The 144,179-nt window shown below is 40.8% G+C and overlaps 5 protein-coding genes across 6 annotated transcripts; 2 read left to right on the top strand and 3 right to left on the bottom strand.

Moving 5' to 3' along the window:
- Positions 1-63,583: 63,583 nt before the first annotated feature.
- On the bottom strand, positions 63,584-66,657 carry kcnf1b (potassium voltage-gated channel, subfamily F, member 1b). Its single transcript, XM_038285102.1, has one exon. It carries the CDS (start codon positions 66,541-66,543, stop codon positions 65,224-65,226), a length of 1,320 nt encoding a protein of 439 aa, XP_038141030.1. The 5' UTR covers positions 66,544-66,657; the 3' UTR covers positions 63,584-65,223.
- A 2,599-nt stretch (positions 66,658-69,256) lies between these two features.
- On the bottom strand, positions 69,257-86,418 carry atp6v1c2 (ATPase H+ transporting V1 subunit C2). The gene is made up of 14 exons (XM_038285166.1): positions 86,339-86,418; positions 86,005-86,212; positions 84,695-84,762; positions 81,910-81,995; positions 80,543-80,608; positions 80,341-80,435; positions 78,315-78,406; positions 78,147-78,242; positions 77,993-78,061; positions 77,160-77,252; positions 76,979-77,066; positions 76,801-76,898; positions 76,604-76,727; positions 69,257-70,100 (listed from the first exon to the last, which is right to left on the bottom strand). The coding sequence occupies exons 2-14, from the start codon at positions 86,131-86,133 to the stop codon at positions 69,996-69,998; spliced, it is 1,209 nt and encodes a 402-aa protein (XP_038141094.1). The 5' UTR covers positions 86,134-86,212; positions 86,339-86,418; the 3' UTR covers positions 69,257-69,995.
- A 3,324-nt stretch (positions 86,419-89,742) lies between these two features.
- On the top strand, positions 89,743-110,784 carry nol10 (nucleolar protein 10). 2 transcript variants are annotated; one of them, XM_038285163.1, is made up of 21 exons: positions 89,743-89,903; positions 90,074-90,119; positions 90,257-90,355; positions 91,306-91,383; positions 91,467-91,504; positions 95,371-95,507; positions 95,586-95,651; positions 95,733-95,793; positions 96,278-96,363; positions 96,635-96,713; positions 98,859-99,008; positions 99,150-99,216; positions 100,244-100,296; positions 105,058-105,184; positions 106,506-106,585; positions 106,692-106,790; positions 107,047-107,139; positions 107,316-107,492; positions 108,318-108,607; positions 108,683-108,788; positions 110,153-110,784. In XM_038285163.1, the coding sequence occupies exons 1-21, from the start codon at positions 89,838-89,840 to the stop codon at positions 110,294-110,296; spliced, it is 2,142 nt and encodes a 713-aa protein (XP_038141091.1). In that variant the 5' UTR covers positions 89,743-89,837; the 3' UTR covers positions 110,297-110,784. The 2 variants fall into 2 exon arrangements, with proteins under 2 accessions (XP_038141091.1, XP_038141092.1); XM_038285164.1 differs by lacking the exon at positions 110,153-110,784 and adding an exon at positions 109,795-109,904 and having other exon boundaries at positions 108,683-108,882.
- Positions 110,785-121,935: 11,151 nt separating this feature from the next.
- Positions 121,936-126,197, top strand: odc1 (ornithine decarboxylase 1). The gene is made up of 11 exons (XM_038285108.1): positions 121,936-122,094; positions 122,688-122,836; positions 122,981-123,112; positions 123,303-123,476; positions 123,582-123,754; positions 123,826-124,042; positions 124,129-124,212; positions 124,297-124,459; positions 124,545-124,660; positions 124,743-124,957; positions 125,039-126,197. The coding sequence occupies exons 3-11, from the start codon at positions 123,011-123,013 to the stop codon at positions 125,175-125,177; spliced, it is 1,383 nt and encodes a 460-aa protein (XP_038141036.1). The 5' UTR covers positions 121,936-122,094; positions 122,688-122,836; positions 122,981-123,010; the 3' UTR covers positions 125,178-126,197.
- A 2,368-nt stretch (positions 126,198-128,565) lies between these two features.
- On the bottom strand, positions 128,566-136,616 carry LOC119783532 (G-protein coupled receptor family C group 6 member A-like). The gene is made up of 6 exons (XM_038285107.1): positions 136,420-136,616; positions 136,030-136,342; positions 133,218-133,979; positions 132,890-133,102; positions 132,699-132,819; positions 128,566-130,368 (listed from the first exon to the last, which is right to left on the bottom strand). Exons 1-6 carry the CDS (start codon positions 136,584-136,586, stop codon positions 129,434-129,436), a joined length of 2,511 nt encoding a protein of 836 aa, XP_038141035.1. The 5' UTR covers positions 136,587-136,616; the 3' UTR covers positions 128,566-129,433.
- Between the last annotated feature and the right edge of the window lie 7,563 nt (positions 136,617-144,179).

Here is a 144,179-nt window from a genome sequence, read left to right as displayed (position 1 = left end):
TTCCTGAAAGATTTGAATCAAAGTGGCATATTTTCCTGAGAGAGTGAAATATTAATAATATTTTTTTTGGCTCATTTAAAACAAGTATGTTTAAAAATAAATAAAACCTAAAACCTGCTTAATGGATTTAAATCTAGGATGATAAAAACAAAATAAAAAACATCCTAACTTTCAGAATTAGGACTGAAATAGCACCTGACATAAAGTTATAAATGGTTTGCTTACAGCAGAATAGTAACTGATTCGCTGTTTAGAGTTAAAGTACCTGCGTATAAATAGACAGAAAAGCGTCCATTTTACCGTTGACCCAGTTACAGGAGGTTCGGTAAAGATGGGGCCCCCCGTGAGAGAAAAGGTCCTGACACACATTAAGGTTTGCATGCAGCAACAATTACGTTTAATCATTTATGTTATGGCCATTTGTTTGTGTTTTGTTTGTCTTATCTGTTTGTCTTATATGTTGTCTGTAGTGTCTGTGGATCCACTCTACTTATTGTATGTTGTCCATTTGTGAAATGATAGTTTTGTTATTTTTTGTCTTGGTAAAATAGAAATGAGGGAATAATTAAGGTTAAACTGTAAAATAAGGACAGTTTCTAGTTTCTGTGGCTCATTCTTCCCCCTCACCTGTTTTCAAAACAAAGCAGGAGTTAAATGTGTTAAAGATAATGCACAGCTGTTAAAATTGGTAATAAAGGGGATTGACATAATGGTTCAAATATCACAACAAATAAAGTTTAATGAGACAGATTTAAAAAAAATTAAATCAAATGAACAGATTATGCTTGTTTAACAATAATTGGGCATTTCTTCAAATAATCAAGGACCTGTGTCATTATTTAAATGCTAAATGCTAAAGTTTAATTTGTTAACCTTAATTCTTTAAGATTTAGATTAACTTTAAGGGTAAATAAATCTATATGTGTGTAGCACAAATAGCTTGTATAAAAATAAATTAGGCTGATTGAATTTGCTTTTACATTATTTACAATTCTTTAAGAAGTAAATCTATCTTAAGCTGATCTGGAATAAATATGCAAATTTATTTAACATAATTATTGATTAATAATTATACGGTGTTCAAATGACTGAATTGGAAATAATGATGATAATAGCATTATTTAATAATAATAATAATGATAACATTAATAATAATGATTACAATTATAGAGGATATAAATAACAGGATTTTATTCATTAAGATGAATGGTGGAGACCTTAAAATGATCTATTCTCAATGAATCCATAGCTCAGATATATCTGGAGGTTAAATTGACTTGACTTAAATTGTTGTTTTTCTTCAACAGAACATATTTTATTTGTTCTGATGAAGAAAAGGGTGGAAAGAAGATAAAACAAGAGAAAAACAGCAAAGCTAAACTAATAAGGATCCATATAGATGCTGTTTATTTTTCCATCTGGAACAGTCCATGTGGAATTTGGGTTGATAATTGAGAGCAGAATAAATAAACAACCTAAAGAAACGACTGCTAGACCTCTGGATGAAGTTTGAACACCTCAGCCTAAGTGTCTGATGTGCGTTTGGGAAAAACCAGCTTTGTTGATGTTTGTTGATGGTTCAGCTTCTTGCAACCCTGGTTTGGTGTTTCTTCACCTCATGAAACTCTTGTTTCTGGTTCTTTGATTTGGCTTCGCCTTGGAAACATCGTTCTTGAAATCGGATGGAAAGCCTATATTCTTCTTCCACACACATCATGTCTGGTGGAAGCAACAGAGAAGGCTGTGCTTGTTTACATTGCTGCAGCCCACTGACACAGACACTGTCCCCCTCCCTCCTCTGCTGAGGAGAAGTTTGTTTGGATTTCTGCAGGTGCAGAAGTGATAAGTGGTACTGAACACTAAGGAAGTACATTTACTGGGTAAGTTTGAAATTATGGAATAATTCAATGATTTGTGACAAAGTTTAAAGTTCAAATTTAATCTAAAGTTCTTTAAGCTACATTAACTTATTTTGATCTACTAGTGTTTGTGAAAGGGTAAGATAACATTTGATCTTTCCTTCCCTCAGCTCCTTTAATTCAGCATGTTGGTAACTTTGACTCCCAGTTTTCCTCCCCATGAGCTCATGACGGGTCGACCCTTTCCTGAACCACAGAACGGACCAGACCACTGACCTCTGGCCAGACTGGGACTGACAGGTGACACATTAAAATGACCTACAAGACCTTTTTTCCCCTTAGTCAGAGAAGGCTTTACAGAGGGACCAAGGTGCCTGGAGACCCTAATGCAGGACCATCACAGCCATCCTTCCATCCTTCAGCAGGAGGAGGTGTGGCTGAGAGTCAATAAAAAAAGTGATCAGAGCTCATCGGAGCTCATCTGGAAGGAACCAGGAAACAATCAGAATAAAGGGGCAGAATAATCCCCTCTGATTGGTTAATTAACACATCAGTAGTCCACCTGATGTGTTGAGGACCAGCTGTTCTGTAGACAACGTTCAAAATGTCGCCTGTATAAGGGACCAACATCAACAGAAAGATGAAGACGCCCACCTGAAGATGTCTGACATCAGTTTTGGCTTTTTGATTTTTAATCTTACATGAATGAGAAGGGAAATGTGTTGTGATGTGTTGCATTTTAATCAAAGATTAAAATTTTTAGTATCTAAGTGTTTGATATTACTTTTCTTGATAATAAAAGAAAGTCCAAGTGTTAGATGACCACCTGATGGCTGATGGTCAGTATTGGCAGAGATTTCTGGATTAGAGAATGAACCCTGATGATCGGGTCATCTCAGCCACCATTGGGGAAGAGGAGCGCTGAGATTAAATCCTCCAACTTTTCAATGTGTGCTTTGACTGAGCCTGATTCTGAAGAGCTGAACTCGTCATATGTGTGAAACAACTTTGTGTTATGATTTTAACATTTTGCATAGAGATTGATCTTCTTTTACTTTTAATGAAGCTCATATTAATTTGACTTACAGTTTATACACATGAAGGGGTCTATTGTTTTGACTGATTTGAACTTTTCTCTTTCCAGGGAAACAAAAAGGGTAACTGATAATGATAAGAACTAAATTTTAAATTTTCAGCAAATAGATATTTTACCATAAAAGTATCATAATGGGGAAAAACAGTAAATATTTTTGCCAACTAAGGTGTGATTCCAGGGCTCTATTTATTGGCAACATATTTTAGCTATCATTATCTTTTCCATAATTTTTCCATCTATTATAATCATTTAACATTGTCCACCGACTTAATGGAGTTGTGGATTTTTGATTCATTATTTTTTAATTATCATGATTTTTCTTATTATTATTGTTTTAATATTTTTAATGTCTTAGATTTTAGCTTTCTTTACATATACTCATAATTTTCAGTTTTAGCTTTCTTTACATATACTCACAAGTTTAGTTTCTTAGTTTTTTATATTCATAAATTTTCCTTTTTTTATGATATCGATTACACAAGGATAATATCCTTTTATAATCGAAAGGGTGGACTGTTGTGGGAAAATTTATATCTTTCTCTCATTATATATTAATATTCATATTTACTCACTATAAAAGTTTTCACTCAGTCTGTTTCTCTCTCAAGGCCACACCATTCCCTGCAGAATGTTGTTTGTAGACCAGACATAGCTTCTTCCCATAACAATCCAGATTCTTTCTCAAGGTTTATTCATAACATGTTACTGTTAAGCAAAGTGTGTGTAATTTGTTATGACTCTGACTGCTTTCGATTGTTGTAACTAGGGGGGAACGAACCCTGCCCAGATCAGAACAGAGCAGAATGCTGTGCCATGATGACTGTTCTCTCTTTGCAAAGATTTTAATAAATGTGCCGACTGAGTGAAATCCATCGATCTCCGTTTATTTAACTAGGATGAATAGTTGAATACCTTTTTCGCACCACAGTCTCCTGCTAGGATAAGAGGTGCTGTCGCTTCAGACTTCACCTGTTTCTTTTGATAGTGTCGTGGGGGTTTGCGGTTGGCGTTCACTGTGCAAGCAGTGATCTCGGGGGCAGTCCGTAAGATTAATTTCTTTCTGGTTTTGTGCTTAATCAACCCGCCGCCGATCCACGTGAAGAGCCAGGAATCAGTTGATCAGCTGAGTCGTGGCAGGCAGGCAAAATATAATGGGGACATGGTTACTTTGGACCCATTGTGCACTTGTTTCAATTTGCTTTCACTTCACACTGTATTTGGCGCTTAGCTGGCGTTTTTTTTTTTTTCACTTTGTGGAGTGTGATCAGTTTTCTTTTTTTCCTCCTTTCTCCTCTTGACAATGGAGTTCGTTTTGGAAAATTTTATAGCTGATCCGTCGTTGGAGATGTTTAATAGTGCTACTAAAAACGATCTCATAGCCATTGCTGCTCATTTTGAAGTGCCTGTGGTTAAACAAGAGAAAAAGGGAATTATTAAAGGGCGATTGTGTGACGCGTTGGTTGAACAGAAAGTTTTGCCACCTCCTGCACCAAATATCCAGGTTGAAATTGGGGCGTTTAATCCTGAGATACGCAAGTTGGAGTTGGAGATGCGTTGTTTAGAGTTGCAGCATCAAGTTGAGATGCACAAATTGAAATTGGAGGCAGCTGTGAAACGCGACTCGGCGCGCGGTTCTGCTGATCAGGACAGCGGTTCTGTAGCGGCGGAGTTTGACATTAATAAATGCATTCGCTTTAACCCACCCTTTTCAGAGTTGGATGTGGACAAGTATTTTGTCTTATTTGAACGTGTGGCTAAGACTCTCAAGTGGCCTAAGGAGGTTTGGCCGTTGCTGTTGCAGTGTGTATTTACTGGTAAAGCACAGGAAGCCTATGCCTCGCTGGTGACAGTTTGAGTTATGATAAAGTGAAGAGTGCGGTGGAGAAAGCTTATGAACTTGTGCCCGAGGCGTATAGACAGAAGTTTCGCCGCTATAAAAGATCCGACAATCAGAGTTACACTGAATTTGGGCGGGTAAAAACGGCCTTGTTCGATCGGTGGTGTGCTGCACAGGATGTAAAAACCTTTGATCAGCTCCGCGATCTACTGTTGTTGGAGGAATTTAAAAATGGCTTGCCGGAAAATATCGCAACTTACATTAATGAGCAGAAAGCTAAGACTGCGTCTGAAGCTGCGGTGTTGGCAGACGAATACGTGCTGACTCATAAGGATTTTTCTGATCATGTTGGTTTCAGACATTCTTTTGGGCGATGCGGGAACCGTGTTGATTGGGTTGATGCTGTCGCTGAGTCGGATGGGGCCAGGCAGTTTAAAGGTCCAGTGGTTCGAGATGATCGTGTCTGTCATTATTGTCACAAACGCGGACACATTATTGATTGTTATCAGCTCAAGGCTGAAATGAAAAAGTTTCAGACTGCTCCTAAAGGTGTTGGTTTGGCTGCACCGGTGCGGAGTCCTTTGAGGGACGCAACGAACGTTCGGTCTTCTGAAGTAGGCGGTTCGTATCAGCCTTTCATTCGTGATGGGTATGTGTCACTGCCAAATAATCCGAAAAAGGTTCCAGTTAAGATTCTTAGAGATACTGGCGCGTTTGACTCTTTCATTGCAGCTGATGTTTTGCCGTTCTCGGTTGAATCTGAGACGGGTGCCTGTGTTCCGATCCGGGAAATGGGATTGAACGTGTTGTTCGCTCCATTGCATAAAGTGTCTCTCGAGTGCGAACTGTTTACTGGTGACGCGCAGTTGGCTGTGTGCCCTGCTTTGCCGATTGACGGAGTCTCTGTGATTCTGGGTAACGGTTTAGCTGGGACACGTTTGTGGGCGAACACTGTGCGGTTGGATGGGCTAGTTGGGTCGGAGCAGATTACACGAGTCATTTCTCAGACTGACGAGAATGACAGGGAGTTCCCGGATGTGTTTACTGCATGCGCAATTACTCGAGCCATGATGCGTGCTCGGAGCGGGAAAGAGGAGGAATGTGTGAAAAACATAACTTTTCCATTGTCCACTTTCCCTATGTCTCTGTCTCGCAGCGAGTTCGCGGCGGAGCAGCAAGCTGATGTTTCTCTAAAGACTCTCTTTTATCAGGTGCACCCGCTGACGGAAATCACGGATTGTGCGTGTGGATATTTCCTGCAGGATTCGTTGTTGGTGAGGAAATGGTTGCCTCATGCTGACATTGTGGGTGAGCCAGTATTTCAAATTGTGGTTCTCCTTAATCTCCGCTCCACAGTGTTAAAAGTTGCTCATGATGAGTCTGGCCATTCTGGTGTGCATAAAACGTATGACAGGGTTCTCAGACATTTTTTCTGGCCGCTTCTTCAAAAGGACGTGTCGTCTTACATTAAGAGGTGTCATGTCTGTCAGCTCATTGCTAAACCAAATCAGGTTTTGAAACCGTTTCCATTGAGCCCAATTGTTGCCGTATCTGAGCCATTTGAGCATTTAATAATTGACTGTGTTGGTCCGTTACCTCGCTTGTATTGTATCTGCTCACTGTAATGTGTCAGACTACACGTTATCCAGCAGCCTATCCACTACGTTCAATAACTTCTAGGTCAGTTGTACGTGCTCTCACCCAGTTCTTTTCGGTGTTTGGCATCCCTAAAGTCATTCAGTCTGACCAAGGAACACATTTTTCATCACATTTGTTCAGTCAGGTTTTAAAGCAGTTACGGGTGCGACACAATAAAACGACAGCGTATCATCCAGAGAGTCAGGGGGCGTTGGAGCGTTTCCACCAGTCTCTGAAAACTCTCCTGCGAGCTTATTGTACAGAACTGGCGGGCGACTGGGAGGAAGGTTTGCCGTGGTTGATGTTGGCTGCCAGAGAGGTAACCCAGGAAAGCACTGGGTTTAGCCCAAACGAACTGTTTTTTTTACACAACGTGAGGGGTCCGTTGGCTGTGGTGGCGGACGGGCTTAAAGAACCTGTCCCACCAACTAACTTATTGGATTATGTAAATGGTTTCAGAAGACGCTTGTATCTGGCGCGTGAACTCGCAAAAGAGAATCTGACTAAATCGCAGAGGAATATGAAAAACTTATTTGATCGCCGTGCTGAGACTCGTTCATTTCTGCCTGGTGATCGAGTGTTGGCTTTGTGCCCCGTTTTGACTTCTCCTTTTCAGGCGAGGTTCGCTGCTCCATATACAGTTCTGGAGAAGGTGTCCGACCAGAACTACTTAATATCAATGCCAGAGCGGAGAAAGAAAAGCCAGTTGTGTCATGTCAACATGTTGAAGCCATATTATGCTCAGGAGGATTTATTTCACCCACAGTGTAATGGCGTTGCCCCAGCGTGTGCCGCAAACAGCCTTGCTGGGGGGAGCGAGACTTTCAGCACCACGGACAGCGCACTGTCACCTGTGGGGAATGACAGCGGCACGGATTAGTTGAACAGCGCTCTGGTTCGTGGGCGTCTTAAAAACTCTGAAACTTTGGATAAATTGGACACGTTGTTGGCTCACTTACCTGCAGATCGTGCTAAACAGTTAGCAGAACTGTTTGGCTAATTTCCTTGTTTGTTTTCGGACACGCCAGGTCACACGCATCTGATTAAACAATGTCGTAGCTGATGCGTTATCTCGCGCTCCAGTTTAGTAGCCTGTTTTGTGCTTGTTTTCCCTTTTTGTTTCCTATCCTTAAAAGAGCTTCTGAGTGCACCAGTTGCTGGTTTTGGAGTGAGGAGGGGAGAACCTGTGCATTACATGTCAACCTGGCTAAGTATAACTGGTACTGAAAGCAACATCTTAATGGTGGCTGGGTTTGTTTTCACATGGCGAGTTAGACAGCAGCAGGGTTCCCTTTTGGAACCTGCTTTTTTTATGGGTGGGGGTGTTACGGCCCTGGGCCTTGTGGGTTGTTGTGCAGGTGTCTTGGTGTCCGTTTTCATGCTCCTCCCCTTTGCAGGTGACTCGGATCTGGTGATTGGGCGTGCAGAGTATTTTAACCTGGCTGTCCCTGTCTTCAGTGTCGCTGGCTTCCCGCAGCGTCCACTCTGCAGCTGGAGATGTTTGGTGGCCAGGCCTCAGCTTGCCTTCTATTGCACCTTTGATACTGATTTTCACAATCCATGGATGGTTTTTGTGAATAAAGACTTGTTTATGCGCGCTTTAACCACGGCATGGTTTCATGCTTTTGTTACGACCATGAGCCAGTCGTAACAGTCAACTATCTGAATATGAATAGATGAAACTGTGGAGGATATTTTTGAAGTCTTTGATGCAGTCTTAGATCAAATGGACGCACTGTCAGTCACATCAACTAGTGTCTGCGGATCTATGTTTTGTTGTTTTAACCATTCATCAACATTAGCAAGAAATTCATTATATCTAGCCATTCCAGGTTCACACCAATCAAGATTTTCACTCTCTTTCACATCATCAGACAACAAAGCTTGAGTAGACTCATGACAGAACTTAAAATCATTCAATTCAATTGTGTGGAACGCAGCCACTTCTTTTTCACATCCTCAACATCAACATTCTGACACATTATAGCTTTGATCTCATACATTTTGCGAGTGCATTGCCCAAGTTTACCACGCTGAGTCGCGAGTGTAGGGCTGCAACAACAAATCGATAAAATCGATAAAAATCGGCTTTTAAAAGCGTTGGCAACGAATTTCATCATCGATTAGATGTGTCGCGCGATTAATGCGTCATCCGCCGCCGTCGTCATCATTGCCGTTGGGCGCCTCCCCCATCCCAACCCCGTTCTCCTGCTCCCGCAGGAGTCCCTCTCAACGCTGCAGTCAGAGCCGCAGGATGTCTACCCTCAGCGTCCAGACTGCAAATGAAGCGCGCATGCGCCGGGATTGAAGGCGCAAATTGATCACAATAATTAAAATAGCCTGCGCTTTGTAAAGCGGAAAAAGTTGTAACATGCAACTTTTGTAAGAACTAATGAACATGGAACGGAAGTAACACTGTTATGATGCAGCACCTGAAAAGAAAACACGTTGGAGCCTTCAATGGCAGTGAAGAGAGCTGATCAGCAGGATGAGTAACCATGTTTGTTTCATTTTAAAGTGGGGAAATGTAACGTTAGTTTCTCAGGTAAAAGCCTTCAGTTGATGCAAAATGCTGCAGCCAGAGTTCTGATGAAAATTAAAAAGAGAGATCATATCTCTCCTATCCTGGCTTCTCTTCATTGGCTTCCTGTTAAATCCAGAATACCGTATTTTCACGACCATAAGGCGCACCGGACTAAAAGGCGCACTCTCAGTTATGTGTCCCATTTCTGTATTTAACACACACATAAGGCGCACCGGACTATAGGGCGCGTTTTTTATATACAGGTACATGTCCTATACTACCTTTAAATACCTCTACTGCGTATTTAAAAATACAGCGGGGGCAAAACTGAGTATGACTGTGCTTTATTCATGTATTTATTACAAAGTATTAATCAAACCTGGCAGCTGGCCGTGAGACAGACACATCGCAGATGACACAGCGCTGTGATCACTCCTAAATTAACTTAAAATCCTGAAACCTGCCGACGGAATATGTTCGCTTTTATTACCGGTATCCTGGTGCCTGCAGCTAAAATTATTTAGATGAAAAACACCTGCCAGCAGCCGCGGTGAACGAAAGGATTTCTCCTGTCGGTGCACCGCTGGTATGTGGGGGTCTGAGCGCCTCCGACAGAAATAGATAATCTGGATGAACTGACTGCAATTATTAAGTTTTCAGGTGGCCTTTCTCACTTAAAAACATATTAAAACTACTTTATTCCAACTGATCACAGCAAATATAGCTGCAAGATTTAGATTATTTAGATGAAAAAACACCTGCCAGCCACCGCGCTGAAGAGGAGGAGACGCGCTCAGAGGCTGCTGTTGAATTAAGTTTTCAGGTAGAAAAATAGAGCGGGAGCAAAACTGAGTATGATTGTGCTTTATTCATGTATTTATTACAAAGTATTAATCAAACCCATCAAAGTCATCATCCTCTGTTATCCTCAGCATTCCTCTGAATAAAACAGCTGCGCTAAATCAGACATGCCAGTTTCCCCTTCTTCGCTGTCAGAGTCATTTTCCGTGCAGCGCAGCTCCTCAGAAATAATGCCGGCTTTTGCAAAAGCTTGAACAACAGAGCCAGCAGACACAGTCCATCTACAATCCATCCGCAAACGGTGGCGTAACTTGCACGGCGCTGCCTTCCACTTATCCTGAAACTGTGGTCTCAGTCTGTCATCCATCGCTCCCACGCCGCTCGCAGCCTTACTGTGAACGGCCGCTCCACACCGATGTCAAGCGGTTGAAGTTCCTTTGTCAGACCCCCGAGATAACGGCGAGCACAGCGTTCATTTGATTCATCTTTTTTTCACATCGATTGTGAGATGGGCACGCAGCGATGGTGATGCGTGGAAAAAAGCACCTGGTCTCCTCACATACACCTGCCTTTCATCATCTCCTCATTCATCCAGCCTTTTTCATTTGCGTTAATATCATATGTCATCAGAGCGCTGTCTGTCTCGCTGTCAGATCCCAGATCAGCTTCTCTGATTGGTTGATGCGGCGCGTCCAGCAGCAAAACTTCAATTTTTCCATCTGAGCAGCAGCAGCACGTTGGCGGTGCGTCAGATGCTTAAACGCTCCCGACGTGCTGCACCAAAACGCGCTGCAGGACCTTTTGCTGCACCTATATGCGCGTCAACCATTGACTTTGCATGTAAACTCGCTGCTTCTGCTGCACCTGCTGGGTCCGGTTCACACCGATGTCGAGCGGTTGAACAGCGAGCACAGCGTTCATTTGTTTCCCCATGTTTTTCACATCAGCTGTGAGATGGGCACGCATGGAGTTACATATTAACAGCGATGGTGAGGGGTGGAAAAAAAACACCTGGTCTCCTTACATTCAGCCACTCTTTCATCATCTCCTAAATGAGGTGGTCTCAAAAGTCGCAGTTACAACACACATAGGGCGCACCGCACCATAGGGCGCACCGCACATTTTGATGGAAAAAAAAGACGTTTAAGTGCGCCTTATAGTCGTGAAAATACGGTAGAATTTAAAATCCTCCTTCTCACATATAAAGCCTTAAATGGCCAAGCTCCATCTTATATCAGAGATCCGATTTTTCCTTATGTTCCTTACAGGGCGCTTCGCTCTCAGTCTGCAGGTTTACTAGTGGTTCCTAGAATTTCTAAAAGTAGAATGGGAGGCAGATCTTTTAGTTCTCAGGCTCCTCTCCTGTGGAACCAACTACCAGTTTAGGTCTGTGAGGCAGACACCCTGTCTACTTTTAAGGCTAGACTTAAAACTTTCCTTTTTGATAAAGCTTATAGTTAGAGTGGCTCAGGTTATCCTGAGCTATCTCTATAGTTATGCTTCTATAGGCTTAGACTGCTGGAGGACATAGGGACCCCATTTCATCATTCTGCTTCATTCTCTCTCTATTCTCCTATTCTGCAGAATCTGTTAGTTCAATCTCTAACGTTATGCTCTCTCTGCTTTTCCTCAGAGTAGCTTTGCCTCGTCTGTTCCTGTTTGGCTGTGACGCCATCCTGGAGAGAAACATCAGCTGTGCTGCTTCCATCAACACCCTTGTTTATAGATGCTGGGGATCAGCCTGTTTTCCAGTGTGGTCCTGTTTCACTGACCGTGACTGGGTGGATGTGCTGCTCTCTTCGTCCTCTGACATGGGAGCTGGCTCGGAGCTCGTCTGCCTGGCTGTGTGTTTACTGGACGGGGCCACCTTTTACAGCTGCTTTTTGTGTCTCTGCTTCTGTCTCCTTGAACCCCAGTCGGCCTCGGCAGATGGCCGCTCACACTGAGCCTGGTTCTGCTGGAGGTTTCTTCCTGTTAAAAGGGAATTTTTCCTCTCCACTGTCGCTGCAAGCTTGCTTAGTGTGAGGGATTGCATTTGAGTCAATGAGTCAATGCAATAAACTGGTTTACCTTAGATAGAAAACTTTGTATCAATTTGACTGTATGATCCGGTTGAACTGTAAAGTGCCTTGAGATGACATGTGTTGTGAATTTGGCGCTATATAAATAAACTGAATTTAATTTAATTGAATCTTGTGGTCCATCCAGACCACAACAGGATGTCCAGTGCCCTCTAGCCAGTGTCTCCACTGTTCAAGGGCTAGTTTTATTGCTAGAAGCTCTCAATCCCAAAGGTCATAGTTTCTCTCTGCCGGAGACAGTCTGCAAGAGAAAAAGGCACAGGGGTGAATCTTTTGATCCGATTCTGAGGTCTGAGAGAGTACAGCTCCTACTCCTGAGTCTGAGGCATCCAGCTCCAGAATGAACTGCCTAGAGGGGTTTGGTTGGATGAGAACAGGTGCATGAGCAAACAGGGACTTTAACTCTATGAAAACAACATCTGCCTGTCTTGGTGCAGGTTAAGGCAGTTAAGGGTAGAGCAGTCTGACTGTAGTATCGAATGAATCGACGGTAGAAATGAGCAAATCCAAGGAATCTTTGTAACTGTTTTCTTGTTTTGGGAGTGGGCCAATCCAAAACAGCCTTAATCTTCTCCTCCGTTGGTCTTGCCTGTCTGCCCTCTAGAATAAAGCCCAGAAATGAGACTGAATGTTTGCGGAACTCACATTTCTCAACCTTCACAAAAAACTTGTTTTCCAGGAGGCGCTGAAGAACCTGGCGGACATGGTTCCTGTGCTCTGACATGTTCTTGGAGAAAATCAAAATATCATCAATATATACAAAAACGAACACGTTTAAGAAGTCTCTCAGAATGTCATTGACAAGGGCCTGAAAACATGCTGGGGCATTTGTCAGACCAAATGGGATGACAAGATACTCAAAATGTCCAAGGGGAGTCTTGGAGAGAGTTTTCCACTCATCCCCCTCCCTAATGCGAAGCAAGTGATAAGCGTTTCTCTGATCCAATTTGGTAAAAACCGTTGCCCCCTTAACAGGCTTAAATTCAGAATATATGAGGGGCAAAGGATTCTTGTTCTTAACGGTTATCTGGTTCAAGCCCCTATAATCTATGCAGGGTCGTAAGGTGTCGTCCTTCTTACCGACGAAGAAGAATCAAGCTCCAAGGGGCTATGATGAGGGTCTGATTATGCCAGCAGCAAGGGACTCCTGAATGTACCTTTCCATGGTTTTCTCTTGATTGGAGATATTGCATAAATAGCTGCTGAGTAAAGGAGCTCCAGGCAGGTCAGTGGCACAATCATAAGGTCTGTGGGGAGGCAGAGACAAGGCCTTAGACTTCTGAAAACCAGAACTAAATCATGATACTCCGCTGGTACTGAAGAGAGATCAGGGAGCTCAGCCTCAAAATCATCTGCCGGTTGGGCGCCTGGAGGAACTGCTGAGTGGAGACTAAATGTGTGGCAGTTAACAGACCAAGAATCTATGTGTTTGTTGGACCAATTGATTACCGGGTTGTGTAACTGCAGCCACTCAAAACCTAGGATAATGGGGGCATTGGCCGTAGGAAAAACAAAAAAGGAAATTGACTCAGAATGATTACCTGAAGCTGTTAGTTGCAGAGGCTGGGTTTGATGGGTTATTTGTCGCAGACTTCTGTTATCAAGCGCTAAAACACCAAAGGGGGCCTGAAGAGGGATCGTCCCAATTCCCATCTGCTGCACAAAAGATGAATCCATAAGGTTACGTTCACAACCAGAGTCCAATAAGGCTGAAAGGGAAATGGACTGATTGTTAATAGATAGGGTTGCAGGCAAAAGTAGACGAGGTGAGTCAGGAGAAACATTTTGGTCCGCCAGCACCCTTGCCTTTACTGGTGCACCCTGGCTTTCAACAGCTCAGGGCAGGAAGAAACAAAATTATCAGCCTCACTGCAGTAGAGGCAGAGTTTAGCACATATGCGGTACTGCTTCAGTTCAGGAGTCAGACTCGTGTTTCCTATCTGCATGGGTTCTGGAACGGATGTGCTTGATGAGGCCTCTGCAGGAGCTGAATGGCTGGAAACTGGAAAAGATTAGGGATGCATGTTTTTTATTACCTCTCTGCTTAGCTGGGGCTGGAATCTTGTTGTCCAAATGGATTGAGAGCCTTATGTGATCCTCCAGAGTTTCTGGTTCATCCAGTGTTGCAAGTTCATCCTTGATTTGATCATTTAAAGCATTAGAATAAACACACTTGAGAGATGCGCTGTTCCAGCCTGAAGTCTTCCAGCCTGAAGCCAGGCCGGGATCCTGGAGAGGGTAAACACGTAATGCTTCAGTTAAATCAGTCATTCGTCTATTCATTTCTGACTACTGGTTGACCAATTCCATGAGTGTATTGTCATGTTTCTGTATCGCTGATTGTTGATGATGGAGGGCTCTCTGAATGGTTTCTGCAGGGGATTCGGTTTGGCCAGAGTGTTCTGTCAGGATGAGTCTCAAAAATCTAACCCACATGCAGAAAACCACTCAGAGGCACGGAAAAAGTTAACAGTTTATTGGTGAGGTTTACAAAACTCAGAGAGAGATAGAGGAAACAGGTTATTCTCAGATGGGGGGAATCCTGTGGTCAGGTGAACCGGAAACTCTAAGGGGGAGATCACAGAGATGAGTTCAAGGTCCATAGGGAAATTGATCGAAGGAGATGAATGGAACAGTTTTGACTCACATAGAATGGTTCTAGATTGATCCTTGGAGAGCGGACGGGCAGACTAATGTGGGTCCAGAGAAGCAGCAGAGCACATAGTCACAGACCTTCTTGAGGAGGACTTGAACGGATCTGGTGAAGGTTTCCCGTTGCTCAGTGTGAGACGAATAATTCCTTCCAAGGAGAGAAGGACCAGGATTATCCAGCGGATCGGGGGGTTATCCTGCCAGGGTACACAAAGAGACAAAAAGGTAAAAAACCTTAGACTCAGAGAGGCAAAGACTAAAAGGTTAGACTCAGCTAGAGCCAGTATTGGCTAGAGTACCCAATACTAGCAAACACTGTGGTGTCGAGGTGGTGACAGTCTGCTGCTCAAATACTCCTCTGGTGATGACCCAACGAGCTGCAGGTGTGTGTGTGTGTGTGGGGGGGGGGCTTGGGGGGTGGGGGGGGTTTTGGGTGCAAGAGGCTCTCCAGGCCAAACAGGGGAAAGGGCACCATCTAGTGGGTAGGAGGATAAACTAAAAAGAAAACACAAAAACATTCCCCACAAACAGAACCCTAACACCCGTCACTGTGTAAATGGGTTGGCTGACATTAATGACAGATTCAAATATATCTGCTGGGTTGGGAGTGTAAATATGATACAGTACTGCTGTTGAAGTGCCCTAATAAAGTACAATTAATAATTCATAAAAATAAACAGCAGTGAGAAGTTCAGTAATCATTCTTTAACTTCTTTGTGTGTGACCTCACACAGTTTCATGACGAAAGAGTGTACGGCGCAGTAAGCCGCGGAAGGCTGGATCTCTTTGAATTCACAGCAAAAACTCTTCCAGTTTCCTTATTTTCACAGACTTTGAAGGATCCAGTCCAGATAGGCTGGGTGCTTGGAGGATGCAGCCTTTGAAATTGAACAAACCTCCTGTTTTGGTTCCTGAGTTCCCTGCCTGTTGTTGACTGGATTTATTCTCCTGTTGCTATGATCCACAGATCCTAATCCAAACTCAACTCAAACTAGTACAAGAAAAAACTACATATTTTACAAAGAAATCCTGATAATATATGTGAAATCTCTTTCTTCCTTTGAGTTGATATTCCTCATTTCATTTCAAATTTAACTGACAAATAGAACACAATAATTAGGACAGCTGGTTCCAACGTTGTTGTGATTCTATAGGGCCACCAATTAGTGACACCATATAAATGTTGTGATTTTATGTTCTTTTCTATTCCCAGCCAGCTGGGAATTTATGTTTCTGATACTTTAAGATGTTTATTGCCCTCCCCTGTAGGGGTGGTAAAATATCTTATTTAATCAGATATTATTTCAGCTGTTATATAGTGTTTATGACACAGAGTCCTACTAACTGTGTGTTAAAACAAAAAATGAAAGAGTGATTCGAGCACTAATCATGGTCAAACAGTTATTTCTGCACATACATGGAATATATTCACCACAACTTCTGTTAAAAATATAAGAGTTTATTAACAAAAATCTTTCAGCTCCAAGTCAACATATTTCAGTTTAACACTCTCAACTAAAACTAGTAAAACTCAACTAAACTAAACTAACTACTATGTACAAAGAGGAAGGGGAAAACGGTTGAAAAACATATTACAGTTTAAGATGGATTCTGTGTTTAAAACCAAAGTTCATCTGGAAGAATTTGGGATATGATCAAATTAGCTTTTCACTAATTTTAAAGAAATTGGAATGTTTTCAGACCAATTCACAATGCAAATCCATGAGGTGAATAAAACATTATTTGGCCAAATAATGTTTTTGTCATGATGGGTACTCTAAGAGTGACCCAATTATGCAGAACACCACTGACGGACACAGGAATAAAAGTTCAACAAGTTTATTTTGACACAAGCACACAGAATGTACTGGTTCTGGTTCGGGCCTGGATACTGGTTCACCGGAGTCTGCGTGAGAGACAGTTCAGTTAGCGTTGCACGTTGGAGCTTGCTTTCTTGATTATTACTGATTGTACCTTGAGGGTTCTTGTGGTTAGCTTTGGGAGGGTCACTGTTGGATCTGGAGAGGAGTTGATCAGCAGAGTCCGCTTGCTGCTTCAGCGTCTTACATCTAGTACTGAGCAGACCTTGGCTTTTGGTTTCCCAGCTCTTAGTCCTGAGCTGCATGGAAGTTCACTGTGGTTCTTCGGGTTTGGCTCTGAGGGTCGGCTCGGCAGGTTAGCTCTTCCAGAGCTTCACAGAGGAGAAACTGGTTTCCTGGAAGATAGAGACAACAGTTAGAATCCAGGCTGGATTCAAAGTCACAAAGATTCACTGAGAGTCTAGGCTTAGGCGCTGACCAACTGGATCAACACTGCGGCGTTGAGGCAAGGTCTGAAGACAGCTTATATGGTGGATCCTCTGATGATCTGATGGGCTGCAGCTGTGCAGGAGGCTCACTCAGAAGGATCCACGGCAGACTCTGCTGGAGAAAGGTGGAACTTCTCCAGCTCCCAACAGTACCCCCCCCTCAACGACCGCCCCTTGGCGGTCCAGAAGAGGTCGAAGGGCAGGAACGCTCGTACTCCTCGATTAGGGCAGGGTCGAGGATGTACGAGCCCGGAACCCACTGGCGATCCTCCGGTCCGTAGCCCTCCCAGTCGACGAGGTACTGCCAGCCGCGACCTCGTCGACGGGAGTCCACAATGCGTCGAACGGTGAAGGCGGGATGACCATCGACCTCCAGGGCGGGTGGTGGGGAGTCGGAAGGCGGGCACAGAGGACTCGAGATGACAGGTTTAATTTGGGATACATGGAAGGTTGGGTGAATCCGGAGGGACTGAGGCAGTTGGAGACGGACGGCAGATGGATTGATGACTCGGGAGATCTTGTAGGGATCTGTAAATTTGGGCGAGAGTTTTCGAGACATCCCCTTGAGGGGAATGTCTCGAGTGGACAGCCATACCTCTTGGCCTTCAGAGTACTCGGGGGCGGGACGTCTCCTGGAGTCAGCGAAGCGTTTGTTGGTTTCAGAAGATCGGTTTAGGGTTGCGATGGTTTCTCTCCAGATCTTCTGACAACGTCTGATGTGGTGATTCACTGACTGGACCGAAATCTCTCTCTCTCGTCTGCGGGGAAAAGTGGAGGTTGATAACCGAGACTAACCTGAAAGGGTGATTGTCCAGTGGAAGCAGATTTGAGGGAGTTGTGTGCATATTCGATCCATGTAAGATATTGGCTCCAGTCGACGGGATTGTTGGATGTGAGGCAACGAAGGGTTGATTCAAGCTGCTGGTTCATCCTCTCTGTTTGTCCGTTAGATTGAGGATGGTAACCTGATGTCTGAGAGGGTTTACAGCCGAGTGCAGAACAGAATGCCTTCCAAAACCTGGGATATGAACTGAGGACCCCGGTCCGAGAGGATCTCCTGGGGGATGCCGTGTAAGCGGAAGACGTGCTTAACTAGGAGCTGGGCTGTCTGGAAGGCTGTGGGAAGTTTCCTAAGGGGGATGAGATGGCAGGCCTTCGAAAAACGGTCAACAATGGTGAGAATAGTGGACATACCTCGAGAAACAGGGAGGCCAGTGACAAAGTCAATCGCAATATGGGACCAAGGACGCGAGGGAACCAGAAGTGGCTGTAGCAGGCCTGAAGGAGGTTGATGTGAGGCTTTATTTCGGGCACATGTGGAGCAAGCCAACACATACTCCTTGACATCTCTATGGAGGGTTGGCCACCAGAAGCGTCTTGAGATCAAGGCGACGGTTCTACTGACCCCCGGATGGGCGGAAAACTTGGCTGCATGCATCCATTGGATGAGACGGGACCTGACAGAAGATGGCACATAGGTTCGGTTAGTGGGACCGTTACCTGGATCGGGTTCTGTAGCCAGGGCGGAGTTGATAAGGTCAGTGATCTCCCAGTTAACCACTCCAACAGTGTAGGAAGCCGGAAGGACAGGTTCAGGTGTCTCAGGATGATCGACGGAGTAAAGACGGGTTTGACATTCTTGGATCCGGGTCTGTAGGAAATGATGAGATTAAACCGTGAGAAAAAGATGGACCACCTGGATTGACGGGAATCGGCTTGCTTGGTTGACTGGATGTAAGCCAGGTTCTTGTGATCAGTCCATACAAGAACCGGGTGCTCAGCTCCCTCCAGCCAATGTCTCCATTCCTCCAGCGCCAATTTGATGGCCAACAGCTCACGGTCTCCTACATCGTAGTTCTGCTCAGCGGATGAAAGTCTACGGGAGAAGAAGGCGCATGGATGGATCTTTTGATCCGTGTCAAGTCTCTGGGATAGGACAGCTCCAACACCAGAATCAGAAGCGTCCACCTCGAGGATAAACTGTTTAGCAGGGTCAGGCTGCATTAACACTGGTGCTCTGGAAAATAAAGATTTCAATTTATGAAATGCAGATTGTGCCTCAGGAGTCCACTGAAAAGTGCGTTTGACAGAGGTCAGAGAAGTTAATGGAAGGGCGGTCTGGCTATAGTTCCTGATAAACCGACGATAAAAGTTTGCAAAGCCCAGGAATCTCTGTAGCTGTTTGCGGTTCTCTGGAACTGGCCATTCTAACACGGCCTTTATCTTGTCCTCAGATGGTTTTACCTGGCCGCCCTCGAGCACAAACCCCAAAAAGGTGACTGAAGACTGATGAAATTCGCACTTCTCTGCTTTAACGAACAGCTTGTTCTCCAGTAGTCTCTATAAAACAAGGCGGACATGTTTTCTATGTTCAGAAAGTTTCCTAGAGTAAATGAGTATGTCGTCAATATAGACAAAAACAAACACATTTAAAAAGTCTCTGAGAACATCATTCAAGAGGGCTTGGAAGCAGGCTGGAGCGTTAGTTAGACCAAAAGGCATCACCAAATATTCAAATTGACCCAAGGGAGTTTTGAAGGCTGTTTTCCATTCATCTCCATCTTGGATCCTAAGAAGATGATATGCATTCCTTAAGTCCAGTTTAGTGAAAACTGTAGCCCCTTGTACAGGTTCGAATGCTGAGGCGAGTAGAGGAAGTGGATATTTATTCTTTATTGTGATTTGGTTCAAACCTCGGTAATCAATACATGGTCTCAGGGAGCCGTCTTTCTTACCAACAAAGAAGAACCCGGCGCCCAAAGGAGAGGAAGATGGGCGGATTATTCCAGCAGCTAAGGATTCATTTATGTACTTCTCCATGGTCTCTCTTTCAGGCTTGGAAATGTTGTACAACCTGCTGCTTGGTAGTGGTGCTCCAGGTAATAGCTCAATGGCGCAGTCATATGGCCTGTGTGGAGGTAGGGACGTTGCACTGACCTTACTGAAGACAGGAGCCAGGTCATGGTACTCGGAAGGAACAGAAGAAAGGTCAGGAGAGTCCATCTCCCCCCCACCTCTAGGAGGCCCCACCAAAGGGGCAACCGACCGGAGGCATGTCTCATGGCATGAAGTGGACCATGATTCCAGGTGATGATCAGTCCAATTAATGTGAGGATTTTGCTTCTCCAACCATTCGAATCCAAGCACCAGGGGAGAGCATGCAGAAGGAAAAACAAAAAATGTTATTGTCTTTCGGTGGTTACCTGAAAGAAGTAGCTCGAGGGGTTGAGTTTGATGGGTAACTTGGTGGAGTCTTTTCCCGTCAATGGCAGAAACACTAAGAGATAGAGTCAGGGGAATGGTTTCTATTTGAAGTTGTTGGACGAGGTTCGAATCGATTAGGTTCCGTTCACAGCCAGAATCGATGAATGCAGAAAAGGAGAGGCTTTGGTTAGCACAAAACAACGTGGCAGGAAGCAACAGTCGGGGAGATTTCTTAGTGTTAATTTGGCCCGCCAGACTCCTCAGATTCTCTGGCGGGCCCTGGCTTTTGATTTAGCCGGGCAGGAAGTGATGAAGTGTCCACTCTCACCACAGAAAAGCATAGTTTACTCAGAAAACGTCTTTGTCTTTCCTCAGGGATGAGCCTGGTGTGTCCCACCTGCATGGGTTCGACATCTCTTTCACCAGAATGAGAGGCCTGAATAGGCAGAGGGAGAGACTGGGCCTTATGTCTCTGTATGGGCAGCTGCTCTGGGGGATGAACAAACAGTCACGTTATGTGAGGCAGAGGAAAGTGTCCCCTGATTTCTCAATTTAGAACTGTTTCTGGCACGGATTCTATTATCCAGTCTGATCGTTAAACGAATTAATTCTTCGAGGGTAGCAGGTTCGTCGAGTGTTGCGAGCTCATCCTTAATGTGCTCATTTAATGCCATATAATAGGCTCCCTTCAGAGCGCTTTGATTCCATCCGGAAGCTGCCGCTTTAACCCGGAAGTTGATGGAAAATTCTGCCACAGAAGAATTTCCCTGCCTTAAATTGAAAAGAGCTCGAGAGTCAATAGTTTGATCAGTCTCTTGATTGAATACTTGGGTAAATTCGGAAATGAAGTCAGAGTAATAGCAATTAAGGCTATCGTCTGAGGCAAATCTTGCTTGAGGCCATTCCAAGGCTCTTCCTGTTAGCTGAGAAAGGAAGAAAGTAATCTTTTTATAATCCGTGGAAAAACTGTCTGGAGAGTTCTGAAAAAGCAAGCGACATTGAAATAAAAATCCTTTGCAATCCTTCATGTTACCAGAAAATCTTTCTGGTAGACTTGGGTGGAACTCGGATGACGTCACTGCTGTGACCTCGGAGGGGGAACAGGACCCGGAAATGGTTTAGGTACTGGTGTAGCATTAGCATTGTTCAAACGACTGGTGAAGTTTCGGACAATATGATCTTGAAATTCTATGCGGGTGTTTAACTCACTGAGAGCTTGAACTTGCCTGTGGATTTGGGCATCCCGCTCCTCCAATAGTTGACGGAGATGTTCTGCTGGGCCTTGAGTTTGTCCGCAGTGTTCTGTCATGATGGGTACTCTAAAAGTGACCCAATTATGCAGAACACCACTGACGGACACAGGAATAAAAGTTCAACAAGTTTATTTGAACACAAGCACACTGATAATACTGGTTCTGGTTCGGGCCTGGATACTGATTCACCGGAGTCTGCGTGAGAGACAGTTCAGTTAGTGTTGCACGTTGGAGCTTGCTTTCTTGATTATTACTGATTGTACCTTGAGGGTTCTTGTGGTTAGCTTTGGGAGGGTCACTGTTGGATCTGGAGAGGAGTTGATCAGCAGAGTCCGCTTGCTGCTTCAGCGTCTTACATCTAGTACTGAGCAGACCTTGGCTTTTGGTTTCCCAGCTCTTAGTCCTGAGCTGCATGGAAGTTCACTGTGGTTCTTCGGGTTTGGCTCTGAGGGTCGGCTCGGCAGGTTAGCTCTTCCAGAGCTTCACAGAGGAGAAACTGGTTTCCTGGAAGATAGAGACAACGGTTAGAATCCGGGCTGGATTCAAAGTCACAAAGATTCACTGAGAGTCTAGGCTTAGGTGCTGACCAACTGGATCAACACTGCGGCGTTGAGGCAAGGTCTGAAGACAGCTTATATGGTGGATCCTCTGATGATCTGATGGGCTGCAGCTGTGCAGGAAGCTCACTCAGAAGGATCCACGGCGGACTCTGCTGGAGAAAGGTGGAACTTCTTCAGCTCCCAACAGTTTTATTGAATGATTTGCTTAATCAAGAACCAATAACCTTTAGTTAAATGATTCTTTACCCTCTTTGAAATAGCTAGCAGTGAATAGACATCAGGATTCCACTAAATGACTCTTGGTCATACTTGGTAATGGAAATGTAATGAGCATCTGAGGAATGCATGAACACTAATGTTATATCACTGTTTAAGCCCTTAGTGAATAAAGCTTTTCTAAGCTTTAGCAACAGCTCAACAAAGTTAAAGTATTTTCTCAAATATACCTTTTTTTTTAGTATTTCTTAGTTGTTATATTTGTTCCTTTTTATCACTTTTCCATAGAGCAAGAAGAGTTAAATAGGCAAACACCTCAGAAATGTGGCAAATCACTTGGTACATTTTGTTGGAGGCTTTGGCACTGAAAGCATGAAAAGAATATCTCATTGGATAGTAGAATTGCAGTTTTAGTCTCCAGTGGCACTATATAGGGGAGTTCAGCTATCAGTGATGAAATACAGTGAATGAGTCCATTTTTCCTCTAAATATGAAGTATTGATTGAGCACTGACAGGCTCGATGTGCAAAAAGCATGAAGCAGTGAATGCATCCTGAAGTTATTTAATGTGTCATATTTCCTCTCTTCTAATTCCTATGGGAAATATCCTGACGTTTGCTCTTAAGTCTTGTTTATGTCTGTTTTGCTAATTACACAATAAAAAACAATAAACCCACAGTTCCCCACAGCTCCTAACAACTATTAAATCTAGTATAAAAAAATCCAGTCTTGGTAAATGAAAAGCTGAATATCTTTACAGCTCGTTTGCTAATAAGAAGTCCCCTTTATAGCCTGAAATAACCTTAATGATAAATTTAAAAAAAGATACAGGGAGCCTTGTTGGTGTTAATATAAATAAAAATCAAACCTTTATATATTTCTTTGAATTTCTTTCTTTAAAATCACTAATCAGAAGGTAAAATATAATTTCTTGTTGTAAACTAATCAGCCTTACAGCCAAACAAAACCTTGTCCGTCTCAATATGAATACAAAAAGCCAGCCTGAATTTAGAATAATCATTTCTTTTTCTCTCTACTGACAAATTTCTGCATGAACCTTTTTTCTCTGCATTACAATCTATTTCATTTATTTATAGAAACGAACAAATTATTTGTTCAGGAATTATCGATGAAATACTATTTATTAAACATTAAACTATTTATAAATTATTTAATTAGATAACAAATATGCAAAATAATTATACCCTCAAGCAGGGCTCTTCAATGTTTTCCAGGTCAAGGACCCCCAAACTGATGGTGAGATGGAGCGGGGACCCCTTAATTATATATATTGAATGAAATAGTGTTATACCAAACTGGTCATAGTCACTCTATTACAGATGGAGTAATGAAACTAAAGTAATCCCTCCCTGGGATTATTAAAGTATTTCTGATTCCTGGTTGATGGGACAGGTGTTGTGAATGAAATGGTGCCCAGCTTGAAAGAGCTCCTGTATGTCACTGAATGTGAGCATTAATGACTGAAAGACATTCTGCCTCCATTTATCTGTTTACTACAGTCTGTTAAATTCATGTTAATGTGGATTTAAAGACATTTCAATTAGTGCAACAAATTGCAGGGGGGAATATAAAAACAGAAGTCTAATCAACCAAAACTTTCGGGACGACCATGCAGTACCTCCGTGAAACCCCTAGAGGTCGCGGACCCCCTGTTGAAGACCTCCACTCTGCAGCTATTGAGGCTCAAAGGTGATGACTTTGACAAGGGATGCCATGTTCAAAATATCAACTGATGAAGGCTTAAGATTTATAGAGTGTTTATCTATTGGGGGTCCAAGGTAAAGGTTATTGTGGTACTGTATGTTTATGAGTTACATCTACATTATTGAGGAGGGAAAAAATGACATCAAATTTGCCAGCTTTGCATAAGCAGAAGAGCCATGGTTGCAGCAGCAGAGGATGCCTTACTTTATTCACACTAAACTTTTACTTCATAAAACCACTCAGTTTATCCTGATCTAGCTCTGCCACTCTTACATCTACTTTGGTTAGACGGATAAGCTTGATTCATGCATGTGCATGGCATATCAGCAAGGTCTGAACAATCAAATTACTCCATTATCATCTTCTGCGTGCGCCGTCTGTACAGCACACCTGGGAAAATGAGAAACTGCAGAGAAATCCACACAGAGAATAGAATGGGGGGAAAAAAGGACTTCTTTTAGTTCTTTACGTTTCATGGATTATTTTAGAATGGATTTGATTTCCTCACACCTTGTTTAGATTAGATTAGATTAGATTAGATTAGATGAGCTTTATTGATCTCACAGCAGAGAAATTCACTCGTCACATATTGGCATAGTGATTAAAGAAGGTGCAAACAAGAAGGAAAAGGGTGCATTAAGAATAAACAATATATATACAGTATATCTAGGTTTATACAGTATATCAAGATAAATAAGGATTTAGGTGCACGTGTACATGTATCGCACACAATGAAAAACAAAATAAAAATAAGAAATAAAAAACAACAAATAAGAAAATACAAGGTAGTAGCACAGAGGTTTGAGGTGACATATGTACAATCCTAATGGCTTATATACAAGTGGATTTACTTTTACGTTAAAGTGTAGTAGGTAAGGAACAACGGTGAGGTAGTGGTGTGACTATTCTATTCACATATATTGCAGCATATTGCACAGAATATTGCACAGTCAATAAATAAAAAAACTATAATATAGCTGCACAGTGGTTGTTACAGGAGTTATTGTGGTTATAGTGCAGTATTATAGAGTCTGGTGGCAGCAGGAATGATTGACCTACGGTAGCGCTCCTTCTTACAGACAGGGTGTCTAAGTCTTTGACTAAAGGAGATGCTCAGCTCCTCTACAGTCTGGTGCAGGGGGTGAGAGGTGTTGTCCATGATGGATGTGAGTTTGGACAGCATCCTCCTCTCAGCCACTTCCTCCACAGAGTCCAGTGGTGGATAGCTCTGGCCCTTTTTATACAGAGCGTCAGTCTTATGAGTCCAGTCCAGTTTATTGTTGACGTGAACACCCAGGTATTTGAAACTCTCCACAGTTTCTATGTCCTGTCCCTGAATGTTCATGGGGGATTGGGGTGGTGGTCTTCTCCTGAAGTCGATCACCATCTCCTTGGTCTTACTGGTGTTCAGAGACAGATGTTTTCTCTCACACCAGTCCACAAAGTCCATGATGACCGACCGGTATTCCAGCTCGTTCTCCTCAGACACACGGCCAACAATGGCCGAGTCATCGGAGAACTTCTGGAGGTGGCAGCTGTCCGTGTTGTAGGTGAAGTCCGAGGTGTAGAGGGTGAAAAGAAATGGAGACTGGACGGTGCCCTAGGGGGCCCCGGTGCTGCAGAGTGCCACCTCTGACTGGCAGCCATGCAGCCGCACGTACTGAGGAAGGTCAGTGAGGTAGCTGATGGTCCAGTCAGCTAGATGCTTTTCCACCCCAGCATCCTCCAGCTTCCCCCTCAGCAGCACCTGTCTCATGGTGTTGAAAGCGCTGGAGAAGTCAAAGAACATGACTCTCACAGCGCTCCCAGCAGTCTCAAGGTGGGTGAGCGCCCGCTGCAGCAGGTAGATAATGGCGTCATCTACTCCGATGTTGGGCCGGTAGGCAAACTGCAGCGGGTCCAGGGTGGGGCTCACCACGTAGCAAAGGTGGGCGAGGCACTCCATTGGCTTCATCAGGTGAGAGGTCAGGGTGACTGGTCGGAAGTCGGCCGGTTCCCTGGTGTGTGGCGTTTTGGGAACCAGAATTAACGGGAGGTCTTCCACAGGGTGAGGACCACCCCCAGGCTGAGGCTCAGGTTGTACATGTAACTGAGGACCTGACAGAGCTCATCTGCACAGGTCCTCAGCAGCCTGGGGGGGAGGCCGTCTGGTCCTGAGGCTTTCAGCTTCATCAGCTGCCCTCTCACCTGCATTGGTGTTACAGTGGGGGGGGAAGAAGGCACGACTGAAGGTGTGGATGGGTAGGGGGTTGGTGTTGGGAGTGGCGGGGTTGGGGGGTGGGGGTCTCTGGGGGGCTGGTGGTTGGAGGTGTGTGGAGAGTTGAGGGCAGGGAGGGGACCAGTATGAGGGGAGTCAAACCGCGTGAAGAAGCTGTTTAATTCATCTGCAAACTTGGTGTTAGCGTCTGCAGCCCTACTGGTCCTCTGCTCAAAGCCAGAGATGTTCTTCAGACCTCTCCACACATCTCTAGCATTGTTCTGCGCCAGCTGCTCCTCCATCTTTTCCCATAGTCCTTCTTTGCCACCCTGATCCTCCACTGGAGCTCTCGCTGAGCTCTACGCTGCTCCTCTCTATCCCCTGAGTAGAAAGTCTGTTTCTTCCGATTCAGGAGGACTTTCAGCTCAGGGGTCAGCCAGGGAGGGTTGTTTGGATAACATCGTAGCCGTCGTGTAGGCACAATGCTCTCCACACAGAAGGTCATGTAGTCAGTGATGCATTCAGTCAGGATGTTGATGTCCTCACCATGAGAGCTTTGGAACATGTTCCTGTCTGTGGTTCTGAAACAATCCCTCAGCTCCTCAGTGGCATCGTCCGACCAAAGTTTCACTGACTTCTTCTGTGCTATTGTCCTTCTCACCAGTGGAATGTAATGGGGGGGCAGGTAGACAAGGTTGTGATCTGAACGACCCAGTGGGGGGAAGGGGACAAACGTGTATGCATCCTTAACGTTTGCATAAAAAAGGTCCAGCGTTTTATTGTTCCTGGTTGCGCATGTGACGTATTGTGTGAGCGTGGGGAGAGTGGAGCGGAGGGAGGCATGGTTGAAATCTCCTGTGATGAGCAGTCCAGGGAAACCACTGAGTGCGGGACAGACCCATCTAGCCACGTCTCTTTGAAGCACATTAAACTAGCGTCTCTGTACCTCCTCTGGAAATGCGTTAGCGCTGCGAGCTCCTCGGTCTTGTTGCGGAGAGATGTTTCCCATGACAACCGATGGTAGATAACTCTTCCTCTGCTTCATCCTTCCACCTCTGCAGCCTCTCTGTCTCCTCCATATTTCTTCAGGGATTTCTGGTTTCTCCGTGTGGTGGGGAGAAGGGAAGCGGTGTGTAGTCCGAGGAGCAGGTCCTGCGTGTAAACAATAGGCCATTCGGAGTAGCGGACAAAGGGGTCTCCCCTTGCAGCATCAAAAAGTGCCGAAAGTAGCAGAAAGCAAAGCACAAGAGTCCCGAAAGTTGGTTTCCTTAACGTGCATAGCTTCGGAGTAGAGACTGACATTTTTTCGGGAAACCCACAGGTCACGGGATTCCCGTGGGATGGGAGAGTCAGTATTAGTAACGATCACGTGATTGGGACAGTACAGGAATAAACATTAACGGGAGTAGACGGGAGCGGGAGAAAACCAATAGTAACTAAAAAAACCTAGGATCGATGCCAAACAATAAATTAAAATACGAAGAAAAAAAATCCAGTACTGGCGCCGCCATTTTGTATTTTTTTTCCTTGAAGCCTACACTATAATGCGAATCAAAAAAACTAATCTGAGTTTTTCACCCGCTCTCAAAAACAACAATGGAGGGACCAACAGTTACTACAGTTAGAAACAGGTGCTTAACTGACCCTTTATAGAAATTCAGATTCAATGTATTGGCAGAAATCTTATTGAAGACAACAAGAATGGGAGTGGTGCAGGAGGGGGAGTCTTTCTGAATGGGAGCGGGATGTGAGTGTTAGTAATTTCACCAGGAGTGGGACGGGACAGGATTTAGATTTCTACTCTGGCCCAGGATCGGGCCGGGACACAATTTTTTTCTGTGGGAGTGGGACGGGACAGGAGTGAAAATCCACTCCCGTGTCAGTCTCTACTTCAGGGTACTAGCTACGGTGTTCAATATTATAAAAACACACCAAATAACACTATAAAAAATAGAAAGAAGGGAAAGAAAAGTAGGAGCCGATGTGACTGGCTGCTGCCTGCGCAGCGCCATCTTGGAAAGATTTGTGAAAAGGACGGCTAAGCAGTATGGACCCTGACATAATTAAAAATTTATACAATATTGCAGGTATAGCTTAAATAAATGTTCAATAAATACAAACATATGTAATTGAATTGACAAAAATGCATAAAATGAATGAATGAATTGTGTTTAAATTAATAAATTAATAAAAATACTTTTTGGCAGCTATTGAATTCTAGAATGAGAAATAAATGTATACATATATCTAAATCCATGCAGAGGCTTAAGAATGTATTTGTCAAATTTTCAGCTTTATTATTTAATTATGTGTTTTTATATCTATTTATTCATGCACAGCCTTTTATTTTTTCACTGTTCATTGTCTTTTTCTTTCTTCATTTACTCAATTCGTTTTATTTGTCATAGTCTTGGTTCTATTATGTTTTCTTTTGAGTATTCTTTTTTACTTTGTTCCATGTTTTCTAGTTTGAGTGGTTTAATTCTTATTTTGTTGTGTTCTCTGTTTTTTTTTTCACTTTTTAGGTTTTATTTGTTGCCCTCTGCTGCCCTCTTGTGTTCTCCTTTTTCCCTAGCTCCTTTCCTGTTCTGCTCTGTTCATACCTGCTCCCAATCTGCTCGTTACTCCTGTCTTTGTTTCAGTCTCTCATAAATACACTGCTTATGCAGCTATAGAAAAAATCTATCAGGTCAAAAACCCTTTATTCAGAAACAACTTAAATTGAACAGTCACTGTGATTTAACAACACATCATACTTAATATTAACACAACTTCCTCTTTTAAAATAAAAGAATATTGATTATTAATACAAAAGTAAACCACAGTATCACACCATAATGGTTCAATCAATATTTAAATATGTTGTTTAAATGTTCCTATATTTTTATTTCCTCAATGCAGCTGTTTCATAACTGAACATCTCTAGAAAAATGCAATGGATTTCATCATTAGTACTTATTGGTTGTTTATTGAATATATAATATAGGCTGAAGGAAGAAAAGAAGGCTTGGTGCTTTGCAGAGGTTGCTGCTTTCTTTTCTGAACAGGATGGCATCAGCAGGCTTAGCAGCTGGCTGGTAAATGACAATAATGAGAGCAGGTGAGCATGAGTGGGCCACTTACTGGCAGGGATATTTGACCTTTAAACATCTTGAGACTTTGAAGCTGCAATCTGAGGTTTCTGATTCTCTCTTGAAGTGGTTGAAGCTAAAATTAACACATTATTTTCCATAACAGGCTCCAGGACCATTTAAAGGAGAGAGGGGGGCTGTTGAAAATAAAAAAAAGCTCACACCTAAGGAGAGTTTAGAGAAGCCAATTAACCTAACAGTCATGTTTTTGGACTGTGGGAGGAAGCCAGAGTACCTGGAGAGAACCCACGAATGCTCAGGGAGAACATGCAAACTCCATGCAGAAAGACCCTGGGCCGGGAATCAAGCCCAGAATCTTCTTGCTGCAAGGCAGCATTGCTACCCACTGCACCACTGAACAGCCCTTGATAACAATCCTTTCACTAAAATGCCATCATAATGTTTATAATATTAGGTGCATCTCAGCCCCCCCCCCCCCCCCCCCCCCACTTCAGTGTCCACCATATTGGATCAGTCCATTTCATGCACATGTTCAGAAAGGTCCAAACAGACAGCAGCAAACCATTTGAAAACATACTACCCTTTAGTCGTTATATTTAGCCACTTTTCAGACCCCTCTAGCACTTTGATTTCTAAAAAGCTCCTAGCGCCAAATCTAGAGACTTTTTTCTGCTTCTGGAGACTTTGGAGAAAACATCTAAAAGTAGCGAACTCTGCTCTCTAGAGCAAGTAGATTGGTAACCCCACCTCCTGCTCTCCTCTGTCTTGTCTGCTGTCATGATTCATGCAGCTATTATTTCATCCAAATGAAAAATGGAGAGCAAATAAGCAGATCATGGCTTGTCTACAGTGAAAAGAAGGACTGGGTTATTTACTTTGGCCTTTTTGGAAACACAGGAAGGAGCAGTCAGCTAAGTGAGCTTAGTGCTTGGAAAAAATCTTTCATTCCTTTAGAGACAGCATGAAAAGTCAGCTGAGTACAAAACATAGAGAGGAAAACAAGATGAAAAGGGACAAGAAGAGAGGGACACAACCTAGAACAGATAATGGATGTCTATTCTATTAACATTTCTATAGCTGTATAATGGGTCTGCTTTATGTGTTGTCTTCTCAGTTCAGAGGGGCCCATGCCTGTCTTTGCCTGGGGCCCCAAATTTCCTAAATCCGACCCTGTAGAACACCCTCTCTGCTGGCTTTTTATGTCTCCATCCTCTATGGAACACCAATGGCAGACAGGACATTCGCCTCAGTCGCCTCCCACTTATATAATGAGATTCCAGAAGATTCCACAGACTTTTTAAAAAGTCTTTCACAGACTTGTTTACTTATTTAAAGAATTGAAAAGTTTCTTGTTTTCAAAGTTTTATATATTATTTTAATGCTAGTTATTTTGTTTATCTGATCACTGTTTTATTAAATTAATATTTTATTGTCACCTTGTAGCACTTTGAGATTTGCATGTAAAGTGCTTTATAAATTTAATGTATTATTTAAAAAAGAGAGAGAGCCGGGGTTAAGAATGAGACCCATGTTTAGAGGCTTTAGTCCTCATCAACACGATCATAGGTTTCAGTCCCTGTGTTCTGTCAGATGAGAATACCCCATCACACCAGCATACCCAAAGTCTATATGGGTCTATGTTCCAAGACGTCAGATTTGCCTTTATCCGTTTAGTTTTGTACAAAAAATAGACTTTAAACTACCTGGACGGGCGAGTATCCCTTAAGTCATGTACAAAAAAACCATAAAACAACTAATTAAGGTCAGATCGCCATACGTTTAAAAAAAATAAAAATAAAAAAAAAATAAATAATTGAATTGTGTTTTTTTCTTGTACATGACTAAAGGGATTCATACCCGTTGAGGTAGTTTAATTTTGTTTGTTTTTTTCATACAAAACTAAAGAGATAAACTAAAGGACTAAACTAAAGGGATAAATGGGTATTGACTATGGGGTATGCTGGTCTGACCGCGTATGCTCATCTGACAAAACACCAACCTGGTGACCTTTGCTGCGTGTCTTCCCCTCTCTCTAATACCATGTCCCATCTATCTACTTTTGAAAAATATAGAGGTTCAAGACCAAAAAAACAAAAAGACCTGCCCCAAACAGATGTCAAGCTGCAAAAAAAATCCAAAACCTGTAGTAACAAAATGTCTCTATTATTTAGGGTTTAAGACCAAGCTCATACTCAATGGAAAGCAGTATTTCTTTTTTTTTTATTTCTTTTTTTTTTTTTTACAGTGTCCTGTCTGGCATTGTGGCAATAAGAATAATTGTCTTGATGCCAAAAGGAGCCCAACAGATTTTACTTTCACAAGTGTAGCGGTATGGCAATTGACATACTGCTCCACTTGTTTCATGCATATAAATTGCTTTATTATAATTATGCAGGGAGTTTTACAGTTTATAAGGACACTGCAATGTAAGTAGAGCAGAAAAACAGAAGAAGAAAAAGGAAAAAAAGAAAAAACAGGAGAAAAGATGAAAGAAAGAGGAGATAGAAAGGAGACAATGACAAAACATTTTCAGTCTGCTTCATCACCTGTAACGAGATGAAAAAAGAACAGCACAACCAAAAGACATGGTACAAGATATACAATAAAGCAACACCTTGAAACTATCGCTAAAGTAATATTATTAAGTCTGACATGCACTCTGTGTTACCTGAAGATATGAATGTGGGGTTTCTGTTTGGAAGTGAATCTCTAAGTACCTGAAGCCTAGCACCTGTAGTTGTTTGTGAGGGTGAACTTGTGCATGTGAAGTTTTAACCATAGAAAAAATGCTCAATAGTGGTTGTGGAGAGCCGGAGAGGCACACCCCCCAGAGCACTGAGTCCAGCGCCGGGAGGCCCAAAGCCCCAGGCGCCCAAAGGGACCCCAAGAGCGAAGGCACCAAGGAGGGGCCAGCCCCGGAAATCAGACCCCCACCAAGGGAGGAGGAGAGACAGCCCCGAAGAAGCCCACCAGCCACCGCCATGCCGGCGCCTCGGGGAGCCACGGGGACGAGTCCGCGGGCTCCGCCGGCAGCCGGCCACCCTGAAGTAAGGCCGGGCACTGAACACCGGCCCCCCCACGGCACCGACCGAAACGCCCCAGCCCCACAGAGCACGGAAACACGCCCCGCACCCCGGCACCAAGACCCGGCGACCGGCCGCAACACCCACCGCGACCGCACCACCCAGGAAAAACACACAGGCAGCCCCGCCTGCGGCCGGGGCCCATGCGCATCCGCCGTGAACCAGCCGCGAGCGCCCCGGGACCCCCCCAAAACGCCCCCCTGGGCAAAAGCGCAGCCCCACCCCACCAAGACCAATGCCAACAGCATGCAATGCAACACACCGCGCACAGAATCAACCCAAGAGCAGCAAAGCCGCCCGGCGCAAAACCGCAAGAAGAGCAGACCGCAGCCGCTGCCCCGGCCCCCTGTAGCGCGCCGGCCAGAGCCAACCCAACCCCCACCCGCCCCGCAGCCACACCCGCCGCTATCAGCGGGAACAAAGCAGCTCCACCATGCCTCCAAGAGGGAAAACCCACCCGAATACCCAATCAGCCCGCCTGCTCCCCGAGAAAACAGACATGCCAATCCCCCCCACCCCCCCACCCCCCCCACCCCCAAAAAAAGCAGTATTAATTAGGGAGGAGTGGTCACAAATGGCTGACCAACCTTAAGTGGACTTGGGCCAAATGATAGATATGTCATGTTGGCCAATTTCAAAATTACATTCTTTAACCAGAGAGAGTTTGCTAAGTTCTGAAATATTAACCTATTATTGTGGGAATGTTAACGTAACTTTTTGTTCCGTTAATTATGCAGTCATTCTGAGAGTCTTAAAGATTTAACACCAGCATAATTGTAAAAAAAAAATTATAACATATAGTATAGAAATAGATTATTTCTAATTGTTTTAACTTCTGAATTAGCAGTATAAGAACAATCATGTTAAAACTTTAAGATGAAATGTATTTTTGGCAAAATTTTCCAGTTTTGTCAGAAGAATCGCAGCCAAAATGTTGAAAATGAAAAAATCAAACCCAAGATGTGCAACTCTGCTGTGTTCTTGTTTCATAACTGTTTCTGTTGCTGATGAAGCTTTTCTTTTTTTAATGAGCAGAAACCCACAGATGATGTTCTTTGTCTGCAGCTCAGTTGGAACTCTAGTGATTAGCCTTAGGGAGCCTGTTAAATCATTTCTGCCCTCCAGCAAAGCTCTCAAGGAGGCAACAGTATGCCTGGCTCGGTAAGCAGGTGGTGCAGGTCTATGAGGCTGATCAGCCATTAGTCATAAGCATTTGTTGTGCCATTTGGGACGTAAGGAGCCTCCATTTTTTCTGCCACTTTATACAAGGTAAATGCATGCAACAACTTGATTAAGTTACTTAACTTGTGCAAAAGGAAAATCCTGTTGGACATTGATAAAGAGAACATGTTTGCTCTTTCAGGCCTTATATAAAGAAGCATAATGACTCTAAAAGCAGCTTTGTTTCTTCTCTTTTGAGGGTAATAATAAACTCTTTCACAGAGTCCGGTCCAACCAGCTCCATTCAGTTGGCTTTAAAGAGCAGCACAGCTATTACATTTGCTTTTAGACTCTCATTGGAAAGGTTATATTATACATTCATATTTCTTTCTGTGCAGTTAAAATTCACATCAGAGAAAAAGAGCTATTCATATCAGTCTTTCTTTACAATTTTTCTTGGTAAACTTTGTGCAAAGGTTACAGAAAGAACACACTCTTGCTATTTGAAAAAATCTCCAACTATTTAATGTGGAAAATGATTTTATCAAAGATTATTGATGCCAATTGTTGGAGCGTCAAAGTTTAAGCCTTTTTGACTGTCATCCACAGAGAAAAGGGGACAAAAACATGACAACCAAGATGTCAAGATGGATGATGAATAAGACAATCTGATGTTGTTGACATTGCATCTGTCTGGCTGACTAATGGTGCCTTGTCACTGTCAAATCAGCACCATTTATATGCCCACAGTCTCCTAAATTATTGAAAAAGTTGTTTTGAACTCTTAGGAAAAACAAGGAAAAAGTTAAGCTAAGTCTAGACATGCATAATCTAAAGGCGCTGAAACTTCGCAGTGTTTGCGTCTGTATAAGGTTGGAAAAAAAGACATGTTAGGAGTAGTTTTGAATTTTTTATATAGAGTCAAGTGGAATTCAAAATACTAAAACTAAGATGCATAGAATGCAAAATGCAAATTTCAAATAAAACTAATAGATAATGGCAAAAAGATCTGGCAAAAATGTTTGATATTTTGAAAGAATAGATTTTTTGTAATGAAAACAGATATTTAACTGCAATGTTTTGAGGTTGGTTTTATGGGGAAATTATGTAGAGTAATAATTACGACAAACTTGAGTTTTTATTTTTTTTTTTACTAAAACATAACTATCCCCTGACTTGAAAAGAACCTTTTTTCATTCTCATGTGATAAATTAATGTGATAAATTAATTAATGTCCTTTGTTCAGCTCCAGCCAATCAATTCAGGGCCAAACCTTCTTTCACCTTCTTAAAGATAGGCTCTGTGTGTCTGCACCTTAAGCTTTTCTCTCCGGTTCTTTTTCCTGAAAAGAGAAGCTGCTCACCCTGGGCTTACCTCTCAGGAACTGGTCTTGATAAACAGTTAAAGAGGAATTTAATACATCTCCAGTCTGCCACATCGTTACATCACACACATTAGCAGATGAGTAGACATCCATGGCTCCAGCCTTATCAACAGTGGTGTCAAGTTCACACATTTGTTACTTAAGTAGAAGTATTGATATTACAGTATAAAAACACTTTGGTAAAAGCTGAAGTATCAACTTGACCTCTTTACTCAAGTCAAGTTAAAAGGTTTGTGCTCGAAAAACTACTTAAAGTATGAAATTATAAAGTAACCTTACAAACAAACAGCCAGATACCACTATATGAACCTAAAGCTCAATTTTTCGACTATTTCTAAAAATTCTTTGAGATAGGGCCAAGGATGAGGGAGGTCTGGTTGGTCTCCGTCTCCCGATACCCTCTCACCTGTGTCCGACCTTTCAGACATTTCAAAATCCTTTTCTGAATCCCACATTGCAGCATGGCATAGACAATTCACGTTAGCAGTTTGAAGAACACCTGCTGGCTTCTGATGATTTCCTTTAGCTAACCAATGAGTGTTTGCGTTCTATGACTCATCCAATCACACTAGTTTTCACTAGATGTGGGCGGAGCCAATGATCTGCATTGGATGGACCACATGACGGGAAATAAATATTTAGAAATATTAAACCGAAGCCAAGAGGAACGAGTAATGTTTGTTTTAAAAATGTAAGGAATAGAAAGTACAGATGCTTGTGTGAAAATGTAATGAGTAGATGTCAGAAGTAGGAAGAAAAATAAGTAATGGAGTAAAGTATAGATACCTAAAAAGTGTACTTAAGTACAGTAACAAAGTATTTGTACTTCATTACTTGACAACTCTGCTTATCAAAATATTACACTTTGTTCTTAGCTGAAGGACCCCGCTCTCCTTCCATTTCCAAATCGTTGCCATGTACAGAATGAAGATCATAACTGTATATCCACACAGAGGAACTGTCTTAATTAGATAAATTATTGTGGAAAACATCAGTTCTGACGCGCAACAGCCAGCTAATATTAAGGTATAATGAACTCACACATCATCAGTGATAATTATCCTAACAACTTCCACCCCATCTCCTCCCCACTCTCAGACTATTCTCAGTCCCACTCTACCTCTGGCATAGTCCAGCACCAGTGTCCGTTCCCCGGTGGAAGATTACTCTTACCCTTTTCTTGGTTACCCATCTAAGCGAATGTTGATTCACAACAGTAAAGAGTTCTGCCGGGGCCCGACCGCCAAATAAATAAATTCATGCCATTATCTGATTCTATCTCCTTGAACCCCAGTCAGCCTCAACAGATGGGAGTTTTCCTTTCCACTGTTGCTTTATCAGGGCGACAGTGGCGTCGGATGTAGGAGTTTGCCCTGAAATTGAATGGTTGACGGTTCAAGCCCCAACTCCGACTTTCATTGTCGTTGTGTCCTTGGGCAAAACACTTCACCTGCATTGTCTACTGATGGTGGTCAGAGGGCCTGGTGGCGCCAGTGTACGGCAGCCCTGCTTCTGTCAGTGAGCCCCAGGGCAGCTGTGGCTACAATGTACAGTAGCTTGCCACCATCAGTGTGTGAGTGTGTGCATGAATGGGTGAATGAATGTAGTGTAAAGCGCTTTGGTCAAGTCTCCTCACTTGAACAAAGGTGCTATATAAGTACATGCCATTTACCATTTATGCATGCTCAGTGTGAGGGATTGCAGAGAGTCAATGAGTCCTCGCAATCAGCTGGTTTTCCTTAGATATAAATTTAAGAATAAGATTGTGTTACCTGTATAAATAAATTCTAACAAACTTCTCTAACTGCAGATTATCTCTGTGTGAGTCTCTTCAGGTTGAAATGGGATATGCCTTGTTGTGGTACTAATCAAAACTAAGCCAACAGTCCTCATGTCATTTCAATGTATAGCTTTTAATAACTATTTTTCAAACATTTTCCAAGATGGATCAATTATGCATCAACCAACTTAATGACTTTTGGTATTATTTGAAAGTCCACGCTAAAAGCCTAATCTCCGTAGAATTAACTTAGTCCAAAACTAGTTTTGATTTATGTTTGGGATCTGATTTTTTTCAGAATTTTAGCCATATGAAAACTGACATCCTTAAATGTATTTAGGGAAACAAATATAATGCTTAAACCTAAACAACATATTGTTAAAGGAAAAGTCCAGTCAGCAAGGAATAACCAACGGGTCATTATTTATACCTAAAACTAATCCTAAAACTACTGCAGGGAGCTGGTGAAGTTGCTTTGTTAAATTGTGCGGAAACGATGTGTGTATATATATATATATATGTGTGTGTGGCCATGTCTTTAATACCTGGTGGGGACAATTTCCTAGGAATATGCTACATTTTGGGGACTCATACGTACTTGTGGGGACCAACAACTGGTCCCCACAAGGAAAGTTTCTCTTCTTGGGGTGGGGGTTAGGTTTAGGACTAAGGTGTGAATTGAGTTTAGGTTAGGTTTAGGGATAGGTATGTGTTGGTAATGGTTAGGGTTAGGGCAAGGGTCATGATTAGGCCATATAAATTAGTGGGAAATGAATGGAAGTCAATGGAAGGTCCCCACAAGGATATTGTGACACAACATGTGTGTGTGTGTGTGTGTGTGTTTGTTTGTATATATACATATATATGTGTGTGTGTATATATATATACTTAATATAGCCATAAAAGGTAAATAATTGTTGTTTTAAGAAGAAACAGGAACAAATCGAAAGCTATTAAAATCAAGGCAAAAGAAGCGTAGGTGGTGGAGGAGTATAAATAGGATAGGGTTCTCCTGGATGACAAAGTGGACTGGAGACACAACTGTGAAGCCGTCTACAAGAAGGGACAGAGCAGACTGTAATTTTCAGGAAAGCCTATGTCCTTCAGTGTTTACAGCAAGATGCTACATATCTTCCATCAGTCTCTTTCTCCATCATCTGCTGGAGTCACAGCATCAGAGCAAAACACTTAAAATGTTCAACAAGCTGAAAAAGGTCAGCTCTTTTCTATGAACTCCTCTAGAACCTCTGGAGATTATTTCACAAAGAATAATTTGTGATAGTGAGTGAAGAACCTCATGGTCAACAGTCAGAAGATTGTTAAAAACCAACAATGTCTTCTCCAGATTTGGTGCAAAATAATTTCAAAAGAGCCTTCCTTCTATACAACAACTCATAATAAAATTTAAAAAACTACAACGATTAATTTCCCTTTGGGATCAATAAATTATTTTTGATGGAACTGAAATTAATTAAATGAATTATTTGAATTAAAAACATGAACTTGTTAGTGCAGGTTTCTAATATCTATGGGCAGAGCGCTGATTTTAAAAAAGCTTGTTACCAATCAATTTTGGTAAATCTTTGGAACCCAGTAACAATAGCTACCATTGAAAAGAGGCACTAGGACAGATTGGTAATTCATAGCAGGTTTGGACGATATTGTGTAAATTCATTCATACTATTGTTTGTTGTGAGTGGGCAGGAAACAGACAAGTTTTCCAACTTTATTGGGGTTTTTTCTGGTTTTATTTGAGTTCTTGGGTTTGTCTTTGCTTGCCCTCTCCCTAGCTCCTTCTTGAAGCCTCTGTTCACACCTGCTCCCAATCAGCTCGTTAGTCCAGTCTTTGTTCAGTCAGCCATAAATACTCTCCCTCTGCAGTTCCTCAGTGCTGTTTGCTATTCTTTCTCCATCTTTCCCTCGGCTCCTCGTGCTTGTTTTCCCCGATGTCTCCAAGGTTCTGATTTGTTTTGCATTTTATGTTGGATTTTTGGATTCCTGCTTCTGTTACCTGTGATAACTCCATTAAAGCTACAAAACCTCACCTCTGCTTCCTCTCCTCTGCATTGAGGTCATCAAAACCTCAACCAAACCCTGACATGATCAGATTAAAAGGGAGGTTTTAAATAAATAATTAAAAATCCCTTTTGCTAATAAACATTGAAATAAACAGAGTATAAACCAAAGGACAAAGGGTGTATACCTAACCATAGGCTAAGGTTTAAAAATTAAATAGAAATGTAGGAAAGACTTGAATCTCCTATAAATAGCTAAAAACAATTTATTCCTCATAGATATTTTTTATCATCTATGTTGTCAGAACCGGTGCATCTTCCCCACACCCAGCAGCTATTTCTGGTTTGTGAAACATTAAGTCATGGTCTGAATTTTAAGATTACAGTGTCCTTTGGGCCTCCGCAGTTGGAACTTTCTCCCATCTTTTAGCTTTTTTTTAACTGGAGCTATTATTAACTTCTGCAGAGGTGAAGCACTTTCTGGTTCTACAGGATTAATGAAAAGGTGGTCAGCATGTGAATAATTTAGATTTGTCCTCCATATTCATCTCTGAACTCCTCTAGGACAAAAACCCACTTATTGTCCTAGTTTCCTCCGTCTATGAAATAATCAAAAGATGATTTTGTTTTACTGCAAACACGTTGTTTACTGATTTTTACGTATAGGTTGAAATATTGAATTGCCTAGGAGGAACAAATAAATCACCAAACCAGGAGGATGGATGGATGGATGGTGTGTCTTTTTCAGAAAAATTATAATAATCCAAGTTAACAATCAGCTGTTTATTAGCTTTTTCTCTGCTACGTTACGCTGTAGTGAGGCTGCAGGCTTTTTTATTACCTGAAACCCAACAGTTTGTTTTAAAATAGAAGTGTGAAAATCACACAAGGCTTAACCATCTGAGTAAATACCTGCCGAAAATATTTCCACCACTAGCTGCTACATAACACCCTATAATCGTAGAAATCTTTACACAATTAGCAAAAACTTCAAGACAGTCGTTTGTATCATGAAAATAATGAAGGTATTATTTCAGGTTTTCAGCACAGACATGCTGAGCAGATCAGCCTATTTCATAAGTATATTTTTAAAAATCATTCTGTTGAAGCATGGTTGTTCCCTTTCATAGAAATTTTATATATCATTACTTTTTTCAAGCTATTTGAGGATTTTTCCAACAATATGTGCAAAGGAATTTTTCAAATTTTAAACTCCACTGTGGTTGTAGTTTATGCTTCTTTTTACCACACCTGTAAGTCAGGTGCAAACTCATGCACAAAATGTTCTTCGTTCATTGTGGGAACACACAAGACATTGCTCAAATGACAAAGGAGAGTGAATGGATGTGTAAGCATATTTGGACTCGGAAATAAAAAAGAGGAGAAAAATCCACAGTATCCGGGCTTAATGTCTTTATATAGACTTAACCAAACTCAAATATTGCGGCATATTTATGATCAAAATGTTACTACCCTAGCTCAGGGGGTAGGAACAATGATGGGGAGACCACACAAAAGAAAAGTTTAACCATTTAGTAAAGTAAATAAACGTATTAGTGAAGGTCAGTGGTGTATGTAATGTTGGGGTGCATGAGGTGTGTGAAAGTGTACATGGAACAATTAAACTAAAACTGGAGCAGGAGGCCAGAGGAGTCCATGGAGCACAGAGAGAGCAAGCCATGTGCTCTGGTCCAATTTATAGGAGGCCGCTGCAGGTGTGATACTCTCAGGTCCGCCTGCCCACTTCCTGGAAGCACAAACCAGAGAGGCAGTCTCTCCATAATAAAGGCGGCCTTGGCCGTCACAAAAACAAGAAATCCAAAGCAGAGTTTGTAGAGATACATACCTGTTCCTAACCCCAACCTGAACTGAAGTCATTCCTTAGTCCAAAACATGACCCCAGACCCAAAACCAGCAATTCCCCTAATTGGTTCCAGGCATCGGGCCCCACAAGGAGCAGTCAATCCCCACTACATGCCATTTTCCCTGAAAATGGGCCCCAGAATGCATTAAAAACAAGAGCCCACACTGACACACCTAAAGACAACAGAGAGATGCCAATTAATCCATCAGGTCATGTTTCTGGATTGTGAAATTGGAGAGAACTCACACATGCATGGGGAGACATGCAAACTCTTTGCAGAAGGTCCCTAAGCCAGGAATCAAACTCTGGACCTTCTTCCTACAAGTCAACATTGCTACAAACTTCATTTGTTATCATTTAGGTTAATTACTGCTTACATTTATTTATTTGATTTAATGTTTGCCAATTCAAATGTGTGCCTATGTTTTTATTAAACAATTTATCTATTCTATTTTCTAATTATCAAAGAGTTGGTCCTTCATACATATCCTGTAACAGTGCTGATGTACAAACTGGCCACATGAGGGGTCACAGCGACATGGCAACTTTTCCTCATGCGGAGCAAGAAGCAAACATTTTACTAGTTAACCATGGCGAACAATGGTACGTAAGGCCACCCTACGTGCTCGTCCCCGTTTTCACTAACCGGTGGTGAGTCTGACATAGTGGAAAAATTGCAAATCTTCTTTTGAAGCTTGTATGAGCCATTCAAATAGCAACTTTTAAACACAGCGTGCATGAGGAGAAATGGGCTTGTGCACGCTCTCGCACCTGTTTATTAGACATTGACTCTCAGGAACGGGTACAGGATTGTGCATGTGCATGTTTTTTTTTTAAGTGGAGAGGCTGGTCTTTTCAAAAATTTGCAAAACTCCTTCACAATACCTTTAAGAACTGTTAATGTTGCTAGGTACAAACCTAACGGTAGAACATTTAACTGATTTGGCATGCAAGTATTCTGATTGTGGGGGATTTGTCTGGGTAGGTCAGAAAGCCACCGGGAATTCAGTTCACAAAGCAATATTTAATAACTGAATTGAGACTTTCTTCAAACATAGTCCTCCTAATAGCACTATTGGTTATAGCACAGTCCCTGTCTGTGATATTCTCCTAATACCAAATAAATAATTGGTACAGATATAATGCTAATGTTAGTCTATATTTAGTCATGAAGGCTTCAAAAATCTCTGCAAAATATTCATTTTAAAAACATACATGGTTGAACTTGATCTACATCATTAGTAAACATTTAGAGTCTACGATCAAATATATCTGATCTTTGCAACTGCAAGGATGATGATAACTCTTATGTTATCTTCACACTTTGGTGTGTTTTGCATCACTAATAATCCACTGTCTCTCAAGGTCTAAATTAAAGCAGTTTTATTAAATACCAAATCTGTTTTTATTATTTCCCTTTTTGTAATAAAAGGTTCTAATTGTTTACCTGCTCCTCGCTTTTAGTCAATGCATCTCTAGCAGGCATTAGGTAAGAGGCAGGGTACAACCAGGGCAGGTCTCTGGTCTGTCACAGGGCAACAAAGAGACATGAGGGGGAAGGCTTTAAAGGCAGGACCTTAATGCTAGCATCAGCGCAATCAATTGCTCCACAATACAGCCCTTTGCTAGAATAATTATAATCGTTAGTTAAGAAATTTCTTAAAACGTCAATGTTTCTCCTCAGGAGTCATTTCTATCAGCCCTACGCAAGCGTGCTGACTTACCATTTCCTGACCTTATATATATATATATATATATATATATATATATATATATATATATATAGAGAGAGAGAGAGAGATATGTGTATATATATATATATATATATATATATATATATATATATATATATATATATATATAGCTATCGATATATCTATATATATCATATATATATAGATATATATATATATATATAGATATAGTTATATTTATATATAAAGTGATGGTACCACTGCATGAAAGGGTTAAAGATATTTCTGATATCAATTGACCATGTGCGTTTTTTGCAGACTGTAATTGGTTACCACTGCTGTATAAACAGGAATAAAGGTTATATTTATTCTTCCCAAAAATAAATGACTATTTCATTCAAAAGTTTTTGCACTGACATTCTCTCTATACTGCTAAATTATATGCAGCTGGACTTGAAAGTTTTGTTTTTTGCCCATAAGCAGTGCTTTGCTCTTTACACACTGGCACACATCACAACAAAGCTTTACAGCAATGATTAATTGTTTTTTAATGCCTGCAGCAAAACAAACCCTCTTCCTATGGGGTGCATTGCATTTCTAAATAAGTGCATACGTTAAAATAGTTTTGTTTTATTCCATAATACTATAAACAGTGTCATATCATATGCAGAAACATGTGGATGTTCTTCTACCTTGGTTTAAGCTGCACATTTGTATTTAAAATGCTAACTTTTTGTTTATATTTGTACCTATTTCTTATTTAAAAGGACCCCCAACAAGATTTGCAAACATTGAGTTCATTGAAATGTTTCTGCTTAAATTAGGAAAATTCTAGTTCAGCCAATAGGACTCCAGGAGCAAATAATAATAAATCTAAACTCAACACACAGTACATATCAAAAGGGTATTTTCTGGGCTTGTTCTGCTACATATAATTCTCAGTAATGCACTTTGGGATGAGGAAATATAGAATGTGCATACAGTACTGCTGTTTGTTATACAAAAAATAGAAACTCCATCTACCTCCCCTAAAGACCAACCTTCTTCTGAACTACTTTTACTTTCATGTGTCCCCTAGGCGTATAAGAGCGCTGGAAAAATGCAGCTTTGTACATTTACCCGAAAGCTCGATGTGGATGAAAATATTCACATTTCTCCCAGGAGGAGAGAGTTTTGCATTCTCACAGCGGCTCTGCAGCTGGGACATTATGTCAGAAATGGATGGAAATAAGATGCCAGCCCAAACATGTGAATGAGCTTTTCCTCTTTTGATTCCCTCTTTGTTGATATTTTTATAAAGTTCTCAGCCTGGAACTATTGACCTATAAAGCCCATTATTTCCTGTTGGGTGTACTAAGGAATTCTTTTTGCTGCAACTGATGGAACATTAAGTTTATATTACCAGTCTATATTACCACTTTCTTTGCCTGAAGATTATTAGGGAAAGAAACATTCATGAGGAGAAAGAAAGCAGGAAAACATTATTATAGCTGCTGTAAGGTGGAATAAAAACAGACATATTTTCCCACGTGTTTAAGTACAGATAAATCAGAATGTCGCAACAAAAAGTCTCTGGAGGCAGACGAGGAAGAGTCTCTGGAGACCGGCCGAAGGGCCGGAGGCGAGGCAGATGCCCTGGAGGGCGGCCGTGGGGCCGGAGGCAAGGCAGACGCTCTGGAGGCCGGCCGCGGGGCCGCAGGCAGGCAGAGTCTCTGGAGGCCGGCCGTGGGACCGGAGGCGAAGCGGAGTCTCTGGAGGCCGGCCACGAAGGAGGGCCTCTGGAGGAGGCCGGTGACGAAGGAGGGCCTCTGGAGAGGCCGGCGACGAAGGAGGGCCACTGGAGGATGACGTCTCCGTTGCTGCAGAAACCTCAGAGGAGGACGCCGCCTCCGTTTCAGCAGGTAGCTCCAAGGGGAACGCCGCCTCTGTTTCAGCAGGTAGCTCCAAGGAAGACGCCTCCTCCATTTCAGCGGCTCAGCAACAGTCTCAGAGGGGGCCGCCGACTGAGGCTCAGGAACTGGCTCAGAAGGGTCCGCCGACTGCGGCTCAGCAACAGCCTCAGAGGGGCCGCCGACTGCGGCTCAGGAACTGGCTCAGAAGGGGCCGCCGACTGCGGCTCAGGCACAGGCTCAGAGGGGGCCGCCCACTGCAGCTCAGGAACAGACTCGGAAGGGGCCGCCCACTGCGGCTCAGGAACTGGAACTAGGGAAACTGGAACGCTAACGGGCTCTGGAGCTAGGGAAACTGGAATGCTAATGGGCTCTGAAGCTAGAGAAACTGGAACGCTAATGGGCTCTGAAGCTAGAGAAACTGGAACGCTAACGGGCTCTGGAGATAGGGAAACTGGAACGCTAACAGGCTCTGAAGCTAAGGAAACTGAAAAGCTAACGGGCTCTGGAGCTAGGGAAACTGGAACGCTAACGGGCTCTGGACCGGGATCTGGCTGGCGGGGAGCTGATGGAGGTGGCAGGAAAGGGAAAAGATCTTCCCTCTCCCCATAAAAGAAGCTCCAGAGGTCTGACTCAGGTATATGGGGAGCTCTGACTGCGTGGGGTGTGACAAGTGGACCTGGTTTGAGTTTTTTGATGGATGGTGCTAGCTGTTGGTCAAGAAGTTGCTTACAGAGACTGACATGGTGAGGATGGGGACTGAGGCTAGCAGCTGGTTGAACCACCGGAAGAGTGGAGGAGGCTTCAGGCTGACCCGCCGGAGAGGGACTGGAGGCGTCAGGCTGACCCGCCGGAGAGGGAGTGGAGGCGTCAGGCTGACCCGCCGGAGAGGGAGTGGCCTTCTTGCCCCGGCGGCGGTTCCTACGCCTGGAGGAGGCAGAAGGCAGGGGGGAACCAACCGCTGGTGAAGGTGGAGGTACGGGTTCTGAGGTTGGTGGAAGCTGAGTGATGTCTTGGAGTGGTGGTTTGGGTGGTGAAGGTTTATTGAAAAATTTTGCAAAGGTGTCCTAAATGTTCCATTTAACCTGGTTGATATATCCTGCTTGGTGACAAAAGGTCCGGAGTTCTAGATATTTTTGAAGTTGACTGAGTAGTGATTCTGCTGTTTCCACCCGCTCCCAGGGTGGAAAGATGGTGGAGAGATTTTCTATGGAAAGTCTGAGGAGTTTGAGGAATTCACTTGCCTGAATTTGTGGTTCTGCTGAGTCCATTTTGTGGCTGGATCCTTCTGTCAGGATTTGATGTGGGATTGAGGACCCAAATGCAGAGGCAAGTAGGCAGAGGTGAATTTAGGTGGGTTTAATGAGGTTCACAGGAACTGAGACAGGAATCAAAAATAAAAAACGGACCAGAACCAAGGAGACATCAGGGGAAAACCAAACTCTAGGAACCAGGGAGAGACGAGGTAAGCAGACAGACGTTAGATGAGGATCCAGCAAACAGGAACTGAAGAGGGAGGGCTTTTAAAAGGGACAGAGACAAAGAGGGGGCTAACGAGGGGATTAGAAACAGGTGAGGACAGAGCAGAAAACAGAGCTAGGGATAGAGGACACAAGAGGGCAACAGAGGACAACAAATGGAAAACCTGGAAGACAGGAACTAATAAGAAAACAACAAAATAATAATTAAACACTAAAACAAGGAGCAAAGTAAAACTAAATACTCTAACTAAACATAACAAAACCAAGACTGTGACACAGAATATATTAGAAAATTCTGTATGGGTTCTGTATCTGTTTGCTTTTATTTGATTTTATATTCATTTGTCATATAGACATTAAGGATACTTTTTTATCACCTAAATCTCTGCTCAGCTGCTTAAAAGGACTTTCTAAACCAGATACGGCTCTCTGCTTGTCTGCAGCCATGTTGTTTCCTTTTCAAATTTAACTCTAAAGCACCAGTTTTCCTTCTATATCCCCTAAAGTAATCTTAATCAATAGATTTGATCTTTTAAAAAAGTTCCTTTTCTCCTCAGTTTTAGTTTATGCACCTTACCATTTTTTTCTAATTACATAACAGTAGGTTACATATGATTAAAACTGTCCGAAAAAAAATATACCCAAAATCGAATAATTTTTATACACCATGGATCAAAAAATGATAGTAAAAGAATATCTGTTAAAATTAGAACATGTAATACAGAAAATTTTTAAAGTATAGAATGGCAGGGGTATTACAGCATTTCTGAGTTGCTAAAACACATTTTTTGAAAATTTCTCTCGCTTTCCCAAAATCTTAAACACAAATCACCAAACTTAAGCTACACTGTCAAAACCTTTGACTTGTCTTGTTATATCAAACAATTGCTTCAGAACTATGTTATCTTTACCCAAAACCAAACACTGTTTTCAGATATCACACACATCCAGCTAATGCATAAACACTACACAGCAGTCATTACACACTACAGAGATAAATGCAAAACACTGCACTCAAAGCAGAGCAGGGGAAAATTTTGATTTATTATGAAGTACTCGCACAATCCTGCATACAAATATAGTCACAAACAAAATATGCAGCAGATTGATAGCAATGTCTTGGAATCATTCTGCCTCAGCATCATGCCTCTGCGCATGGTCAGACCACAGGACCTCATCAACGTCACAGGCAATCCTGTCCCTTGCTAAACAACGGGGAAAGAATCCTTTAGGATGACGAATCCAACCTTGAATTGAGTCCACTCCAATGTTGTCACATGCTGCATCCATTGACTGAAGGAGATTTTCCTGTGCATAAGGAGTTCTGTCATAGACCCCCCACCTCCATGCAGAAAAAATTCTTCAATGGGATTAAGGAAGGGCGAGTATGGTGGGAGGCACACATTTATAAAACGTGGGTTATTTTCAAACCACTCACTTATTCTAGGACCATGGTGAAAGTTCACATTGTCCCAGATTACCACGTACATGGGATGCTCTGCCTGCTCATCACCTCTCTCTTCACGTCTCAGTAATGCTTCCTGTAGAGCATACAGAAACGTTATAAGATGGGCAGTGTTGTAAGGTCCTAAAGTCACATGGTGGTGAATAACCCCATAGCTTCTGATGGCAGCAAGAGTTTAAAGTTCTGCCAACTGTGTGCTTCAATCAATAAAGTGGTTTGTACACTTTCTAAATCTAATCTAAAGATTTTGCTGCTCCTGTGAAGGAGGATAGTACAGCTGAAAGGGAATCCATCCATCCATCCACAATCATGCCAGCTCAACAGTTACAGTAGGATGTGTCGAAATCATAATTTGTAAAGTTTTTTATTAAAGTTTGTGCCTTTCAGTTTTTCAAAATGTTGCTAATATGAATTTATATATGTCTGGTCTTGAGTGTTTTGTAAAATATCCTACATTGTTGGGACTTAAAGGTACATATGGGGACATTCAACTGCTCCCCATAAAGTATTTTTATAAATTTGTGTACATACTAAGGATGCAGAATATCCTTGCAATGTTCTGCTTCTGTCTCCTTGAACCCCAGTTGGCCTCGGCAGATGGCTGCTCACACTGAGCCTGGTTCTGCTGGAGGTTTCTTCCTGTTAAAAGGGAGTTTTTCCTATCCACTGTCGCTACAAGCATGCTTAGTGTGAGGGATTGTATTTGAGTTAATGAGTCAATGCAATCAACTGGTTTTCCTTAGATAGAAAACTTTGTATCAATTTGACTGTATGATCTGGTTGAACTGTAAAGTGCCTTGGGATGACATGTGTTGTGAATTTGGCGCTATATAAATAAACTGAATTGAAATTGAATTGAATTGAATTGTACCCTGATGGTGGTCAGAGGGCCTGTGAAAGGTAGCCTGACTTCACTCAGTGAGCCCCAGGGCAGCTGTGGCTACAATTCAGTTTGTCATTTGTGTCTGTGTAAATAGGTGAATGACTGAATGTAGTGTAAATCCCTTTGGTAAAGTCTCCTGACTTGAAAAAGTGCAGGCAGTTTACAGTTTACCATGTCATCACAGGCAATGGTATCGGTCATTGGTGTGGTTGTTTTTTTAAGGTTTTGAAAGGGTAGGAGAATCTTAATATAATATTGAGAAATATTGGTTATCAGTCATTGAAGCAATCTTAACATCGAGCTCAATGTCAGATCAAATTTTAATATTGGTGCATCCCTTATACATAATAATTGTAACAATAAATATGAAGCAACTACATATTAGCCTTATTTAAGAAGAAATCTCATAATTTGTCTGGTATATTTCAGCAGAGCACAGCAATACTTATGTCAGGGAATCCAGGGACTGATCAAAGGTGAGGCATATAGACAGAATATACCACCTAGTATTTTGTGAGAATACAGTGGAAATTAAAGTTGTATATTCTCAAGGAAACCAATTCAAGAGCATGGCATAATCTGGAGATGAAGGCCAAGACGAAGGGAGAACCTGCAGCTTTAAAGAAAAGGCTGCAGCTGATGTTTTAGATACATTCACCAAACCAAATCAGCCAACTCCTACAGTCATCGAGAGTAAAAAACTCTTGAACAGAACTTTGCATTTTCAGGAAAGGTGGTATAAGCAGTATACATGGCTCCACTACAATGAAGAAGTGAAAGGCATTCTTTGTTTTTATTGTTTTAAAACATACACAATTGAAAATAGTACACTGTCTAAAAGAGCAGAACCAGTATTTTCACTAAAGGGGCTTTCAAACTGGAAGAATGCTACTGCATGGTATAAGCACCATGAGCTTAGTCAAAGCCACCAACTTGCAGTAACTATTTATGCACAAAAAGGGAAAGAGGTCAATGTTCTGCTTTCCAGTGCAGTTGCAAAACAGAAAGAAGAGGCACGGTAATGCTTGCAAAATGTAGTGGGCTCAGTGATTTACCTAGCCAGGAAAGGACTAGCAATTAGGGGACATGATTTGAAAGATGGAGACTTGATTCAGTTACTAAAATTTTAATCTAAGGGCGATAACCGTCTTTTTCGCTGGTTTTCACAGAGTCAGGATTACACGTCTCCACAGGTGCAAAATTAAATTTTGCAGTTACTTGGTAATAACATTTTGAGTGAAATTGCTAGTTGTGCTCAGTCTTTACCAGTGTTGCAGTATTATCTAATCATTGATGGAACAGAAGACATTTCAGGTACAGAACAGGAATCAATCTGTGTTTGGTTTGTAGACCATGATTTTGGTACCTCAGGAAGTTTTTATTGGTTTGTATCAGGTATCTGGAACCACTGGTGCAGAAATCGCCAAAGCAGCACTTGATGTAGTTCTTAATATACCCATATCATCCATAAGTGGTCAGACTTATGATGGTGCAGCAAATATGTCACGCAATTATTCAGGAGTTCAAGCAGAGCTAAAGAAAATGGAACCATTGGCACTGTTTGTTCACTGTGGAGCCCACGGACTCAACCTCATAACGGAAGCTGCTTGACAAGCCAGTCCGGTTGTACGTGATGCCATGCAATGGGTTAATGAGTTAGGCTCTCTAAGCAAGCAGTCAGGGAAGTTTAAGCCTTTATTCCCTGCTACTGCATTAAGTGAAACAGGCTCCAGCATTTCCCTTAGACCACTGTGTCCTACCAGGTGGACAGTCCGTGTTAAAGCAATTTTTGCTGTTTTAACTCAGTATGATTCTGTCCTCTCAAGCTTAGAACAAATGGCATCAAACAATGCTAAGGCCAATGGACTTCTAGAAATCTTTCAAAAAGGCAAAACAGTTCTGGGTCTTTATTTGTTGAATTGAATTGAATTTAGCACTTTTAGTTGTGGATGACATGGAATGTTTTAGCAAGTTCCTTCAAAAACGCACTGAGATAATTGCTGGGATGAAAGGAGCAATAGGGCGTGTAAGATCCAGTCTTGCTGAAAAGAGAAATGATGGGAAGTTTCAGGAGACCTTTGCTAAAGCTACACAAACAGTAGATGCTCTTGGCTTAGAAGAGATCAAGATTCCTCACCAAAGAAGGCCACCAAAGCATTTCTGCAGGGGTGCAAGCCAACACACTCCCAAGACAGCTGAGGAGTATTACAGAGCTGAGTTTTATCATATGCCTGTCACTGTGAATGTGCAGTTCCAGGAGAGGTTCACTCAGCCTGATTTGGAGGTGTTGGAGAAACTGGAGACAATTTTACTCACTGGAGGTGTTGATTGCACTGGGTACCAATATCACACATTAAGTAGGCACAGTTTAAAGTTTCAGTTGGATATGTTTTGCTCCAAGTATACATACAACTCCAGTGATGAAGTGGTTAAATTAATCAGAGGAATGACAACAGAGGTGAGAGGGTTGTTTGATCAAGTTGAAACACTTGTTCACTTGCTTTTGGTAAACCCTGTGTCTGCTGCTGAGGTAGAGAGGACTTTTAGTGCTCTCAGGAGGCTAAAAACATGGCTCAGATCAACAATGACTCAAGCACAGCTTAATAATGTTGCAGTGTGCCATGTCCACCAGACAATCCTTGACAGTGTAGACACCAGTCAGATGTGTGAGCAGTTTGGGTCAATAAATGACAGGAGAAGGCAGGTGTTTGGCACATTTAATCATTGTGTGCTTTCAGATGTTTTTCTGATTTACGTGGGTTTCAGTGTATAAATCCAATTAAATTATCTGATATAGAGAGGATTTTGTTACCTGCCAAATATCAGCAGTAAAATAGTTTGGTTATTATGATTTCTGGTGTTACAATATAAGTGGTTGTTACACAAATACATTCAAATTATAAAGTTCTAAAAAATAAATTTGCACTTACAACTATTCGTATTACTTGCACCAAAGTTTTTTTTCCTGTTATTTGTTATTGATGTTGCTGAAGTATCTGAGCCATTACAAAAAGAGCCACTTAAATGAACCAGTATATCTGTACATTATAAAATTATTTTGTTATTTTTGCATTTTCAGCAATATGAAAGCACTGAATAAATGTATGGTGTTCAAATTTGTGTTTGGGCTTATTTTTAGCTAAATACAAAAACCTAACAAAAGCCTTTAAATCCTGTAAATGCAGGTTCATCATCCCCAACCCTTATAGTCGGGTTAACCAATTAAAAATCAGCGGGGTCCGAATAAAGAAAATCATCAATCAGTAAAGGTCTGGGGACATTTTTAATGATCTGTTACTTTAAACAGATTTTAACACTGAAATAAAATGAGATGTTTATGTATCCAGTTTATACATTGTTTTTTTTATATAAAAATAAATAAATTCTATTTTAAAAGTGTGTGTTTTTTGAAGTAGAGAACAGCAATATTTTGGTATAGAGACAATTTCATGATTCATATATTTTAGAAAGGACCTGAACTGACCTTTTTTTTTTCTTTCTTTTTTCTGTCTTAATGTTGGCAGTGGCCTTTAGGCTGCCCTGCAAGGCTTTAAACCTGGGTTTGAATGGAGACTAAGCCATTCTCAAGCACATATCAAGGAGCTCATTTTGAGCCTGGATCCAGATTTATTTTTGATTCTGTTCATGGTGGAGAATCCTGCTTCACAGCAGCAGGTTGAGCCAAACATCCTCTGAATGTTTAGGCTCTGCTCCGGTCTGGCCAGGTCCAGATCCGCTATTGCAATCGCACCAAATGGCGAGAAGATCTGGTTTGTCAGATTAAAATATAGTAACAACAGATAGGTAACTACAAATTAGAGCATAATTCTTCTATATTTCAAAAAACTAACACTGTTTATTTAAAAGATTGGATCCAAACTATTGGAGCTTCAACAGACCAGGAAGCAGATTTCTCATCTCCATCAGAAACCGCACATATGCTGGATGCTGATGGCGAGTTTTTAAATATGTCATATTAAATTAAGCATTCATTTCTGCATGTTTAGAAGCATAATTAAGGGCAATGCAACTGTTCAAATCCTTCTTCACATTTTATCCCAATGACACTAATTTAAACCATTAACCAGAGCATTGTTTTTTAAAGAAAGGTACCACCTGTTGCTCATAGATAGAATCACAGACTTGGGTCATGTCACTCTAACACATCGAACACTGAACCTTTCCACCACCTACCAATGTTGGCCTTTCACAGAGAGCTGGCAGTATTGACTGAGAAACACTTTGCAAAAACTGAAATGAGAGGCATAAAAGGGTCTCCAGGGCCCTGACTTGAAGATGGATTTTGTGAAAGAGTGGAGCTGCACTAAAAAGTGGATAACCAGCTGTGAGAATGGAGGGTGACCGACCAGAAGGACAAAGCATTTATTGAGTGGGCTAGGCATGAAAGCTCATGCACCTGAATAAAAAATGGAAAAAGGTCGCCATCCTGCTGCTGAAAGAGATTCATTTCATTGATGTAGCTGAAGCATAAATCTGATAGTATTTCAGTCTTCCTTTAAGTAGCTCTCAATTAAGCTCAAGTGTTTTATAACAGCTGAAGGTCACCCTGATAGAGTGTCTTTTCTCCCAACAAAGGCTGAGAAAGCTGAGAGGAGTGGCGACGGACAGAGCCACAAGAGCTAGTATGAGTCAGTACAATCGATAGAGGAATCACAAAGAAGAGGAGGAACAACTATACTAAGTCTTTTAATAATATATGAACAGGTTTTTTTAATTATTAGTCTTAAACGAGCAAAGTAAAAAGGAAAAAAAGACCTCCAGACAACTCACAGTTGCTGTCTGCTTGAGAGGAAAATATAAAGACATAACAAGCTATACAAAAAGTAATGGGAAAGATGAAAGAGTCCATAACAATCTAAAAACCAGTCAAAAAAACAAAACAGAAAAAAAAAACTGCTGAGACCACATGTGGTTTCTTACAATTGAAACTAACAAAACCTTCCTTCCCAGTTCAGATAGTTCTGTTGTTAAACGCCAAAATTATAACATTTTTATTTTTTTCATTTGAATTTAGAGTTTTTGCTAAGTGCTCTCTTTGCTATTAAGAGATTTGGCAACGTCCTGACCAACAACATCAAAAATAGGTTAATGCTTAAATATATAACTTTGGATACATTTCCTTTGGTTTATCATAAAACTACATTTTAAACTTTATGACTTAAACCTTACATGTTGTCTATCCATAGATGGAACTGAACCAGGTTTGGCAGGTGCCTATACTTAGCATACTTTTCAATCTGCATCAAAAAACATTTTGAATGACGTGGAGATCAGATCTTTGTACTTGCCATTGTTTTCCTTAAGTCATTTTGAAAATAAATCCATAGGTCCATTGTCCATTTGGAAGATCGATTTATGGCCAAGCTTCAACTTCTGATGTTTTGAGATGTTCCATTCACTATTTTCACAAAAAATGTTCTTGTCATGATTTAGAGTTCACAACCTGAAACAAATTGGGAATGTGGGAGCAGCCTGATACATTGAAAGTATTATTTATAACAATTACAATTTTTGAGAAATGTAACACAAATTTAAAATCCAATAAAACCAGCATAAAGAGATAAAAAACAGTGTCCTGAAAGTACAAGGCAGGGGTGTAGAGATGACAGATCACAGGAGATATGGAGCAGGTGTGTCAGAATGAAGCCGTGAATCTTCACAAAGAAATATCAGCTAAAGATACTGATCTAAGAGAAATTTGGTGAGGAAGTCTAGCAGCCAATAGCAGAGGGGTGTATTGAAGCCCAGCTGTTCCAGTTTGCCCATCAGATGCTGTGGGATGATGGTGTTGAAAGCTGAACTGAAGTCCAGGAACAGCATCCGCACGTGGGTGTTCTTCTCCTCCAGGTATGCCAGGCTCATGTGGAGAGCAGCAGAGATGGCGTCCTCAGTGGAGCGTTTCCGTCGGTAGGCAAACTGGAACGGTTCGAATGTTGGCGGCACACTGGAGACTATGTGTTCTTTAACCAGCCTTTGGAAGCACTTCATCATGATGGGAGTCAGTGCGACAGGCCGGTAATCATTGAGTGAGGTGTCCTGAGGCTTCTTTGGGACTGGAATAATGGAGGCAGACTGGAAGCATGCTGACACTATGGATTGGTCCAGCCAGGTGTTAAAGATGTCTGTGAGGACACCAGCCAGCTGATCTGCACACTCCTTATACAACTGCCCAGGTATGTTATCAGGCCCCGGGCCTTCCTTGGACTCTCCTGAGAGTTTTCCTCACTTCAGCTACGTCCAGGTTTAGTGCCTCCTCGGGGCGGAACAGCTATTACAGCAGGAGGCCGTTTAGTGCCTTAAACCTTCCAAAGAAGTTTTTGAGTTCATTTAGGAAGTCAGTGTTTGCTGCATCTACCGGGGCAGGTAGGGTGTGTTGTAGTCTGTGATCATCCAAATGCCTTTCCACATCCTCCTGGTGCTGCTGTCATTGTGGAAAAGATCCCGGATCCTCTGGTTGTGGTTCTGCTGATCTGATGGAATGGTTTAAGCTGGCACGCGCTGTTCTCAGAGCCTCTTTATCACCAGACTTGAAAGCTGAGTTCCGTGCTTTTAGCAATTTCTGAACCTCTCCATTTATCCAGGGTGGTTGGTTGGCCCGGGTGGTGGTGTTCTTTTTGATGCCAACATCCTCAATGCATTTGTTGATGTAGGCTGACACAGTCAAGGCATACTCATCAATATTTAACAAGTTGGGATATTTTGTTGCAGCCTTGAAGATGTTCCAGTCAGAGCATTAAAAACAGTATTGGAGTGTCTCCACAGCACCCTCAGACCAGACTCGAAACTTTAACTATTAGTTTTGTCATGATGGGCTTTAAGGATCTGACCCACATGCAGAAACACAATCAGAAGTCAAGGAAAAAAGTTAACAGGTTTATTGTGGTTTACAAAAACACAGACTGAGAGATATACAGCTGGGTAACACTGTTGGACCTCAGTGGACTAGTGAACCGGAACTGGAAACTCTGAAGGAGAGATCACAATGATCTTTTCAGGGACCGTAGTGAAAATGACTGAGGCTTGTAATTTGCAGGAGAGGCACTCATGTTTGGGGAACTTGTGGTTAATTTTTGGATCCAGTTTGTGGGGTCTTATCCAGAGATGAAAGAACTCGTTGGAGGGCGGGCAGGCAGACTAACGTTGGGTCCAGAGGAGCAATGGAGCGGACTGTCTCCGGGTTTTCCTGGAGACTACTTGACTACTTCAACGGGGGTAGAAGGTCCAGGCTTATCCAGTGGATCAGGAAGGCTTCCTGCCGTAGAACAAAGACAAAGCAAGCTTAGACTCAGAAAGACAAGACTAAAGGTTAGACTCAGCTAATCTCAGTTTGGCTGGAGTTCCCAATACTGGCAAACACTCTGGCATTGAGATAGTGACAGTCCGCTGCTCAAATACTCCTCTGGTGTGACCCAACGAGCTGCAGGTGTGCGAGGAGACCCAAACAAGGACAGGGGTGGAAAAAGAAAACACAAAAACAACCCACACAAACTGGATTCCTAACAGGTTTAGGCCTGATCAGCTGGGGCTTATATGCAGGGATAAGCATGATAGATAGGTGATCTGATGAACCGAGGTGGGTTCAGGGGGCTGCTCTGAATGCCTCTTTGATGTTAGAGTAAACCAGGTCTAAAATGTTTTCACCCCGAGTCCACATGTTGTTAAAACTGAGGGAGAACAGTCCTTAAGTTAGCCTGGTTAAAATCCCCAGCAATGATGAAAACCCTGTGTGTGCAGATTGGAGCTCAGATATATAGTCTTCATGGCTGCTTTAGTGTTAGCCTTGGGGGGCAAGTAAATGTCAGGAGAGCAGAAGCTGGCGACCGATCCAGCATTTTTACACCACCTGTTGTTGATGTAAACACAGAGCCCACCACCCCAAGTCTTACCTCTTAGTTCTTTGTTTCTATTGGTGAGGTATATTGTTAGCCTCTCCACGCTAATAGCATTGTCCGGAATTGCTGGATGCAGCCATGACTCAGTCAGAATGATGGTGCAGCAGTTACTGATCTCCTTCTTTGATGAGAGTTCCAGTCGGAGATTATCCATTTTATTATCCAATAAGCGGACGTTGGAAAGGAGGATTGATGGAAGCAGAGGTCTGTGAGGAATTTTCTTTAGCTTCACAGTTAGTCCCCCTCTGCATCCTAGCTTTCTCCGTCTGGCGCATCTCTTCCTCTGGCAGTTACGTTCCGCTGTTGTGTTGACATCCGTCTGTAGCACTCTGCAGCTTTTTAATGGTCAAAAATGTCTGGATTTAAAACATTTTGTGACCGTAGCTCCAGCAGGCGTTGGCGATCATAGATGCAGGTTAGATGTCTGGTTTGTATCGTATTAAGCTGCATATTATGGGAACTATATATATATATATATTTGTATATATATATATATATATATATATATATATATATAAAAAACTGTTTTCTCACCCCTTGTGGGGATGTATGTGTCATCCTCAAGCTCGGGTCCTCTACCAGAGGCCTGGGAGTTTGAGGGTTCTGCGCAGTATCTTAGCTGTTCCTAGGACTGCGCTCTTCTGGACAGAGACCTCTGATGTTTTACCTGGAATCTGCTGTAGCCACTCTCCCAGTTTGGGGGTCACAGCCCCCAGTGCTCCAATTACCACTGGCACCACTGCTGCTCTTACTTTCCACATCTTTTCTAGCTCCTCCTTCAGCCCTTGGTATTTCTCAAGCTTCTCGTGTTCTTTCTTCTTGATTTCAGAGGCATCTTTGCACAGTCTGCATCGGGGGTCCTGCCTGGTGTGGTAGACCCTAGCCTCTATTGATCTTGTACTGAGTGCCTGTTCTTGTGCTGCCATGATTAGTGCCTCTGTGCTGTCCTTCAGTCCAGCCTTTTCCAGCCACTGGTAGGATTTTTTGATATCAGCCACTTCTTCTATTTGTCTGTGGTATACGCCGTGCAGCGGCTTGTCCCTCCATGATGGTTCTCCTTCCTCTTTCTTGTCCTCACTTTCGGTTTTCTCCTGCCTGAGGTACTCACCAAGCCATTTGTCTTTGGGGGCCATCTTTCTGATGTACTCCTGGATCTTAGTTGTTTCATCCTGGACAGTGGTCTTGACACTCACTAGCCCTCGGCCTCCCTCGCTACGCTTGGTGTACAGTCTCAGAGTGCTGGATTTGGGGTGGAACCCTCCATGCATTGTGAGGAGCTTTCTCGTCTTGATGTCAGTAGCCTCTATCTCCTCCTTTGGCCAGTTTATTATACCAGCGGGGTATCTGATGACTGGTAGGGCATATGTGTTGATGGCTTGGATCTTGTTTTTCCCATTCAGCTGACTTTTCAGGACCTGCCTTACTCTTTGTAGGTATTTAGCTGTGGCACCCCAAGGTATTTGTAGCTGTCCTGAACATCTGTAATGTGGCCTTCTGGTAGTTCAACCCCCTCGGTTCTGATCATCTTCCCTCTCTTTGAGACCATGCGACTGCACTTGTCCAGTCCGAATGACATCCCAATGTTGTAGATCCTGGTAGTGTGGATCAGTGAGTCGATGTCTCGCTCACTCCTGGCATACAGCTTGATGTCATCCATGTAGAGGCGGTGACTGATGATTGTTCCGCCTTGGAATTGGTATCCGTAGCCAGTCTTTGTGATGATCTGGCTGAGGGGGTTCAGGCCTATGCAGAACAGCAGCAGGGATAGTGCATCACCCTGGTATATGCCGCACTTGATGGTGACTTGTTCAATTGGCTTTGCATTGGCTTCCAGACTTGTTTTCCACAGCTTCATTGAGTTCTTGATGAAGGCTATTAGAGTCCTGTTGATCTTGTACATTTCCAAGCCTTCCAGTATCCATGTATGTGGCATTGAGTCATAGGCTTTCTTATAGTCAATCCAGGCAGTGCACAGATTTGTCTGCCTGGTCTTACAGTCTCGAGTGACTGCTCTATCCACTAGTAGCTGGTGCTTGGCTCCTCTGGTGTTACTGCCTATTCCCTTCTGGGAAGGGTGCATGTATTGAGCCATGTGCCTATTCATCTTAGCCGCTATGATGCCTGACAGGAGCTTCCATGTGGTACAGAGGCAAGTTATTTGGCCGGTAGTTGGATGGGATTGTTCCCTTCTGCGGATCCTTCATGATCAGGATTGTCTGTCCCTGGGTTAACCATTCTGGGTGGGTCCCATCCATCAGCAGTTGGTTCATTTGTGCTGCCAGGCGTGCATGAAGTGCGGTTAGTTTTTTCAGCCAGTAGGTGTGGATCATGTCAGGGCCTGGTGCTGTCCAGCTCTTCATACCTGCCGCTCTTTCTTGGACATCTGCTGTTGTAATCATTACTGGTTCTTGTTCTGGGAGATTGCTGTGATCTGTTCTTAGATCTTTTAGCCACTGAGCATTGGTGTTGTGGGATGCCTCCTTCTCCCATATGTTTCTCCAGTACTGTTCAGTCTCAGCCCTGGGTGGATCTGATCTTGAAAAACCCTGCCACTGTGAGTACACTTTGGATGGGTTGGTGGAGAACACCTAGTTTATTCTCCTGGCTTCTGCTTCTCCCTTGTATCTCTTTAGGCGGGTGGCCAGGGCGGCGACTCTGCTAATCTCAGCTTGGCTAGAGTACCAAAAACTGGCAAACACTCTGGCATTGCGGTAGTGACAGCCCACTGCTCAAATACTCCTCCAATAATGAACCAACAAGCCGCAGGTTTGAAGGGAAGCCCAAAGAGGACAGGGCACCAACTGGTGGTGGAGAGAGAAGAAACACCCAAACAACCCAAACAAACTGGATTACTAACAGTCGATTACCTATGGCATTTAGGTCGGATGAATCCGTTCAGACACAGGTTGCATTTGAAAGATCAGATTCGTATTGGATTCAGGACCACATATCCAAGTGGCCTGGGTCGCATTGGAAAAAATCTGATCTGTGTTGTTCAGACTGCCATGAAAAGATCAGATCCAGGTCGCTTATCAGCCAAAAAAACGGATTTGGGTAACTTCAGGCTGCAGTGTGAATGTAGCCATAGTCTACTTGCAAATGTACAATTTGAATACAAACAAGACAACCAGACCAGTTCAAAAAAATAATGTCAATTTTTGCTTTAGACCAAAACGGTCATGATCTTTGCACTGATGAATGGCTGGATAACTCATTTTATTCACCTGCTTAGCTACGCCCATTTTCTCATTACAGTTCATCTGATCCACCTGCTGTTGGGATCCTCAGGCTTGCCCACCAGAGGGCGCCGAGGGTCCTCTTCTGTTCTGTGTATTTTTCCCCTAGGGCTGGAATCCTCCTGCACACCTGTTGCTAATCCTCTCATCAGAAGACCTCTCCTTTATAAGCTCCTGCCTGACCTTGCTTCCACGCCGCAGTGTTGATCTTAGTTGGTCAGCTTCCAGAGCCTCTATTACTGATTAAATCTTGGTAGTCTCTAGAGTGAGATCTGATTCTAATCTCTCCTTTGTCTGTGCCTCACAGGAAACCTGTCTCTGGTCTGAAGCTCAGGAAGAGCTGCCTCAGTGGAACCCTGTCTTTGGTCTGAAGCTCTGGGAGAGCTGCATCACAGGAAACCAGTCTCAAGCCTGAAGCTCTAAGAGAGCTAACCTGCTAATCTGCCCTGGTGAGCCAACCTGAAGGTTCCTATGTGGATTCACCCTGAAGATTCCTATGTGGATGTTCCCTGTTGTTCTCTGCAATGAGCTGGAAGCTCACCCTGAAGAATCCTATGTGGATTTTCCCTGTTGTTCTCTGCAGTGAGCTGGATGCTCAGATCAAGGTCAGTCATGCTAAGCCTGAAGCTAGATGCTTAGCTTCTTATAAGCTCTGCTAACCAACAGTCCCCAGTCCCAGTCAAGACTCTAGTGAACCAGCCCTGAACTTGTTCCTGATTAAGTTCTTTATTGTGTGTTCTGTGAACCATAATAAACTCTGTTGAACTTTTACCCCGTCTTCTGTGTGTGTTCTGCATTTTGGGCTTTACTCCTAGAACCCATCATGACACCTGCCAGCCCTCTAGCCAGTCATCAGTGTCAGATTATTCTCAAGCCAGAGGTGAGTGTTTCAGCTTTACCTTAGTGTTTTTGATTACCTAATCCTGACCTGCTCTGCATCTCAACCACTGAGCCTGTCTGGTCTCATCTGATCTATTTGCCTGTCTTTGGACTACTGCTGGATTCTGTCTGTTTACTGAACTTGGAATGTCTTTCTGACACCGACCTGGATTTCCCCTCTGAGCCTCTTTGGACTTCTGATCTCCTGGTTCTGTATTCTCAGCATGTCCTCGACACCAGCTCAGGCTTCGTCCTCTGGATTATCCTGCCTTCCTTTGTCTGCCCAGATCTGGTCTCCTGCTTGTTCTCCGTCATTCTGGGACAATCTAGGTGCAGCCCAACACCTCTTGTTGACAGCCCACCGGCTGGATCCTACCTCGTTTTCTGGGCACGGTCTGAACTATTAAAATAGCTTAATCTCTGTCAGATTAACGTGGTCACTAACCTGTGGTTTAGTCGTGCAAAGGTTCCTGCCTTAATCCTTGCTGTAACTACAGGTCAGCCGTTTTTAAATAAATGCTTTTGAATTGTCAGACTGTCGGTCTGCCTTGAATACTGGGTCCCCTATTCTGAGCCTTGACACAAACAAGCAGACTGATGGATTTGTTCTTATGTGAATATACCCTTATGTTCTGTAAGCTAATCAAGAAAGCTTTGACTGTGCCTTCAGCTAACCGAGAGCAGTGGGTAACATCTACTCAGTTACAGTTACTTTGAATCACTTTTTGACAAATGTTTATTGTCAGTAGTTTTTGTACACCATACTTTTTATGCCTGTGTGTATTCTCAGTCATGGCAACCACAAACGGGGCTAAATTGGAAGGCAAGCGGACTTTTGCTTAGTTTCTTTGAAGACGTTTTGACACCTATCCAGGAGTCTTTGTCAATTCTGTAAGCTCACACCAGAGCCAACTTTAGTTGGAGCACTGATTTATTTAAGCAGCATGGAGGTTCACACTCCTACACATATTCCAAGTAAGATGCTATTCAATTAGCCGCCCATGTGGTTTCAGCTTTCAAGCATTTACAATTCAGTCATGGAACTCATTTCCAATAAGTTACATAAGCACTCCCATTGTAAATCAAAAGACCAATCCAAGAGGCCATGCACAACAAAGGGCTCCAACAATCCAGTTGAACAAAGGGTGGCTATTTGATTGGCATCCCACTTGGACTGAAACCAAATGTTTCAGTGGAGACCAATGGTGGAGACGATAGGTCCAGCATATTTTATTTTATTTTTACTTTCACACAAACAGAGAAGGTCCTCTATCTTCTCCATATAGCTATCATATCTACCATCTGTGCACAGTGCTGTTGCAAATTCCTGCTTCCTTTGGGATAAGACAAATAAATCCACTTTGCTCTCTCAAACTCTCCACGATAAAAGTTATCAATTTGGCATGCCATCTTAGTAGATCCGCTTTAACTCGCATACTAATTACATGTCACCTATCAATAATTAATCATGGTGCTAGTAGTCTGTTGGTCTGGGTAACTCTTGCTGTTTGGGACTCAACCAATGAGCTGTAAACTATAGAACCATTCATTCTGCTATCAGGTGAAACACCTTCTTGGAGAATACTCCACCAGGATTTTTTTTTATCATGTGCTCTATTTATTTAGAACAACATATCGAAAGCATACCAGCAAGAAAACCTTCAACAGAAATCAATCTATGAAAAAGTTGTGGAGCGGAGTCTGCATGAACCTGACTGAGGTGTAACTTTCTCTGTTCTAGCCCTACATTTTGGATCTTCATGCAAGTAAAGACTGAATGCACAACAGAGATCATGTATCTTATTGTTGTTTTCTTATGGGTTTCCTTAGATCAAACTTGCTTCCCAGCTATGGAGATTTGCTCCCTCTTTTCAAGGCTCATTTCAGAGTCTGAATAGTCGTTGGTTATCTCCACCTGTGTGATCATTTATTGGAAGAAATGCTGAGTCATATTTGGATTGATAACTGATGCATAACATATGAAGTGCTATATTTGGCTGATGTCAGCATCATCCAAATTATCTCAGTTTCCTCTCTAACTTCACCAAATGTTTCACACTTGCTTGTCGACGAGCCGCCAAGAATTCACTCCCTCGATGTCGACCTTCATAGCCTAAAACACATTTTTCAGATTTCTGGAGCTGAAACTCCCTGAAAATATGACAGCACGAACACTTTACATATCGCAGTGTCTGATCCGTCTCTCTCAGCCAGCGAAGCTGACAGATCATCATCTGAGATGGAGGATGAGGAGGAGGAGGCTGGACGAAGGAGTGATAAGAAGAGGAACAGCAGGAGGAGTGGTGTGTTTTTCAGTTTTCAGAGAGCATGTGGGCGTACGTAGCCATACTTTGAAGTGTTTTCCTGCTGGGGACGGCATTTTCTCACAGACCCCTGCCTCGATTCGAGTCAGAAGCAGAGAAAAGCACAGAAACAAAGAAAAAGACAGAGATGGAGAGAGGAAAAGGGATGTGGATGCATCAAACACGCTACCATTCATCTAGGAACAACTGACCCTTGCCTGTGGATGACTCACCCAGTATCTGTATTTCCGTCTCACCAATCAGGCTTTCATTGTCCACCATCCTGAGCTAAAAAGAGAGAGAAATGATGACCCTTTGTTAAACCTGAACACAGACTGTGTCTTATTCAGGAAGTTAAATAAACAAATAATGGCAAGAGGAGTCCTCGTCAAAAGGTTATATTAAAGTTTTAGTTCAGCATAAATTATAGCACTTCTTCACGTGCTACTTGACTCCTACAAGAAAGTTGTCTCAAATGTGCTTTGTTAATGCGTCGAAGCTCATAAGATGAATCTACGTTATTTATTAAAATAGACAGCTGATTGTCACTGCAAAGGATTGGGACGTTACAAGCATCAGCTGAAGAAGCCAAATTATGATGATAGGTTTTAAGGAACCTAAAGTTGTATTTTCATGTGTTTTTTATTCAATCTACACAGTCAAAGATAAACAATTGTCCAATTTGTTTTGATCTTGATTTAGTGCACCTTTTTTCCATTTTATTACTTTTTTCAAGTTCCTTATTTAAATTATTCATAGCACTTTTTTAGATTTGTCATCATATAATTACAAACTTTAAAATAATTGTAATTCATAAACCAATTCAAAGAAGTTGATAACTGTAATGCGGGAGATGGTTTGTGTTTTCCTCTTTTTTACAAATTAAATATAAAAATTGGGGCATGCATTTGTTAACCTGCACTTTAATCCGTTACCTCTGAATAAAAGTGTAACTCTTCCCTTCACAAGTCACATAATTGGTTAATAGTCCAACTTTTAGTATTTTTCTTTATCTTAAATTAGGTTGTGCTGTGAAAGCCTCAGACTCCAGGCTAAAGCTGCTTTTATTATCAAACAGAGCACTGTTCAATCCAACAACAGTATTGACTGAAACGGCAACATTAAGAGGATAGAAACAACAACGATATAGAGATATAAATATAAACTCAATCATCTAAGGATCATGAAAATACCCTTTTCCTACGATAATGTTGTACAATAAGTTGGTTTAACATAAAATTCCAACAAGAACATTTTAAATGAGTATGAATATTTTTTCATTTGAATATATCTGTTCATTGTGCAATAGAAAAGCATGGTATCTAAATTAACATGACTGCAGGTTCTTACTACATCCTTATTACAACCTATTGTGTAAACTGGGTCTATTTGTCTCATTCCTGTCCAGCTCAATTACCCTTTTGACATCTCTCTCCTTCACTCTCAGCCAGTCACCTTTTTGTTACTACCTCTACCAGTTTATTCCCTTTTATTCTCCTTATCCTTCTTATTTTAGATTATTTGAGTCCATTTTCTTAAGGCTTCAGCAACAAGTCTCCCCAGACAGGTTTATGCAGCCGCCTAACCCTCTTTATATGCTGTATGTCCTCTGGACTATTGCTAATGCTAACTCTTTTATCTTAACTTGGCTGTACAATCAAACTAAATTAATCAAACTTAATTATTCTTTTGAGGTTTTTTCCCCATATCAGGTTAAGCGTGTCAATTCCCTAAAAATGTGCAGAAAACTCCGGCAAATTAAATATTGAACAGAGTAGAGATAATGAATGAGTAGGAATATTAGGTCATAAATGAAGAATCGTTAATCACTGTCTGTTTGAATGCAGCAAAGTAACCAATCTTTACAGTGAATGTAGCAGTGGTTTACCTTTCTGTACAATTAAACACTATATGGCGAAAGACGCCCTGTTGATGTTTCACTTCTATTCTGCTTTTATGTATTTACCTTACATTTTGCTAACCTATTCATACCAGAGGGACACGTCCCTCCACACACACACACTCGCTAAACTGTCATTGTGGGGACTTTCTCATTGACTTCTAATTTTATTTCTATGACCTAACCCTAACTATTACCTAACACTAAGTTTAACTTGAACTTAATTCCCATCTTAGGTAAACCTACCCCCCACCCCAGCGACAGAACTGGTGTTATGGGCACCACTTGTTTGTCCCCACAAGTACCTATAAGTGGCCAAAATGTAAATTCTTTATGGAAAAATTTCCCCACAGGGTAATAAAACACTTGGCCACACATTGCACTCCTACTCGGGGTACATTAAAATAACCAAGTAAACAGGACCTTGAAACAAGGACCTTCTTTTTTGCACCAAACTAACAGTCCTTTTTCTGTTCTTCTTTTTTAATTTATATAAACTTTATACTTCTACAGATTAGCATGCCCATATTGCTGTCCTTTATATGGGTTTGGATTTAAATTCACAGTTTAAAGGGAGAGGGGAAACATTTCAAAATGTTGCAATACCGGTTTTATCTTTGAAAGAAGCCCCAATAAGTGTCAGTTTGACTACAGCAGCTATACTGTTTAATATTTGTTATAAACTTTGGCGTTGGATGTGAAAGAATATAAAAATCTTTTAACAATCTTTCTCATATTTGTTTTTGAAAGAAAATAAGATGATTGCTTCCATTTATGCTTGTGATAAATGTATTGTTAGGCATAATTTTATAATTAGTTAATAAACCATATGGGCTTAATGATTCAGCTTTGCCTGATTGTCTCTGAACTCATTTTTGGGGAATTCACAGAGGACCAATCTGAATGATAATTATCTTAGAAACCTTGCAGGAAAAGGACTATTTTTAGCAGTTTAATGCGTTTTGGTTCATATTAACTAAAAGATTTTAATTCTTCATTTTTTTATTTTTTTATTTACAGAAACAGAAGAGGGGGTTTGTGTTTTTATTTTGAACTTAACCGAGAGTCCTATATGTTTTATTAATGCCTTTACAAAATCAGCACATCACATAGAAGACAAAACATGCAAGGAAAAGACAACAGTGACAGCGCTATAGCAGCCTGATATTCCCTTTATAACCGCGTTATAATCTGTTCACTCTGATGCTGGAAAAAAGGGTTTTCAGTGATCTTTTTGGTTTTGATGTTTTTCATTCTTGACTTTTTTTGCGCGCCTCCTCGTCGGACTTCAGCTCCATCAGCTCCACCTCGTGCTTTGCGGCAGTCTCCAGCACTTTCTGCTTGTTGTAGAAGACAACAAAGTTGTTGATGATCGGGTGGATGGGCAGAGCGATGGCGATCACCCCGCACAGAAAGCTGACCGCCGCGTTGCATTTCCCCAGAGGGGTTTTGGGGTAGATGTCTCCGTAACCCACCGTGGTCATGGTGATGATGGCCCACCAGAAAGACTGAGGGATGCTCCTAAAGAGCGTTTCCGGGTGGCTTTGCTCCAAAGTGTAGGCCAGAGCGGAGAACACAAAGATCCCCACACCCATGTACATGAGGAGCAGCCCCAGCTCCTTCAGGCTCCTCTTCAGCGCATAGGTCAGGGTCTGCAGCCCAGAGGAGTGGCGCGCCAGCTTGAAAATACGCGCGATGCGCATGATGCGCAACGCCTGGACAGCCTGTTGAACGTTCACCAGCTCCATCATGGACGTGGTACCGAGCAAAGTGAGGGACAGAACAACGTAAAAAGGCATAATCACCATGAAGTCTATGATGTTCATTATGGAGAGCGCAAAGCGCCATTTGTTGGGAGAGGAAACGAGGCGCAGCACGAACTCCACCGTGAACCACAGCATGCACACGGTCTCGATCGCCTCCATGGTCGGGTGTTCAACCAGTTTCCCCTCCGCGTTGGCCACCTGCAGCTCCGGGATGGTGCTCACACACATCACCACCGCTGACACAAGGATGGAGAGAAAGGAGGTGATAGCGATGAAGCGCGCCGGCAGGGAGGAATCCGGCTTTTCCATCAGTCTCCACAGGGACCTCTGGTACCTCTGGGTGCGAGTGATGCATTGATCCATATCCAGATCTTCTAAAATAGCTTTCACTTTGCTCGCAATCTCGTTCAGCTCTTCCTCCTTCTCACTCAGATAACTTTTGCAGCACTCATCCAAAACGCTCTGGTCTATCTTCCAGAACTCCATCTCCTTGATAAAGCATATGGGACAAATCCCGGTTTTTATGTGGATTTCATCGAAGTAATAAACATCGATGATGCACTTGAAGGAGTCAGGATCCCGATCAAAGTAAAACTCTCCTCTGAGCGGGTCAAAGTCATCGCAGAGGGTGGAGATAAGTTCTGAGTTCTGAGCTGAGCAGCTGGACAGCTCCGCCAGCCTGCTCTCCGGGTAGCGCCTCAGATCGTCCCCGAAAAGCACCACTCTCACTCCGCCGATGTTCACAGTGATATCCCCCTCTTCGCTCAAAGCGTTTCTATATTTTGGTTTCGGAATTGTCCACATTTTATTCAGAAGGTTTATTGGACCTGAAAATAGGCTAGAACGGCGGAGCGACTGTGACTAATGCCCAAATTCATGACGCCTATGAAAGTGATGTCTTGCAGACTGTTTCGTGTCCTGAATGGAACAGCTTGACTGGCAAGCTCTGCTTAGCACACCCCCCCCCCCCCCGCCCCTCTCTCTCTCTCTCTCTCTCTCTCTCTCTCTCTCTCTCTCTCTCCCATACCCACGTGCACACACACGCACACAGACACCAGGAGGAAACAATCACAATTGTCGCTTCCAACCACATTTGGCTGTTTGCTCTCTGATTGGATTCAGATGCAAATAAAACCAACAACATTTTTTCAGTGAAGGAGCAGCTAACTGTTGCATATTTTATGCTCTGAACAAACAGCCTTGCTGGGAATCTCAAAGCCACTTAGAAGAAGCTATGCCATATTGTTTGCATCATGATGAAGTCCAATCTTTCCTTCTTGTTCAGGATTATTGTTTGTCTTTTAACACACTGATGGTTCTGATATTAAAATGGCTGCTTTACACAGCAGAGAGAAATCTATCTGGTGACTGGGACATGTATATCATTACTACACCTTCCATGTGTTATTTTATATCCACTTAACTTTTGGGTTTATGGTATTGATTAACTCAAAGTAGTAGAAAACAAAAGGAAAACCATAAATATTCTATTTCTAAAACGTGAGGTTTGAATTTATATTGGAAGAGTCTTTTGTGGGATTGTCTCTTTCAACATAAGTTTGCAAATTTGCAAAAATGTCTTAGTTGGAATTTGACCCGCACATTCCAACTATTGGAGGAAACCTCTAAAACAACTTAGATAACTTAAGGATTTTTTTTAATGCTGGCTTTATTCTTGCAACTCCTCCATATCCTGGGAATTTTGTTTTCTCATTTTAACTGTGAGTCTCTGTTGTTCATCCAGTTACCATCAGGGCTGCTTCTTTGGTCATTCCCCTCCTTGGCCAGTTTAGGGAGAATTTATAGTAATTACTTTCCTCACTCTTTCCATTTTCAGATGATTTATAGGTTTTCTAAGAGTCTTCAAAGTCTGTTTTTATTTTATATTTTTTTCTTAGATATCTGGTGCAGTTTTTGAGTGTATATAACAATGACACAGCTGACCAAGGAAAAATTCAGGCATTAGAAAATAATAAACTGAAGACATGGATCAATGTTACACAGAATAGGATAAGTTGTTTCACTGATTTATTCACTTTATTTGCTTGACAGCTTTTGGAAGGATGTGATCACTTTAAGTTCTTCAAGCCGAGCAATGATATCAGCATTTACAACAGAATAGTTCAATGCAGCATTCTCCACACTGGCACCACTGGTAATGTGTGGAAGTTTAAATTCCTCTTTTAGGATGGTTGCAAAATTTTACAACAGATTTGAAAAACATTCAATATTATTTAAACAACACATATCCTTAACAAAAATCAAAATGACAAACGTATTGCTACGCCTACAACTCCAGGTTAATATATGTCACAGTCATTTACTTCATGCTTTACTTCTTTAAGTTGATTATTAGTAATTCTTAACTGAAAGGTATATGGGAGGAAGTTCTTTTTCTGGGTGGACATCAAAATAAGTGGTCCTCCTAATTGTCAATCATTGTGGTGATAGGTTTACATAATGCTGACCTACGTGCTCGTCCCCATATTCACTTACTGGTGGTGTGTCTGACATAGTGGAAAAATTGCAAATCTTCTTTTGGAAAGTAAACGTGTAAGCGATGCAAACTGCAACTTTTAAACCAAACGTGCACGAGGAGAAATGGGGTTGTGCATGCTCTTGCACACAGCTGATTAATAGGTGTTCCCTCTCGGGAGTAGGTACAGGGTTGTGCAGTGGGTCTTTCCCCCACTGTACCTTTAAGGTTTAGATATGACTTAATTAGGAAGGACATTTTTTAAGGACAACCGTTCAAATAGGAAAGACAAGAGAACATGTAGTCAACTTCCCCAGATCAGCTGCATCAATGATTAAAAAGCATAAAGGAACTGGAGCTTAAACACACAAGCCTGCAAAAGAACCTAATACCCCGTTTACACTACCCTTAAAAAACTGAGCCGAGACCGGTCCGAGCTCAGTAACTGAGATAACTTGTCGTGTGTGAACGGAAACAACCTGAACTGAACCGAGATAGACATAACCGGACCGCGCTAACTGCAGACCAGTTCCCGAGGTGGGTTCGGCTCGGTTTTTTCCTGGCTCGGTTCTCTGATAACAAGAGCGCATGAGCAGAACGCGTCATCGCCGACTGGCTGAACATGCCGATTCACACTCCATTCAAGTACATCCGCGCAAGGTTGCCGTCTTCGCCTGACACACCGCAAACACGGAAGTACAGCAATAATAATCAAGCATAACTTTCTGAATGTGATGGGCGCCGCCATTTTGATTTGCTTGATTCCCTCCTCCTTCGTCTTCTTCTTCTTGGGTTTTACGGCGGTTGACAAACAGCGTTTGGTGCATTACCGCCACCAGCTGCTTGAGTCCCTCCTTCAATCCTAGCAGTAATACCGCACATCGTCACTAGGAGGCGAGGAGTCGAGGAGTCGAGATAACCGAGATAAGTGTGACGTGTGAACGGTCGTCAAAACTGAGCTTGGCCTGGTTACCGATCCAAGCTCGGACCGGTCTGGGCCTGGATCGGTTTTTCAAGGGTAGTGTAAATGGGGCTTAAGTGTATCGTTCTACAGTGTGCATTGAGGAAGAGGAAATGAAACGAACCATTATGGGCTTTAAAGCTCACTGCCAGAGAGCTGAATCTTGGACATTACATTAACCAGTGTTTTGGTAGAGATGCAAGAACCGACATTTCCTATCCTACCATCACAAACGTGTAGGCATTGGGTTTATTGCACCGGGCTTTCTAACTGAAACTGTGGCTTTGGTCAGCTGACACTAAAGATGAGCTTTCCGGCATTAAACACTTCAGTTGAGTTCAGTTTCAAGCAAAGATTGAATGTGACGGAAGGATCTTATTTCTGCTGTTAAATATAAAGGAGTGTTGTAATGCTTTGCTACTAGTAAGACAGTCTTACTAAATATTATTACTTTTTAATTTGGGATTTTTCAGATTTATGGACAAATTTATGCTCAAATTAAAGTTTCTTCTGGTGAGTTTATGCATTACCATAAAAAGCTGAATTTTATTCTAAGCTTTACCAGAGGTGCCAGATGGGAGCTTTGGATTCCTAGAAAACTTTCACATATTTACAAAGATAAGCATTCATGATAGTAGGATAAACAATCCTCAACTGAAGAGAATATTAACATGACTTTACCTCCCAGAAGTTGAGGTTTATGTACACAGGTCATTGCATATGCAGTATGTCCATCTGTCACAGGTTACTTTTTATAGTACTGTTGGTTTGTTTTTGGTCCTGACTGCTGAGGTTGTTGAGGTGCTTTCTGTCAGTTGGTCACGATGCTGTCTGCTCGCCGCTCTCCAGCATGATGGTGCTGATATGGAAGCAGATGTAGGAGGAGTACTCCTGCTGACAGAGCCCTGGGATGTCACACTTCACCTGTTTTAGAAATAACGCAGAAAGCTATCACAGACTTATAGAGTCAACCATGAAATTACTATCAGTCTTTGCATAACCTGCAAATTAGAATTTAGATTGAACATTTAGATCTAACATTAAAATGTAAATTTGACAGGACTGTAAATATTCTTAGGGTTAATTGCATTGGTGACATTTTTCTGAGCTTGTTGTTGGGGCTAGAACTGGGCTGCAAGGACCTCTCAGCCCAAGTCCCAAAGGAATAATTTCCTAGATGAAAATTGCTCCTCTCCTCCCTTGGCACCTGTTTTCTGCCCCTTTTGTTTCCGGCCCCTGCCTGCTGCCTGCCTCCTTCTCACAGCGGGGGATCTGGGGATCTCCTCCTGGGTCTGTGGGCTGTGTCCCCCAGAGGGATTGGCCCCTAGGCCCAGGAGGACAGTGTTTGTATGAGCAGTATAATAATATGTTTAGTGTCTGCATTTCCTTGTGTGCGTCTCTATTGAATGCTTGCATATGTCCACATAGGCTTAAAAGCGGGATTGTGTGAATGTATGTAAATTTGTTTACAAGTCAGGTTGAGTGTTTTCCTCCCCTCCCACCTACTGGAACATCATAGGGCCCAAGTATGAGCAGGGCCTTCCTCCTCCCGTCTTATGCTCCACGCCAGAGACAGGTACCTATGTCAGGGGCTCAATACTTTGATGGGCACTGTCTCATTTCTGGTGGCTGCCAGGCCAGTCTGGTCCTCCTGGCCTCTTAAGCATATTTTCCTTCAGAAGAAGCTTTTTAAATCCTTTACAAAAGCATGCCCATGCACACATAATATGGGGGTTTGGTTCCAGGTGCTCATGGATACACACTAATACTGAATACTAGGCAGCAGCTACAGATATATACCCCCCTGATTAATATTATGTAATATTTCCCTCTCATCCCATTCAGGTGTGGAAGTAGACTTCTAAGTCTACTTCTATAGACAACACATATCTTCTGTGTTGTCTATTTTTGTTGTTTTGTTTTATTTTCTCCCTTTCCATGCTCTCTTTCATGTCATCTATACCATTTTATTCCCTAAATAATTTTCAATAAAGTTTGATTTACAAGTACCAAGTGAATCCTCATGGCAAAAACTATTATGTTCTGCCTGTGAAGCAAATCTGTTGAGCTATCATCTAGCTCTGGTACATCGATTCCTGGGGCTTTAATGCCCAAATAGGTTACAAAAAGAAGTAGAAAAAGAAAATATTAAAAAACAATGCTAAAAATATACATATAATTATATAAATATATCTTTACACAGTGAGGACAATAACAATTTGAACACCCTACTATTCTGCAAGTTCTCCGACTTAGAAATTATGCAGGGTCTGAAATTGTCATCGTAGGTGCGTGTCCACTGTGAGAGACATAATCTAAAAAATAGTGCAGAAATTACAATTTATGATTTTTTTTTTACCTATTTATTTGTATGATACAGCTGTAAATAAATATTTGAGCACCTGTTTATCAGCTGAAATTCTGATCCTCAAAGACCTGTTAGTCTGCCTTCAAAATGTCCACCTTCCCTCCATTTATTATCCTAAATTAGTGCACCTGTTTGAGGTCATTAGCTACATAAAGACACCTGTTCCCCTCACACAATCAGTAAGAATCAAACTACTAATATGGCCAACACCAAAGAGCTGTCCAAAGACACTAGAGACAAAGTTGTACACCTCCACAAGGTCGAAAAAGGCTACGGAGATTATTGCCAAGCAGCTTGGTGAAAAAAGGTCCACTGTTGGAGCAATCATTAGAAAAAGGAAAAAGTAAACATGACTGTCAATCTGCCTCGGACTGGGGCTCCATGCAAGATCTCACCTTGTAGGGTCTCAAGGATCCTACGAAAAGTGAAAAATGACCTGTAAAGAGCTGTGACCACCGTTTCCAAGGTTACTGTTGCTAATACACTAAGCATTAAGACGCCATTGTTTGAAATCATGCATTTCACTGAAGATTCCCCTGCTTAAACCAGCACATGTCAAGGCCCATCTTAAGTTCGCCAATGACTATTTCGATGAGTGGCTCTGGAAGAAGCATATCAAGGTTCTGCCTTGGTGTAGCCAGTCTCCAAACCTAAACTCTATAGAGAATCTTTGGACGGAGCTCAAACTCTGTGTTTCTCAGTGACAGCCCAGAAAACCGACTGATCTACAGACGATCTGTGTGTGGAGGAGTGGGCCAAAATCCCTCCTGCAGTGCAAACCTGGTGAAAAACTACAGGAAATGTTTGACCTCTGTAATCACAAACAAAGGCTAGTGTACCAAATATTAACTGATTTTCTCAGGTGTTCAAATGCTTATTTGCAGCTGTATCATAGCTGTATCTTCAAAGAAACAGTTGAAAAAATCTTAAATTGTGAATTCTAGTGGGGTTTTTTTTTTTAGATTATGTCTCTCACAGTGGACATGCACGTATGATAACAATGTCAGACCCCTCCATGATTTCTAAGTGGGAGAACTTGAAAAAATAGCATGGTGTTCAAATACGTATTTTACTCACTGTATCTATAGATATATAGATATAAATATTTGTATATAGCTCTGTGCAAGGCTAAACCCCTCAGTTAACTGTTTTTCAAACATACCTTATTGTTGAGTTAAAACAGCACATTCAGTGACCACTGATCTGATTCTATTTTTAAAGTTATTTACTAAGTTTCACTCTTCATACTTTATTTTGTTCTATTTCTGTTTTTACCTTCTTTGGACATAATTTGTTTTTGTTTTTTGTGTGATATTTATTCAATTCTTTTGAGATTCAAACATGCCAACAAAACAAAACAATGCATGTTTTGCTTTTGTTGTTTTAAGAGCTTTCCAAGTTTTTGCATCATGATTTTACCTTCAGAAGCTAATGGGAATTCTGAACCAAGATCGGTGAAAGTAGGTGTTCTGTTTTTTTTGCCCTACAGGAGTTTTCGGCTAGATTTATTTTTCTTTTAATTTCTCTGCCAAGAGGCGCAAAAGGTAAGAGCCAACGACCAGGTGGCTCACTGTTCCTCCAGGCCCCAGACTCCAGGTGGCCGCCGGGGAACAGGGGTGTGAGAAGACCCCGATCCTCCCTGCGCCTGCTCAAATGTTGTGTTGTTGTGTGTTGCTCTCAGATGTAATTAAAACTGGGAGTACCAAGAGGGGGTGTCCAGCACAGTCCATCCCCCCCTCCAGGAGATAGGCGGTGCCAGCGCACCCCCCATTTGACAACCCTGAACCCTCAATGTATAGATGCGAGAGGGGATGGAGGAAGCTGACTGTGGTGAGGCCCATAAAATAAGCCCCCCCTGGTCGGCCTTGACCCCCAACCCTCAGAAAATACCCTACATAGATGTGTGTTGTGAAAATGTTGTAGATGGAACTGTCTAAAATGCAAAATAAAATTGGGGCGGGGGACGTCATCAGAAGGTGGGGCCCACCAGTAATGACCCCCTCGCCAAAAACCTACATGTGTGGCACTGTGATGGAGCAGGCAGAGGGAGGATTTCGGGAATGGGGAGCAAAGGACTGGGGCGCTTACTGCACTCCCAGGGAGCCAGCTCCCCCGCTGACTCCAATAGGCACCCCCGTTCCCCGAGAGCCCCTCCAGAGAGTGGGGCCCCACCAGTCTCACCACCGTAGCCCGGTGTTTCAAGGTGTTTCAAGGAAAAATGGTCAAAAGAACATAATCTACCAGACCTTTTGAAAATCTTAGACTAAATAAATTTTCCAGAACATGAATCTGAAAACCCCTTTTCTTTATACACTGAAAAAAAAATAGAGGTTGACAGAACTTAAATTTTCTAGGCAACGTGATGCATTTGGTTTTTTGAGTTTTCCTTACTTAAATTCACTGTGGTTGAGTTTACAAAGATTTTTGAGTTCTGCCAACTTAGGTTTTTGGAGTGTTACATAGAAATTTTGAGTTCTACCAACTTAGGTTTTTGAGTTTCACCTTTAAGTTCTGAGTTCTATCAACTTTGTTTTATGAGTTTGACATATAGATTTTGAGTTCTACAAACTCAGATTTTGTAGTGTTATCTGCAAGTTGAGTTCTATCAACTCAGTTTTTTTAGTCCTACCAATCATCTTCACTACCAATCATTCAACACTCAAAAAATTATGTTAATACAACATTTTTATTGCTTCAAGTCAAACATTGTATCAATAGATACAGTATAAAACCATGTTCAACAACATAATCTTAACTGCACAGATCAAAGTAACCTGACACTGGACCAGAATGTTCTAGATTTGTAAGAGGGAGTGATGATGAGGGAAAAAACAGTAAGACACCGATTTAGTAAGAGGAAAACACACAGGTAATTTTTTGTGAAGTAAGTGTATTAACATATATGAAAAAATAACAGTTTTACAAATTTGGACGGCCTTGAGTTTGTTTTTTCAATTGTAGTCTCTTTAAAATGGGTGCACCCTTTAAAAAAAATAAAATGAAATAAAATGTCTTGTTTCCCAACGGAAATAGAAAAAGGTTTTCCCTTTTTATCTCTGAGTTTTTCTTTTTTGTCCTACCACTCCGACAGGACGATGAATGCAAGAAAAGTAAGTCCTCTTTAGTCCAAATCCTTCTCTTCAGTCCAAATCCAGATGTTCACACGGTTGGCTCGCCATCTCCATTTAAGGAGAGAATCCAGAATCCGGGGTATCCAAAAAACCCTGCCTGCATAGCACAACAGGGCTTAGTTAAATCCATTCACTTCTTGTTCTTAACTGTACAGTTTATATCTCTCCAAGTATGATAAATTTCAGTGTGTAATGTAACTTTTCTAACTCATTACGAATTAACTGCTGCATTACAGGGTTAACATATAAAATGTTAATGTCACTGTTTTTCTTGTAAAGCAAATAAAATCATGAAAGCAAAAAATCCACATGTAAATAATGTAAATAACAGTAAATACCCACACAGATTAAGAAAGTAAAATAATGTAGTCTTGTAATATTCTGTGCCTAAGTGCAACAACACTGCACTACATAAAACAATTTAGAAATTTCATAAGTTATTACATTCAACTTAATGTCTCTTTTCATTTGTACAATGAAAATAACAGGCACTCTTTTCTCTGGATAAACACTCACCCGCACATGCGCGACATAAACACGCACGCGCACACGCGCATTATAAACACGCACGCGCGCGGCTTTTCCTTTCATCAGAACGTGAAAAACATGCGAACTCATGCTTCAACTCGGTGGCAATACACCACAAGGGAATGCTAACTCACGGAGCTAACCGCTAACTGGCTGTACTTTGCAGCACTCACCAGGAAAAGAAAAGATTCAGAAAACTGGTAAGGTCCCAGGGTCGTTCCTCCGTGGTTCTCCAGATGCATAAAAGCACAATGTCAGCCAATCTTCTCAAATGCGAGGGAAAAAGGCTGTGCCCTTGAAGAAACCGATAGGAAACCCCGTACCGTAGTGGGCGTGTCCATGAACATAAGCAGTGCGCATGCCCATGAGTTTACAGTTGAGGGAACTCAAAAAATCTTTTATAGGCGATTTAAAACTCCTTGTTAAACCAACTTCTGAGAATTTGAGTTGGGCAAACGTGTATTTATTTGTTAGATGTCAAATTTATATTTCTGAGTCGAATTACAATACAATTGTGTGTTAGAACAACAATTGCCATTTACTTTTTTAACAGTGTAGTTTCAAGTCAAATATTATTAATAGTTTGACCAATAATTTTGAGCTAAAATAAACCTTTTGCCCATTTACTAAACAGAATGGAGACGATCCTTTTAGAGGTAAACTCTTGACCTACCTATTTAATTTTAGCTATGATACTTTATTTATTTATTTTATTTATTCAGAAACATGTTGCTTCTCTTTTGGGAATTAAATTTATTCAAATTATTGCTTTTAATTTAAGCTCATCTGTGCTTCTTTTTAATGCAAAATCTAGCTGTGTCATTCCTTAATGCAAAAGTTACATTTGCTCAGTTTTTGGTGCCTTTAATCATCATAAGAATCATTGGCTGCTGTGTTTTTTATACTACTGTACATGTTTTTGTGTGGCAGATGTTTATTTACTGTATGAAAGGGTCTATAGCATGCAAAATGTACTCTTTCTAGCTTTAATCTGTGTTATAATGCTGTGCATTCATCAAAAGCATACAAAATGTCTAATTGATCCTTATAAAGGATCCACGGCAGACTCTGCTGGAGAAAGATGGGATTTTCTCCAGCTCCCAACAATAAATTATGCTTAGCAACAACCCCTCTCTGCCCTGAAAAAAACAACTGACCAAGACACATCATTTAGTAGCTAATCTGCACAGTGACAGCAATTGTTATTTTTTCAGCTAATCTCTGTCATTGCATTTTCTTTCCCATATTTTTTGTTCTTGTTATTTAGCAAGAAGTGGCATAATGAAGTAGGCAGAACCCAGATAAGGAGAAGAGGCTTCACTTTAAAGCCAGGTGTCTGGCTTGTCTCTCTGTGTTTGATATCAGAATAGAATATCAAACCAAATGATCAGCTATTCTACCTCCTTCATGCTGGCAGTCGGGTCCAAGTGTCCAAACAGAGTAGAAAGTTCCTCCTTCAGCTTCTTTGAGTGCTTCCTGTCTGTCTCCAGAAGAAAAGCCTGATAGTTCACAGGTAGTCCATACCTACCCAAGGAAATCACATGAAGCTTTATCAGTCTCCATTAGTAGGTCATCAATAATTAACATAAATTCTTACCTGAGAACTGATTCCACAAAAACTCTTAATGCTTTTAAATGTATCCAGGCAACGAACACCTGAGTGAAATTCACCTTCAGCCAACGCACAAAGATCCCCTGTGAGGAAGGCAGGAAGTGTGTTAAAAAAAAAGACGTAATCACAAATATCTGTTGGCAAATCCCAACACCTGACTCACATACTGCTCCTTTTTCTGAAGGGTGAGCTTCGTGATCTCCTGCTGCTTCCTCTCCTCCACATCAAAGCTGTACTCCCGCACAATGAACCTGCGTGGATCACAGACTACATTATGGTAATTGACGCAGACACCATGGGTGAGTCTCCCATCGGGGGTTTCTCCAGAAATTCCTCCTGCTTACTTGCTCTCCTGAGCTTTAGCTTTGAATTCGTTCACAGCTCGCTTGAAGAGAGTCACCAAGAAGATTCCCCCGTCTCTGTCCTCAAAAATCTTCCTAAATATCAGAAGGAAATATGAGAAAATGAGGTAGGAAAGGACAATGGTGTGTGTGTGTGAGATGGGGGTGGGGTGGGGGGGGGGGGTGCATACTTTAAATAATTTTTTTTTATCAAAATCTTGTTGGGCTTCAGAAACCCTTCTCCAACCTATTGTGTTATCACTACAACTTCAAATTTTTATTGTTTAAGGTGTTTTTGTTGAGCTGGACCAACAAAATGTTCAACAAATGAAAATGAGATGAGTAGATTCTGTATATGGGAACCCAAAATCTGAATTCTTGAAACGTATGAAGATGCAAACTTCTCAGCTGCCTCAGTAATAATAATAACGACATAAAATAAAAGCGAATGTAAAGATTTAATGGTGCAAATGAAAGAGGAGGGACCTGCTCATGGTAAACACCCCTCAACTCTTCTTATGCTGCACTGAGAAACTGTCCTGATGCCCCAGGTCAAAAAACACTGCTTGTTTTCCTCCAGTGTTGGAAAGTCTAAGATCTGTTCTTTCGCAGTTCACCAGAAACTGCTGATGCTTTGTGTTTTGATTTGATATAAAGTTTTTAATTATTAAAAACTTCATCTGGAATCACTCTGTGCACAGAATACTAATATTCCTTGCTGCTGATCTGAGCCACACACTCTCCCTTCTGCAGGTATTTAAACGCCTGCTCCCAGTTTGACCTCCCGAAGTTTGAGAACAGAAGTTTTAGAGCCTTACTATTGGACTGAAACTCACCTGCTCGACCGAGGGACCACAAACTCTGAGAAGAATTCATAGCTTCTCTCCCACTGCAGATATTTTTCTCTGCGATTGATAATACAGAGTGGAACGGTTTTATGTTTAATGAGCATCTCAGGATATACAAAGGGAAAGATGTTAAGGTACGTACCTGCTTACAACCACTAAAATAGTTGTTAGATACTCAGAGACCACCAGGTCCTCTTTCCTTATGATACCACTCAGACTTTGTGTTTGCAAATTACCGCTGAAAACAAGCATCACAGACTTCAGTACATCATACTGACCATCTAAGCATTTATTACAGCATATTACTCACTTTAGATTACGTTCAAGGCTTTGTAAAGAAGCTGCCAGGCTGCTGTAGGCTGTCGCTCTTGATCTTAGCTCTGTTTCCACCTGTGATATTTCCTGCAGAATATTCAGCATCAAGTTTTCCTTTACTTGGAAATTTCTATACTTCTTCTCAGCCCATGTTTATATCAACATTACTGGCATAGCATCTTTTGATTTCTTCCTTTAAGTTAGAGAGACTAAAATACTTCCACAATTTACATTTTTTGGTGTTAAAGAAATTAAAATGTTTAATTTTACCACTTTTAAGATAAAACTTTGCTGAAGAACCTTGGGATTTAATTTCATGAGGTCTTATTTTCTAAATCCCTAACATTGAATATGATTAATCAAATCAATCAGAACTAAAGTTGGTCTGTTTATTTAGGGTTTTATTAATTTATATGCTCACTCTTTAGAGAAAGGTTACAAGAGATCAATAGGATCTCAATGCACATCATATCAGTTAGGGGAAAAACAAAACTTTTTTTAAACAATTGTTTATAAAAAAAAATGATTTAGAAAGTGTTCAAGAGACTGCAAACAGGTCAACAGTAACACAGAAGAGCCACAGTTTGGTTCAATTTAATAGATCAGGACGGGTATTCACAAAGAATCCTAAGTGACTGGATTTTGGAAAAAATTTAGAATTCACAGAAAATCTGTGTTATACAGTAGAGACCCTCGTCTTGTTTAAGCACGGTGAGGGTAGTATAATGGTGTTAAACTCCAGCACAGTTGACTAATGCTTGGGGTCAATGATCAGAAGCAAGCCAGCAGTCCAACTCTGAATCACAATGGAGAAAATAAAAGTGAGCAAAGTCAAAGACTGCAATGAAATCCTGCTGAGATCCTGATGCATGACCTAAACAAGTTATTTATGTTCAAACACATTTTCCAAAGAGGCTGAAATATTCTGAAATAATCTGAAGTATTAGTCTAAATTCCTCCACAATAATTTAAGAAGAATTTTCCAAAATACTGCAAACATTTTATGGGAAACGTGCAATAGTAAAATGTAAACAAATTATTATTATTAGCTAAGACTAATTTTTCATTACTTCCAGTTAGTATGAATAATAACTCTTTTAAATTTAATAATCATTTAAAACTGCATTCTACTTTTAACTTTTGTTATATTTTTCTAAAACTTTGTTTTTTACAGATCTACAAATTTTAAGCAGCATTTATTACAATAACAGGAAATCTCTACACTACAAATACTTTTTAACAGTCCTGTGTTTAACAAATGATTTAAGCAAAGTATCGTCAGAAAATTTAGATTTCTCTTTTCTCCTATATCTAGTGATGCTTTTCATTCAGTGAAAAATGTTTTTAGTTGTTTCAGTTTGTTTCAGTTTGTTTCACCTGCAAGGCTGAGAAAATGTCTGAGTAAGGGGTGGTGTAATTATTCCCACGACAAGCCAAATTCTTTCTCAAGGTTTGTTTAAGTGTGTAATTTGTTTTCACTCCGACACAACATTCAGGGTTTTTTTGCTCCCTCAGTAAGGGAGAGTCAGAACAGAGCTGAATACTGTGCCATAAGGGCCATATGATGAACTGTTCTCTCTTTGCAATGATATGAAAATAAAGTGCAGACTGAGTGAAATCTATTGATCTCCATTTCTTTAACTAGGATGAACAATTGAAGACTTTATTCCCACTGCAAAGGTCAACTTATATCATCTATGGAAGGATGATCATATATTACTCAGTAAAAACGTGAAATAATCCATTAAAGACAAGCGATAGGAGACAAGTCCGTTGAAAACCATGTTTGCTGATCATAATGTGAGTGTTTTCAGAAAACATCAGAAAGTGGCTGGAGAATCACTAATTGCTTCTAAATTCATATTAAGGGTTTAAACAATAAAATAATTTGGCAGGAAATGAACACACATATAATACAGAAATAATACCGTCAGAATGAAAAATTTGACCTATTTGAATGTAATGATGTTTAGATACTAGGAAGAAGACAACTTGGTCCTCAGGTCAGCTTGAATTGGTACCTTGTTGATGAGATCTGCCAGGGTGCAGAGAGGCAGAGCCGTAGGATACTTGGCTTTGTCCCACTGAAACTTGGTGACGTACCTCATCAGGTCCACTGAGAAAAAACAAACAACTTCTGACCAAAAATAAGACTAAAGGTTTGCAAACATAATAAACCACGGTTATATAGAAGAGGAATCTATTAGCAGATAAACTCTGTACCTCTTAGAGATGCGAGATAAGCCTGTAGTGCTGATGGAACGGCGCTTCTCTGATCCCATCTGTGGCCTGTAGGTAACAGTCAGGTTAGTTTGCTTTGCTTTGGAGGACGACAGTGTGAGCTGCAGTGAGCTGTGGTGAGCTGTACTGACCTGTGGTGAGTTGTGTTGAGCTGTGGTGGGCAGTGGCGAGCTGTAGTGAGCTGTGGTGGGCTGTGGTGAGCTGTAGTGAGGTTTGGTGAGCTGTAGTGAGCTGTACTGAACTGTGGTGAGTTGTAGTGAGCTGTACTGAGCTGTGGTGAGTTGCAGGGAGGTGTGGTTAGCTGTGGTGAGCTGTTGTGATCTGTAGTGAGCTATTGTGAGTTGTAGTGAGCTGTGGTGAGCTGTAGTGAGGTTTGGTGAGCTGTAGTGAGCTGTACTGAACTGTGGTGAGTTGTAGTGAGCTGTACTGAGCTGTGGTGAGTTGCAGGGAGGTGTGGTTAGCTGTGGTGAGCTGTTGTGATCTATAGTGAGCTATTGTGAGTTGTAGTGAGCTGTGGTGAGCTGCAGTGAGCTGTGGTGTGCTGTAGTGAGCTGCACTGACCTGTGGTGAGTTGTGGTGAGCTGTGGTGGGCTGTGGTGAGCTGTAGTGAGCTGTGGTGGGCTGTGGTGAGCTGTAGTGAGGTTTGGTGAGCTGTAGTGAGCTGTACTGAACTGTGGTGAGTTGTAGTGAGCTGTACTGAGCTGTGGTGAGTTGCAGGGAGGTGTGGTTAGCTGTGGTGAGCTGTTGTGATCTGTAGTGAGCTATTGTGAGTTGTAGTGAGCTGTGGTGAGCTGTAGTGAGCTGTGGTGGGCTGTGGTGAGCTGTAGTGAGGTTTGGTGAGCTGTAGTGAGCTGTACTGAACTGTGGTGAGTTGTAGTGAGCTGTACTGAGCTGTGGTGAGTTGCAGGGAGGTGTGGTTAGCTGTGGTGAGCTGTTGTGATCTATAGTGAGCTATTGTGAGTTGTGGTGAGCTGTAGTGAGCTGTGGTGGGCTGTAGTGAGCTGTGGTGGGCTGTAGTGAGCTGTGGTTAGTTGTAGTGAGCTGTGGTGAGCTGTAGTGAGCTGTAGTGGGCTGTGGTGAGCTGTAGTGAGTTGTAGTGAGCTGTGGTTAGTTGTAGTGAGCTGTGGTGAGCTGTAGTGAGCTGTGGTGGGCTGTGGTGAGCTGTGGTGAGCTGTAGTGAGCTGTGGTGAGCTGTGGTGAGCTGTAGTGAGTTGTAGTGAGCTATGGTGAGTTGTAGTGAGTTGTAGTGAGCTGTGGTGAGTATTTTGATTTTTACACACAGACTTTTTCATCTTCTATTAGCTAGATATTAAACACTCCGATTGTTATGGTGTGTTTGTATGAATCACCTCCGTTGACGATGGCGTACTCCTGAACTTTGTCTCCAGACGCCTCCATCACTTCCTTCAGACTCTGGCAGGTTTTTTTAATCACACTGGGTGAAAAAAAAAATGATGTTAATCTGAAAATCTCTCTTTAAAGATTTTTTCATGTTTTTATTTATAAAGCACAGCAGTTATAAAAATGTCTAAAAAAAACGTTTTCACATTTTTCTATGTTACATCCAAACCATTTAGAGCATTTCTTTCAGATTTTATATTACACAACAACACAGTGTACAGTTTCCAGCATCATAACCAATAACGTTCAGAACAGGTAATCAGCTCCACTGATAATGGCACCTGCCAGGGTATGTTTTCATAAAATGGCTTCCATCCCTGTCTTTCTTAAAGTAAATCTGTCCCGTAGCATTATGCTGGCACCACCATGTTTCACATGTACACTATATTGCCAAAAGTATTTGCTCACCCATCCAAATTATTGGAATCAGGTGTTCCAATCACTTCCATGGCCACAGGTGTATAAATTCAAGCACCTAGGCATGCAGACTGTTTTTACAAACATTTGTGAAAGAATGGGTCGCTCTCAGGAGCTCAGTGAATTCCAGCGTGGAACTGTGATAGGATGCCACCTGTGCAACAAATCCAGTCGTGAAATTTCCTCGCTCCTAAATATTCCACAGTCAACTGTCAGCTGTATTATAAGAAAATGGAAGTGTTTGGGAACGACAGCAACTCAGCCACGAAGTGGTAGGCCACGTAAACTGACGGAGCGGGGTCAGCGGATGCTGACGCGCATAGTGCGAAGAGGTCGCCAACTTTCTGCAGAGTCAATCACTACAGACCTCCAAACTTCATGTGGCCTTCAGATTAGCTCAAGAACAGTGCGCAGAGAGCTTCATGGAATGGGTTTCCATGGTCGAGCAGCTGCATCCAAGCCATACATCACCAAGTGCAATGCAAAGCGTCGGATGCGGTGGTGTAAAGCACGCCGCCACTGGACTCTAGAGCAGTGGAGACGCGTTCTCTGGAGTGACGAATCGCGCTTCTCCATCTGGCAATCTGATGGACGGGTCTGGGTTTGGCGGTTGCCAGGAGAACGGTACTTGTCTGACTGCATTGTGCCAAGTGTAAAGTTTGGTGGAGGGGGGATTATGGTGTGAGGTTGTTTTTCAGGAGCTGGGCTTGGCCCCTTAGTTCCAGTGAAAGGAACTCTGAATGCTTCAGCATACCAAGACATTTTGGACAATTCCATGCTCCCAACTTTGTGGGAACAGTTTGGAGCTGGCCCCTTCCTCTTCCAACATGACTGTGCACCAGTGCACAAAGCAAGGTCCATAAAGACATGGATGACAGAGTCTGGTGTGGATGAACTTGACTGGCCTGCACAGAGTCCTGACCTCAACCCGATAGAACACCTTTGGGATGAATTAGAGCGGAGACTGAGAGCCAGGCCTTCTCGTCCAACATCAGTGTGCGACCTCACAAATGCGCTTCTGGAAGAATGGTCAAAAATTCCCATAAACACACTCCTAAACCTTGTGGACAGCCTTCCCAGAAGAGTTGAAGCTGTTCTAGCTGCAAAGGGTGGACCGACGTCATATTGAACCCTATGGATTAGGAACGGGATGTCACTTAAGCTCATATGTGAGTCAAGGCAGGTGAGCAAATACTTTTGGCAATATAGTGTATGTGTCTCGCTTGGCTTATGGCAAACTGTATTCAATTTCCTTTTTTTTACAACATCGGCTTTGCTCTTCTGACTTTTTCTCAAAGGGATGCAATAGATTCATCCACACAGCTGGAGCCTTTTCACATGGAGCATAAAGTTCTCTTCTGATTTAAACTGATAGTTTCTAATTATTTAACGAATGATATAGGAAATAATATAAAAAAAGAACAAAGAAAGGATACAAAACCAAAAAAAAGCTGGAGATAAAAGAAATTAAAAGAAGAAAGATGAGATAAAATGGACACATGCATAAGCATAATTGAATGTAAGGTTTTATTTAATTAAACTTATCTTATTTTTTCTTTTGTTCCTTTTTTAATATAAATGGAACATCTTGGTTTTATGTAGCTTTCCCATCCCTCCCAGAGGCCTTTAAATTATTCTCTTTGAAGCCTCAAGAAAAATTTTATTCTTTCCATCTTAAAAATATCACCTAATATTTTACACAAATGTTTAATGGCAAGTACTTTTTTTTATCAAAAAGAAAGCTATTTTGCAAAGCAGGAAAGTCAGAAAATGTAGTCAGAAAAAAAGTGTTGACTCAGGTGTGATGGATACTTTAAAGCAGCCATTCTGTTTTTTTTTATATTAGAATATGATTATCATTTCTATCTGTACAATAATTTGGTACACTGTGATGAGACATGATATAAAACCACAGCAAAACATACTTTGGTTTGTTAATATCTGCACATGTCCAAAGAAAAAGCTTTAGCAAAGACCATAATGTTCAGCCTGACTGAGCTCCATTAGGACATTTGTTCTAAGACATAAATGTGAATCCATTATTTGCTATAAACATCATCATGCTGAGTGTTATCTTCTTCCTGGAACTGTGGCTAGCTGCTGGATCCATCACTCATGCAGCCACAGCTCAAATAGACCAACAACGAATTTGAAATCAGGAGGGAAACGAAACATCACCTGAGCATTAATCATTCATCATGCAGACTGAACACATGCTCTGAGCTGCTGCTTTCAGTGAAGGACAAACCTGCAACACGGGCTGACAGTTATCAACAGAATTTATTCCTCTGTTGCTGAGTTTTGTGTTTGCTTTACCTCTCAGTCAGCGCGTCCAGTTTTGACAGCTCATCTGACACTTGAACCAGACTGTCTAGAATCCCCACCTGCAGCCTCAGCAGAAACAAAAGCCATAATGTTGCTCTGAGTCATAACACATCCAACAACTCAGAAAGCTCACAGCAATTAGCACCTGTATTCTTGTAATTTTATTCATACAGGTATCTTTAAAACTTTTTGTTTTGTACAACTAAAAAAATGTAGTTTTGTACAGCTTATATGACATTTCCATTTCTGAAAGTGCAGCAGCAATCAAATGTAAACAGTGTGGGAGAAAAAACATGGTGCAAAAAACGCACTGATGTGGAAGTTCAGAGCATTAATATATATATGGTGAAATATGCAGTGTTTTGGTTTGGTGTTGTGTGTGTGAAAGATATTATAGACTACTCAAAAATTAGAAAATAAAATAAAAAAATTATCTTTTCATCAAAATCTATTTGAAACTAACTTTGACAAAGACTCAATTTGCAACATTTTGTAAATAGTTTTCCTGCCAAATTGTTTCAAACTAAGAGATGCAGCTCACTCACTGGAAGTTTTGAGTGGCAATGGATTACAGCATATTACAATTTATTAAGGATTATTTATTCATCAAGGATTGAAATGTGTTTGATTCCCAAACTGATAGTGAGTTAATAGAGATATGAATGCAATAGTTATAAAGAAAGGAATATAACTCCTCCTTTAACAGTTAGCTTAGCCCGCCTTTGGAGACAGGCTGCATGTTCAAATCACATAGTAAGGTATTCATACAAGGTATTCAGCATTTATTTTGAAATGCATTATTTGTTTATTAAACATAATCTTTACATGAGATGATGCTCCTTTTTGATACAGAACAGCAGCACAATTAGGACATTCTGAGAAAGAATCAAAGGCTTTGTGGTTAACGTTGAGTTCTCGCTAATCAGGTTTTAAATCAATATTTCACAATAATGTGCAAATATGATCAGGCTTTTAAGTTCTACATTAACATCTGGATCCAATTTAGAACTTTAAGGCTTTGAGAAGCTGAAAACCACAGATGTGAACAGCTGTGGTGAAAGAGCAGCTCTCTGGTAGACAGACAGGGTACTGATCACGCTGAGGGAAACGGGTCAGATGGAAATGTTGCCTCAAACTGCAGAGAGCAACCTGAGCCTCCATCCCTTCACCAGAGAAGGACACCAAACACCATCAGCGTCCTCTCTCACACTCTACTGTACTGCTTTAAACTAAATAAAAATAGCACTTTTCTCTTGTATTCGGTGCAATTGGCTCGTTGTCGGAATAGATCACACCCTCACCTTTAGATCCGGGATGAAGAACTTCCAGAATGAGGCCAGGTGGGTTTTAATTATGGTCCGCTTTAGTTTCTCCATGCTGGCTAAACTGGTCTTGTCCAGTGGGACAGAAATCAGCCAAAACTCTGCCATCACTCCTCTTGCTTCACACAGAGACCATCAATCATATATCCTACATACCAGTTTGGCATGAAACACATCAGATATTTTCCTAGAAACACAAATAATCAAATATTTAAACTAAAAGATGTCAAATGAGTTTCTTTGGAACATCTCAATGTTTTGTTTAATGTGATTGAAATAAAGCTCAGAATTAGCTGTTAAAGTAGTCTAATACCTTCAGGCTACCTTCATGATCCTCCTGTGATGACACCTCAGAGTGACTGAGTGAGAGCAGCAGCTCCACCTGAGACGGACCCGACGACTGAGGAGAGCCGTCTGACGGCCATCTGACTCTGTCCGGTTACAGGAAGCTCTCATCTCTCAGGTGACCTGAGTGAATACGCATTAACAGAAAGAGTCATATGTGACATGAAATGTTAGTAATGGAGGCCATGAAACATTAAATCCTATTTAACAAAATGTTTAACAAAACATTACAAATTTCATGGCTGAAAAATATTTTTTAAGAGTTTTTATTTGCCATCAAGTAAATAGAAAATAAAGATATGTTTTTATCTTTGCATAGCACAAGCTAATTACCTCAGGAAGCAATATTCAAACGATGTTTTATATAATCATCCAAATATTTTTGATAATTAACTTTAAAGACATTATCCTTTCCAAATGACCAGAGAAAACTTTAAAGCCAGTAATACAGTTGTTGGTGTCATGGCACTGATGGCTGGATTTGGCTCTTTTCTGCATAGCTCCGCCCACTGTCATTGTCACTCATCAGATCCACCTGTTCCTGTTTAAGCTACCCGTTCCCAGATTATTGGAGCTGTGTGAGAGTAACTCTCAATCCAGTGTGTTGCTGATTTCCTGATCCTAAAAAGTTTTTGTCTTTGTTTTACCCCTGTTTCTGCTCTCTTTGCCTATTCTGTTTTTGGACTTACTCCTTGATTTTTCCTGTAAAACGACCTTGGACCTGACTCCTGACCCCGGCGTGGATTCTGCTTCGGTACTTCTTCGGCTCTCTGATTCTCTGGCCTCCACCTCAGCTGTCTTCTGCTCATCAGTCTGCTCTGCTTCTCTCCTGGAACTCTGGGGGCAGCTCCTGCTGCATCCTCCGGGATTCAACTCCTTCCTTTTGGGCTCAGACTGAACTCTTAGCCATGTTAGTTACTTCTTTGCTGGTAACCATTGCCTCTCTGAGTTTCATAGTCACTATCCTACGTTTCCACCTCTACAGAGGATCCAGTGAACCTACCCCAGCTATTGAGCCATTGTGCGCTGAGCAGAAAATAAACGCTTTCTTGTGAATTTCTGGGTCCTACGTTCTGAATCGTCTGACAATTGGATAAAAAGGTTTCCATAATTAGTTGTACAGATGTGTGAATTCGCTGCTCCCTTGGTGCCACACAATGGCGGCCCACTGCTCCCCAAGGGGATGGGTTAAATGCAGAGAGTGAAATTCGCCTTTGTGGGACAATAAAAGGATTTACATTTCTTAAAATAAAAATCGAAAAAAATTGTTGGAACCTCCTTCGTTTTGAAAAAAAAATCCACAATGGTCACAAAAATTATTTGAATCTGACAAAATAAGTAATAGATCAAAATTACATTGAAATGAAGAAATGAAAGTCAGATATTGCTTTTCAACTATGCTATGAAAGATGGATTTACAAAAGAAATTAACTCATTAAACAGGCCTTGACTAAACTTACAACACCCCCTTTTTAAGGACTAAAAAATAAACTCATGCCGTTACAAAAATGATAGTGGCCCTAACTTATTTTCTTTTTAACCTTTTTTTTTCCTTTGGTCACATTTTCTTAAAGTTGTTCTGTTTGGGTCTTGTCTAAAAGCAATGTCTGACTTTCTTTTGTTTGTATTCTTTATTCGCATGTACCAACAATTGTGTCAATGTGTGTCAGTTCATTCTTTGATTCACCTTCAGCAGCAGCAACAAACAGAAATAATCTTTTGTCTGACTTTATCAGTTGTTTAGGTTTGCAGATGTACAGCTCATCCCAAAACCTTACACCACAACATTTTAATCAGGTAGAGGTTTAGACTTTGACTAGGCCATTCCATTTTTTATAGTATCTGCTGTATTTGAGTGACTATTGGATTCACCATCTTCTACCATCAGTTATCAGCTTTGGTTTCAAAAGACGGGGACATCTTTGCACGTCATGGTCGTTTATCCTTCATGATCTCTCATATATAACATTAACTTGTGCTTGTACAGTTGTTCTCTGTTTTGCATAGCTTAGAAAACTAGCTGTTTGCATTTTTTTAGACTTAACAAAGATCAACTGATACAGAATGAAGAAATGGAACTACTCAGAAATGTGGGCAGCCGTTTCATTTTAGACTTTAGGTTCTAGTGGCTGCACTCTCTCTCTCTCTTTCTCTCTCTCTCTCTGTGTATATATATATGTGTGTGTGTGTGTGTGTGTGTGTGTGTGTGTGTGTGTGTGTGTGTGTGTGTGTGTGTGTGTGTGTGTGTGTGTGTGTGTGTGTAAAAATGTCCATGTTAAATACCTCAGCATTTAACTCATCCCCTTTGGGAGCTGTGGGCTGCCATTGTGTGGTGGAGAGCAGTCTGGGGTTAAGGGTCACCTAACCTAACTGTCCTTACTGATCCGTACGAAATAGGAAATTGGGGGGATTTTAATATTATAAATCTAATTCCTAACAGATAAGGCATCAAGAATGAAGAGTCATAAGATGTTGCTTGATAACCAAGAGTAACATAGCCAAATATAGGAAAGATGCAAACAGGTAAAGCAGGCATCCCCAAAGTTTGTCCTGGAGGTCCGCTGTCCTGCAGGTTTTAGAGCTTTCTCTGTTTTAGCACAGCTCATTCTGGTGATTTTAGTTCTGCAAAAGCCTGTTAATCAACTATCAATGTAAATCAGCTGTGCTGGAGCAGGAAAACCTCTGAAAGCTGCAGGACAGCATTGGGGATTCCTGAGCTAAAGTGACATTTTCCTCCATTTTGGAAGTGGTTTCGGAGTGTATCAAACTGTCTTTCTCAGAGAAACCCCTTCGTAGTGCCATATGACCAAGAGGGGCAAGCAATAGTTGCCCCTGTTGGAAAAGTCCTATGGAAATTATGAAACTAAGAGGGATAATCTAGTAATCAATGAATCTTTAAATGTACAATTTTGATTTTAAGATGAAATTTCTATCCAGAACTCCTTAAAGTGGAAAATATTTAGTTTAATCTGGTCAAAAAAATTAAATAGATAAATAACCCTAACCCTAATAAATAAAAATTCTAAATTATTGGTAACAGATTAATCGTAAGCAAAATTATGGTTAGTTACAGCTCTAGTTTGTTGGTTTCTTTGTATTTATTTATTTATTTATTTATTTATTTATTTATTTATTTATTATTGTTGGTTCCAGAACTCCAGTTTTTTTTCCCCGGAAGTAGCAGTCCTTATGTGTCCGTCGCGTAACGACGTCCGTAAAGCTGAAGCAGATTCAGCAAAGCAGTCAATAGTTTTATTTACATACATATTGTTTTAAATAAATAGATAAAATTAGGAAACAGAGCTTTAAATTTGTCCGACTCTGAAAGACCAAAGGCTTCGCCAATACGGTCAACAGGGAGGCCCCTAATATACCCGGATGTGTTTCTAGCCGAACTCTTTAAATCGACCCACCTTTAGTTTCTAAGGCACAACAACGTGCGAGGAGATTAAAAGATCTAAAGAAAAATGCAGATCTCGAATATAAACGACGTGAAGGTTTATAACCTGAGCTTTGGAAAGTCTCTTCCAGAGGTAAAAGCTGCCGATATTTGATGATTTATTCCTTCCTCCATTTACAGGATAAACTATGATAGCAGCTGTTAAATCAGTGGAAAAGGAGAAATATTTTCTTTAATAACAGAGTAAAGATGGACTCTCTCCTGGATGTTTCCTCCTGAATCATGTCTGTGTTTCTGTTGCAGTGGTTGTCAGACCGAAAGAAAAGGCAGCTTCAAAAGAAAGATGTTGGTGAGCAGACATTACTTCACATTAGATTAGATTAGATTACACAGCTACAGGTTCAAGGCAACAGCTTCAGTGTCTTTGAAGCTGATGGTTAAATTCCCTGTTTCAGGCCAACTTTGTTTCCTCTTTTTGTTTTGCAGAAATCCAGCGGCGGATCGAGCTCATCCAGGACTTTGAGATGCCCACAGTGTCCACCTCCATCAAAGTGTCCAGAGATGGACAGTTTATCCTGGCTGCAGGTCAGACCGGCTTCTGGATTCATGGTTGATCACTTTAGAATCGGGGCAGATATTTACTGTATTGTTATCATAGTAAGTTTCTGGTCATAATAAGAATGTAGATGCCTAAACCAGGCCTGTCCAGTGTCTGTCCTGCAGGTTTCCCTGCTTTAGCACAGCTGGTTTCCACTGATTGCTGGTTTACAGGCTTTTGCTGAAATGCAAACATCACAATCAGCAGCAACTGAAACTGAGAAACATTGAAAACCTGCAGGAAAGCTGCTGATTTAAAAACTCCAGAAACTTGGTGAATCGTCAGAATTGTGACCTTACTTGTTCTTTCTTTTTTTCTGTTGTTGCATTGACACATGTGGTTCATAGTAGATGTTGGGCCGCAGCTAACCATTATTTTGCAAATCGATTAATATGTCGATTATTTTTTGATTGATAATCGGATAGCCAAAGGTTCCTTAAAGAAGTTTCTTATGAAATTAAACCAGGTTAAAACTTTTCTACTTGAGGAGTTCTGGGTTATAGAGCATATTGACAGAAGAAAAAAGAAAATGTTTTAAAGGCAAAATATTTACATTTTTGATTTACATTCTGGTATGATTGCTACTAAAGGTGGTTTAATCTGTCAGTAAAGACACTTTTTACAGTCTCTATACTCCAGTTAATGATTAATTGATTACTAAATTAGTTCAATAATTAATTGTTTCAGACATAACTAGATGTTTAGAGATATAAACTGGTGACCTGACAAAGCTGATTTTAAGTTCTTAAAGTGTTTTTTGTGATTTTGAGACTTTGATTGCTGCAGTAAACAGTGATGGCTATAGTTACCTAAATAAGACTGTTAAAAAGTCATCTTTATATTTATCATGATAATATCTCACAGTATTGTGATAAGAGTTTAAGTGCAAATCATCCAGCTCTACTTCAGAGGGATGAAAATCTCTTTCCTCCCTCAGGAACATACAAACCCAGAGTTCGCTGTTATGACACGTATCAGTTGTCCCTTAAATTTGAGCGATGTTTGGATTCTGACGGTAAGTTTCTAAAATTTTTCCCGTTTTTTTTCTACCTCCCTCCAAATAAAAGGTTTAGAACTTTTCCTTTTCCCTCCCAACAGTTGTTGCGTTTGAAATCCTGTCAGACGATTATTCTAAGGTAAGAAAATTAAATTCTGCTCCTTTTGGATTTATTTGTAGTATTTTTATCAGTCCTTATTTAATGTAAGTTAATATTAGACAGATGGAGATGAAAGTGTTAAATGAGTCATAACCTGGTATTTTACCTGTGAAATCTTTCTGAAATTATTCGCACCCGTTTTCATTACCCCCTTTTCCCACAAGTTGGCTTGTTTTTGTGCTCATTCATGGGGAAGTAGAAGTTGCCATGGTTTGTTTACCGTCTCTTACACAGAAGTTAGAAAATTAAACAAGCCATTTTTGAAGCTGTGAGAAAATTCATCCATTCCGGGAAACCGCTCACTCAGCTGTCAGGCAGAAATTGATGTATCGGCCTCTTCGTTCTCGTCTTTGGTTATATCGAGGATATTTGCAGGAAAATGAAATAAAATCTGCTTAATAGTCTCCTGATGGCTGCAAATAAACAAAAAAAAAAGAGAATATCCAAGAACTGACTTGACTGAAACAGCATCGTAGCGACCATCGATGTCCATGATAGAGAATATATTAATACAATAATAATACAAACCTGATGGAAAAACTAACATTAAAGAAGAAATATTTACAAAAGGCTAAGACAAGTTGATATTGTGTAAAATAAAAAATCAAGCTAGAAGGATGGAACGTTCCCTCCCACAGGCTACGCTGTTTGTTCGTTTCACATTCATTTAATATATTTTATCCAATTTTTCTGATCATTTTTGAGTTCCTTGTTTTTAATCTATAGTCGCTTGTTTTAATTTGGAAAATGAAGAACAAAATGATGGAATAGAGACAAGAGTGGTGATAGAAACACTAATTAATTAGTTAATAATGAGTCGCCACCCTTCCAGTATCGATCACACAGTGGGGGAAAACAGCAAAGGGTTTAAATTAGCACGACTCCAACACACGTTTTAATATTGAAAAGTTGGATTTCTGGCGATTTTGCCTTTAAGTATTCTACATATTATATTCTATATAAATATTATATTCAGTTTGACTTCCTCCTGCTCCTGATAATCATGGGAGGAATAAATATTTGAAGAGACCCATATTTGATTTATTTCCTAAACAGATCTATGATCCCAGGACAGTTAAAACACCAAATCTTCTTCCCGCCTCAGAGCCGACAGTCACTTCCTGGTTCTGGGTCGGTTTGCTCCATTTCTCCCCATGAAACCAAAACTCTGCTTAGAACTTGATTCATGATGCAGGAAGAGTTTAAACAGAGAAGGTTTGGAGAAATCCTTCTGCTGCATGAAGGCTGCACAATAAATCTGAACCAATATGAAATAATTCTACTGAGCTCCAATCCTGAACCGCTCGGCATTCTGGGAAATGTAGGACAAGGAAAGGGTTTAGCTTCTCAACGACTCGCAGCTTAACTAAGATTGGTTGTAAAACTGATCTGTTTTTAAAGATTATTTTCAAACAAATTTAGAGATACTATTTAAATTTGATGTTTTTTCACTAAAACACAATAAATAATAATTACTGATATACCGTAAATCCTCTAATATTGGCCTGTATTCCATAAGCAGCCGGGTCTCTAATAATGGCCGGACTCGTATGCAGGCGGCGGCTATAATTGGAACCAACGATGTTCCTGGTCGGTCCTCAGCAACCTGTGATGGTAACATACAGGTACAGGTTTCTGCCGGTCATTAAATTATTGTTTTTTTTTAAATTAATGCCTTAATTGGCATTAAAATTCATTAAATGTGACTTTTATGGCATTTAAAATGCTTTATTTAAAAAATAAAATAAATTAAATAAAAATAAGTTAAATATATCAGATTTAACTGGTTCCATGTTTGCGCGGAACTCCTCCTGGTTGATCCTAAAGCCAAATGTTTGCAAAAGCTTGAGGCACAGAAAAAGCTTGAGAATGGGAAAATTCAAATTTTAACAAAACAAATCCGGAGCTGCAGCTGACGGTAAAGATTACGAAGGATTTGGCCGTGTTTATGTACATATATATATATATATCTATGAGAGCAATGGGTGCTTATTGATGGCATTAAAATAATTTCTAAGATCATTAAAAGAGCATTAAATTACCGTTGCTCCTTTCTGTATAAACCCTGAAGTACCACAGGGGGGCAATATTTGCTAACGAATCCAATCCATTAGCATGGGAAGCCTCATCCTTAGCGCAGACAGTGGACCAGACAGACCGCTTGTTTAGTTTTTATTACTGAAATTGCAGAAAACAACTCGTGAAGTTTGAGCAGCTAGCAGAGCGAGGTGCGCGAGAACGCTGGCACCCTTTCTCCACCTGGATCTCCGCTCTTTTTGGCCCTCATGTCCCTCCGTTGTCGCACAAACTCGCCCCCACTTCCTCATCGCCTCGGGCGTATCTAGACCCACAGCGTATAGCACAGACCACGCTTCAATATTAAGCATAAATCAAAAATGTCTGCATCAAGCTCACTGCGACACTCTGCTGCAGGAGGATAACCAGCCACACAATCGTTCTGATCTGAAATAAACATGTGATCATCGGTTGGTCTGATGGTAACCAGGCAGCGTTAAAAGGACAGAATGGCGTTGGCCTTCATTGTTCTGAATTTCCCTTGAAATATAGGATTCTGGTAGCCTGCTTCCACTTAGCCTGACTCAGATAAAATTAGGCAGTGATGGCAGAACAGTTTTCATAATTTAAAAAAAACGTTGTTTCGCAAATGTCAGTTTGGCAAAAAATTCCATTCTGTCTTTTTTTTTTTTTCATATTGCCAAGCAGAAAAATTGCAGCTGCTGGAAGATGTCTGAATAATTTTCTGTATATCGTCATGGTAACTGTACTTTTTCAATAAATGAAGCTAGTATTTTATAGGTTCAAAGAGACACAAAATCTGTTTTTTATTCATTCCACTGGTCGTCTGTTTTGATCAAATAGAAATAGAGACCTGCCTCTAATTCAGGCCTCCTTCCAATAATGGCCTGGACCAAGATGCACCTGAGTACAATAAAGGCCCCGTCCTATATTAGAGGATTTACGGTAAACTATTATAATTTAGTTTGTTGCAAGGATTTTACAGTTTGAAGAAATAGAAAATGACACCATATGCCGACCGTCACCAGGATGTGCATGAAGGAAGGCTATGGCTACTGCGTGCATCATTTAGGGAGTTTTCATTGGATTACTTCCTGAGCTTCCTGAGTTATTTACGGTCACAGGTAGGAGCTTCAGCCGGAGAGGAAGTGATGGGGCCACTATGATTTAAGGAGGGCCTCGCATGCTGAATTTAGGACCGGCCCACTGGGCAAATGCCCGCTGTCACAGATTACCAGTGATTGTTAGTCATGGAGCTCCAGTGCTCTCCTGTCAAAGCAACATGTTCTGCTGAAGCCAATATTAATCAGTCTACAGTCCGTATCCATCTGGCAGTTTAGTCTGTCAGCTTCTGAGACGAATCGGTAAGGCTGGTCTGATGCCTGCCAGGTGTGATACCTGAACTAACAAATGAATGCTTGATGTTAAGATGATATTTAAGGCCTAAAGTTCTTCTTGCAGTGTGAGCTCACGGTTCCATCTTTGTTTTTGTATCTTATATTTGAACTGTCCATCCAGCGGACCAACAGGTTCTTCTGACTCCTCCATCTCCCTCATGTCAGACAGTTGAAGGGTAAAACAGGGCGGGAATGCATAATAAAAAAAAATTTGTGTAAACTCTAAAAATGAATCACCTTGCGTTAACGCGTTCATTGTGACAGCCCTAGTATTGTTTTTTACAAGCCTAAGATCCAAAGCATTTTTATGTTTGTCCTTTTGGCTAATTGTCTTATTCTCAAATGTCTCTTAGGTTCATTGATGCTGTCATAAGATCAGAACTTGAACTTACCCAACTGTTTTTCTTGCAGCTGGTCTTTTTGCATTGCGATCGCCACGTGGAGTTCCACGCTCAACACGGACACTACTACAAAACTCGTATTCCAAAGTTCGGACGGGACTTCTCCTACCACTATCCCTCCTGTGACCTGTTCTTTGTGGGAATGAGGTGAGAATGAACCCCAGTGTTTGTTGTCGAGGGAAACCCATCGTAGAGAACTAATACTGTTTGTGTTTGAACCTCCAGCTCAGAGGTTTACAGACTGAACCTGGAACAGGGTCGCTTTCTGAACTCCCTTCAGACAGATGCTGCGTACGTACAAACATGTTTGCTTTACTCGATGCTGGTTTGATCCATTATCCTCCAATCCGTCTTTGTTTGGTCGTCATTCAGGGAGAACAACGTATGCGACATCAACCCTGTTCATCATTTGTTTGCAACAGGAACCTCTGAGGTAAGCGACCTTTTGTTGATGCGCTTGCTTGTCTCTTTTTTGGCTCCACCCATAACGGTTAAATATAAGATAAAACTTAGGATGTGTAAACTTTACATTTAGCTGAAGAGCAACGTAAATATAGACACCGAGTATTCTGTAGATGATGTTTGTTTTATGCAGTTTGTTGTTTTCTCCTTTCTGCTTACATAAAACACAAAAAGTGGGACTTTTTTCTGAGTTTTAAAGAAGAACAAATGAGATGTTTTCTCCGCCGTCCAATGGCCAATCCTTCATCACTATGTCCTATTCAAGCATCAATCTTTTATTGTTTTTTTATTGCTTTAATGAAAAGCTGTTTAATGATGAGCACAGATTTTTAGCTTCATTTTGATAAACGTGTGCGTTCTACAAAACTAACTTAATTAGGAAAAAGAAAAAAGCATTTTAAGCAAAGATTAATAAGATTCTGGTTTTCTTAACTGTGATTTTGTTTGTTCACCAGGGCAGGGTGGAATGTTGGGACCCTCGTGTGCGGAACCGGGTGGGCATGCTGGACTGCGCCCTGAGCAGCCTGACTGAGGGAACAGAGTAAGCCGCCATGATCTCTGCTGATCTCAGCGTCTGGAGCCACATGCTGCTTTTCTTCCTGCCGTTAAAATGATCTTTGTCTTTCAAACCAGGGACTCTGGTTTGAATCCATTTCACTTGGTTTAAAAGCCTGTGAGCAAAAATTAATGAGCTGCTGGTGTAGCTAAAGGACTCAGCATTATATAGTAGTAAAAATGTCTTCCTTGGTTTCAGATATTATTCCTCAGGTTTATCTTTGTGGTGATTCCTGTCACCCTCTGCTTGCTAACAGGGTTCAGGGTTTACCCTTCGTCAGTGCGCTGAAGTTTAACGGTTCCCTCACCATGGCAGTAGGAACCAGCACTGGACAGGTGGGTAGAATAATACCATCGTTCAAATTAAAATATTAACATAGCATGAATATGACTGCATTTACATAAACTTTTCTTTATTTTTAGAAAAACAAAAAATACGAGTTATTATACCCTCTATAGTAGGGGTGGAACGGTTCACAAAATCCACGGTTCGGTTCGATTCACGGTTTCTGGTCACGGTTTTCGGTTCGATTCGATACATGTTGATTGTTACACTGAAATTCCATAAAAAATTATGAAATTAATGAAAAAATCCCCCAAAAAATAATGGATTGTAATTATTTTAAATGATCCACGGAAACCCTGGATCATTTCCGTATGTTTTACTGCTTTGAATTTAATCATCTGGCGCATGCCCTCTAACCTTTCAACAGCCAGATGCATGTCTCGCTCATGTCTCGCTCCGCCACATGCATCTGGCTGTTGTCAGGTTACATGCCCTCTACCATCTCCAAGGAACTCAGAGGAGGCTGTAGGCTTTGCTTTGAGCAGCCGGTCTGGAGCGCAGCGGGGCGGAGCAGGGGTTGCTGACGGAGTATGAGGGATTTCGGGGTTAGCACGACATGTTGCTGTTAGCATAAACGAAACGTGTTGCACACTGTTGCACTTTTATCCACAACTTTCTTTCCGCCGTCATCGTAGGTCACTCTAAATGCAAAGTGGTCCCATACAGCAGACCTATAAAGTGCTGCTGGCCCGTCTTCCAACTCCTGTTCTTTCCCACTCGCCATACCCACACAATTCTCCACAACAACTGATTTTATTCTGCTACACCCGGCTACGCTGCTTCACTTCTTCTTATTCTTGTTTACTACTGGCGGTTGGCTTTGGTCGCAGTACCGCCACCTTCTGCTCTGGTGTGTAATCGCTTCCTCTATGAGAAAAAGGAGCAGCGCATGAACCGAACGCAACACACGCGAACCGAACTGAGACAGTCAAACCGAACGATTCTGACGGTTTTCATAAATCGTCTCATCCCTACTCTATAGATTCAACGAAGGAAATAGAATTAAACATTTTATCCCAAAATCCCTCCCTGCAGCGCTTCCTGAAGAGTTTAGACCTTTTAGAGCCCATTTTATACTCTTTCACACCCACCATGGTGATTTAAATAGCCTTTAAAGCCATAGGGAAATCATTTTTAAATGTCGAATCATTCTGGCTTAAACATGTATATAAATGTGCTCTCTATCAGACCATATTGTCCCAAAATTTAGAAAATATCTATTTAAAAAAAAAAAAATCCTGTCCTAAAATCTGTGTTTTTTCTCCGTTATCTTCTGCAGGCCAGTTAGTTCTACGTCAGCCTGAACACCTAAATTCAGCCAATCATACATCAACGGTCATCTGTCAATCAAATGTTTTCGGTCATAGCATCTTGATTCATATGTCGCAGCTAATATACGCAGCAGTTGAAACCAGAATCCTTTCCGCTGTCCATAGCGTTCCTTGACAGCGTCGTTTCTAAGTCACCAATTTAGTGCTACTTGGTCCCAATGGAATTTCCCATTGGGAACCTGCTAGCACTAAGTTGCTAACTGGTTAGCAAGATGCTTCCCACAAACCGGCCACAAACAAAAGTCTTGCAAATCTTCTGCCACAACAATCCCGCCTCCTTTATAATCGACCAATCATATTCACTTTATTCCCTGGTGTAAAGTCGGGCACCACTGGGAGAATTCGGAGCTGAAACGGTTGGAACGGCCGCTTCCCTACGACTTTAAGTGAATGTCTATTATAACACCTATTGAAAAAGTTAGGGAAATATAACCTGTAATTTTAGTTCAGTTTCTTACATGAGAATCAACATTTTACTTTTTTTTTCTTCTTTAAAATCACAGATGCCACCAGTAGTGAACCACTAGTGAACCTGCAGATTGTGAGCGAAGTGCTCTGTTAGTTCAGATGCACTGCATCAAAATTAGGATTAACTTGAGAGAAACATTACGACTATTTTTCCTAAAGTTGTTCATCCGTGTTTAAAAGATGTGAGCAGACTTATGAGCTTCACTTAGGATTTATAATGACTCAATGTCAATAAATGTATTTAGTAGTAGATGAAATAGATGGATATAAAGTTATAAGTTATTATTGTCCTTTTTTCTCTTTCTTCTCTCTCCTTCATCTTCCTTTGTCCCCCAGGTGCTGTTATACGACCTGCGCTCCAGTCGACCGCTGCTGGTCAAAGATCATTTCTACAACCTCCCGATCAAGTCGCTGAACTTCCATGAGCAGCTTGACCTCATCGTTTCCGCCGACTCCAAGATAATAAAGATCTGGAACAAAGACTCGGTAAAGGAGAGCGGCTGCACTCCCTGTTCTGTTTACTTAGTCTTTTTATCAGCAGTGATGATGTGTGTGAATGAGTCAGAGAGGAAGGTGATGTGGTGTAATGTCTGTGAATCATATTCTTTTTTTTTTTATGCCCTACAGGGAAAGTTGTTCACCTCCCTTCAGCCTCAGACTGATATCAATGATGTCTGTATTTACCCTAAATCAGGTGAGACCAAACCTTCCTGTGGTTTTATTGTTGTCTTGACATGACAGAAGTTTTTCCATAAGCTATACATGATGCACCGCTTCTTTCTGTTTTAACTGGTTCAGCGAAACGGATACGGTAGAAACTATTTTAGCTGGAGGTGATGAAATAGAATGAGCTTTATAAAACTCCCTGTTTAGATTAGTTTAAAAGCAGAACCTTTAAGGCTGATTTATACTGAGAAACCAGGTCGTCTGCGTTTGTTTGCAGTGAACGAAGATATGCCCCGCCCCTTCCACAGACACTTTGCTAAACCTCTCTAAAACTGTAGGTGACCGCAGACAGAAGGCCTCTGATTGGTCAAATCTACATCCGCTCTAATCCGATATAATGATCCTACTATAAAGGAAAAAAAAAATCTGTGTTATGTGGACGTCATATGTTCTGTATATTTCCCCATGCACCTTTTTCTTTGTTTGGCGCATTCTTCTAAATTGCTCCACAGTGTCAATCAATCAATGAAATGACATTAGAACAGACATGAACTCGGTCAGTACCTCTTCCCTCCACCAGGGGGACGTCCAGTCAGGGCTGCCACTGACATGATAATTTTTTATAGAATTCATTTTCATATTAAAACATATTTTTAGGTTTTATAATTTGGAATATAGTTAAAAGAGAAAATGTTATCTTTAGTATTAATTAATACTCTTTAAAATAATGAATTGTATGTTTTTCTTACTTTAAATAGGACTAAATGATGCCATGAGGTTTTTGATTGTTGGGTGAAAACAAAGTAGGATTATTTACTCTCCTTGAATTTTATTTCTTTATGCAGTCAACCTCTGGATGGCGCCATTTCTTCTTCTCTTCTAGCAGCTTGTTTGTTTCAGCCTCTGTTCATTTTAGTTAGAAGAGCAGCAGATATTTATGAGCTCATATGATTTCGTGCCCTTAGCTCAACTTTTATACGACTTTCTAAAACAAATCATTAAAGTCGTAAAAAGGCTTCATCTGACTTCCACCCTGTGTTTGGTCTCATGAACAGGAATGCTGTTCACAGCCAATGAAGACCCCAAAATGAACACGTTCTACATCCCGGTGAGTACAGACACATGGCAGAAGAAACCGTCTGAGGAAACGGTTTAATCAAAGGACCTTCATCCACTTATGATCATTAGATGAATTAGGGCCTTTAGTTGTGACCATCCTGTTTGACAGACCCTCCATTAATATTGAAAACATGAAGTAGGTGCATGTGAAGTTATTGGTTTTTCCCTCTAATATATTGATATAATATATACTATATATTATATTAATATTATATACTATACCCTAAAAAGGTGAAAACAGTTTTTCTAGATAATTTTCAAGATAAGTAAAGTTATCATAAACCAGAAGATGTTGATGAACTTCCCTGGAAACCAAAAAAAGAAAACCTTCAAACCATCCGTCTACTGAAGAAAGGGTGAGAGGAAGATTGACCACAGTGACGGTCACGTTAATGATGGTCTATAATGGTGCCACTGGTACTGATTCATCACATGAAGTGTTTGGCATAAAGAAGAGAGGCTTCCTCCATGTTGATGAGCTTCATTGGTCAGGGTTAGCGTCACAGTTAGGATCCCAGGTAGAAACCAGAACTGCTTGGATGAATAAAACAGGCTAACGTGAGGTAAAGGCTGAGGAAGGAGCGGATACCGTGTTTTTCGGACTAAAAGTCGCACCTTTTTGAAAGGTTCTTCTGATAACTGGTGCTTGGTGGGCTACTGCAGGAAGGCCGTTTTGTTTATTTCATTAAGGAGCCTCTCAGAAGCAGCGATAACGCAACAGTTGCCTTGTGGCCTACTCTGGTTGTTTTAAATATCACCACTACTATCATTAATCACTACCGTTATATAGTGATACTGATACCTGGCTGTGCAGCATCGGTCGATATCGATACCATCTGTTTGAAATAATGTGTTTGTATATATGGAGAACTGCAGACTACTAGGATGTAAAATAATCACCATCATGGCGTCAAGCTGCTGCCTTCCTTTGTGAAGCAGGAAACAGACTAAAACAAAGTGAATCCAGTAGAACTTTTTATTGCCTGGAATGGGTGACAATAGTTGAAGAAACTTTAGGCTCTCAAAATGATATCGATGCCCTATTGGTTGGTACTCACTAATACTGATTGCACGATTTTAGTGCTGAATCGGGGCCCCGCCCCATATTGGTATCAGTGCAACACTAGTTATAGGCGTACATGTAAAAGGCCTGGTCTGCAGACCTATTTTATAGCCTGATTTACACTTTGAATGAGTTTGCTTTTAGAACAGTTTCGCGCTCAGGCTCATCGCCTCATGGCCCTTTGTCAATAAACCTGCAGTCACCATCGAGGAGTTTCATTCTTCTTTCAATTTCTAACCTATTTTTTACTGGATCCAAACTGTCGTTCAGCGGCCATGTTGCCGTTTCCGACTGCGTAGTTAATTACTTTCAGCTTGAATTCAGCAGTATACGAGTTTCTTTTGGGTGGCATATTTCTATTCATTCGTTGTTGTTATAATGCTAATTCATTTTGTTGTGGTAAGTAGTAACCAGTAATATAATACATGTTGTTATGTGCAAAGCTGCATAGCGCCCTCTCGTGGTGAAAAAAACGTATATATGTCGCATCAGAGTATAGGTCGCATGGCCAGCATAACCCTGAAAAAAGTGCAACTTTCAGTCCGAATAATACGGTATCTAGAAAACAGAAGGTCGAGACGAGGAAACCAATAAAATCAATCAGCTGAGAGACGACGACAAACATCGTCTAGTTTTCCTACAACTTAGTGTTAATTTAAAGTGGGCTCTCTTAAAAAGGGAAAACAAACATTTGTAGCCTCATCTTCATTTGAAGGTTAGATGAGGGTGGATGGATTATTAGTCCATCCTGGAAATAGAAGTGAAGTCACTATAAAAGTCCAGAATTAATCTCTGAAAACAGCTGCTTTAAAAGCAGCACTTTAGAAGCAAACAAAAGAAAAGAAAGCTGCTTGTTTTTGGCTTCTGATGCTCAGAGATGGAGCAACGTGTCCTGTGACTCACAGGGGGGGGGGTGTATACTGTAAACCCAGAAAATGAGGGCATTCCTGCTGGATCAACCTTCATCCTAGATACAGCTTCACCAGATCCCCTGAGAACTTTTTATGGTAACATTTTTTTATTGCAAGTTTTAAAAGTTTACCAAATAAATCGTAGTTAAAGAAAACCTTTTAAACCACATGTGAGCCGAACATATAAACAGCAAACCTTATCTGAGTAATTCAGCTCCATTACATGCAACCCATTTCATTCCAGTTCGATTATTTACTTTCTTAAGTCAAAAAATACTAATTTAATGAAACTGCTCTGCACTAAGAAATAAATCTCATGAACTTCTCTGTTTTTCTTCTACATTGAGCTTTAAAAAAGGGTCATTTTACTACAAATAAAATATTAAAGCTAGAATCGGAACTTAAAACATTCACTGTGTTTGTTTTAGTTTGATTAAAGATGAATGTTTGTAACTAAAGTGTTTTTAGTGAGAATGAGAAGAAAAGTGAAGCTAAAAACAGAATCCTAGAACCAGCTGCTTATTTAGAGGTAAAACTTTGATCAAAAATGATTCACTAACATGGAAGAAAAGACTTTAATTTATGCTGTAAAACTGACGGTAATATTTCTAAGTTAAAGAGCCTTTCTGGGTTTGAAGCGGCTCATTAACTTGTTGTTCTCGCTTTGATCCACAGTCTGATGGGATTTTCTGAGAAGTGCATTAAGGTCTTTGCTTGCATGAAGTGTTTCTTGTCTTTTTTTTTTTTTTTCCCAGAGTCGGTGAAGAAACTTTCAGAGAAGATTCTTTAATGTGCTCTGGCTTGTAAAGGCAGCGCGCTTTAGGTGTTTCCTGCAGGATAGAAGTATTTCTCTTTATCTAATGCGAGGGAACCTTCAACTCCTTTGCCTGCAGTCTTTAAAACAGTTAATATTCAAAATTGTGTTTAACTGAAAGCGTATTTTCTAGTTGTTATCAATGAAGTGAAGAATTAGAAAATAAAGCAAACTTTTTCCAGAATTGTTGCATAAGGTGTGACTGAATGCAGCTGCTGTTCATGCCTGAACGCAGCAGCGTTATTAAAGAGGGAGCAAAGTTCCAGGCTGACAGAATAATCAATAAATGAAAGGGTTGTTTCTATAACTTCTCTTTCTTTTAATGCAAATGAAAATAAGAATTGGATCAAAGGTTTCAACTGTTGGTGAAAGAAAGGTATAAGCAAGTTTGGATTTAAAGCAAGTTTTTAAATACCTTTCCGTCTGTCAAGCTTTGACTTACCTTTACTTTTTTATTCAGTGTATTTCTATAGCTCCAGTTCACATCATGTCATCTCAGGTCACTTTATAGATCCACATCAGCCAGATCATCCAGTCAGATTGATTCAAAGTTTTCTATCTAAGGAAAACCAGCTGATTTCATCGACTCATTGACTCTTCAGCAATCCCTCACACTAAGCATGCTTGTAGCGACAGTGGAGAGGAAAAACTCCCTTTGAACAGGAAGAAACCTCCAGCAGAACCAGGCTCAGTGTGAGCGGCCATCTGCTGAGGCCCACTGGGGTTCAAGGAGACAGAATCAGACATAGAAAAAGAAGCATAGATACAAAAGGCAACTGTCAACCAGCTCCACAGGCGGCCCCGTCCAGGAAACACACAGCCAGGCAGACGAGCTCCGAGCCAGCTCCCATGTCAGAGGATGAAGAGAGCACATCCAGTTAGTCACAGTCAGAGAAACAGGACTACACTGGAAAACAGGCCAAGCTCCAACATCTAGAAACAAAGGTGTTGATGGCAGCAGCACAGCTGATATTTCTCTCCAGGATGGAGTCACAGCCAAACAGGAACAGACCAGATGAAGCTACTATGAGAAAAAGCAGAGAGAGCAGAACGTTAGAGATTGAACTAACAGATTCTGCAGAGTGGGAGAATAGAGATAGAATGAAGCAGAATGATGAAATGGGGGTCCCTATGTCCTCCAGCAGTCTAAGCCTATAGCAGCAGAACTATAGAGATAGAATGAAGCAGAGAGAGCAGAACGTTAGACGCTTTCAAGCTTATTGGTAAAATGGAAACTGACTGGGATCATCATCATCATCATTTTTCATTTCTGAAAGATGATGATGATGATGATATTGTTTGACAGGGTTAGGGTTTTTTATTAGACAGTACCAGTCCATCCATCCATTTTTAATCCATCCATCCATCCAAGATTCACTTAAAGCCATTTTTTTGTAAATGTCTGCCAGAAAGGTATTGCTATCTTTTTCTATTATTTATAAATGGTTTGCTAAACTTTGAAAAGTAGAACATGCAAAATGTGAACTTATGTCATGAAGCTCACTAGAAAAACAATCTAGAAATAAGTAAAAATATCTTAAATTAATTGTATTTACCCATACTTTGAGTGGGTAAAGGAGACTGCCAATGGAATGAGTATTTTTCTATATTTGGATAATATGCACTTTAAATATTTTAAGTGTAAATTGTCTTGTTTTATTGGCAAAATGTCTCTTTTACCTCCTCAATTCAAGAACAAATGCACTTATTTTAAGTAAAAATGACTTATCTGGAATTAGATTTTTTCCAGTGCAGTGCTTCAATGGTCTAATTGGTTTCCTGTGAACGATTTGAAGACAGCAGTCCCTCACAGGACTGTCTGCTTCACAGGAGAAAAAGCTTCTGTTTGAATCTGAACACATCTTTATAAATATGCGTCGTTCTTCTGGCCAGAATGGAAGCAGATGTTCCTGTGCCGCCTAAATGGGAAAGCTGTTTGAAGTTTGCCGCTCTTGTGTTCAGGCGTTGGGCCCCGCTCCTCGCTGGTGCTCCTTCCTGGACAGCCTGACGGAGGAGCTGGAGGAGAGCCCGGAGTCCACCGTGTACGATGACTACAAGTTTGTTACCAGGAAGGACCTGGAGAATCTGGGTGAGACTCACTGACATGAAAGGTTTAGAGAAATACGATCGCTGAGGACGGTCAGACTATCTGGGGATCGATTGAAACACTTCAGATGTGTCGGCAGAGGAGCCCAGAGGGGTTGAATGAACAGAGGAATGCAGCGTCAGCAGGGAGGAGATCAGGTGACAGTAAGCAGGACAGTGGTTGGTTGGTGGGGAGTGGGGGGGGTCCTGTTGATTTACAGGAGCCCCGTACTGCAGCTGTTACATAACCAACCGAGGTCGGCTGAGTTTAACCGTAGAGGTTCCCAGGAAAAGCTCCTCCAGCTTCCTGCTGCTCCCAGTCACATCCCAGCGATTAATGACCCCAGATACATAAATCAGCCTCTTTATTTACAGATAGAATGAAATAAATCTGTTTTTACTCATTTTATCTTCCCAGAATAAAGGAAAAAATCCTGTTTCACCAATAATGTAAAAAAGAGACTTTTCTCTCTTTTTCCATCTTTTAAGTCCAATTGTTGCTAATTTCTGCTCACGTCTCTAAAGGCTCGCTTACTTTACCCGTAGATCAGGTGTTGTATATGAAGAGGCGTCCATGTTTGTTTTTGCATTCATCCGCATGTAGAAGCAGGTTATGCTCCGATTGTTTCCAGTTTTCGCTGTAATGATTGTTTATTCCTCAACAGATAAGAGGCACTTTACCTTTTATCTTCTGTTTCATGGTCATCATATAAAATGGATGTAAAGGGGGGTGACCCCCCCCCTGGTAACGATATATAAAATGGGCTTCCTATGCGATGAAGTGTTTTCCAATCCTGGAAGACCAGAAGGAAAAGAATCCAACCATTTCCATGGTCCACTCCTCTAGATGCATGTCCAACTGTGTCTCTGTCCTCCCATTATTTATTTACCGCCTATCCATTCGTCCAATCTGCAATATTTTAACCCTTTATTGGGCAAGTTAGCCTTTTTGATCGCTTCCAATCCGTAGATGCGTAGCGAGGATTTTTTTAGGTGCATAACGACTAAAAAATGTCAGTGCCAGTATATTAATGGCTCTAAGGTTATGTTGGACCCAAAAAAATGTTTCTTTCACTCTGAGTGCTTTTCATCATTTTCTTCTAGAAGCGCTTTTGTTGTTTTTCTTAATATATTCAGACAAGTTACCGTTTCTTGTTATTACATTGACATTAATTTATGATTTCCAAAGTATTTCACTGTGTGCCCTATAAAGGGTTTAGGTTGTAAGTTCCTAAAGGATCAGATTTTCCCCCCAAAGACTCACATAGAATGTAATTTAAAGCCATTCTGTTGTCTAAATATCTTGTGTATGTTTTGTTTTCCAGGTTTGTCTCACCTGGTGGGATCACCTCTGCTCAGAGCCTACATGCACGGCTTCTTCATGGACATAAGGCTGTATCATAAGGTGGGCTGTTTGCTGCCATAGCAGGTTGTTCCCATCTTTAAAATATGTTGGATCATGAGGATCAGATGGATTCCTAAAAATGAGTCCTATTCTGTTTTGGTTGCAGGTGAAAACCATGGCTAATCCTTTTGCATATGAGGAATACCGCAAGGATAAGATCCGGCAGAAGATTGAAGAGTCCAGAACGCAGAGAGTCCAGATTAAGGTGAGGAACATTTTTAATGGAAGGGAGGGGTACATTACTTGACATTTCTTAAGTTACTGATCATTTCAATCAGGATTCCTCTGGTTTCAACAAGCTGAACCCGTGTTGTTTTTGTGCCCTCATCCTGTCTTAACTTGCTACATGAACCTATAGGAAGCTCTTAGAAACATGATTCAAGGGTGTGAGCAGCAGAGCGTGTGTCATAAGGTGTTGTTCTGGCGTGTAATCAAGCGTACGCTTCGTTATGATGAAACAGAAGCTGCCCAAGGTGAACAAGGAGCTGGCCCTCAAGCTGATGGAGGAGGGAGACGAAGAGGCAGAGCTGGCTTCCAGGAAGAAAAAGGGAAAGGTGGGAAAGTGGTCACACCCTGACTTTACTCAGAATTGACCAACAAACGTGAAGCTGTAACAAAATGTTCTAACACACTTTTATAAATCATAGCCTTATGTTTCCTAAACAGCCTATCAGGCATGAGTTCAGTTCAGGAAATGATCCTCCATGTTTCCTCTTGGTGAAATCGGCAGGCGGTCCCCAGCATCCTGGGAGACGACCGTTTCAAGGTGATGTTCGAGAACCCAGACTTCCAGGTGGACGAGCAGAGCGAGGAGTTCCGGCTGCTCAACCCCATCGTCTCCAAGGTGGGACAGAAGAGGAAGAAGACGCTGCGCCTGCAGGCTCAGCAGGAGGCCGCCGTCCAGCAGGTACGCGCTGCCATGGCGGCGATGCTAACAGCAGAGTTCATATTAAGAAACCTACGGAGGCCGAGAGCCGTCCTTTCCCTCTAAGACTTTTTCACTGTGATTTTCTCGTGAAAACAAGTTAGTTTTTCATTATCTAAATATAACAAAAACGTTTTCTCGTGATAACGAGATGATTGATGTTAAAACTGATTACATCCTTCAATACCACAACATGGGAGAAGATCTATAAGTCATGGCAGCCGGTGTTTAATCCTGAAAATAATCCTGTTTTTAACTTTTATGTAACGAGACCAGATTGTTGGTTTGATGATTTGCTTCCACCTCTGATTCATAAGCAGTTCGACCTTCTTAGCGCCAGTGTTTTCCTGAACAGCGCCGACTGTAACAGTTATAAGATGCTTTAACCCCCAAAATTAGTCCAGATTAAAGATTTTCATTGAAAGGCAGTCAGATTTGTTTCTACTGTATTTCATGCAATCCAATCATCCATCACGACCTGACAATGAGAAACTAAAAACACGCGGTCCCGTAACTTCATAACTAGGGGCCCTGCAGGCATGGATGGACTGGGAATCCAGGGCTGTTGGCCAGCCTCATTCATTACTCACACTGGTTAATCATCTCGCTCTTCAGAAATCAATAACTGTTTTCTAGCGATAACGACATAATTATAAATTTGACCGCTCTCTGCTTCCGTAGAAACCAAATGATAGAATCGGGTTTTTTGATCAAAAAAGCTCATTTATTCATAAATTTGCATGGAATGAAGGAAAGTGACTCGCGTATCAATTAGGTTGTTTGAACTCCATCATCTTCTCTGTTTAGGCGGCTGATGAAGAAGAGGAGCCAGAGGGCCGAGCCAGCTCAGAGGAGGAGAGCTCCGACGACGACAAGAGCTGGGTGGAGGAGGTGAGGGAGCAGCGGAGGTTACTGCGGCAGGAGGACAGAGACCGGCGGCGGCAGGAAAGGAGGGAGGCCGACCGGAGCACCGTCCTGCTGGAGCGGGGAGAGAAACCCGAGAGCAAGAAGACGAGTCAGCCGCAGTTTTATCAGATCAAGGCCGGAGAGGAGTTCAGGAGTTTTGGCGACATGGCCCGCAAGCAGAAGCTGCAGAAGTACGCGGCGTGTTTTTGTGGAGAGCGGCTGTCCTGTCCTCATCGCTCTGTTTGCTAATTGGCTGTTTGTTTCAGGGCTTCTCTGGAGGAGCGGCTAAAGCTGGAGGAAAGCTCAGGGATCAGCAGCAGCGCGGTGGACACAGCAGTGGGCAGCAAACAGCTGACATTCACTTTAAAAAAGGTACAGATGCTGATGTCACAGCGCTTTGCTGCAGCAGAGTGGCACGCCAAGATAAGACGGCATGTTAACTGTAAACGAAGTGACTCAGAGAGGCTTAAAGGAATAGTACACCCAAAACATGATTAGCCTTCATTTTCTACTCACCCTCATGCTGAACAACACTCTGGAGTACTTTTTTGATATCTCAAATGCATCTGGAGATCTGGGAGGCTTCTTGCTGTCTGCTGACATTCAAATAATGGAGGTCTATGGCGCCCGAGACAGAAAGGTCCACAAAAGTCCACAAAAACGTGTCAATATTCCTCCATACTGCTCGTCCAATGTAATCCAAGTGTCCTGAGTGGGTAGCATCCAGAATTTACTCGAAACGAAGTCATTTAGAACGTTTTAGAGCCTAAACAGTAGTGTATAGGATTTCCTAATAGCGCCCCCATGCGCGCTCACGATTCTACGGAAGCCGGCAGACCAAACCAGCGCATTCAGCTCGGCAAAGAACTCATGCTCTTCCTCAACACTGAAGTCCTCAGACATTTTTCTTTCGTTGTTTCTTTCTTTGCACAGGTAAACAGCACATTTCTTCTTCTACGCTTGCATTATCGGCAGAGGAGACGCTGAATGCGCACTTTCTTCCGGTTTGGTCTGCCGGCTTCCGTAGAATCGTGAGCGCGTATGGGGGCGCTATTAGGAAATCCTATACACTACTGTTTATGCTCTAAAAACATTCTAAATGACTTCGTTTCGAGTAAATTCTGGATGCTACCCACTCAGGACACTTGGATTACATTGGACGAGCAGTATGGAGGAATATTGACACGTTTTTGTGGACTTTTGTGGACCTTTCTGTCTCGGGCGCCATAGACCTCCATTATTTGAATGTCAGCAGACAGCAAGAAGCCTCCCAGATCTCCAGATGCATTTGAGATATCAAAAAAGTACTCCAGAGTGTTGTTCAGCATGGGGGTGAGTAGAAAATGAAGGCTAATCATGTTTTGGGTGTACTATTCCTTTAAGGTGAAGGAGAATGAGTTGAGAACCTTAAATCCTGGTTGTGTTTAGCAAACTCCACACATTTCTGCTGTTAGAACAGAGAAGGCCTCTACCATCATCGCTGATCGCAAGAAGCAACTTGTTCCTGCAGTTCTCTATTGCTGGTGACACTTTTTACTCATCCTCCTCACTAATTAGCAGGACAAATTTCTCCTTAAAGTGTGAAAAATCAGTTTTCTCTGCTAAATGATCTTTAATATCAGATGTTTATTAAAAAAGCAACAGTTGAATAACATGAAGGTAAAAAGTGAACCAGAGGACTGAAGTTACTTCCACACAGCAGATGTTGAACATCTGTATTTCTGCCCTGTGTTCAGTCGGAGCAGCAGCGGAAGCAGCAGCAGGCGGAGAAGGAACACCACGAGGAGAGGAAGAAGCTGAGACGCTCTGCCGGACACCTGAGCAGTGCTCGTGGGAGAGGAAGAGGACGGGGGAGAGGAAGAGGAAGGGGCCGTTACTGAAGAGAGACCCCACAACTTGCAAACTCAGATCAAATGTTTCTCTGACCTTTTTCTTTTTCCTCAGCCTCCTTCTTCCATTGGTGGGAGAGAAAAATCCTGCAAGTCTAAAAGAGATCTTGACATATTTAGTGATAGATCCGTCTGTCTCCCGGGTGGTCTGAGCCTCCTGTCTGAACGCCATGCAAATTAAAACAGGTTACCTCTGTGAACGCCTGTTTTAATATGAAACGAATGGCGTCTCTTATTCTCGACTGCAAATTGAGCTGTTGGTTGAGATTTCCAAGGAAACTCCTTCTAAAAAATATATTTTCTAACCAGGAGAGACACAAATGTAATTTTACTGTCCTTTTTTATATATTGCTAATCCATAATTATGTTATTGTATAAAGCAATCGATGGACATTTGCAGTATATTTGTATAAAGATGTGTTTTTACTGTTTAAAGCTGTGGCATTAGTTATTATGGCATCCAATCACACTGTAGTTTATTTATTGACTTTATTGACTTTATTGATCCAACAGTGGAGAAATTTACTCGTTCTGTCGCTCAAAGGTCAGAAGGAAGAAGGTGCCAAGAGGAGGAAAAGGTGCATGGGGTTATATATAAATAAATATATATATATATATTTTTTTTTTTTTTTTTTCCCCCACTCTGTTTCATTGCAGCCATTTCATTAAAGGAAAACAAAAGTCAAATGGTCTTAAGTATTTAGACCCTTTGCTGAATATTAAGTAGATTCACCCTTTTGAACTTGTGCAGCAATGAGTCTTTGGACCAAGTTTTTGACACCTGGATTAGGGGATCCATTTTTCTCAGGTTGGATGGTGAACACTGGTGAGATGCTCTATTGGGTCTAAGGCTCTAGCTGGGCCAGTCTAGGATGATCAGAGTTGTTGAAGCCATTATTTTTATTATTTTGCTTCAGGTCATCATCTTTTCTGAAGCTGGACCCTCTGGAAGATGATTGTTTCCACAGTGTCTCTGTACTTGGTCCAATTTATCTGTCCTTGAGCAGCAACCAGTCATCAGGTCCCTTGAGTTGAAAAATGCCCCCATAGCATTATGCTGCTACCACCATGTTTCACTGTTAGGACTGTATTGGGCAGGTGTGAGCAGCGCCTTGTTTTCTGCACACATTCTGCTTAGAATTCAATATTTGCCTCATATGACCAGAGAATGTTTTGGAAGCTGACTGACTTTGTGGAACTTTCTCCCAGCTTGCTACTGCATCTCTGGAGCTCCTTCACCGTGATCTTTGGCTCCTTCTCTTCCCAAGGCTCTCCTCCCTCCATTGCTCAGTTTGGCTGGACGACCAGGTCTAGGTAGAGTTCTAGTCGTCTCAAACTTCTTCCATTTAAAGGTTATGGAGATCTGCACCTTGCCAAAATTCTGTCGGAACTCTTTTGGTCGGTTCTCGCTTGCTCTGGCCTGGGCTGTAAGATTTATAGACGGGTGTGGGCCTTTCCTAATCAAGTCCAATCAGTATAATTAAACACTGCTGGACTCTAATGTAAAATAAAACCAACTTAAGAAGAATCAGGAGAATTCGTCAGCCATATTTCTCAAGTAGGAGTGTCACAGCAAAGGGTCCGAATATGACTTAAATATGCTGATTATATATTAATGAAAAATAAAGCAAATGGCTGCAATTAAACAAAGAATGGCAAATTTAAAGGGTTGTGAATACTTTTTGTAGCTTGTATATTCCAGTTTAATGGAAGTTGGATGGAAGGAAGACGTTTCAGGCGCAACCACACAAACTTATCCAGGCTCCAACTGTTGCATTCTTGATCTGTGTTAAAAGCTTAAAAAATTAAGTTCTTAGAGTCTGAAGGAAGATTTAAAAGCAAAAGTTTCTTGATTTCCAATTTAAAGTTTTCTTGCTCAATTACAGGCATAATGTTAGGACATTATCCATCCGTGTTTGATAAGCTGTTGCCGTAATATTACACCTCAGTAAGGTTCTGGAGGCTGTTTAAAATGGCCGACGTCAGCAGTAAAAACATCTGCAGGGTTAGTAGAGTTGATACACTGAAGAGACTATCGTCAGTATAATAAAAAGTCCCGTCAGATTAATAATGAACTCCAAAAGAGATTGTGGATCCCTCTAATGAAAGATGATTACTGATTATTATTATTATCCATACAACAAAATGTCTTTGATCAGAGGCTTTTATGATATATTAGAACAGATCACTACAGGAAATATAGCTATAACCATCTGAAGAAATTTGGATTTAAATTACTAATTCTAACTTTGGCATTAGTAACGTTTTATTGTTAATTTGGATAAAATCATAAACATTACCAGAAATTCATTTATTACAAATAATCAATTTTATGTATTGACTCTTCTTAACTCATCTACAAACAAAGGCCTTTTAAATTTATGGGGAAATAAATTTTTCTTTTACTCTTGGTCCATTATTGAAGTCAACCCAACAAACAGTAATAAACTCCCAGTTATGACTATTTTCTTCTTGTTTCCACCTGATGATTATCAGCAGCTCAGGAGAAAGAACATGTTTGGTCTTTTGGATAAAAGGATCCCATCCGCCTCGGCACCAAAGGCTTCATCTGTTCAGAGCCAATGCCCCTCAGGCTCATTTAAACTCATTTCATGTCAGCTTAACATTTCCATGTAATTCATCTAGCAGATCTATACCTGTGAAATGATATTAGTTTGCATATTGTGTCATTAGTTTTCCTTTAATCAAATCAGGACCTCCAGCTATGTAACACTGAAGTACATTTTGTGAACATTGTGTTATTTTCAATTTATTCAAACTGACGTTGGTGACATTTCCTGCCTTTATTCCCGTTATCCTTTTCAACCTGAGTTGAGAACATTCTGTCATCCTGCTTTGTAAATACAGGAAAACCGGTTGCATAAAATAGTATTTTTGTCATTTGTGCGCTTTAATTGGATTTTGATGACTAACCTGTAGCCTTATGTCCTTTGTGTTGGCACATCAGTAATGCTGTTTCTCTGTTGAACACATCAACATCAATCTCCTTGCAGGCGCCTTGATCCCTTTTCCTCCACAAAGCTGCGGCTTCACCGTGGCAACCAACAGTTAGGAGACCAGAAGTAGGTCACCAAAAATAAAACAGAATCTGAACAAACTGCACCAATGCAGCAATTAAAGAACCGAGGTAGATGTTTAGAAGGGCGCATCAGTTTAAAAAAGAATCATTCATTTCAGGATAATGCATCTCAGATCTGGTTTCATTCCTTAGCTGGATCTTTTTACTTCTCATAAGCATGACGTCCAGATTTTACTGCAGAGAATGTAACTGCTTATTGTGACTCTGAGGCACTATTTCCTCCAAACATAAATCATGTTTGTTTGAGGGAAAGTCATTCTGATCACCATCATCTTGGGATGCTTTTCTTCAGCAGGGACTGTAACGCTGGTCAGATCTGTTGGAGACGGATGCAGCTAAATGCAGGGTGACCTCTAAAAGGAACCAGCTGGATGTTTGCACTTTGAACTGGCGTGCGACAGAGCCCAGTCCAAAGAGCTGTAATACCAAGAATATTTGCACACCCATCCAAGTGGTTGTTATCAGGTGTTCCAATCACTTCCATGACCACAGATGTGAGAAATCAAGCACCTAGGTATGCAGGCTGTTGTTGCAAACATTTGCAAATAGTAAATGGCCTGTGGTTATATAACTTTTTCAAATCAGGAGACTTGGCCAAAGCAATTTACATTCACACACACTGATGGTGGCAAACTACAATAAAGCCACAGCTGCCCTGGGGTTCACTGACAGAAGCAGAGCTGCCGTACTCTGGGGCCACCGAGCCCTCTGACCACCATCAGTAGACAATGCAGGAAAGGTGTCTTGCCCAAGGACACGACACTGTAAGCTGAGGCCTGAACCGACAACCCTTCGATCACAGGGCAAACTCCTGCACCTGATGCCACTGTCACCAATATTTGATGAAGAATGGGTGATAGGATGTCACCAGTGTGACAAATTATTTTTCAGGTGTATAATGATATAATTGAAGTGTTTGGGGATGACAGCATCTCAGCCATGTCAATCACTACGCACATCAAAACTTCACTTTGGATTAGCTCAAGCACAGTGTGCAGAGAGCCTCATGGAATAGATTTCCATAGTCGAGCCACAGCATCCAAGCCAAGCATCACCAAGAGGAAAAGCAAAGCGTTGAATACAGCGGCATAAAGCATGCCGCCACCGGACACTAGAGCAGCGCAGATGCGTTTTCTGGAGTGACGAATCCCTCTTCTACATTTGGAAATCGATGGAAAAGTCTAGGTTATTTGTGTTATTTCACAGGAGCGGTGCTTGGCCCCTTAGTTCCAGTGAAAGGAACTCTGGATGATTCAGCATACCAAGACATTTGTAACAATGCATGGGAACAGTTTGGAGCTGACTCCTTTCCCTTCCAACTTGACTGTGGACCAAAGGACAAAGCAAGGTCCACTGAACTTCACTGGCCTGCACAGTGTTCCAAACTCAACCCATCAGAACACCTTTGGGAGACCGGCGACAGCGCTAGTTCTTCTCGTCCAACATCAGTTTGTGACCTCACAAATGTGTTTCATGAAGACTGGTCAAAGATTCCCATAAACACACTGATAAACCCTGTGGACAGCTTTCCCAGAAGAGTTGAAGCTGTTCTTGCTAAAAAGGCAGGACCATCATCATATTACACCCCTATGCATCAGGAATGGGATGTCAGTTATGCTTAAGGCAAATAAGCTAATGCTACTGGCGATACAGTGTAAGTTTGTGCTAATTTCTAAAAAGAATAGTCATTTTTTTTCACAGAAAAATGAGTTGTCACTATTTGTTTGCCTCTGCAAGGCACTGTACTTTAGTTGGACACACATCAAACAGCAGACCTGAACAGCTCTAAGTGACTGTTTGCTTAGCCGGGTTAACATTATGTTCACAACTATTTTGATGTTTTACACATCAACCTGCTGCAACTTTGTAAGCACATGGCAGAACTCCGACGCTTGAATGCGTAAACCACTGAGTTTGTTCTTCTGGCTGTCTCTCTTTTTTTCTCCAAAGGGATAAAGGAGTAAAATGTGCTGATGCAGCCTTTTCACTGAGCTTCAAGCCAACACCAGGACTCACAAAAGATACTCAACCGAAAATGTGGTCACTTCAGTCCCCATCTCCATACAGTCGGGAGCACAAACTGTTGGAAGTCTGTGCTGAAAGAAGGAGATATGATGAGTCAGCAGAGGGTCAGATTTAACAATAGGAAAAGTGATGAGCTGAAAGGACATTGTGTTGCATTTAAGCTTCTTTCTTTTAAAGCGAACACTTAAAAGTTCAAGAGACTCGAACAATGCCGCTCATGAAGCTCCCAAAGAAATCTAACAAGTATAAAGCATGTTATTAGACAAAGGCAACATACAGAGAGGAATAAGTAGAACATCATAAGATGACATACTAAAGTGAGACCAAGGGTAGTCGAGTGTCAGAGAAAATAATTGTACATTTGATAAGCTCCTATAAAAAGGGTTAGAAATGTTTTAAGTTGGATTTTTTTTCTTGCATTTGGGCCTGGCTCTCAGTCGGCAGAAAGTTACAAAACTCAGTTAATCAGTGGCAGTGTGACACCATCAGCCTTGGATGAGTGAAAAACAGATAACCCTTTTCTGTCTCTTTTCTTAATAAGGGTATTGTGGTGACATTCCTGACACCCCAGCCAAACCTAAATTACACAGCCCTCTATTCAAATTCAGTACATTTCAAATTCAGAAATGGCTATGTAACCCTTTCCAGACCAGTAAAGCTAAGCCACTGTGTTTTTTACTGCGCTTTAAATTTTTTAGCTTATATGTTGCTACATGTTGACGAACATTCTCTTTATTAGTGATGTCTTCAAACGACAGGTCCAGGATTTCAAACACGTCAAGTGTGACAAAAAAAACACAAGAAATGAAGAAGTGAGGAGATTTTCACAGTATTTCTCAGTTGTTTAATAGCGAGTCTAAGTTGTCAAAGTAATAAGGAGGTTTTTACCTACATCCTGCCAGACTGTCGAGCTCTTGTACCATCTGTTCAACTGTAAAGCTGAGCGTTGAGACACTGGGATTTCCACTATCAACTGTCTCTGTCTGGGTCAGCAAATGTTCATCTAATGGAGGTCAAGCCTTCATGGATTTTACTTGTTTACCTGGTGACACCCGTAATCCCCTGCTTCTGACACAACCTCTACCTATCAGTTTACAGAGTGAATGAGCTGACATAAATGGATAAGTCAGCTTGGTGCAGAGCAAACTGTAGAAATCACTATGTTAAGATGAGAATACTGCTGCTGGGAGACTTTTAAAAGTTATTTGTGAACTATTCTTTGTGATTTTTAATATGTTTGTACTATGTATAGACAGTCAACCAGGATTTTGCCCTATGTCCAATAATGTCCTCTGTCCCACGAACTCCCTGCTTATTATGCCTTCTATGTCATAAATCTTTACTTTATTCGACTTCTTTTATCCAAATAACAAAATAATACCCCCCTCTTCACTTAAAAAAAATGGACATGCACAACCCTGTCCCCGCTCCCAAGAGGGAACGCCTATTAAATGTGTGTGAGACCTCATTTCTCCCCGTGCACGCTCTGTTTAAAAGTTGCTGTTCTCACACAAATTTACTGTGTCCGAGCATCCATCCTAGATTTGTTGGGCGCATATGAAAAATATTCCTGTTTCTAAAGTTCTTCCTAATTGTTTTTTTTTTCTTTTGTTGTTGTTGTTGTTGTTTTGGCATTTATGAATGTCTGAATTATCGGTTTGCATTAACCATGAGACCTAACCATCCAAATTAAGGCAAGGTACGGCAAGAATATAGAATTTATTAGCACAGATACACCATGATGAGCCAAAGTGCTTTTGAAGATCAAGTAATTTCTTGTGCAACACAATTTCTTTTATATATACTCTGTGTATACAAAATGACAATGAAGTTTGCCTAAGTCTAAATAAAACATAACATAATCCTTTAAGTTTTGCTGTACTTCAAAAGAAAGCTTAATATGTTGAAAATTTAAACAATTTTTAATTCAAGAACCCATTTTAACAGCATCTATTACTGATTATTTATCAAATGAAATATTGTATTGTCTCATGTTCTTCTGCCCAGGACAGGGTCAAAGGGGGACTCCCAAACTTCCCTCCTCCCAGATACCTCCTTCAGCTCCTCTGAGGGAAGCCCAAGGCTTTTAAGGGCCAGACAAGAAGCATGGCCCCTTCAACCAGTCCTGGGCCGTCCCATGGTCCTCCTCATAGTTGGACAGGCCTCCCGAGGGGAGTGTCCAGGTGGCATGGAAAATGTCAGAGCCACCTCAGCTGGCTTCTCTCGATGTAGAGGAGAAGCAGCTATACTCCAAGCCTCTCCCAGATGTCTGAGCTCTTCATCCTATCTCTAGAAGAGGGTGAAGAAAGAAAGTTATTTATTTTATAAGCAGATATTTTTGATTTAATTCCAATATTGAAGCGTGGTCTGCGCTATGTTATTCCGCACGACAACGTTAGAGGGCCAATCAGGAACTAGCTGTGGGTCTAGGTACAAGTGTCTGCGGAAGACAGATTTGCGTTCACTGCGACATAAGCAGACAACCTGGTTTGCGAGTATAAATCAGCCTTTATTGCTGCATTATCCCCACAGGGCACCGTGAGGGACACGGGTCAAAATATGTGGACAGTCATGGCACACTTCCATAAACCCTTGAGCTCCCCGCAGAGCTAGTAGAGCTGGTCAAGGGTTTTTTCACGCCCAGGACAAAAAAGACACTTGTGGGTTTGGGAGTTTTGACAATCTGCCAAACTATCTCCTCCATCACTCTTGCATATCCCTTCCCAGCCAGGTTGAGAAGTGTACTCGCCCTCTAATTGGAACACACACTCTTGTCGCTCTTCTTGTGGAAGAGGCCACTCTAATCTGCCAGTCTACATGCACTGTCCTTATCCACCTCACAATGTTGAAAAGGCGTGTCAGCCACAACGGTCTAACAATCTCCAGAGCCCTATGTCACTCAAACTATATCTCATCCACCTTTGAAGCCTTGCCGCTGTGGAGCCTTCTGACCACTTTGGTGACTTTGATATTCTAAATGGTTTGTTTTGGTTACTTTTCATTCACCAACATCTCCAGCTCCAGGCTCTGTCATTTGTTCCTTCTATTGCCTTAAAACAAAACATCTTCACATTTTTTCCTCAAATTTACTGTGGATTTTACATTTTTTTCAGCCTTTGTGCGACTTGGGGTCAAGAGTTCTTTTTATGCTGATAATGACTGTTTTTTTTCTCTTTTGGACTTCTTTAGAAAGCATTAGAGGGTGTGTTGGTTTTCAATAATATTTAGACTAGCTCATGTTGGCACACCTGTTCTATTGAAGTGATTACCTAATCCTACACATCCGGACTTAGTCATTAGTGGGTGTGGTCAGTGAAACATAAAAATGGTTTATAGATTCCTTTATTCAACTAGGTAAATGAAACACAATGACATTAAAACATCTCTTCCCTTTCATCACAACATAATGCAACAATGAGATCAGTGATAATATGTTCACATTAGTTTAAAGAAGGTTGTTTTTAAACCAAATAAAACGATCAACTGTAAACTGATTTTGTGTTTGCATCTGTCTAATTTGAAAACTTCTTTGTGTGACCAAAAAGCAAAAAATAATCAACTGGCAAGGGGGGGGGGGTAATAATTTTTTACCATTGTTGTATCTATCATAAAATATTCATTACCTGGTAATAACTTTTGCACATCTCTCTTGTTATTGAATGTGCACTGGTGCATCCTCTCAGTTTCCAGGAAAGTGCACCGACATGTCTCTACACAGGTACTCCATCTCGCCAACCACACCCCTGCTCTTCATCCTCTGCACAGTTCCTCTAACTTCCCCCTCACCAATCTCTCTTAACACACTTGCTTTGTTTTATTTGTTGCATCTCACTAGTTACTGTTTATAAAAAGAACTCCAGTACTCTATTGTATAACTAAAAATAAGAAGGACATAGCCCCGCCTACAAGACTTTAAACCCTGCACTGTATCTTGTGGGCACAGACTAACAATCACGATCCTTGTCTGGTGGATGGGACCTTGTGAATGTGGGCACTAGGCCACAATGGTCCACAGTGACGATAACAGAAACTGTACAGACATGGAGATAGACATTACAAGAGGAAGAGAAGGAGAGGGGTGAAGGAGAGGGTAGCGCACTAACTGCATGAAGGCAAAAACAGAACAGAGATTAAACGACTAGAACATGGAGCAATTTGTATTTTGATATTATTCTAATATCCAAAAAGTTCATATTTGATGGAAATGAATTAGACCTGAAGGGTTTTCCTGCTCCCTGGTTACTTTACATACAAAATTAGAACTTAAAGCATTTCTCCTCTGTATGGAAATAATAGTTTATGTCAGCATTAAACTTTGACTGTGTACCTCATTTAAACTTTTACCAGCACAGACAATTTTTTGCTATTAAGAATTAAATCTTTTGGTAAGAATGACTTCATTTAAAGACCCTACAGAGTGGAAACCCTGAAGTGCACTGAAAACAATCTTGATTGTGGTTTGAAGACCTGGAAAAAACATCAAGCCCACAGATATGTGGTCTGTAAGGAGCCCCAAAACTTCCTCTTAGCGTCTTACATCCTCTGTCTGAGCAACATTTCCACATGCGTTGGGTGAAAATAACCGAAAATCGTCATTTTCCTCCATTTGGTAATGTCTGTGTGTAAACCAAAGGGCTATGAAAGCAATCTTTGGACTGATCAGAGTAAGATGTATGTCTGGTCAAAGAGTTAAAGCATTTCCATAGAATCAAGAGAGCAACTTTAGTATAAACTGGGCCATTGTATCATTGAAAGCACCACAATATTACTACAAAAACAAAATGAGGCATCAAAAATAACTGATGAATGTAACAGTAGAAGTAGGCTAAAGAGAAACATGACACCCTGATATTATTGTGACTCGGTGAAGGAGTCTGCCGTGTCAGTTGTCCTTTAACGTTCTGTAATCTCATCAAACAGATTGGAAGTGGGCCAGGTGACATGCTGTCACCCAGAGCGGACAGATTATTGCAGCCAGGAATGATTGGGCATCTCTGTTACCAAAATAAATGCAATGCAGGTTTCCTGAATTTCAATCAGCCATGAAGGTGGTTTACTGGGAGCCCTGTTTTCATTTTTTTCTTTTTGATTATCATTCAGTAATAAATTAGCTAAATGTTGATTGTTGTCTGGGATTAACAACAAAAAATCTGGTGAACCTGTCGATACACATTTCTTCAATAAACTTTTTGTTGTTTGTTCTTCATCTGCAAAGTTTTTATATTGTTAAAACACTTCACAGTATTTTACAGTTTAGTCTTTTATTATCTAAAGGGGAACCCGTTTTTTTTTTTCCATTGGGCCTTGATTTTCCGTTATTCCATCATGTTCTACTCTCCCATATGAGTTTAGTGTCATTTGGAGCCGTTCTGAAGATATTCCGTTAGGTTATATCCAGTTACGTCTTCCTATGGGCAACGACTTGAAGGCACAAACTAAACTGTTCATCATTTATTCTTTATGGTACGCCAGCATTCAGAACATGGAGGCCAATCACTGGCCCCCAGACATCTGCGGTTATATTATTTATATCTTTTAAAAACAAAACGGCGTGTGTATGACGTCATCAGTGCGCACCGGATACCGTTCATTCATTCTGTCCGCTGAACTAAACCGGAGTTCCCCTTTAAAGTTTAACTCTTCACTATTGTGTTATTCTTATACATTTTTCTGAGGTCCATATTTTTGAGCCATTATATTTTCTATACTCTTTTTGCTGCTGTAAACACCACTATTTCCCCATTGTCGGACAATTAAGGGATTTTCTATTCTGTTCTAATCTATTCTATTCTATTCCCTTCACGTTCTTTGTGTTTCTGGAAAAAATCCTTATCAGTATATTAACTTTCTTGCCAGGCCCCTTCAGTAAATAAATCTGCATATCTTTGTTGTTGTGCAAATAAATCATTTAACTAAATTCTTTTTGTATTTGTATATAAATATATATATATATATATATATATATATATATGTATATATATATATATACTTTTGGACTAACTATTTGGACTCTGTTGGTGGTATATTTTATTTACTACAACCATAAAGCCACTTATGGTGGATTTGGAGCAGGTTACAGGAAACTAATTTGAAGCATCGGTTAAGTGCATAATTTCCCACTGATGCACATCTAACACTGGATTATTTACCTCCTAAATAGTTATTGCTAAATGTCTTTAGTTTGTGCTTGATTCTGATTTTTATATAGTTAGATAACCATTGGTTTACTCAGAAACATTTCTTCTTTGTTTATTTTGAATATGAATATTTTAGCAGTAGATGTTTTACTTGCACAATAACTGTAATTTAAAATGGCTAAGGCCCTTTATTTACCAAGTGTTTAACTTTAGTGTTTTTCTGTTATGTCTCGATCTCAGTGATGAGACTAAATGAAGCTGCACCTCCATAAACCTAGTGTGTGGTCTCTTTATATACACCATGTGTCAGACGACAGGCCTAAACCGGTTCCTACGTGGATGGGAGGCCGGTTTCAGCTGGCTGCGTTGCCGTGGAAACGGCCGCCCTATAAATACCGCAGTGAGGCATATCCCTCCGCAGACAGGCAGACCACTCCTCAAGCAGCGCAGTTCGTAGGAAGGAACTGCTTCATTTTAACCCCAGCTCTATCGGCTAATGGACAAACTCTTTGTAAATGCTTTTTAAGGTAAGTTTAGGGTTTTGGTGACTTTATTTAACTAATCGGCGGCTTTAGCGCGGTGCTAATTTCTTCTTTATGGTCGTTAATAAAGCTAGCGACACATTTCCTTTGTTTCAGCAAATGGAGACTTTTTCTCGGTGCCTCCGGCTTTGAAACATCGATAACTAGACTTGTTATTTTAGTAAACTCGCTTCAGTGCCTTTAAGGTTGTTTTTACATATTTTAGTGAGTTGGTTTCATAATGATTTTAAACGCAGAGTCGCCTCATGGCGTTAGGCGCTCCAACGGAACCGGCATGCGACGTCATCGGTCGCTCATTGGTCAGGCTTTAGGTAGAGGGGGGGTCCTTCCTTTCTGATTGGACGGTTTCAAGAGGGGAGGGACTTAACGGCTCTTGTCTTTCATTGACTTTTTTTTTCTTCCTTTGGTGTCAAGTTATCATAAGTTATATAACTTTAAAACCACGTGAATTTATCGTTAGATTTCCAGGTTTAGGCGGATGATGCACAAAGTTGTGACTTAAAAGATCTTGTTAAATGCTTAGTTATTGGTGAATTAAATTCTGTAGGCTGCTTAATGATAAACTTTTGTCCTTTCAGAATCCTCACTCTAGGAAGGCAAAGTCCAGCTGCTCAGCAGGCCCAGGCCTTGAGTTGTACCTGAAGGGGTTTAACTTCACTGGTGAGCCACCTTGGCTTCTCTGCACCTGAGTGACGACATCTCCCAATTCCAAGTCTTTCATATCCGAGTAAGGGTGATGGGTTACGTAGATGCTCATCTCTGTCTTATTGCATGCTCTATTTTATACCTAGCCTGCAATAAATGTGAGCAATCAGCTGAGTAAAAGATGCTTTTATCTGAGTAATGTTTTTCTTTCTTTGTTTTTCCTCAGTCTACGTGTGAGAAAACGATACCAATCAGGATGAACACCACTGCACTGTCCAAATGTGACTTTTCCTTCCTTGAAGAGGGCTTCTCTGCTCGGGACATTGTTGAGCAGAAAATCAATGAGTCATCCTTGACAGTAAGCATCCTGTGCAGTTTATGTAACGGACAGATGGCCCTGTTTGGTTTGTCAGCAGGATGTGCGCTTTAAAAGTGCAGCTCTACCTTTTTGTTTTGTCACCTTCAGAGCGTTAATATTTATACTAGACAGGACTGATGCACACTGATCGGTTTCTGAAGTGTAATTTATAATCTGCATTCTCCTTCAGGACGATAGAGATGCATTCTACGTCTGTGACCTTGGTGATGTTTTACGAAAACACCTCCGCTGGGCGAGGGCGTTGCCTCGCGTCACGCCGTTCTATGCCGTCAAGTGCAACGACAGCCAGGCGGTAGTTATGACTCTGGCATCACTGGGAACTGGCTTCGACTGCGCCAGCAAGGTGCGCTTTTAATGCGTCACAAATATGTAATAAAGGTTCAATCAATTGGGCCAACCTTTTTCATTTATTTTTCTCTTCCTGACGTTCTGTGTCGTCATTCTATAGACGGAGATCCAGCTTGTTCAGTCTCTTGGAGTGGATCCAAGTAGAATCATCTATGCCAATCCCTGCAAGCAGGTTTCCCAGATAAAGTATGCGTCTGCGCATGGCGTCCAGATGATGACCTTTGACAGTGAAGTGGAACTGATGAAAGTTGCTCGCTGTCATGATGATGCAAAGTAAGTATTTGTTGTTTGATGTGTTTTGAGCTGTTTTTTTTTCTCTTTTATTCATGTTCCTGTTCTTTCAGGTTGGTTCTGCGTATTGCCACAGACGACTCAAAGGCGGTGTGTCCCCTAAGCGTGAAGTTCGGGGCTCCTCTTAAAGCCTGCCGCGGTCTCCTAGAGAAGGCAAAGGAACTGGGCCTGGATGTGATCGGTGTTAGTTTTCATGTTGGCAGCGGCTGCACTGATGCTGAGACCTACACCAAAGCTATTGCTGATGCTTGCTGTGTCTTTGATATGGGGGTGAGTTTCTTAGAAATATCCACCTTCAGATTTACTTGGATTTTAGCTCTTTAAAGAGTTCTGAATCCTAATGTTGTCTTTTTCAGAGAGAGCTGGGCTTTACCATGGATCTCCTGGACATTGGAGGAGGCTTTCCTGGTTCAGATGACACTGAACTCAAATTTGAAGAGGTGGATTTACTTTTTACACTTTTGTTTTCTCAAAAAGTTTATGTGAAATTAGACTGACTTTTGTACTCTTTTTATTTTGTTTAGATCACAGTAGTGATCAACTCGGCCCTTGATAAATACTTTCCAGTTGACTGCGGGGTCAGGGTCATTGCTGAACCGGGACGCTTTTATGTAGCCTCTGCCTACACACTGGTTGTAAATATCATTGCCAAGAAGGTCATCATGGACGAGGACTCATCTTCTGATGGTAACGATCTTTGGTTGAACAGATGATGAGAGTTGACTGTTTTGGGCTTAATGGCTGATTCAAACATTATTTTATTTTTCTGTAGAAGAAGACGAAGGGACCAGTGACAGAACTCTGATGTATTATGTCAACGATGGGGTGTATGGCTCCTTCAACTGCATCCTCTATGACCATGCTCACTGTCTGCCAACGTTGCATAAGGTTGGGAAGATTTAAAGCTTTCTCTTTGGGGGGGGGGGTGCATAACAAATTGAAATGGTTTCATTTTTATTTTTCCTTACAGAAACCAAAGCCAGATGAATCAGTTTACCCTTGCAGTATATGGGGCCCAACATGTGATGGTCTGGATCGGATAGTGGAGCTGTGCACCCTGCCTGACCTCCAGGTGGGCGACTGGCTGGTTTTTGAGAACATGGGTGCCTACACCGTAGCAGCATCCTCCACCTTTAATGGCTTCCAAAGGCCTGACATTTATTACGTCATGTCCCGTCCCGCCTGGTGAGTCTTACACTCAGATCTACTTAAGAAAAATGCAAGTTTTTATTTTTTGTGCTTAACTTGTGTCCGTCTCATCTTCAGGAAATGTGTGCAGCAAATCTGCTCTGAAGGCCTTCCAGCTCCTGCAGAGGAGTCGGCTCTGTTCGACTTCCCAGCGTGCTGCGGCAGAGAGAGCAGCTTGGAGATGCCCACGAAGCCCTGCCCTGCCAACGTGGTCTAGAACAGGAAGCAACGTTCCTTAGAGTTAGCTTCTTTGAATAATAATAATATTAATAAGCAGGTAGTGTTCATCAAGTTCCAAACATGTTAAATGAGGCCAGTTACTTGACAGGGGGGGGGGGGTCATGTTGATGCACACATTTCAATGTTCTGTCCAGAAGTAGGAATCAACCTTTAAGAGGCTGAATCAACTCAGACAGTCTATCTACCAGAAATAAATAAAATAGCAGCTTTATTAAATGGATCTGCTGCTGGCTGCTAGCTTTAGTTTAGTTCACTAAGTGCTTTATCTTTCCCATTTCAGAACGGGGGGAGGTTAATAATTCTGAGGTAAACTGAAGCACAGCTTTGAGTGAACTTTTCAGTAGCACTGCTTGTATTGTGACTGTTTAGATTGCAGACAGCGTTATCTGTGCTGACTGACCTGCTGGGTCAGCTGCCATGTTGCCCTGCTAGCTACTTAAGCATCAGTCAGAGGTGGAATTCAGATCCTCTAGTGGTTGATATCATTATCTTTTCCATGATCACCACTTCTGAACAGAACTCAAGTGTTAATCTTTAAGATTAGGAAAAAAGTTTTCAGTTTTGATCCGTGTCAATATATTTACATGAATTGTTAGTAAAGTGCTTTTGAACAAAGCAGAGAAATATCTTCAAGATTAACACTTAAACATGGGGACTCAAAAAGCAGACTGCACCCCCTCTTTTTTTTCTCTATTTTTAACTTGTGGAATTATATCTATTCATAACAATATTGACAAAGTTTAACGATGCATGTGAACTGGATATGAAAGACGGGGATTGCACATTCATATCGCTTTCCTATGGAAACTTTTTGAAGTTTTGTATTTTTTTATTAAATAAAGTATTAGGTGCAGAACCGCAGCATGTGTAGTGGTTCAAACTAGAAACTGAGAATGTTACTCAACCAGCACAAGCCTCAGGAGCTCCATCTGGTGGCTGTTTTTAGTTTTTACCCTCAAACTAATGTAAATGGTAAAAACTTCAGATCCGTGCAAAACAAAATAAATGATACAGATGAACATTAGTTGCATATCAACAATGCTCGCTGGTAAGCTTGGCCACAATTAATCTGTAATGGTAAAGAAATTTATTTATTTATACCGCTACTGATGTGATGGTTTAGCTTTTAAAAACCTTTTGTAGCAATGATGCGATTGTGATGGACCATAAAGTAGAGCAGAATTACGCTTCATATCCTGACAAATTCCTGCGATGGACGGGCGACCTGTGCAGGCTGCACCCCGCCTCTTGCCGTAGGCAGCTAGAGAACGGCACCAGCCCCCCTCGCCACCCCATGTGGGATAAAGCGTGTCAGAAAATGGATGGATGGGTCCTGAGAAATTACAGTTTTCATTCTTGTCTCTCTGTTGGTGTCGTATATCTTCGTACCAGTGTATTTATGGAGGAGAGTTTTCCAATGTGCTAACATCTATAATCTAAAAATTTCCTAATTCACTCCTTAAAACTTTGTTTAATGTGTTTTTATTAAAGATTATAAATGCAGTGTAGAGGAGGGACTTTTATTTACAATATTATTGTAGCCATTGGCTGCCTAATCAGAAGTGCTCCAGCATTGCAGTAACTTTGGAAAGCAATCAGCAGCAAATGCTGCTTCGCTTTCTAAGTCGCTGTTTAAGGGACATTTTGGGCAAATTAGAAAACAGCTCACAGATATTTGCTTTAATTATTGATACATAATTGTATAAAATAGAAATTGAACAACAGTTTTTTAAGGCTGATTATTTTCACATTACTCTATCTAGTCCCTGAAGCATTGCAGATTTTTTTTCAAGCCGTTATTCCTTTTATTTCCTCCATTTACATGTTAAACATAACGAATGTTGCACAAGATTAGGAATATAAACACTAAACATTTTTTAATAAATGAAAGAAAACAGGAATCTATACTGAATGGACAGGCTGAATATAAAACATAACAGCTGATAAAAGGAAAGAAAAATGCCAATATCAGCAGAAAGTTTTGGTCTATTCTGAGTTTAAGCTGAGTTTAAGACCCTTAACCCCACACTGCTCTTGGGCGCCACACAGTGGCAGCCCGAGGGGGTTGGTTAAATGCACGGAGGGAATTTCTCCAGTGTGATATCAATAAAATTCAGTTATTATTATAAACAATAGATATTGAGAATGCTTTATATTTTGCAAAATATAAAGACATTTCAGAAGCATGTCACACATAAAATTTATTTACAGTAGGTAAAGGCCCACCTTCTCAACACAAACATTTAAGCACAAGTTATAGAGATGAACATCAAATTAGTGCATTTTATATATATATGCAGTTGAAAAGATTTTTAACACCAAATATAAATCACTAAGATCCCCAACTTAACTGCCTTAACAAATACCTCTACAGAAATCTTTAAAGGCAGGACAGAGATACCCGCTATTGGAGACTGTAAAACATTTCTTTTTTTTTTTAAATGAGTTGTCCTACTAATAAATGTGAATTAGTCTGCAAGCTAAATCATTTACAGCATGCTATAAAAAAAAAAAAAACAACAAAACCAGATGCTTCAGGAGTTCTTCCAATAAAGTACAAAGTTTAAGTTTTACCACCAATCTGTCAGATCAAGGTTGGACTGACATCACTACTTTTCAGTCTGCAATGCCCTTATAGGTACCATTGACTGAAAGCATCGGGGAGATTATTCATATCTATGAAAATTACATGTAAAAAAAAAAAGAAAACAAATCGTGTTTGATAATTAAATCTTACAGCATAACTAAGCCTCAATCTGAGAAAATACACATGTATGCAGATGTATAAGACTGCAGAGTAACTATATGTCAGCTTCTACTAATATTTTGTTTCCATCAGATAATCTATATACATAACTGATTTTATCATGAAATATTTATCCAATAAGGCTCTTTCTTCGGCCCTCTTACTGTGCTCATTTGTAGATAAATGACATCATTGATATAAAATGGTTTAACTCAAAGTTTTATGTTGAGGAATTTCATTGAAATTGTTTGCTGTGTATTAATTACACTTTCTCATGCAAATGTAATAAAGCATACTTATTAATCATATGTTTGTTTGTTTTGTGATAAATAATGTGCATTGTCCATTTTTAAATTTGCTCTGTCTTACTTGAAGTTATGAAAGTCAGATCCAAATATGTCGCTAAGTTATAAATTGTGCTGTACAAAAAAATTCCACAAAATACACTAAAACAGGAAATAGCCTTTGCAGAGTGACTTCTTTCAGATTTAATTGTTTTAAACTTGCCACTGCGGTTGTATTATTTTGTTTTTCTCTTTTAATCCCCAGAGGCAGGAGTGGGAAACCAGCACTACATCATTTTGTCTTTCAAGTGAAATATTAACTCCATTCTTTTGTCCTGGAAGTTCAAATATTGATTTAATCAATTATTAAAACATTTTACTAAAAGCAAGTTTAGGATTTCCACTGTGTTGACAGAAGGAAGGATTTAAAACTTTGAATAAATCTAAATAAATACACTGAATGGAATCCAAGGAAGCAAGTCTGACGATATATATGACTAAACCTTTGCCTTTTTTGGTTGATTAGGATTTCTCAACATTTCTTTCTTTGCTAAATGCTTAGAATAATGAAGCTTTTTGGAGAATACATTTTTCTCCATGGAACTTCAGAGGGTTACATACTCCTATTTAAAAGTTGTCATTTAAACTGTGTGGCTTAAAGACCTTGTTGTCTTGGAGTGACTTTCTAATTTAGCTAGATGACCACTCACTTTGTAAGACCCATTTGTTTCCAAGCTTGAAGTTTCTGGCTCCAGATGTTGGTTTAATATTTCCACATGATGTTCCACCTACAGATTTCCCAAAATGATATTGATATCAGAAATCAGTCCACATGTATTGCTGTGCATCCTCAATTTCCTAGATTAGCATGCTGATAAAAACTCTGCTCTTCTACCTACTTTAAACATAACGTTTATGTAACCCATTGGTTATTAACACATAGGTCAGTATTACTATTCTGTTTGTTGAATATTGTTTTCTGCATAATATCACTTGATGAAGCATTTTCTTATTTTCCAAACCAGTACGTCTGAATTATGTTGATATCATTTTGGATAATCATCACTATCGGTTAATATTTAGATTCCCAATATCGGTGTCATAGTAGAAATTAAAAGGTTGTATCCCTGTATAGATTGTATGTAAATAAATGGCTTTACATCTATTGTTTTGCTGCTCATCCAAAATCAGGACAAAGTATGATCATGATGATGTTACCACAGGTAGGTTTTTCCTCTCATAATGTTTTCTAATGTACTCACTGATAGCATTCTGATTATTAATGTCTTTTCTGAACAGGATAATATAACACTTGGGAGCCAGGTGACAGCCAAGGATACTGAAGCAAGAAATGAGAATGGCCATGCCGCTTATAGCGGATTTGTACTTTCCTTCCATAGTGAGGAAAATTGGGAGGAAAATAATCCATATGATTAAAAACAGCACCATGCTCAAAGTGATTAATGTCGTGTTTTTGTAAATGTCAGGTAGCTGTCTACCTCTGAATGCAATAATGAAACAAACAAATCCCCAGAAAGAGTTGTAAACTACTGTTACTGCAAAAAATATGAAGAACTCCTTATGCATTTTGCACTGGTACAATATGGTTGTAGCTTTCTGCACTTTCAAAGGACTATGTGGGAGAAGAATTAGCCAGGCGATGGACAACCCCACCTGCACACCAGAGATGATCACCACCACAGCTACTGGGTGGTTAAGCTTCTTAATCCTTAAGTAAATCCTCTGGTCGAAGCTGAATCCCACCATGATCTGAATGAGGTTGGCCAAAATACAGGAGATGCAGAGAGAAAAAGTGATGCCAAAGAGAGGAATACCTACACAGGAATGTGCTGTTGGTTTCCCTATAAAGGTGAACGTTAGGCAGAAACTGAGAAGCAAAGAGGCGAGCTCCACAAAACACAAGCAACCTCCAATTGCCTTAACGATGGGAGTTCCACAGTGGACACCGATGATGATAGCAATAAGAACTGTAACAATTATTGAAAGCACAGCCATTATGCTCAAAATGATGGCGAAGGGGTCTGACCACTCAAGAAACTCGTCCGTTTTATTCACGCAAGTGTTCCTTTTGTCCTCTGGTGAGTACTCCCACTCTTTACATTTTAAACATTTTGTATCTGCAAAGAGAAACAAACAGACAGAGAATATCAGAACAAGATTAAATACAAAGCAAAAACTTAACTCTAATTTCCCATGAGACCGGAAGTAAAGATTTTATGACTATAATTTTACTAAAGATTGAAACAAATGAACACACAAGCCAAAGATCAGGGGTATGTAACACTTAATCCTATCTTAATGTATTCAGCTTTGTCTCTCTTATAAACGTAGCTTTGGACTGAGTTTCTACTGTGACTATGGATCAATCTGAGTACCTCAGATTATAGCTTCTATAACTTCACCTTTCATGAAGTCAACAGCAAGAACTCTTTCCACAGTAGGAAAGGAGTTAAAGACTGTTTGGGTGAATTTGAACAAGCTCCACCCTCGCGGACGTCAATATGCATCAGACACGCAGATGAATGACGCTGGTCAAATTCGTACTACAGGCTCCCAGAAAAAAACTACAAAAAATTAGTTACACAAATGAAGGGAACTAATGAAGATGTCTGTTACAAAACCCAAAACATGTGAAGCTGATGACACAATTTTCTGTGTCTTACAAACTACACGACACAGTGTATTTTGTTTAGACTCTGTGAGAGGGTCTGTGTAAATAGTGTCTGTCACGTAAAGGATTGTGGGCAGCTGTACTAATCCTGGCGCTGGCTACAGATTTCAGGAGGTCCCTATCCTAACCGCTTACTAAGTGGAAGCATTTTTCGGATAGCACTTATGGCAAAACACAGCCTACGTGGCATTGGCATCCTCACCGATTAGAGGTATTGGGATTGAGACTATGTCTAACTGTATGTGTTCTCTTTTAGTCTCTTCAAGACTTGAATACTGGCTCAGAGCTTATCTGCAAGGGTTTATCTTCTAGATTTCTCTGTCCCAAAAAACTGGGGCTGCACGGTGAGGTAGTGGGTAGCGCTGTTGCCTTGCAGCAAGAAATTTCTGGGTTTGATTCCTGGCCAGGGTCTCTCTGCATGGGTCTGCATGTTCTCCCCCCTGCAAACGTCGGTTCTTGATGGGTACGCCGGCCTCCTCCCACAGTCCAAAAACATGAGTTTTTGTTAAGTTAATTGGCTTCTGTAAATTGTCCTTAGGCATGAGTGTGTGTGTGCGCATGGTTGTGTTTCTTTGTGTGTCTCTGCGTTGCCCTGCGACAGACTGGTGATCTGGCATTGGCCTCATCGCGACCTGACAAGGACTAAGCGTGAGAAAATGGATGGCTGGTTATCAAAAACGTACTGTTGGATAAGTGTTCCTATGTTCCTTTTAGGGTGTATGCTTAATCCCCATGCCAGAAGATGGTTCATACCAAGCCAAGTTCTACTGGAGGTTTCTTTCTTGGGAGATTTACTCCCATTTATACATATTCTGTATGAGAGATGAAGTCAATGACACATTGCAAGCAGTTGTCCACTGCTGGTACAAACTCAGCCAGGTGTAGTAAGTTCTGCCAGACTTCACTGGGTTTCTTCAGATAGAAAACTTTTAAATCGACCAATCTGGATGATTTGATTAAACTGACTGTAAAGTATCTTGTGATGACAAGGAACTTTGCTTGTCCCACTGGCGAACAGCATATCCTCCCAAATGCTTTCTTTTTTTTTTTGGTCAACAGTGCCTTGTGACAATTAACTCTATCAAGTCCAAGTGAGCCCCTTGGTGTTTAGTATGTTTACTTCTCTTTTGAGTGAATCGTTAAGGCCCCTCAAGGGGAATTTAGGAAGGCCAGGGAGTTTTAGAAGGTTCCATCTTTTTTTTTTAAACATTTGAGTGTAATAAGTCTCTATGAGGTATACTGCCCACAGCCTTGATAGTAGCTGGCAACCCTAACCAGAACTAATAGATGTCATTGAATTTCTTTTTAAACTTGACTAAATCCCCAAACTCCCAAGCAATTTTTTAGCACTACTGCAGATTGGATTTGTGATGTCTTGACACAGTTTAATCTCTTATAAGTCAAATGAATTTAGCTTTGTAGACTATATTTCTAATTCATGGTTGAACAAGGGCTCTGTTGGTGTAACTTACTTTTTATTTTGTTATTTGAAATCATTATTACATGTAACAGCTATTTGTGAAATATTTAAGTTAAAAAAAGAGATAAATACTTTTGTGGCACTGTATGTATGTTTATATCAGACTCTTAAGTTGTCAAAGGAACTGCAGAAATCCTAGAAATACTTTTTTATTAAGTATCATATGCACTGATATGCAAAATCGCAGCCTCTCAGACAGGCCTACTAGTTAAGGAGAGAAATTGTGCAATGTCTTTGTTTACATTTTTTATGGAAATACTGTAACTATAGAAAACAAATAAAAAAACAGCACTGACCATTTCCAAATGAATATTCTTCAGATGAACAGTCACTGCATTCATGGCAGCAGCCTCCCCTTTCCTTTGATTTCAGGATTTGTCCTGGTTGGCATTTTTTGGAGCAATTAAAAACAGAGACCTTTGAAAGACAGTATAATTAGCATATGTTCATCAGACATTGACTTTATAAATTCCTATCTCTTCCTTACATTCCCATAATTCCTCCATTGTGATAGATCTTCACTAAAGGAAATGTTCTTATTTGGCCAGTATTCTCCAACTTTTCTTATGTCCACACCTCCTTTGGACTCTGAGGTGTTCCAAAGCATAATATCATATCCCAAACTGGGATCCCCATTCGCATCAAAGTTGATAGTTGTGTTGTTCACAGTAATTTTGATATTGCTGATTTCTTTGAAAAGCTGCAGGGACAAATTTAAAGCCATTAATTTGTCACGGAACAGAATATCAATGTCAGAATTATGTTGTCATAAAAACCTGACTTATATCAACAACCCAGAGATTTGGTTACTGTACCTCAAAAGGTGTGAATCTGGTCCGTTCACAGCTCTGATGGTCACATTTTAGTAAGCTTCTGAGGCCCTCAGCAATAACCTGGACGGCCAGATAGATGCCATAGGATTCACCGTGGTCAATGTAGCAGTGCAAGCAGTTTGGCTTGGAAGTCTTTTCCTGGCAGTTACATTCCATGTCCTCTTTGGAGTTATTTATGGAAAGCAAGTAATGCCTTAAAATGGCATTTGAAGTTCCATTAAAGAGAGAACGGACGTAATTTTGGAAACCAGGAACCTCATTCTGACTAAAGATGAATCCAAAAACTGGACCGATCAGTTCGATGCCTTTTATCTCAGAGATCTTTGGAGAAGTAGACCAGGTGTCACTGGCAATCCAGTTCCTGGTGATATTTTGTTTAATTACTGCTTCCAGGATGATACGAACATTGGCATCTTTGGTGAACATGATGATGGCCTCAGCTGTGGACGTGGTTATCTTTTCAATCAGATCTTTTGCTGTTGAAGAGTTTTCATTGAAGTTACCAGGTAGAATCTCTACAAAATCCACACAGATATTATTCTCCTCAAAGTGTTTCTCAAGGCTGTCACTACCATACTTCCCATATTCATCATCACTTCCCACGATTACCACTGATTGCCATGTAAAATTCTTCACCAGCTCTAAAATGGCTTGTGTCTGATATTTGTCACTGGAAACAGTCCTTAGGAAGGTGGGGAACTTATATTTCATGCTGAGCAGCTCACTGGTTGATGCATAACTAATCTGTGGAGGGAAAGAAAAGGATGTAAGAAGTTTACACACACCTGTAAGAAAGGAAAGGTATTTCTGTTTTCATGGATATTATACAAATATAATTTGTGGAGTTAAAACAAAAATATTAGCAAACATGTTTTAGGGGAAAATTTATAGAAAAAAAATCAACAATAACCTGGTGGGATGAAATGCTTCTGCATATTCATCTTGATGGAAACCACACAAAGGTTTTTGAAAATATTTTTTTTAAACCACTTCTGAAGTCTTTAGGGGTAACTGCCTACCACCATTTATGGGTAATCTGATTAACTTGATCTGAGTGTCCTTGTAAGATTTGCATGACCTTTGATCTTTTGGATTCGTTGGCTATAGATCTACTTTGAGGACACGGCTCAAAAAGATTCCACCATATTGTACACTGCAAAAAATTAAAATCTAAATAAGTATTTTTTTCACAAAATTAGTGCATTTTTACTTGAATTAAAGAGGTATGTGAGATATTTTGCCAATGGAACCAGACAATTTACATTTAAAATAAGAAAAAAACTATTGCATAGTCCTATTTCTGTCATGATGGGTTCTCAAAGAGCGACCCAAGTATGCAGAACACCACTGACGGACACAGGAATAAAAGTTTAACAAGTTTATTTTGCTACAAGCACACAGAATGTACTGGTTCTGGCTCGGGCCTGGATACTGGTTCACCAGAGTCTGCGTGAGAGACAGTTCAGTTAGCGTTGCACGTTGGAGCTTGATTTCTGGATGATTACTGATTGTATCTTGAGGGTTCTTGAGGTTAGCCTTGGGAGAGTCACTGTGGGATCTGGAGAGGAGTTGATCAGCAGAGTCCGCTTGCTGCTTCAGCGTCTCACGTCTATTAATGAACAGACCTTGGCCTTGGGTTTTCCAGCTCTTAGTCCTGAGCTGCATGGAAGTTCTCTATGGTTCTTCGGGTTTGGCTCTGAGGGTCGGCTCGGCAGGTTAGCTCTTCCTGAGATTCACAGAGGAGACACTGGTTTCCAACTGGATCAACACTGCGGCGTTGAGGCAAGGTCTGAAGACAGCTTATATAGTGGATCCTCTGATGATCTTGATGAGCTGCAGCTGTGCAGGAGGCTCAGTCAGAAGGATCCACGGCGGACTCTGCTGGAGAAAAGGTGGAACTTCTCCAGCTCCCAACAATTTCCAGCGAATATTATCCAATTATCTTATATTAAGAGTAAAAATTCTCACTCCATTGGCAAATAATCTTATGAACCTACTCAAATTAAGGTTAAATACACTTAATTTCAGAAAATTGTACTAATTTGTAGATTTTTTTTCCAATATATTTATACCGAGCAAAAGAGAGATAAACAAACCTTGAGACACACATTTTAATCAATACTATTGATACAAGAATACTGTAATACTGTCATGTTTTGATGTTCTGGACCAGAATGCATATAATTAAGGAGTTAAATAGAGCAGAGAACAAGTGCAGGCAATAATGAGGAGACACAGGAAGACTGAAGATCTACAAAATAATTGGTGGTGGTGGATATAACTTTCATTTCTTTTCTTTGAATGACCAATTCAGAGCTGCATTTTAAAGGAGATATATTATGCAGAATCTATCTATCTATCTACCATCTATCTATCTATCTATCTATCTATCTATCTATCTATCTATACATAGATGTATCTACATCTATATGTATATAGATATATGACAAAAAGAACACATTTAGTTATTTGCAGAAGTTAACACAGCCAGCTAAGCTAATCTTGCTGTGTGATGGACTGGTGAACTGTCCAGGTCCAGGTCCAGGTCCAGGTCTCAGACAGCTGGAGATAGACACCAGCGCCCTTCGCGACCCTTGCTTTGATTTATCGTGACAGATTTCGTCCTTTAGATGCAAAATTATATATTGTAATATAACTGACAGCTTAACTCAGTAGCTTATTCAACACTGCAAGTAGCCTATTTCTTTGTTACACAAGCCACACTTTTTACTCAGATTTTTTTTTTATTCTTAGGCCATGTAGTGTGATATAATACAGATAGTGAAAGACAAACCTGGGTGACTGATGGTAAAGCTAGTATCCTTGCAACAGCTATGGAGACCTCCGAGTACCTCTCACCAATTACCGCCTTTGTCTTGGGTTCAGGCAAGGAGGAATTGATGTACGCAGGTATGAGACACCTCTGAGGGTCTGACTGGTTCTTCAGCAGCTGCAGAGCGGCTCTAATGGCCAAGCTGACGTCTCCACAAGTATCATAGATGTCATATCCGAGGGTGAGGTTTGGCAGCAGTCTTGGTGTACGTCGGTTTATTTCTTGGATGGCGTAGATCATCACTTGGGAGTGCAGAAAAAGATGAATATTAAATCTGTAAATGAAAGCATGAAATAAACAGTAGATCTTATAATAATTTAGGTCTGATGTTTTCATTAGGAACATACTTACTCTTTGCAGGAGATTGGACCCGGTTCTTCTGTTCTGTTAGTTTTTTGGTGGATTGGAAGAAGACCCCCAATCATAATGTCCCCAGGAAGGTATGCATGCAGATCATTGTTTACAGAGCGGGAGTGAAATACACCCATTAAAGTTAGAATTAACTTCAACAGAAGCATGGTGCTCAGAGTTTAAACGTGTGTGCTTTGTATTCAGCTCCCTGCTGGGTGAACTGGTGCCTGGAAAACTCTTTTCATATGAAGTCTGTTCACTGCATTTCTGGATCATTTGCATTCTACTTGCATAAAACCTTGGTTTAAAAACGGAGAGGTGATTTGAATCACTCACAAAGAGGGATTCAATCACACTTTCTTCTGATTGGGTGTGATCTTAGCAGGGCTTTAACATGCTAGTCAGTTTAAACAATAAAGGGTTTTGTCTGTGCTGCAGTTTTACATTGCTTGATACAAATTAACTTTTTCCTGGTGTTCACAGATACGCCCTAATACTGAATACTAAGCTGCAGCTGCAGATATATCCCCCCCTGATTAACGGCATAGGATTTTTCCTTCTACACATGCATATCTAAGGGATACCTGCTGCTTTTGAAGCAGCAGATATAGCTTTAGTTTTACATTCTATTCTTTTTGCTGTTGTTATGTTCTCTGTTTTCTTTCCCTCTCATCTCACACAGCTGTGGAAGCAGACTTCTAGCAGTTACTGTATATCTTTTATGTTGTTTCATTCATTCTTTGCTGTCTCTATCTATTTCTCTCTCCCCTTACTTCTTACACCCTTTTTCTTTCTCAGCTTCCTTTCCATTTCAGGTTCCATTATATTTGATCTCCTGAAATATTTTTCCATAAAGGTTCATTTACATGTGCGATGATAGCAGGAAGGGAGTAACTCAATTGCTGCACTTTATGTTTCTGAAAGCTAAGTCCACCCCCTTTGTTTAAGTTTAGTTTTTTCTTTCTTAACATAGATGGCTTCCTTCACACTCCTCTCAAACCACCTGTTTTCAAAAAGCTACAATGCAGGAATCTAGTTAATCCCTTCCTGATATCATGGCAGCCCCAGCCTCTGTACAGGAGAGCGGAGGACATCGCCAATTCATCCAGACCAACAATTCACTCTAACGACCCCCCTTTCAGAGACATAGACAGGTATGGGGCATTGCAGGCATCAAAGAAGCCAAACGACCCCCATTCCAAAGGGGGGGACCCGTTCATCCGTTTCTATCTGCAACTTTTCAAAACTAAAACCAGGCTTTGTCGGGCTACTGTATCAAACTTAACGCTATTCCTGACATTTCGAATTGAGAAAGCTTCCTGGATGGAAGAAAAATGTCTTCAAACTTGGAAACAAAGTCCAGTAGATTGTTTTTCTTTTTTTAGAATGACTATGACCTTGATAACTGGGAATCTTACCAGCGTGTCATAAGAACATGCTTTTCTTCAACAATCTCTTTTCTCATTTCAAAAACATTCTCAAACAATCGCATTCCTCAAAAACAACTCGCCTGATCAGTCAGGCCAACAATCCCCCTAACGACTCCCCTTTCAGAGGCATAGACCAGTGCCCGGTATTGCAGGCTAACGAAAGATCTCAACGACTCCCTATTCTTAAGGGGCAGACCCATTCTTCCGGTTCAGTTTGTGTGTCTTCTAACCCAAAACAAGGCTTTGTTTTGGGCTACTCTATAAAACTTAGACCTCAATGCCAACTCTGACATTTTGAATTGAAAAAGCTTCCTGGATGGGAAGAGAAACATTTTCAAACTTGGAAACAAAGTCCAGCGGATTGTTTTTTGTTTTTTTACTTTTTTGGAATAACTATGACCTGGATGACTGAGGATCTTCAGAGGCAATCTCTTTTCTCCTTCAAGTTTTTCATGCAGCAGATTTACAACTCAATTTATTTATAAACTCAGGTTTAAAACACCTATATAATGGCAGCTGTCCTGCCAGCAGATCCACTCGTCAGCTGTGGATCTCCCTCACAGGTTACCATGGACTCTGATTAATGCTCTCCTGACATTTAGGTTGATGGCAGAGTCTTACCCTAAATCCGTCTCCAGCTAATTGTAGCTCCTATTCCTTTACCTTTCATTGGTCAATAGTAAGAACACTATGGGTACGAGAGGGACTTTGTAATGCTGTGCAAATTAGGATAGCCTTTAGCCTTGTTAGCTGAGCTGCTTAGCTTAGCTTAGATGTCAACACATCATTACGCTAGGAGATGAACATGACTGATAGCAGTGGCGGCTGGCCCATAGGGGGCGCTTGTGCGCTGCCCTCCCTAGATGTGGAGGGGAAGAGTCCTAATATATATTGATTTTAAAAGTACTATCAATGTCAGTTTTACTTAATAGTATGTGTCTACATGTAATATGAATTATTAAAACAACACTTCTACCAACTGACTCTCATCCAACAGAGCATTTCCACCGACAGAATGTATTATTTCTCTTTATGGGCGCTCATTCAAAGCGCCTCTGAAGTGTAGCGAAATAACCAATTGTTTAATGTTGCTAGGGAAAATTAATAAATGTTTGGCCAATCAGCATCGCCAAAATTAATGGCTTTGGGGCTCCTGGAATTTTCGACCCTGCTACAGTGATATAGGTGATGTAGGTAGTAGTCAGTCAGTGAGGTGGAGATTATGGCGACGAGACCTTTTTCAAACGTCAGGATCTGAGCCAGCATAGATAAAGACAGATAGGACTGATTTAAATAATAGAATCATTTCTGGATCATAATAGAATATAGTCGACTTTTTCTAGGTGTCTGTTAATTTGCATAGTTGCTCCAAAATAAACACATTCTCAGAAATTAGTTTTTAAATATCAAAAAATATAAAGCTGATTAAGAGCTTCTCCATTATTAAACTGGTACATTATTTTTTTAAGGTTTGTGACACCATGCAAAACACAGAATTGCCTTCACAAAGCTTCAGAAGATTTATGTACAAAAAGAGAACCAAATTATGTTTTGTTTTTATAAAGTGTTTTATAATGTTTTTGGTGCTGATATTCATATAAATATACTGGTGTGATAACTTAGTATGCGTATGTTTGATTGGTTTATGGCAGTGTTTCCCAAAGTGTGGGGCGTGCCCCCTAGGGGGGGCGCAATGCCATTGCAGGGGGGGCGCGGGAAGCGGTATGGATGAATGAAGAAAAAAAACAGTGCTTGCTTGACTGAGCATAATGGACAGTTGTGACACTGCAACCCAGATTTGAGAAGATCTGCAGCAACAAGCAGGCTCACTACAGCCACTGAAAAGATGGGAGGATTAAAGTACAAAGAAAAAACTCTCAGGGAGCTGTTCAATGTTTTCACTCCATTTTGCACAGAGGCTTTTTTAATGTATAGATGATAGCAAAGTTAAATATTGTTACAAATAAAAAAAACATGTTTAAAATAACACAGACAACAAAGAATCCTCTTCTAATCTACAGTATAGAACTATGAAAAAAATACAGTTACACAAAAGTGTTCCGCTGTAAAGATGGTGTAAAGTGTGAAATAAACTTAAGGGGAGTTTGAAAACAAAATATGTGTATAGCTTTATTATATTTGGTTGAACGATGTGTGTGCCCAGTTGATTTTTGATTTTAATTTTTGGGTGGGGGTGGGGGGGGGGGGGGGGGGGGGGGTTGGGGGGCGTGGAAATGTTATTGTAATCCAAAGGGGGGCCCTGAAGAAAATCTTTGGGAACCACTGGTTTATGGTATACATCTATTTGAGTTTTACTGACACAACATGGACTTTGTTACAGATTCAAATAACACATCATAACCTCACATCCACGGCAAACTGAGGTTACATTCATATGAAGTCAAATAAGGTATTTGCACAGAAAAACCAGGAGTGTAAAGATGAAACCTCCTGAAGGCTGAATGGTAAAGGTTCTTCTGCAGTGCCAGTGAGTGGCTCGCCAGTTCTGCCATAAAGAAGGCAAAGAAAGAAAGGAAGAAGTAGAATATGAACAAACATGCAATATTCATAGATAGAAAGTGGTAGATAAATATAAAAAATCCCAAATATTAAGCAGTGTTTAGCAGGCAGTGACTGGGGAGCGGATTGAAAAGTGTTAAAATATTTGTACACAAGACTGATTAGCTCAGATATTGATTATGGATCTTTGAATTGCTTTACAACAGGAAGGACTCATCTGGGAGGATTTGGAAACTGTAAAAGCATAATATAGGAAAATGGGACCTTGTGTGGATAATGAAACAATGGAGCAGGTTAGATCATCTAAAATATGATATGAAACAATGGAGCAGGTTAGATCATCTAAAATATGATATGAAACAATGGAGCAGGTTAGATTATCTAAAATATGATATGAAACAATGGAGCAGGTTAGATCATCTAAAATATGGAAGAGAAATAGAATGAAAGTTTTATGAGGGGAGTATCTGAAAACATAAAGAAATATTTAGTGTAATAGATGTATTACAGAATAATTTAGAAAAGCAAAGAGATAAAAATTATTGTAATATTTAAATAATTACATTGATGAACAGAATTTTATTATATTTTATCTAATAAAGATATTAGATAGCACATAAGTGGTGCTGTAGATAATTACATTGTAAAAGACAGTAATGCATTATTCCTTACTAAGCTTTAAACATATTTGTTGTTTTTTACCTACCATGTACAGCAGGGTTCTATAACGTTTTCCAGGCCAAGGACCCCCAAACTGATGGTGAGATAAAGCAGGGACCCCCTAATTATATATATTGTATTAAATAGTGTTCTATCAATCTGCTCCTATAGTCACTCTATTACGGATGGAGTAATGTAACTAAAGTAATCCCTCCCTGGGAAAATTAAAGTATTTCTGATTCCTGGTTGATGGGACAGGTGTTGTGAATGAAACGGTGCCCAGCTTGATGTGTGTCGCTGAATGTGAGCATTGATGACTGAAAGACATCTTCTGCCTCCATTTATCTGTTATGCTATGTAATAGAATCAGAATCAAGTTTATTGCCAAGTAGGTTAGCACTTACAAGGAATTTGACTTGGTGTTGTTGGTGCAGACAAAAAAAACAAAACAAAACAAAATAACAAAATAAGGTAGAATATATATATATATATATATATATATATATATATATATATATATATATATATATATATATATATATATATATATATATATATATATATACACACAGAAGCTATATAATACACAGAAGCTATAATAAGAACTATATGCATCAATAATTTACTGGCCAGGGAACAATTCTTTCAATTTGGTAATGATGCAGATCATGTACAAGATTTAGCTATAAATTTGGGGCAAAATGTGCTGCTTGGCAGGTCTGCCCTCTCAGTGTGCTTGTCCAAATGTTGCCAGTATTGCAGCCCTTTAGTTATAACGGGACCCCAACATACAAATAAGCTAGTTTATTTTTTTATTGCAATAAAAAAGTATACAACTACTTAGTGCTTGATAAGATGATCCCAATCTAGGAGGAGGAATTATTAATAATTGAAATGAAGAACATTATTTTCATACAGTAAAGGTTCTGTTTTAGAAACTCCTCTAGAACCTCTGGAGATGATTTCACAAAAAAACTTGGGAGCATCCTCTTTAGAAAACTGTTAAACAACAACAAAGTGTCTTCAGTCAGAGGCTTCTCTAGATCTGGTGGAAGACAGACTGCTACAGATCCTTCCTGCCTTCAACACTGATAACATCTCATTGAAAAACTGACAATGAGTTACTATAACATTTAATTTCTCTTTAGCTGTTCAAACTATTTTGAATTGAATTAAATTAGATTAACCCTAAATTAACAGTTCAAAGGGTCTTGATTGGACTCCTGACTCTCCACAGCTTGTAGGCGGTCCTACAGCCCATTGATAGGGCTTGAATGGAGAAGTAATGCGTGATTATAGGCCCATTTCTTGGCCCCATTTCAGAAGGTGGGATACATCTCATTCTATTTTGAATAGAAAAGTGTAGTACAGGGTGTCTGTGAGGATAATAAGAAGCCCTTATCATTCATCATGGCAACAGGATGAAGTAAGAAGCTTCAAAGCAAATTTCTCACCGATAGAAATTAAAATATTAATCACCCCATCTGTAGATTGTAAAACTATATTTCACATTATAAACGATGCTGTTTATGTGTTTTTACACACAAATTATGAATGTTTCTGGATATAAAATATTAGCCTGTGTAAGAACGATATACACAAATAAAACGTGAAAAATATACAATAAGGTCTAGTTATTATTAGCGTTGCACCGATCCCAGTATCAGGCGGGGCCCCGATGGTGGTATCGGTATCAGCGAGTACCAACCAATAGGGGATCGAAATCATTTTAGGCAGCAACTTGAAGCCATGATGGTGATTATTTTACATCCCAGTAGTCTGCAGTTCTTCATAGATACACACATCAATTTCAAACAGATAGCATCCGTATGGGCCGATACTGCACAGCAAGGTATCGGGTATCTCGGCCATAAAAAACCAACACTAGTTATAATGTTTAACTTTTAGTAACTAAACTGTGTAATATTTGTTGCCCCTATTTTAAAATTACAGTTCATATGAAATATAAGAAGGTAAACCTTGTGACTTAATATGAAAAAGAGCAAAAATACAGGTTTAAATCATTTTATTTTAAAGCTACATATAAAATAGCTTAATGTGGTGTATTCAGAATATATGAAAAGCATTATAAAATAATAAAAACATTGTTTTAGTGAAGGAGTGGTGTAATTGCCATCTATGTTTCCATTTATGCCTGAAAAGCCAAAAATATATGAATAAATATTGCTTAAAATTGAAAATGTGATGCCATATCAATTATTGACCCCTTGGATAGCTGCAGTTCCTCATTCTTTCTTTAACCATATAAAAATATTACATCTCCTGCTGTATAGATATTGGCATATGTCAAAGCTTCAAATAGAACTGAACCACAGCACTATTTATCTATCAACTTCTGCTTCAAGTGCTCCATCTAGTGGTGACATGCATATAGCACATATAGCAGAAGGTTTTTATTTTGTAACAAATTTTAATAAATGTGTTACAGCATATTAATTTTAGCCTATCCTAATAGACTTTGTATATTATTTCTTCATAAGGGAATGCAATTACAAAAAACAGACAAAAAACATAAAAAACCCATCTTACATTTGTTAGATATTCTATGTATTTAATGATTAATAGTTGTGTTATCCACGTTTTATATGTTTTTTACAAGTTTTTTACTATGTTAGAATTCTCACTAGCATGTTACCCACATTCTCAATTATCTTGACATTTTAAAGCACAAACAATAATCCAGTCGAAAACATCAAATTTACATGTCATGTATATGTTTCACCTGTTTATATGTTTAAAGATGAAAATAACATTTAGCTGTTTCTTTACAGAATCTGTGTATATAATTGGATCCCTGAGATTCTCCACTGAGCGTAAAGGAAAAAAAACAAAAACAACTTTTCACTAAAACCTTAGTGTGACATAAAGAAATATGACATATGGAGGTACAACAAGTTTTTTCATCACTGTTTCTTCCACAAAGTGCTAATAATGAATGTGAACTCGCTTTTCTATCCCAACAAGAGCTTCTAATAGACATAAACAAACTTTTCTGGAGAAACTTTTCCAAAAGGCCCATCTCCTCCTTCCAATAAAGAGCAAAGTTTGTAATTTTACCACCTTTCTGTATATATATCTATATATATATAGATATATATACAGTTTGCATACAGTGTATGAGAATATGTT

This window comes from Cyprinodon tularosa, unplaced genomic scaffold (genome assembly GCF_016077235.1).
Source record: "Cyprinodon tularosa strain WSP-4 unplaced genomic scaffold, ASM1607723v1 ctg207, whole genome shotgun sequence".
In the NCBI taxonomy this organism is placed as follows: domain Eukaryota; kingdom Metazoa; phylum Chordata; class Actinopteri; order Cyprinodontiformes; family Cyprinodontidae; genus Cyprinodon; species Cyprinodon tularosa.
This window is presented reverse-complemented; position numbering and strand designations above follow the sequence as displayed.

Coding starts and splice junctions, on each gene's coding strand:
- kcnf1b (XM_038285102.1), bottom strand. CDS start 66,543: ATGTGGACAATTCCGAAACCAAAATATAGAAACGCTTTGAGCGAAGAG.
- atp6v1c2 (XM_038285166.1), bottom strand. CDS start 86,133: ATGGCAGAGTTTTGGCTGATTTCTGTCCCACTGGACAAGACCAGTTTA. Junction 77,067..77,159: donor GCTAAAGCTCAGGAGAGCAA/GTAAGCAGGAGG, acceptor TGATCCACGCAG/GTTCATTGTGCGGGAGTACA. Junction 76,899..76,978: donor TTCAGAAAAAGGAGCAGTAT/GTGAGTCAGGTG, acceptor CCTTCCTCACAG/GGGATCTTTGTGCGTTGGCT.
- nol10 (XM_038285163.1), top strand. CDS start 89,838: ATGCAGATCTCGAATATAAACGACGTGAAGGTTTATAACCTGAGCTTT. Junction 100,297..105,057: donor TGAACACGTTCTACATCCCG/GTGAGTACAGAC, acceptor TCTTGTGTTCAG/GCGTTGGGCCCCGCTCCTCG. Junction 107,140..107,315: donor CCAGGAAGAAAAAGGGAAAG/GTGGGAAAGTGG, acceptor TGAAATCGGCAG/GCGGTCCCCAGCATCCTGGG.
- odc1 (XM_038285108.1), top strand. CDS start 123,011: ATGAACACCACTGCACTGTCCAAATGTGACTTTTCCTTCCTTGAAGAG. Junction 123,755..123,825: donor CGCTGTCATGATGATGCAAA/GTAAGTATTTGT, acceptor CTGTTCTTTCAG/GTTGGTTCTGCGTATTGCCA. Junction 124,958..125,038: donor GTCATGTCCCGTCCCGCCTG/GTGAGTCTTACA, acceptor TCTCATCTTCAG/GAAATGTGTGCAGCAAATCT.
- LOC119783532 (XM_038285107.1), bottom strand. CDS start 136,586: ATGCTTCTGTTGAAGTTAATTCTAACTTTAATGGGTGTATTTCACTCC. Junction 136,343..136,419: donor GGTCCAATCTCCTGCAAAGA/GTAAGTATGTTC, acceptor TTTCATTTACAG/ATTTAATATTCATCTTTTTC. Junction 133,980..136,029: donor CTTTACCATCAGTCACCCAG/GTTTGTCTTTCA, acceptor TTCCCTCCACAG/ATTAGTTATGCATCAACCAG.